This window comes from Bacillus rossius, chromosome 3 (assembly GCF_032445375.1).
Source record: "Bacillus rossius redtenbacheri isolate Brsri chromosome 3, Brsri_v3, whole genome shotgun sequence".
NCBI lineage: Eukaryota > Metazoa > Arthropoda > Insecta > Phasmatodea > Bacillidae > Bacillus > Bacillus rossius.
Genome location: NC_086332.1, coordinates 1,312,693 through 1,433,051, shown reverse-complemented (window position 1 = coordinate 1,433,051; position 120,359 = coordinate 1,312,693). Strand labels below are relative to the sequence as shown.

Genomic DNA, 120,359 nt, shown 5'->3' with positions numbered 1-120,359 from the left:
CCTCGAGACTAAGTCCATTGCACGTGTATGCTGACGTCGTCTGGCCGACGACCACCCCAGAGCCCGACCTGCACCCGCCAGTATACGCTCCCGCTAACGGAACACACCCCTGGCCATGGCCCACCCGAGTCAGGCGAGCCGAACAGCAATTAAAGGCAAAACCGCGGAAACCTGAGTAGACAAGAGAAGAACCGTACCCATTCCTCCTGAAACATTAAATTAGGATTTTAGCGACAATAAAATCTCTTCCAGACACATCCGTTTGGAGTCTAGCGTAATGAGGTCACGCCTGGCGCGAGAGAGGCCGAGCCTCGGACGCCATGCCAGTTCGGCAGTTCAACGCAGCTCACGGGCCGGGGCGGACCTACGTCCCACGGAGAGGCAACATCCTTTGTCTACATTGAAAGTAACGTCCGGTAAATATAGTCACTAATTAACAAAACCCCTTTTATTACTTAACCTCTCCGTGAGTACCCGGTCCCCTTTTTCGGTCCAGGACCTAATCCGGCCGCATCAACTTAAGGAAACCCCGCACCACACTTGGTCAACGGGGCTGCTCTTCAGCATACGGCACGGGCCGTCTCCCGCAACGTACAGAACTTTATTTAAGGTCACGCGCACGGCGCTGACCACAAACCCGCAAGGGAACTTGGACAAACTTAATTGCGGTGCGTGTTTCACCACAGTGGGCACAACACCCGCGCCGAGACATTTGCATACGGGATTGGCCGTCCCCAATCGCCCGCCCCCTTAATTCAGTGTATTTTGTATCCCGTATTTTGTACTGCTAACTTACGTTACCCGAGTAACGAGTGCCACGTAACGTGTGCGCGCCCCCTTAATCCAGTGTATTTTTGTATCCTGTGTTTTGTATTGCTAACTTACGTTACCCGAGTAACGAGTGCCACGTAACTTGTGCGCACCCCCTTAATTCAGTGTATTTTTGTATCCCGTATTTTGTATTGCTAACTTACGTTACCCGAGTAACGAGTGCCACGTAACTTGTGCGCACCCCCTTAATTCAGTGTATTTTGTGTCCCGCCTTTGTGTTACGAAATTACGTTACCTGCGTACCCAGTGAGACGTCTGAGACATAACAGCATCCGAGGCCACGTAACGCGGAACACAAACAATACGGCGCCACGGAATAACAAGTAAAAACCCCCCGGGGACCTCTGTAGAGTGTTGTATTGTGTACGACTCGCTCCTCTGAATAAAAGGTACGACACCGCCACCTCAACTCCACGTCTCTTATTTAAAATCATCTCACGCAACACCGCCGCCGGCCCTAGTGGGCCACGCAGGGGCACATACATCCACGACCCCAAATTCACGACTAGAAACGAGCTAGTCTGGCGCCCACCCGGACAACACAGATCAAGAACCGCCTTTTCCCACTAGGAGCCACACCGGGACTCGAGCCCGAGACCCCGGACGACGGCAATGCATTACTAACTTACAGATACGCCCTTGTTATATTACGACTCAATTCAATGTATGCAAGAAGTGTAATCAGTACGCAACACCAAAGACTCAGTAGGCCGAGATACAAGATTACTCGAGGCCCTATAATACACTAAATACGAGTGACCAATTATGAAACAACTTGGTTGCATACAAATACAAGAAAAGTAAGAGAATAATCTCGACATGTTAATGTAAACAACTTGAATATCTCTCACGAATCAATTATTCTTGCTGGGACTAAACCATTCCTCAGCTTTCAACATTGTCTGTGGGCTATCTTATGTTAGGTACAACTACATTGTTTAAGAATCACACAATACAAACATTACTCTAAGCATACAGGAATATATTTAAATAGCTGCCAAGAACAAGTCCGCAAAACATTAACAAAGCACCTCCACGAGGTGCATAAGCGATGCTACAAGCTTTCATGCTACCCTAATATGTGCTTGATCACAATTACAACCCAGACACATGCCGTCTGTTTTCTCTATCAGGCATTGCCACATTCACATAACAGGTAAAATACATGAATAGGAAAATAGACGTTTCTTTATGACTACTATATAACTACAGCGAAGACGAGCACCAGTCTCATGTAACAAGAACTCTAAATGAAGCACTCACTCTCGACGCAAGCCTGTAACATAGCGTTAAATGGTGCGAGTGACATCACCCAAACTATTGCAAAAGTACAGTCACATCCAAATAATGCGTCTCCTCATGGCCCATGGCCCTAAAAAGGCACTCTATCAAAAAGTATCACGTCCAACATGAAAAGGCAACTGCTTATGGAAACTCGACCTGCATAGGCCGTAGAAAAAATGTATGGTGAAAGAGACCGAAACAAAACTGACAAGAAATGAACTACCAAGCACTCAGTAATCAAAGGGAATTTTCTGGAGCGAAGCCAAAACATGAAATTTACCTGAGCGCGAAATTTAAGAAAGCCTTTCAACATACTTTACAGTGGCGTGCCGAGACAATCCAAGCTAAACCCAAAGTTAGCTGGGGAACACTTTGCCCCTCAATGACCAGACGACAAAGAAGGCTTGGTGCTTGCCACAGTTCTACCAGTTCCCCGGGCATGGGAGGGAAGAAAACGGCTGAGCCGATGAGAAACCACAGTGTAGTGGGGGACAAGGGGAGGAAGCACCTCTTTGCCTGGGTGAGTTTCTACGAATTAAGGCGCGACTGGTGGCCACATCAGCCAGCTCAATACAAAAAATTACTTTATCCAAAACTTGTGGGCACATTTATCTCCTTTAACAAAACGACTATCAAATCCTAGCAGCAAACTATTAAATGAATAAGCTCGTGTATATGTTTAAAATTAATATTTAAAAAATTACATGAAGGTTTCCACACAATAAATCTGCAATTGTGTTGACTAATACACACATCGCCATGGAAATTATTGAAACAAATTTAAAACAAAACATAATAAATACCTACAACTGAATATGAATCGCCAAATATATACCGTATATAAATTAACGGTACCTAATTGTTTTTAATACTCAAATAGTTTTATATATAAAAATACTGCTTGGCAATACATAAAGTAAATATTATATTTACATAATATTTAGTACCTAAGTACTGACGTCGACCCAAGTGTCTCCTCGGCTCCTTCAGGCCGTTATGCCTCGTCAACGTCCTCTCTTGTTTCCCCAGTGCAACCATTAGTGCAGTGCATCGGCCAGGGACGCACCCGCGTGCGCCCTAGCATGCCAGTGGCTTCTTTTGTGCAATAATAATTCTGTGTTTGTGTATTTTTCCCAAATGGTCACGGGCCTCAACGAGTATGTAAATAATGTAATCGTAATTTATTAATTCTGTAAATTTGGTGTTGATTAATGTTTCGTTTAGCTGTGTAAATATTCTGTGTTTTCTCAAGTGTGCTAGTATGTAATTGCAGCCTGACGCGCCGCGGGGCGGGACCTCTCCCACGCCGGCCGATTTCTCCTCCCCTCCCCCGCAGCCCGCGAGCTCCGGCCCGCTGGCGGGCGGGGAGTGTCAGTCGTGTTCAGGGCTCGAACTAGGACAGTCGTGTACGCCGCTCCGCGCTGCTCGCGAGGCGTGTACCTTGAGCTTGTGGCCAGTCTTACGTTTCTAGTTCACTGTCTGTCGCGGCAGCCAAGCTGCCTCCGCGAGTCATTCGCCGTCTTACTGAATTTACGAGTTTTCGAGTGACGTTACCAGCCGAGAGTTCCAGAACGCGGACGTGCAATTACGGGTCTCAGAACCTCCATCGTCTTACGAAACGTTACGTAACGGGATGCGCACGTATTGCGCTTCTTCACGGAGTAACCTTAAACGGGGTCAGTATTACGTATAAAAATTCCCAATCCATGTCAGAACGTCTTAACGGGCAGTACGGTTTTACGGGAGTCCGGGTCGCCGCGGGAAAGGCGCTTGTTCCGCGACGGTTCCGCCAGGCTGCGGCAGGCTCTAAAACGTCAATAAAAGAGGCTCGTGAAATCGTCAACGCCGAGTTGTTCTTGGAACAGTCTACCACTATTCCTCTTCACCTAACACCTCCCTCCAGGTCCTGCAGTTCCCGGTCCCGGCCACGTTGGCCTGGACCCACACCTCACCGACGAGAGCAGTACGGGCATAACTGGACAGTCACGCAAGCAGGGAATCGCGGGCCTCAAGCCGAGGGACGTCAGTACATAGTAAGTGCGCTACTGATTAATGGTTCCACAGTCCACGACCTCCTAGGACTTACACGGCACATTTCTTGCCAACACCATGTTTTCAGCAAACTCCTCCAAAATAGTCTAAAGCAAACAGTTTGAACTAAGCTAACATAAACTGTTCTCAAAAGTTTTATAAGGATTTCGTAGAGCATTCTCTACCAAGTACAATTGCTACGAACGTCACACAAAATGCATTACTCAGTAGTTAGTTTCGGTGGCCAGCTAACATTGATACAAACTTGCAACCATTATCACAAAATTTTATTTTGTCTAGGGAGAAATACCACTGCCATTCAAAATACATGCACGAGCCCATTCATGTCCTTGAACACAAAATTGACAGGGCAGCCTCAACCAATTCAATAAATAAAGTCGACACCTTACTTGACATGAGGCTGTCGAAGGTTTTGCTGACAGTGGGCTGCTCTCTAAGCCAGGCAGCGGCTACAGACGCCATGCAGCAGCACCATGCGCGTCGGATGAGTGCACTCTCTTTTCTATGGATGAGTGGCACTCTTGCACAGGAGGGGCGCAACTCAAGAGTCAGAATTTGGCCACAGAGTTGCGGTTGAGAAATTACTACATCAAAAATTATTTTAAATGTAAACAAAACAAGAAATTTCTTTAAAATAAAATTTAAATAAAAAGTAATTAAAAAAACATTCTTGGTTCATAATATATGGAATATTAATGGAGTGGTGTATTGAGTATAATGGCAAAATATTATTCTTTGAAAATAATTTTTAGTAATGTTATATCATCACGCACCCATTTTCCATTTCCCGGATTTGAAGTCTGGCTACTGGCCTTTGCCGGTACGCCCTGCGGACCAACCCAAAACAGCTTCCATCGCGCCCGGAGGCGCCGGTTTCAGTTCTGTGCCAAGCCGTTTGGGAGCACAAAAGAGGTGCTTAGCGCTAGTGCAAAGAGTATTGCTGTGATAGATACTCCTATACGATTGTGGTGCCACACTGGCCAAAGAATGTCGGGCAGCAGTCTCGTCCTCGTGTTTTTGCTCTATGATATATATGCTTGACGGTGTACTGTAAAAAGTATCTCTGCTGGAATGTTTTGTTATAAGGTAAACATTGGTGTTAGGAATGTTTGGAACTAAAGTATTACAAAGTTTGATTGCTCCCAGGAGTATTCACGCTTCTGTTCTTGCAAGGTCGACAAGCGGAGACTCAACAGTTCGTGATGATTTCTGTAATAGAAATCCTCGTAACTTGGAGAGACTGCGAATCGCATACAAGTGTGGAGGTTATCACCTTGAAAAACCCGGTCGCGACTTCTGGCATAAGTAAGTAGATCAATAAAAAGTTACAAATATTACAATATCGCAGTGGGTAACTGTTCTTATTGCGTATCCTTAAAATATTTAAATAAAAAAGGAATGGAATGTTTCTTTTATGAATTATTTCTGGGGGAATATTTTAATAGCGCGGCTGTTCCGTAAAGTAATGATACAATTCCGAAAATACGTTTTTCGTACACTAGAGACGTTTCTATATTTACCCTAAAAACAGCGTGTATATATTCTCGCTGGTTTCTGAAAAATCACTGTTAATAGATGACATTACAATACCTGTGTTGGTGAAGTGTTTTAGCGTGACAAGGGACGAGGGGGGCTGGGAGATGGGTAAATATGTATTGTACGGATTAGCGCCAAAAAAAATCTTACAAATATGAAATAACTTTCATTATATGCTATCTTACGTCCTCTTTTCAGAACCGCCTGCGGAGATAAAAAATTCCAAATACTTTTGGAGATATGGCCGTTCTTATTTTGCTATACCAGACGTGTGTAATAATTTGACCGTCGCCATTTTATATTTTGCCGTGTGCGCGTGAATGTCTAAATAACATAAATTTTCCATTAGGTAAGGTTAGTTACATTATAAATACTTCAAAATAAACCGAAATTAAAAATAATATCAATTTATTTTACATGTTGTATAGTTTTAAGTATTTATAATGTAACTGACCTGACCTAACAAAATGGGACAAAGGTAGATTAGGTCAGGTCAGCTACATTATAAATACTTTGAAACTGAACAGACATTAAAAATAATAAAATTAATTTTATTGGTTGTTTAGTTTTAAAGTATTTATAATGTAGCTGACCTGACCTAACAAACCGGGAAAAAGGATGAACAGAATAAACTCACGTAAGTTTCTTTTTACATGATGTATTCGTTTACGCGAGAGTCCGTAAGATCCACATAAAGTTCTGCCATTCCCGATTACACCCGAATATTCACCTTCGGCCAACCTCGGGATTTATTTATTTTTGCGCAGGAAAAATGAATTGAAATATTAAAAGTGGTCGGATAGGTTAGCTACATTAAAACACTTTAAAACCATTTGGATGGTTAGTTAGGTTAGTATAGCTACATTAAAATAAACAGAGAAATATTAATAAATAAACCCGAGGTTGGCCGAAGGTGAATTGTTCGGGTGTAATCGGGAATGGCAGAACTCTATGTGCATCTTAGGTTTCTCCGTTCGGGAACATCGCAAAAAAAAAAATGATACTTGTCAACAAGCAACCATTATCGCCGCACGAGTGCACAGGATGAAAATTAAAAAATTCGATATCTCCAAAAGTATTTGGAATTTCTTATCTCAGCCGGGTTTAATGAAAAGAGGAAGTTTAAGAGCACAGAATAAAGGTATTTTCGGATTTTTAAATTTTTTTTAAAAAAAAATCGCCAAAAAATGAAGATTAAAAAATTCGATATCTCCTAAAGTAATTGGAATTTTTTATCTCCGCAGGCGGTTCTGAAGAGAGTACGTAAGATAGCATATAATGAAAGTTATTTCATATTTGTACGATTTTTTTTGGCGCTAATCCGTTTAATACATATTTACCGGGAGATGCAGAGACAGGTTGAACAAAGGGGTGTATAGAGGGAGGAGGGATCGTGGGTGGAAGATTCAGAGAGTGGAGAAGAACGGAAAGAGGAAGGCAAGTATTCCTGGTGAGGCCGGAGCGGGAGTGGAATGTGATTGAGAGAAAGATACTGGATGTGAGACAAGGAAAGGACTTGAGGAAGAGGCTTCAGAAATTGGTTGAGTAGGGGGATGGGAATCCTTGCCACTGGGCAGAAGCCCAATCGCAATTTTAACAATTAATCAGTCAATCATTGATGCAGTTGCCGCCATTTTATTCTTTACTGCGTGGGTCTGTGTGTGTATGATTTGGACAACTTCAGTTAAAATCTGAAAATGGTCGAATACATTACGTTAGCTACATTAAAAACACTTCAAAACATTGTGGACAGTTAATTGGGTTGGGAATAGCTAATTAAAAGATACTGTGAAATCATTTGATGGTTGGTTATCTCATGATAGTTTCATCTTAAATTGGTAATTCCTAAGCATCCATTAAATATATTTTAACATTATTTTTAATGTAGCTATGATACTAACCCATTCAATATTCCACGCTATTTTTAAGTATTTTTACTGTAGCTAACCTAACGTAATCAGCCATTCTGATGATTTAACTGAAGTTCTCCAAATATTACACACACTCACACAGAAAGCTAAAAATTGAGGCAGCCGCATCAATGCACATCATAGGGTAAGTAAGTTGTAAGTTATAAACTATGATTTTTCAGAAATAACTAACCTTCACAACAACTTGCAGCCGTTCAGAAAATCCATATTTCAAACATGCAAACGTCTTGCTTCATTTGGTGGGAATCTTATATTTGAATGATCATGCTACTGAAAAATAATTCTGCTTCAGGTATTGAAATGATACATAGTAGCTGTACAATTTTACAGAATTTTCAACAATAATGTCAGGAGATTAAAAAAAATAACAATAATTTTTCGTAATTTTGTTGGTTTTTTTTTACCAGATGCTTTCTCTCCTGTTCTGTGAAAAAATTGGGTTATGTGTATTAAAACATTTCCCAGGCTTTGTGAGAAATTTTTGTAAGATCCTTGAAAAGTGCTTGAATTTTCTTTTCACATTGAAGTGTCAACCCTGACTGGGATTGAAGTGGGAGACGCATTGAACCACAACAGGTAGCTTGGCAAGACGACTTGACGATGGTTCAGTAGTGTTTTGTACAGTACAGAGGACAGTTTCTGTAAGTATATTGTCTTCTGTAGATTTTCCCCATCTTCCCTACTTGTATGGTTCAAGGACGAAAAAATAAATAAGTAAACCCAGTCCTTTGCCGTCCGCATTGCAGACCAGTGGTCTGTGTGCTCCGGTTGTTCCGTCATGTCACATGTCGCGGGTTTTACCAAGGACACAGGAAAACCCTAACAAGGAGGAAAAAGGGACGTTTTCGGGTGGTTATGTAATTAGTTGCTAAGTTAAATTCGATCCAATAACAATTTATTGACAAACTTAATAACACCAAAAGGAATTGCATTGATTCTCAAACTAACATAACACTTAAACAAGTCGGGTTCTCGTGGAGACGAACTGCGGTGGTAAGTTCCCACTAGAACACAAAATGTACGAATTAACGGTACGTGCTCGATTCCTGAACAATTAAAACAAAACAAAACAATACCCTTAATTGTGGCGAGCCGTGCGCTCGTCACAGCTAACGATCAAAACGCCGTCAATTTCAACTACTAAGGCTATACCACATACAAGTCTTAATGAACATGCTTAATCTAAATATTACTCAAAGTTACATGTAACAAACAATACTGATAGTTAATACCAGTGGTGGGTTACAGTTATATACACGCAACTAGTCATGTAACGCTGTCAATGTCTATAGCTTGGTTTTCAGCACTCTTCCCCCGGTACCATGTGAAGCTTTCTCCGCATTCCCGTAGTAACGCCTAAGTTCTTAATCTTGACCGCTGTCTCTTGTGTGTAGAATTACTCGTTACCGACGGTAGAGTTAGAGTCCATACAGAGTTACGATCTGGTTGTGATAGTGTCCTGATAGTGTCGTGATCGTGTCAATACTTCCGCTCTCTCGGCCCTCACGGAGTTTGCTAATCCCCGCCCTCTATGCCCTTGGGGCTGAACCGTCGTTTTTAGTTAATGTTCCTTCTGAAAGATTTTATGCTTACTCCAGCGACGCTTCCACTTGAACTGTCTATATCCTGGGTTACAACTCGGAGAGGTCTCACCCAGTCGATGTCTTGTCGGTCCTCGGGCGGCAGCAACTCCGCGGCGATTGACGGTGTAGGCCGGCGAGCGGTGTCTGAGCAGCGAAGCAGCCTGCCGGCTGGATGTCTCAGTTGTTCTGCTTATCGATAGTCAGGGCGCATGCCCTTTTATACTCGCAGGCTTCCCAGACGAGCTGGAAGAAGAATAGTCTCGTCTATTCGGGGGAAGCCTGCCCAGCTCACTGTGTTGCAGGTGGTATGCAGTGAAAAGTCAGGGGTACAATACTTTGCAAGTGTACGCAGGTACACACGTTACAAGCATGCCGCCAAATGTTCCGTGCTCAGCCGCAGCACAGATAGAGTCCAGCGCAACCTTTTACACAGGGCAGCCCATCAAATGTTAATAAACATTCTTGGCTAATACTTTCCATTAAATTAGATTAAATAAAAGTACATGTCACTTAAAAATTACATTTTTTGAGGCATGTCTCAAATGGATTGTCGCTATCCGGGAACTAAGCCACCCTGATCCATCCAACTTACAGGGCCTGGTTTTCCGGGCATATGTACAGTGTGAGGAGCATTAGAAAAACCTCATGATTTAAAATCACGATATGGCAGAGTGGTGTCTGTTCACGAAAACCATTTAAGAATGTGTTAAGGGTGGATGTGTAGATCTGTTTGCATATATGTTAAAAAATGTATTTTTAGATGAGTTAAATGGCTAAATATATGTTTTCAGAATACATTTTAGGCATGAAACACACAGAACAGATAGTTTAAAGCCGTCAAAGAACTTGCATTGCACCTTTATCGCCATTTCAATGCCATATAACGTTGCTATAACCGCTATAATCTCATGGTTGCCCTATGCACGGCAGTTCAAAGCCTTGCATCGTGAGGCGATACCTCACTAGAGGCACTTGCGAACATCGCGCTTATCATCCCACCCTTAATGAGGTTCCACTGTTCATAGTATTCACTTGTAAATGATTAAAACTAGGAATGTTGTTAATGTGGTTACATTGGCTTCCTGTTGAAGTGAAGTGGTGACAAGGGTTTGTCGTAGTGCAGACTGCTCCTGAGCCAGACCAAGCGATGTGTGAAGGCTGAGATAGTCCACCAGTCGGGCAGCACGGTTGTGTCGGCGTCGACTGCGGAGTGGGCCATCAAGCAGTTCCTGTACAGGTGAGTGACCAGCTCGTCACTTTCATGAGGGAGCAACTGCTTGGCTAGGGGTTGTCAGGGCATTGTTGGTTAGTATTCTGTATTCCATCAAGCCCGCATACTTTGCATACTTACTAGAGTTTTACAGCAACACTGGAAACATGAAGTGGGGCACCCGAAAAGGCCTACAGATGTTTTGAATGGTTGTGCATTAGTATTGGCCAAGTATTGTGTATTGAATATTTATATTACAGGGCTGCCAGCCACCAGGTAGGTAAAAATTAGGGTGTTTTAGGGCTCTCAGACATAAAATTAGGGAACTTTTAGGGACTACTGAATTGAAATTACAGACTTTCAAAAACAAATGGTTCACAGAGAAAATTTTCTAGATAGGCTATATATTGCTAATTACTTTGTAAAATGGTCACCCTTCTCCCCAGTAAACAAGAATACTGTGTAAATTAATAAAAATAAGTTTCCACAATTTAATATGGTGGTTGATTTAATTTCTGATATTGAAAATAAATAATGCATGTCACTAAAAACTAAGGACATTAAAAAATTAAATTTTTGGTTTACGTAATATTTTTGCTTACACCATTCCCTTTTCCACCAATGTATTTTCAATGATAGTTTTTTTTACATTTTGTTTTAATATTTTTTATCTTACAGAAATAGCTCACAAATAAATGTCAAATGAAGATGAATAACATCTGATTAAGGTCCTTTAAAAACAAGGAAATTGGAGTTTCCCGATTTCATAAACTGGAGTGGAATTCAAGATCAATTGTTCCCCATTAATGTTACCACAGACAATGGTGACAGAGTGAAATGGTCACAGCTGTGTGGTCTTAAGGTCACCAAAGGAACACAGGAAATTGAGATTTGGTCATCTAGTGTGCATAAAGAACCGACGACATAAATTATAACAATTCTGAAACGAAGAAAAATCATGCCTGAAGTTGGACGGGCTTACCATTATCAGATGCCAAGTACAAAGATTTGCAAACTTTATGCAGGAAAATGATAATTCCACCAAGAATACCTACAAATGCAGCATGATTCAAATGCACAAGACTGTCTTCCTGAGACTGACACAGAAGATGAAGTTGACTAATTTTGCCAGTTTTTTATTGTATTCTTTGGTGTTAATTTTTGTTAATTTGATGATTAAAAATACTGATAAATTAACCTCCACAGAACACAATAATATAATCTCTTGGATTAGTTGATGATAAAAACATTAAAAACCAATGGACATATTAAGATGGTCCCAACAAACCTACTCGTGTGATTTGTAATAAGGACCCATGTGACATATTTTTATGAAACTTTTGGTGTAACTCAATTTATATAATTTTCATTAGAAAGATGTCTCTGTTACATCTATATGCCCAATTTACATATTATTGCCATAAATAATTAAAATACAGTGATACATTACAGTGTGCTCATTTTGTTTTTCTGCTCGCCTGAAAATTTTATGATTTGTAGGTTAGCCCCTTCTTACAAATGACTGATGATATTGACATTAAAAAGAAAAACATTGAAGCTTTATCTAATATTAAATTTTCACAAATAAATAATTGTGAAACAAAGATGAAATACATTTTAACAATACAATATTTGGATTGAAAAAAAAAAACATTTGAATGTGAACCAAATGCTGCACATTTTCCGATCTTTATTTAAATTAACCCAAATTCAGTTCTCTGCCAACTTTTAATCTTTTAAGTTAGAACAAACAATTTTTTTTTACAATGTGATTGAAAAATTAGGTGATAGTTCTTGATTACAATTGTCATTTTTCCTCGTTCTACTTCTTCTGAAAAAAGTCTGTCATTAAAATACTTTTAGTTTTCTTCTGCAAACTATTTTGTAAATCATCAGCTTTTCTTTTGTGTGCAGATGCTTCCTTCTCCACCTTTGCAAGGTGGGCAGAAAAGTACCCACCTATCTGCTCATTAAAGAATCCCGTGTGTAAGAGACTTTAGTAAAAGATGTGTGTAGATAGTCAACATTTATTGCAGTACATACATATTTCATTAATGGCATCCTCCTCCCCTTCAGCCATCCTTACCTCGCCACATGTTTTATTATACATTTTTGTTTCAAAAACTTCAATTAAAAAGGGACTTTTAGGGACTTGAATAAAATTAGAGGACTTTTAGGGACAAGCAGAAAAAAAGGGACTTTTAGGGAATTCTAGGGACCGCTGGCAGCCCTGATATTATTACATCCATTAGATATTTTTTTTTTTGTTTTAAAGTATTCACACATATCTATTTCAATATTAGATAAGTCATGTTACATAATATTACAATGATATCAAAACAAATAAATATGTATTACTTAATTCTGTTTGTAGGTGATTCTGCTAGATTTTGGTTTTTGCAAGTGGTGACCATCAATATGTTTAGCAGAAAGGTGTTGAGGCATTGTAAAACAAAAATGATAATCATTATGAAAATGTGATGGGTTACTTTCTTTAGTTCTAGTTACTTCAATTAAAAGTTAGAGTGCCATCCAGATTGTTGGAGTTATGAAGTCATGCATATAGGAAGGAGCTCGGTAAGTGTTAATTGCTCGAAACTTTAATGCAACCACCATTTACTATCAAATATTGTATTACAAAAAATGGAAGTCATAAACAAATGTACACATTAACCTAGGGTATGTCACCTCTTCTAATGTAGTACATGTTGGATGAGGAAAGTGTTTCATTATTTTACAGAAGAATATTGTCACGTTAGGTTAAAATAACTAACAAAAATACTTTATGTAAAATAAACCCATCAGTTGGAATATGTAAAGAGTTTTCTTTAAACTTAATTGGGGGGAAAACTGTAGCTCAAATGACACTCGCTGGGCGTAAATAATAGGTAATTACTCCTTTACAATTATATTCTAAGGTTAGGATCTGCACGCCATATAGGATGTCTGGAGAGATATTACTTAGACCAAAGTAGTTACTCAACATTTTTCTTTTATTTTCAAAGTTCTAATGTTTAAAACCAGTCTCTACAAATAGGTAGTCTTTACAGATTGTAATTAAAAGTACAATTATAATTAACAACTATCCTTCAACGATGACTCATGTAATTAACTACTGATCGACCCGACCATACAATAGAGAGAGAGCTTCACCAAACACTACCTCCCTTCCAACACATTATTTTAAGCACATCTAAAACCATAATTTATTATTACACCTAAGAAAAGAAAGATTAAGGAAGCTGAACATTTCCCCTTCCAACACTAAAACATATCTTTAGGATCTCTCCTGCCCTTGTAACCCAAACTAACTAAACATCGACGATTCATACTCCTTTTGAGGGAGCCTAAAGCCGTCACATTCTACTCCAGAACTCCACTGAATGGTTACCAGGTCGGGCAGCCTCCTGACCAATGAGCCCACTCCCCCCGGAGCGAGCCTGAACTGAATCTTCCAGCAACTCTCAACTAGGGGGAGAGAGGCATAAGCAACCCCTCTCTAACTCCCGCTTGAATCCCTCCTCACCGCCTGCCCGAACAGTCCGTGGTTGTCGGAACCAAGTGTACAAGCAGCTGAGCAGGCTCCCCCCTCCACCCGATTACCTTAAACAAGATGTAAGTAACCCTCATAGACGCACTGTGAGCACTGCGAGCACTGTGAGCACTGCGAGCAATGTGAGCACTGAGCACTGCGAGCACTGCGAGCACTGTGAGCACTGAGCACTGTGAGCACTGCGAGCACTGTGAGCACTGAGCACTGTGAGCACTGCGAGCACTGTGAGCACTGTGAGCACTGAGCACTGTGAGCACTGCGAGCACTGTGAGCACTGTGAGCACTGTGAGCACTGTGAGCACTGTGAGCACTGAGCACTGTGAGCACTGCGAGCACTGTGAGCACTGTGAGCACTGCGAGCACTGTGAGCACTGTGAGCACTGTGAGCACTGCGAGCACTGTGAGCACTGTGAGCACTGTGAGCACTGTGAGCACTGTGAGCACTGCGAGCACTGCGAGCACTGCGAGCACTGCGAGCACTGCGAGTACTGTGAGCACTGTGAGCACTGAGCACTGTGAGCACTGCGAGCACTGGGAGCACTGTGAGCACTGAGCACTGTGAGCACTGCGAGCACTGTGAGCACTGCGAGCACTGTGAGCACTGTGAGCACTGTGAGCACTGTGAGCACTGCGAGCACTGCGAGCACTGCGAGCACTGCGAGCACTGTGAGCACTGCGAGCACTGCGAGCACTGCGAGCACTGTGAGCACTGTGTGTTCAACAGCACGGTGGACTCGGCTGCGTACCAGAACCTGGGGCGGGTGCTGGCCGAGCGCTGCCTGGAGACGGGACTCACGGAGGTGCGCTGCGACCTGCACCCGGAGCCCGGCAGCAAGGTGCGTGTCCCGGCGACTGCCCCCGGGTGGAGCGAGCGGGGAGGAGCGGGGTGACCGAGCGAGGGGGTGTGGTGCGACAGGTGGCAGCGTTCCTGGCGAACGTGGAGGAGGGAGGCGTGACGCTCAGCGAGCCAGCCAGGTTCCTGCCCCACAGGCCCTGGGACGACGGCCGCCCCGACAAGCCCTGGGCCGTCGTGGAGGAGGGCTGAGCGCATCTGTACTCCTGCCTCGGACAAGCATTAAATAACTCTCTGTTCCTCTTTGCACTGTGCTGTTCCCGAGGTCCTTCCCTCTTCTGTGGTTCACTTTGCACTATGCTGGAGAAAAGTATATATTAAAATTAGTTAAACTAACCACTTGAAAGAGTGCCAGCCCTGTGATGCATAGAGGTCATCTTGTCACTCGTCACCACGTTGTGGTTAACAGCCTCTTCTAGGCTGAGTCCTGGTCACATGACGTGTGTTGAGAAACATGCTGTAGGGATCTCGTGACTCCACAATGTTAAAGTAGTTGCATTCATCTAGTGAATAATGCCTGGAGTTTCTACAAACAGCTTTTAACGTGTAGTTTTGATATACACATTCAGTGCTTAATGAATGAAGGTTGACTATTTTGAGCGGGAGAGGGGTTCTGAAACTGATCAGTTCCGCTCAGCTGGTGGTGTGAGATGCACTCGGCAGGTGTCTCGGGGCCGAGGCTCTACGGCCGTGCGCACAGTGGCTTCAGCCAGGTTCACACAATCTCCATTGTTATTGGTGGCATGATTAAAAAATATCTATGTTGTTTTGTAACATAACTAAAATCCCGTGGCTTAGATGACAAATTACGTAATGTCTTATAATTTTGCTCCTTGTATTTGTCTTCACAAGTTTATACACATATTAAAAAATGCTTACGAGTGTGATACCAAAACAATTACCGTATATACTCGTGTATAGCGCGCCCTTTTTTCCCCTCAAGTAAAGGAAAAAAATAAGGATGCGCGCTATACACGGAAAAAAAAAAGTGAGTAGATGAGGCGGGGAGGAGTGGAAGTCGTTAACTGCCGGTTGACGGGTGACGTTTCTGGCCAGCCCCCACACATACGCACAAGCAACAAGGCCTCTCTTTCACACACACACGCACACACACACACACGTGCGCGCGCAAGCTCGCAGGTCTCTTGTTTATTTTTAGACCTCCCCCTCTACAGCTAGTAAAATAAAAGAGAGAGAGAGAGAGAGAATGTTGACACCAGTCCCCCTCCCACTTCCTTCGCTTCGTCGCAGCTGCTACCGGTGAGTCATCTAATCCTCCGTGTCACATTCCTGCCTGCCTCCCTTCCTCCCGTCCACGTACCAGTTGTGACGATACAGCGCTTCATTATCTTCCGTCTACACAGCAGAGTTTAAGTATTTTCCTGACGCATCACCACACATCAATTTAAATTATCATTTGTTTCATACGTAATTACTTAACAGGTACCACAAAATGTTAGTACAATTTATTTACGGGAAAAAAAAAATTTTTCTTTGGAATTTGTTGCAAAAATCGTGGTGCGCGCTATACACGAGTAAATACGGTAGTAATTCGTTGTGGGTTTTGTTTTCAAGATGCCACTGACACGATTGATGGAAAATGAAACATTTATTTCTTAGGCCTATGAAGTAATTTCATGTGACGAAAAATGAGTCTTGACAACAGTTATAAAAATCCCAAATGAAATTGTAATTGGATGTAGATGTTTAATGCTGCAATACAGCTCTGTGTAAAAATTTTAAAGAGGTTTGTTTCGTTGTCATAAACTCTGTCTCAGCATCTAATTTGGATTGAGGATCCTTACTTTCAATAAAAGCAAAAAGTTGAGAAAATATATGACTTTTTCAAAATAAAAATTGTAAAATAATCATCATGGACAACTCTAATGTTTGTGCAGTGAAAAGTGCAACTGAATCCTAGAGCGATGCTTCGTCGCCCATGGCCTGCTGATGTCCGTGCAGATGGACAGCGACTAGTGGTCCATGCTTGTGGTGCAATGGTTTAGTTCTTGATGTCACAATGACTGAGTGTCTCAGTGACAGCAACTGTGAAAATAGGGTGATAAGTAACTGTTCCCCAGTCTCTCTGTCAACAGTGTTGTGTTGGACAATGCACCGTATCACAGTGGCCAGGTAAATAAATCTCCAACTTTCAACTCGACTAGACACGACATACAACATGGTTGCATCAGCATAGCCTTCTCTTTGCAGATAAAATGCTTAAGCCCACTCTTTATGAGATTGTTAAGTAGCATAAGCCTGTACAAGCAATTGATGTAGTAGATGAAATACCGGCGTACAACACTCCATTTGTTCACCTTATCACCCAGACTTAAGTCTCATTGAAAATATTTGGGCAAAGTAAAAGGCTAATGCCAGGGCCGTAACTGGGGGGGGGGGGCAAGCGGGGCATACGCTCCGGGCGCAAAGCTGTGGGGGCGCCGAAATCGCTTGCATTGTAATTCCTACTAGTGGGTTCATGCATGGAAGTTACAGTAGCACAGAAACTGTTACATGTAAGTACCGAAAATGCTTAAATAGCACCTTTTTTTCCGTGGGAGGGCCCCCGGACCCCGCTTTATTGGTGTGGTATGTGCAAAAAAAAGGGGGGGGGGGGGCGCATGAATCCATTCATGCCCCGGGTGCCAGAGACTCTAGTTGCGGCCCTGGCTAATGTGTCACATAATGTAAGGGAATGTATGACTGTGGATGTTTGCTACTGGAAGCCATATTTTGAGCAAGTGAGAAGCGGTAAATGTGTGCTACGGTATGGATGCTCGCAACACAGTTGTGATGGAAGTGGTGACGACTAGCACAGGCTCTGCGAGCTATGAAATGGGACTACCACCGTGTGAGTGGAGAAGTCAGTATAGACAATGGTTGTCTGTGGCACGCTTACAGCTGTAAAGCATAACGTCGTAAGTACGACTGCAGAATACAGATGAGTCCAAATTTTACCGAAAAACATCTGCTACAGATTCATCATGACAAACTAAGTAGAAAACATTTATATGACATGGTCAATTGCTTCCGAAGGCTGGTATAGGCCTTTGAACATTTTTACTGTTAATAAGAGCGGAAGTATTTAAGAAGGAACACTAAACATCTAGAAACACTGGAAATTTTGTCACTGTAGCAAGATTATTTCGTTGAAATAATTGGGGGTTGTAAAAGTCACAAAAAATAGGTGGAAAATAAAGGTGTTACTCCCAAATATTTAAATGAAATTAAACATGCTACCATGACAAAACTTGCATTGGTGGAAGAAAATCATTCAAACACACCTAATTCAGATGCTCAAGTGTTGCATCTTAAATTCTTTCTTTATTATTTTCAATAAAAATTTTGTTCTGCCCCAAATTCTAAGATGTGTACCAGCATTGAGAATCACTTCAAACGTTCAAACTATAAGTTATACATGTAGATGTTTCCAACTTATTTTGTTGTTATTAGCATATAGCCAAAGTTAGTCATATTCAGACTCATTCTGTAAACGTATACATATGAATAAAAATTAAAATGAAACAATCATAAAATGAACAGTTAATAAATCAAATTTTGTAGCTCCCTTCCAGCTTCACACTGAGGGCGTGTTTCCTGCCCCGGACTGATCACGACCTTTACGGAGTTGTTCAGTTGTCCAAGACATTGCTTACTCAGCTGCTCTTGCAGTAATGTCACTTTGCCAGATAGTGCATTCCATATAGTAATAGCGGTACTGTAGTGCAGTCCAGATAATAATAGTGGTACTATAGTACGGTCCAGATAGTAATAGTGGTACTGTTGCGCGGTCCAGATAGTCCAGGCACTTTAAAATCCTCATTGGATGTTCTCAAGCAGTCATTTAGGGTTAAAATATGAAAACTGTTGCACTAATATGCTGCCTAAGGGAAGAAGTATGATATTTGCTTCTTTTAAGTTGAGTTTTAAGTTGGTGTTTGTTTGTAAAAAAAAGATAAAATAACATGTTCTGTGAGTGCTCTTGTAAAGGTCATTTGCCTTGCAAGTTATTCACGGTTACGAGGTATGTAAATGAACCACTGTTGGAGGCTGGGGTCCGGCAGAAGTGGGGGCAACTAGCTTATCAGGTGGCGTAGATGCGGGTCGGGCCACTCAGCATGACAACGGGAGTGTTGCTGTGAGTGGCAGGAGCAAGTGGGCGAGGTCGCGGGACAGAAATACCCGCGACCCGCCGACCCGCGCCGCGCCGTGAGAGCCGACGGCCGTGCTCGCGTCCTGCACACGGCTGCCAACCAGCGCTTGGAGATCCAGGCGTTGCTCCCATGCAGTCGGCCAGTGTTACCTTTCTGTTTTTACTTTCTGCGAAAAGAATTGTGTTTGAGAAAGTGAAAATGGTTAAACAGGTGTGTTTGCAGTAACACTTACCTGTGGCAATCCTTGTCTAGGAACTTGAACATTCTGCTTTTATTGCCGCGTAGTAACGTGTTGAGTCGCCAGTCAGTCTCATAGCGGCGAGTGATCAACTACTTGTTATGTGCGCAAACGTCTCCTTAGGCATACTAAACCTCTTGACCGTTCGCGCATCTCTTAAGAACGTAGGATGCTCGACTTTGCCCTAACTTGGGAAGGAGGTCCATATCCTCGTCTGCACTTTCTTGTTGGGTTTGTTGGGCTGTAAGCTGTTGTCTTCGTCATTGTGCCTGGCATCTCCCTTGACTTGCTGATCTTTCTTCATTCTTTCATCTCACTACTCAGGTGTTCTGTAAGCGACGCAGAAGCATGTCACAGCGGCAGCCCGTGGCTCGGAGACTGCCCGACGTCCTGAGCTCCATCTCCAGAAGCAGGCTCTGTGTTGCTATATTCACTCCAAGGCTACCAGGAGAGCTGAGAGCTATCTCATCGTCAGTTTAAGAGTAGAGCATTTTCTTTTACCATTTATACATTTTGGTGGGTGTACTGATGTGCTCTGTAAGCCACTTTTCCTCCGGACAAATTGTCCCAGAGCCTAGTGTGGAAGAATGCAAGAATACCAACTGAAGAGATCTTACCTTCGTCCTTTGTGGGCTACAATAAAGTATATCCTCACCCATATAGCCCGATATGCCTCGCACACACAAAAGTGGCCAGATTGTGTTTCCAAGTAGTCATTAATTAATTTGGATTTGCATTTCAATGTAAGCATTTCTTTCATGCAAATTTGACATGAGTGTTTCATGAATATAATAACATTAATGCATGCAGTAGAGTCCCGAAACTCACCCTAATGTGGACCGAAGGGTGGCAGAATTTGTGAAAATGGGGTTAAAAAAGAATAAGTACGAATGTTTCCTCAGAAAATACAGTAATGTACTTGAATGTATTGTTTGCTTGAGAATACAGGAGAGAATAAACTGCCCAAATACCCTTAAACAAAGGAAATGTACATACTTTATGAAAGCATAGAGCCTTTACTACATGTAAATGAAAATTAATGAATACACAGTGTACAGTAATTTACCTGATAAGACAGACCTTAAAAAAATACTTTTAGGAAGGAATAAAGTTGTCTATAATTAGCCAACTTTGCAAAAACTGGCTACTTTTATTTTAAAGACATGCATAATGTCCTGTTTGTCTTCCACACTGCACTCTGCAGCTTCATCACGAAGACGACGAAGGAACAGTAAGTCCATTACCACGCACCTTGTTCAAAATACTGAAGGGTGGTTTGGACAGCCTCCAGTCCCTCACTATGTGATATTTCAGGAGCTTGTACGGTGGGATCCTCAATGTAAACGTCCTCATTTTCCGGCATTGTTTCATTAACTGTGACAGCAGCAATAATTTGTGCATCTGACATGTCAGTATCATTCTGGAACCACTGATCGTCATTTTCATCGGCTTTTACACATCCAGGAACTCTCTTCACTTTACATTTTCTGCATCATGTTCACTGAACTCATTAACTCGTGATCAAGGAGTTTTTGCCAGGAACAAACTAGTTTTAATGACTAACTCGTTCCAGGTGTCTGCCACCCATCCAACAACATCCAGAAGGTTAATCAGGCCTTGACCATCATCGTTTGCAGAAAGAAGGGGGGATAACAGCTTGCACCTATATCGTCTCTTGAGACTAACCAAAATGCCTTGGTCCAATTTAATGCAGTTTTTTTTGACATACACCATTGCAATTTTGCACTGTTTATCGTAGAAAAGTTCCAGAAAAAAAATATGAAGATAAAAAATTCACAGAAAACAAGACTAAATCAGCTGATGTCGGACAAACGGAACCAACGATGAAACTGAACCAGTATAAAAATTGTCCATTGCATGAATCATTTAAATAACTCCTTGGTTGTTTTATCTATGCAGAAAGTGACAGTGTGTTCTACATTATTAATACCTATATCATTTTAAGGGAAATATGAGAAAGCATTAATCATGTTGGTAACATTTATTACTGTCAGAATTCAATAATGCGCTTGACTCATGCAGTGGCAACGGCACCTGTCTATTGCAGACAGCACGGACTGCCGTGCTCAGTTCGCCGTGTCTCGTCTCCAGTGCACGGGGTTTCAAACACGGTGGTACAGAGCGAGGCCGTTGGAACGGCGCGTCAGCCCATGTTTATTCATCTCACTGGGTTATTTGTGTTCAAAGCCTTCGGAATATTTCTTTGCTGAGGGGACTACATTTTTTGAGTCAAGAAAATTCTGATCGCATGAAGGGAATAGTTGAGTTACGTGGAGGGGGAGAAGGCAGGAGAGAGGTGGAAATGGCGCAGCACACTTGCATGTATTCTGTCTGCGACCTCAGCCAAAGAGAATCATGTTTTCTATACCTAATAATAATACATATAAGCAAAAAGTTTCACTTCTGTCGCATGTGGACTTCCCGCACATGTATCTTACCCCCCAATTATTACTTTTTATTTTGTGTTACAAGAGCATTTATTTTAATTCCTATGTAAGTAAACAAATGGTATTGCTAGTCTTGTTGTACTAACTGCGCAACACTGCAGGAAGACCGACTGAAGAGCACAGGCTGTGTGGCCCTCGGCCACGTGGCGTGCCGCGGCGGCGAAGGACATGCGACCAGGCAAGCAAACTGCGGGCTGTGTAAACCACGACACCACATGTTGCGGCTTGTCGACGTCGCGAGGCCGCGTGGGATAAACACAGTCGAGCAAGAAGCTTGGACTCTATTACTCCACATGCGAGTTTAAAACAACCGACTGTCCTTCGAAGACTGAAGGCCGAGCAGCAGGGGGGGTGAGGAGGGGTGTGCAGCCACACACACTCGATCCCATCGCAACACTCGCCGCTTGGGGAGCTTGAAACTGAACACACAGCATCTGGATATCATGTTGAAAGTTTAGAAATTGAAAACAAAATGTTGTAAACCACGAGGGTTATTCAGAACGTACAGAACATTTGTTTCTCTAAATATTTTTATTTAAGATAATCTAAGAAAACTTATTTTACAGCACATATAATACCACGACTATTTTTTCTAAATAGTTGCCTCAAACATTGTTGTAGCGTATCACCAGCTTTTCTGTGCCTTCTGTATGCTTGGTTACCACCGACTAGCAATTTCGTAAAGAACTACTGTTCTGTAAGTTTCAGGAATGAAATAACTAGAGTCCATCTAAGGTGAAACATCTATCCTGTTAAATTTTTTACTCAGTACTTGACTTGTGTTCATCATTTAAAACGAAGGCAATTTCATGTCACACTGTTCGTGACAATGGGACGTCCAAAATCGTGTGCTGAGAACTGCCTGATACAAGCTTTGTGCTTGTTAGTTAGCTGTGCTGGCATCTAGCTCACGTGGTTGCAGTATAACGGCTAGGGCTTTACTGGTGTGGAATGCATCAGAAAATCACACCTAAATTATTACACTGAGACTATAGTCTACGAGAAGCTTTTTTGCGATATGTGTTAAGAAGCTGTAATGAGAGGCAGGCGCTAGCATTGAGATACAGCATACGAGTTCCTTCACAGAGAAGTACTCTAGGAAAATGACCAGAATTGAGAGTAGTTAATGCAATAATGCTTGAGTCCACACTTACTACTGGACACAGACCCGACTATTCTGGCACGAGGTTTCGCGAGGCTGGGTTCTCTCCGACCACATCCCGGTGGGGCCCGGCCTGGGACTGCAACACGTTCAACTTTGCGCTCAAATAAAGCACCACTCTGTCGTTCAGTAATTTTTATAGAGATTGCTAACACGTAAAATAACACAGGAACAATAAAATTGTGAAATGATTATTATCTTTAATACTTCAGTTATAAAATACAGTAGATCATCTGCATGGAACAAGTAGTGAGCAACACTCGGTCACTTAACGGCATCTCGCATCACTCTGGACCATCGTGAACGTGACAGCAGTTCTAGGCAGCGGTGCACGCAGCATCACCTCACGCATTTTCCTTTCGTTTGAACCTTTGCTGTTGAAAAAGTTTTTGTTTTAATTATTATAAATTTTTAAAATGTGCTGCCAAACATTCAATGGAGTGAATGCAAAACTTCTGTTGAATAGTACAAAATGTGACTTGAGCAGCATTCCAAGACATTCGGGTGCGGTAGCCTTGTCGGGATACAACTGTATCCTCACAGGCTGTATTACAGAACGTGTTCACATCGAATCCCTGTTAGGTAACGAAAAAGCAACTGTGCCCTGCACGTGGCTAGAAACTGATTTCAGTGCATTCTAGCGGAAGTTTGGCAACCATCGATACTTCTGTTACGCCATAAATCCGACAGAAAGCAGATACTTCATGCTAATTAAATTGTGTAATTTTAATTCACTTAAGTACTTTGAAAGTTGCGATTATTTGTTGTTACGACCATTAAAGTGTACAAAATGTATTCCAGGATAGTTTCGCTATCATAAAGTTTCATTCGGCACACCGACACACATGTCCTCCAATGATCCTAAAAATGTTTATATACAAGTGAGTGGTGCCAGATGCGTTGAACAAGTGAGCCTGCACATGCGTCGAATTTGGGCAACAGAACGACAACGGATAGGACAACAAAATCTGTTGGGACTGGCCATGTCCTATCGTGCACTGGGAATACAGTCAAGGAACAGGTGTGGCATATTCACGCATTAACCCTTATACTTGTGTCTTGGAACACTGCCCTTACAGCTCAATATCACAGAGTTTTATAGAAGAGCACTGTGGCCTCCTACAACTTGTAGGACGCTGCTCCGCGCCACGGCTACATCTGAAGCCAGGAATGATGGAACTATAACTACCAACATGCATTACAGTCACAGCTACTGCACTCTAAAAAAAAATACATAGATTTGTTTGTACAAAATAAAATGGTAACAATCACATGTACAACCACAAAGCCAGGTGTACATATTGATATTTGTTAATATGTGTAATTAAATAGTATTTATAAATAAATTTTAAAAAATGTAAAATAATTAAAATTGCAATTTCACAAATAAATATCTAAAAACAGGATATTGCATGCTTTATTAACACAATTAAAAAAGTAACAAGTCAGTAAAAATATACATATAGTTATTATCGTTGTCTTTAGTTATCACTAAACCTACAATTATTAAAAATGATTTCCTTTTAGTATAATAATAAAAAAATTTTAGAATTATAATTTCAATGAAAACATTCAAGAATTTAAAATGTAATGATGCAAAAAAATACAGTTTTAAAATAATCCGAAAATTAGGCTTTCTGGCCAAGACAGAAAACTGATATGCACAGTGACAACAGAGGAAGGAGTTACTTAATTTACCGCGCTCGAAGCAGCCATATCTCTGAGCGCACGTCAGTGAACTGTCAGATAGCAAGAATGTCCGTAGACTTAACAACGTTCTTGAAGGAACATGTTTCTTTATCTGCACGTCAATTACATAAGACTTGCAAATGGGGAGATACACCAACAGCTGCTCTTTGTGTCAAGAGTTGCTGCCAACATACAACACGTAATACAAATCCAAGTTTTACAAAACAAAGTATTAGAATTAATTAATAACCCTACTGAATTAAATATACCTAATTAACATGTTACATAAAATTTAATATTAAAATGAAAAGACTCGATTACACAATGTTTGCACTGCCACAGGCCTAACACATAAATATTTCCTCTTACAAGCGACCAGTGACCTGACTCATTCTGCACACAACACCGCATCGCGAGGGGAACTTGCGACACACTGACGGTTCAGCCACCTCACAGCAGCAGGTGCAAACTGCGGTGTCTCGGAGCTACACGTTCCAGCAGCAATGACTATCGTTTAACCGCTCATTCGAGAAAGACCAACCAACAAATAGAAATAAAACACGTAATTGTACTTCAGTCATTACTGGAGGCATACCATGTACAGTATTAAAAAGACAATTAGAATTAGCCTTAGGTAAAGGAATGAAATATTTAATTCTCCAAACATGACAAAGCCTATGCTGGTCGACAACACTCTGGATGAACCGCTGCTAGCGTCGAGTGAACACGGGATGTCTGCGCGCTCGGAGCAGCAGAGACCTCGCGAGCACCGAGCAGAGTGCTGGAGTCTGCTCTACCAGTTGACTTCATCCCTCAAGGTTCAAACACGTTTGTGTTGGGAAATACACGGTGTTTTCTCCTTGCATGTGCACAAGCTTGGAATCATTCAGGGATGTAGCATACCAGCAGCTGCTTCTGAGTGAAATGTGGTATGTTGCAAGACAAAGCAACTATCAGCCACGTGACAGCTAGATGAATGTGCGGGCTAAATTAACAACGCAATGACCTCAATGCTGACAGCTGAAACCCGGAGCTGAAAGTGACTGCATAAATTAGTAACTGTCATCACATGTTACATCGGACAGCCAAGAACACAGCACCTCTGACAATCTACAAGTGCCGAAAGGAAACTTTCTTGGAAAATTATCTCACAATACAAGCCATGAGAAAAATTAAGACATCATATAATTTTAATTTAAATACATACCACCTATTGGGACTGAACAGAATACGATAATGATCATCACAAATGCAAGAGTATGTCTTAAAGTTTCAAATATTTCATACCTTGTTTTGCCTTACAGTTGTCTGTGTACATAATGAAATGCCTGTGCAGAATGTAGGCGCAGGCTGTGTAGTTCAGCCTGGATCCAAACCCGAGTCTCCCCGCCAGCAAGACAGTCTCAACTGCACTTGTCTCCAGCACGTCTGGTGTACTTGCAACTGCACAACCTGATCACTCACTAGACTAAAATAATGTAATACTGACAAATGCCGACTCGCCATGATAACATATTATAAACTATTTGTAATATTAACATCCCAGGCAGAACTCACATGCAACAGGATCAAGCTTTGTTGACTGCATTTCATTCAAGAGCTTTCTCTTTCTCTTTCTCTTTCTCTCTCTCTCTCTCTCTCTCTCTCTCTCTCGTTCTCTCTGGACAGACACCACCAATCAAACAGAATGCTGCAGTGCAAATGACTGAGGAGAAGTTAGATTCGAATCCAAAACTGCACCACAGTTACGGTGCATGCAAATGTTACACTTGAAAGCACGACATGTTGCTCAACAACAACAGTAAAGCCCCTAATCCACCTCGGCGACCTCACTGAATATGACACCAGGCAAGGTTCGTTGGGAATTGTGCCAAGAGAAGTTAATTCAGAACAATGTAATAAGCAAGAAAAAATACACGTGAGTTTTACTGTTTTAAAAAAAAAAACTTTTTGGCACAGTTACAATTCAAAGTACCTATTTGTTCTGGAACATTTAGAAAACTCATGTACACAACATTCCAAATGATCTCATGCTCCATGTAGCAAAAATGTTACACATGTATTTAATTCAATGCATCCAGCTCAGAATAACTTTGAACAAATTTCATTCTATATCCTACTACACTGCTTTTTCTTTAACCTTCAAACACAATAGTATCCCTTGCACTAACAAATGGTCAAAAAAAAATTAGTTTTGGGCCAAGGTAAGATAATATTTAGAAGGTTAACAATAATTATTACGAATTTTATACTGTAAATAGTAAGAAAGTTATGATTTTCTTTTTTTAATTTCAACACCTGTTTCTTTAAAACTATACAGTTATAGTTTGCATTATAAAAAAAATTTTTTTGTCACAAGTTATAAATAATGTTTGGATGTTAACAATCATTTGCAATGAATTTGATAGTTTAATTACTAAAGAAGTTATATTTTTGTTGCCCTATAACCCTTAGCTATATACCTCGTAATAATAGTTGGTTGTATCAAAATTTATTTTTGACAAAAGTTTTAGATAAAATTTAGAAGGTTTAAAATAATATACAAACAAATTTGAGAGTGTATATGGTATGTAAGTAATGCAACTTTTCTTGTTCATCAATCCCTGCTTTTTCCACACCTCGCAGTTACGGTTGGTTGTATCAAAAAATTATTTTTACAACCAATTTTGATATTATTCTAAGAAAATATAACTTCATACAGATGCAATATTTTTCATATTAAGTAAGGGAATTGTATAAATTTTTTTTCTTTTTCGAAAAATCTTTTCCAGTACGTGATTTGTGCAAAATTGTAGCAGTTATAGTGTAAATAAGAAGCTACGCACATGCATATGTATATGCAAGTGTGTGTATACACACACATATACCCATACATACACAAACACACATTCGGGATGACGATGGTTTAGGGGTCTATGTTCCACAAATCAAAAAACAAAGTAAATATTTTCCGGAATTCCCACTATGGTAATGGCTACAATAGATAGTCTTTCTTTGAAATCTACCTGACAGTCTCGGACATGTTGTGTTCATTAACAAAACCCATATTCCCCAGAACTACCTGAATGCAAGTCTGTCGGGGCATGTCCAGTGCCAGAGAATACTGTACCTAAGCGGCTCGGAGCTACAGAAACCACGTGAAGTCTGAACCGAGGTGTCCTGCTGGAGCAGGCATCAGCCCCGTCGCAAGAGAGCTGTGTTCACTTGGTACCACTGCTAGGAGTACCCGCAAGTCTTAGTTGTGTAAACATGACAATCACCGACTCAACAAGGCAACATGGTGTTCATAAACTCTCACAGCTACACAGCAACACAGCAACACAGCAACACAGCAACACAGCAACACATCACATCACCAACAAGGAAGTGTGCTGTACATCACGATGAATAGCAGGAGATACAGGCTTTGTTTCACTCGCAGTCTCTTTTGCCCCCAGGAGTTTAAGAGTTAGGAGCAAATAAACCTAGCGCAAAAAGAGTTGGGAACTCTCATATAAGCAAAGAGAACAACTTGGGTTTTTTTGTTGCATGTCACAATAGCAGACATCTTGAAAAATAAAAAATTTAATTGTGAATTTGTCTGAGGGTGAAACTGCTCAGGCAATACCTAATATCATGCCACAGATGATGAGACCTTAACAAATTTATAATGTATGTTTTAAAATAAGATTGTCAATACGAATATGCTCCACATAAATGAAATGAAAAATATTTTAACGAAAATACTTTATTCAAAATATTATGAGGTATAAATATGGCAACATTATTGTCATTTGTAACATGATACGTAAGTTATTTTGTTAAAAATCACAATACCCTGAACGTTACGAACACACAGAAGTAGATGATCGCGCAGAAACAACCAGCAGACGACCTGCCCTCGCGACTCTGCCTCGAGCGGAGCATCTCGCTCTCTCCAGTAATACTGCTTCCGGCAAGTACAACGTGCAGGGTGCCCGAGAGTTAAAAGGTCAAAAAGAGACTGAGTAAAACAAACCTATTATTAACAGTATATACCAGCAAAATGACACATACTATCAGGCACCTTTTTCAATTATATGATTTGAATATCATTAATCTGCCGTGCCTTCACAGCTGAAGGCAACAGGAAACCCAGCTTAGGGCCTGATGCGTAGAACTGGCCAGTTGGAACAGAAGAGGCAGCCTCGATGAATGAGCGTCTGGCAACGACGAGGGGTGGCGGGGGGAGTTGAAGCATGATCGCCTCGTGGGTGAGCGAGTGGTCGGCCCAGGCGTGAGTGGGAGCAGAACCACGACAGGAACAGCTGGTGAAACAATGCTTGCAAGTGGCCGTGGGAAATATGAGCTGTGTTGGCTGAGCGTGGAAGCCGCCCCTCTGCTATGAGGCGGTGCGCTTGTAGAAGCGGCGGTGCTTGTCGTCCACGTGGTCCAGGTACCAGGTCCCAGGAAACAGCGTGTCCGGCGATGACCGAGGAGTGTACGGCGCCTGGTGGTGGTTCTTCTCGCGCAGCTCCATCATCTCCGAGAACTGAGCGGGACTCACCGCCTTGCGCGCCCCCAACATCTCCGTCACGCCAGACACGCCGCTCACCAGCTTCTGCAGCGCGGGGCCGTCGCCCGTCACGCGCAGCGAGAACATGGAGGACGCCAGTCCCGAGCCGTACGAGAACAAGCCCACGCGCTTGCCGCTCAGGTCCGCGAGCGGCCAGCTCGCCAGCAGCGACACCAGCCCCCCGTACAGAGACGGCGTGTACATGTTGCCCACCTGGCTGGCGATCAGCAGCGAGGCCTTCGTCTTCTTCTCAAAGTCATCCTTGCTGAACGTCATGAAGGCTTTCTCCACATCGCGGTCGAAGTACGTCTCCTCCAGCTTCACGTCTTTGAACTGCTCCAGACCGGGGAACCTGGAAGCCACTTCTCCCTCCGAAACATTCACGTAATCATTCAAAACCAACCTAGCCAATGATTTCTGAACCAGCTTGCAGTAAGGTGAGTGGAACAAGACTGCGTCAAAATGTCGCAGCTCCACCTTGTATTTCGTAGAATTATTTTGGAAGACTTTGGAGGCTTTCTTGCAGTACAGTTGGTAACAGTTATCTAGTGCATTCAAGTAGCATTGTATCGATAGTTTGCCATCAACGGTCGGATATTCGGATGAAAGATCCGGTTTGTAAAAATCGTAAGCGTGAGCCATGTAGGTGGCTCGGACACCCCTGTCGAACACGAGCGGGGCGTTGGGCCCGATCAACATGGCTATCGCTCCGGCCCCACCCGTGGGCCTGGCATTCCCCTTGGCATACACGGCTATGTCTCCGGCCACCACCAGAGCGTAGCGGCCATCCCAAGCGCTGGACTCCACCCAGGAAACAGCATTGAACAGAGCAGACGTACCACCGTAGCAGGCGTTAGTGGTATCTACCCCTTCGACATCGTAGTTACCACTGTCGGTGAACAGCTGCATCAACACACTCTTCACACTCTTGGATTTGTCGACGATCGTCTCGGTGCCTACTTCCAGCCTGCCGATGTTGCAGAAGTCTACTTTGTGTCGTTCCATAAGCTTGCTTACCACCGTCATGCACAGGGAGTTGATGTCCTCTCTGTCGGTGCAGAAGCCCATCTTGGACTGGCCCAGGCCGATGGTGTACTTTCCCGGGGGCACGCCATCGTGGGACTCGAGCTCGGCCTGGTCCACGTACTGCGACGGCACGATGAGTTCCAGAGCGCAGATGCCCACGTCCGCCGGCCACGAAGTCATCCTGCACTCTCCCGAGCTCGAGTTCCGTCACGCCTGCCGCTGGCCGCAACGGGTTCCACTTTCCCACTTTCCACTCGCACGCTACTTACACTCAAACAAACTTCCCTGACCTTGACACTGAAACCTTGTTTACACGCCTTCGACCCACGGTAATTTCGTTTTACTAGTTTTGATTTAATTAAAAATACAGATATATTATTTTAATTATCGCACATACTTTTATTTTTTTTATTCTCATTTCATGTGTCGTATACCGAAATTTAATGAATTAGGTTAAAATAACAGGACTTTCCTCATGCTTATGTTCAATCGATATATATCGAAATTGTTAATATATATATATCTGTTCTTAGAATTTATTCATTTTTGTCATTCTGGATATTAATTTTTTTAAATTTTAGTGTTCAGTGTAAAGATTTTGTATCATTTGTTATAATTCGGATAGCTCTTTCCTACATATTAACAATTGTCTTAACTCCTACTGCATTACCACGACTTTCAATGCTGTAAGTTTGTCGTCTGCTAGGCTGTATTGTGGGTAAAATTAGGAATGTTTATGCACGGTGGATTATCAAGGAGGGTTTCTGGCAATGTGACGAGAGACAGCAATGGGAAAATTAACAAAAAATACAGAATTAAGTAGTTTTAATGCAGAAAATACACTTTACATGGTGTTACCGCAGCACCCATTGTATTTCGGTGCCAGGGCACAGCCCTGAGTCTTTATAGAACATGAGTGTGACGGTTAAGAATCGGTATTCGAAATAATCAGTTTCAAGATTTCGCGGGGTGGAGGTCCGCGAGAGATAGTATATGGTTACAGATTAATTAACACGCAAAGTTCACGATGTACTTCATGAAAATTTTTACACTACAGAGTACTTTAGGATGACAAACATACACTACTTAACATTACAAAATGCTAGAAGAGCATAAGAATCGAGTCCCAAAGAAAGTGCACGGACGACGGCTATGTCTCACGGGGAATATAGTTCAGTTCGTTTACATATGAATTAACACATCAACGATTTTGCATAGGATATTAAACTGACGCCGTCCCCGCTACCTCCGATTATATAGACGTGATTTTGTTAGGTTCGTGTTCTCAGGGAAGGTTCGGCCTTGTGGCTAGAGGTAGGGGTCAACGCAGTAGGGCCCCCCGAGCTGTTGAGGCCACTCGGGACGCCTCAATAATAACACAAAACCTCTTCAGATAGTTGGTGAATTTAATACAGCACAGCCCAATACATGGTGCTGCCCGTTCTGGCCGTAACGGTTTGCCCGACGCCACTAGTCACACGCGCAGCTCACTTCCTCAGTGGCGGCTCACGATTCTTATGCGCGTGAGGGGCAGACTCGTATACGTGACGCGAAAGTTACAAAAGACACTGACATGGCACACGATATTTTGAAGCACAATACACTACACTAATACCTAGCTCTGGATAAACTGGGCTAGCAACACGTAGGCCCGTGTCTCCGGCGACTCTACGTGGTGACTAGGTGTCCCAGGGACTGAATCGTTATTAAGTTTGGTGGCGCACTGCCGTACGACGGTGATACATAAGCCCTGACATGACGAATTACACTTAGGCGAACAACTATTCCGCTAACACATTACACTTGATAAACTGGGCTAGCAACACGTAGGCCCGTGTCTCCGGCGACTCTACGTGGTGTCTAGGTGTGTCCCAGGGACTGAATCGTTATTAAGTTGGATGGCACGTGTCGCCTGCTGGCTGCCCCGTGCGGGCCAAAACTAAGTAGCCTGTAGGCTAGGTTGGGCGTGAAGCGCCGACGTAAAAACACATACTCTCCCCACAGTACTTACGTATGACGTAAAACACTCATCTCGGAGCACTGATTGAATTAAGTTAAGTACCTCATGGTAAATTTAGGCCGACCGCGGAACTGTACAAAAGGTTGAAAAGAAATTACACTATGGAAAACTACATGTCGGTGAATGCAAAGGTTGAAGGTTCCGCGTTGCGCGCAGGCTGCCGGCCTGGTTGAGCTCTCGAAGGACACTGGCGGTGTCGCCGCGCACAACCCCCTCCCCCGCCAGCCCTCCCGCGGAAACGTGTGAATTTCGCGGGAAACTGAACCGGCCAGGTTCGGGACAAATCGCACATTGAAACATGATTTTGCAAAGACTTAATTATTAATTAATAAAAAATAATGTTTAATAAAATCCTGTGGAAAAACATAATTATAACGATTAGTTGTAGTGCGGCGGAAGGATATGCCACACCCGGCCGGATCCTTGCGCCGGTGTAGCACTCGTTGTATGGCGTTCGCCTCGTCGCACGAACTGCACTTTGCTGCGCGCACGGGCGCGTTCGGTGCACACGCTTTTGCGAGACGCTGATGAGGCATAGCGGTCTATGCGACAGAGGAGCATTGGCGGTCGGCGTCAAAACGTATCGATAGTTAAGCATGGGCGAAGGCTCCCACATTTACGTTCCTCATATGGTGAAGTGACCTAAGCAAAAGTCCCACGAAAGAATTAATACGAATTATATTATGTTAGGAAAGCATCTACATGTTTCGTCCGTGGATGGCCCAGTGCGGGCGAAAGTCAATAGTTCACAAATGCAGCTTGACATCGACCCAAGTGTCGACCCAGCTCTCACAGCACGTTATGTCACGCCAACGCCTTCTCCTGCCCTGTGTTGCGTGTGCGCCAATTGTGCTGTGCGGCTAGGGCAGGGGGGGAAGAGAGATTCGCGCGCCAGGGGAAATCAACTGTAATACATAAGGACCGGACGTGACTAATTATTGTAAATACTCTGACGTCGACCCAAGTGTCTCCTCGGCTCCTTCAGGCCGTTATGCCTCGTCAGCGTCCTCTCTTGCATAAGTGAAGTGTTTACGATCAGGGACGCACCCGCGTGCGCCCTAGCACGTCAGTAGACTTCATTATGATTCTAAATAGTTATACTTCTTATGAACATTTTAATTCATCACGAGCCTCCACGATTGTATATATTTTGTAACTTAACAGAACTCTCCAGTCTTAGATATTGTGTCTGAATATTGTACAAATACTTAACTAATTCTGAACTCATTAATTAATTTGTGTTTACGTTTTATCAGTTACAGTTCCATTACTTTTAATGTCGTTTCCATAATAATTATGTGATTCTTTCGAGTGCTATGTTTAGTAATGTAACCGCAGCCTGGCTCGCCGCGAGACGAGTCTCTCCCACGCCGGCCTATTTCCCCTTCCCCTCCTCCGCTGCCCGCGATTTCGGCGCGCGGACGCGCGGAGGAGAGCTGTGGCTAGCCAGACTCGGAGCCGATCAGACGTGGGCTCGCTCCGCTCCGCTCGATACGCGTGTAGCACGGCAACGTTGTTCGCTCTCAGTATAAGTCGTTACGGGACTGCCACCGCAGTCGTGTCGAGTCGTGTCAGAATTCGTTGCACTGCTGAACTTTCTTAGTCAGTACGTTTCGTCACAGAACTATCTCCGCAGACGTATCAGGCCGCGTATGTACTACTTCGCACTGCTGAGCTTTCTTAGCCAGTACGCTTCGTCACAGAACTATCTCCGCAGACGTATTAGGCCGCGTATGTACTACTTCGCACTGCTGAGCTTTCTTAGCCAGTACGTTTCGTCACAGAACTATCTCCGCAGACGTATTAGGCCGCGTATGTACTACTTCGCACTGCTGAGCTTTCTTAGCCAGTACGTTTCATCACAGAATTATCTCCGCAGACGTATCAGGGCGCGTGTGCTCTACTTTGCACATCTGAACTTTCGAGACCGGTATGTTACATCACGGGACTGCATCCGTGACCACATCGAGTCGTGTTCCGTTATCGAGAGTGTATTTCCGGGAGTCCGGGTCGCGGCGAGGGAGAACGCTCGTCCTGCAACGTACCGGCCAGGCTGCGACAGGGCTTATAATGGAATAAAGGAGCTCGTGAAAACGGACATCAACATCATCTCCTTGCTACCACCTACCATTCCTTCTACCTACGTAAATTTCCCTCCTGGTCCCATGTTCCACGGTCCCGGCCACGTTGGCCTGAACTCCACTCTCTCTCCGACTGGAGCTACGCGGGCAAATCAGGGCGAGTCTCAGGACAATTCGCAGCAGAGACTTAGGGACCTCTGGCCGAGGGACGTCAATTCATTAATATTCTTTTATTGTAAAAAGTTTATTTTATTATTTGAAGTGTTATGTATAATAAGTTTTTACTTGTTCACCGGGCGCCAAGGCCGTGGCTTCCGCCTGTGACCAATGAGCGTGTTCCGCGGGCTCGCGGAGAGGGGAGAGACGCGGGCGCTCGGGCGCGACAGGCGGGGAAGGCAGTCAGTCGTCAGTCAGACGCGAGAGGCACTGGTTACGGAAGCGGGCCGCTCCGCGCTAGTGGCAAGGAAGTCGGCAGCTGGACGCGAGGGACAGCGGACGTGTCTGTGAAATCGCTCTGAGACGGTGAGATTGGAACGGGCGTGGTGTCTTGTTGTAGTTCCAGACTTTGCCGAGGAGAAGGGAGTTCAGTTTTTGCAGTCGCATTGTCATTGCTACGAGTTTGTCACTTCGTCATTCAGTCGCATTTTACATTTTGTCACTTTTCTCGCGTGTGTGCTTCTCGGGAGTTTGGCGTGTCGCGGAGTATTTTGTAGACTGGATATTCGCCATCGCGTGTACAGTGTTTTTTCGTGTCATCCCGGACATTGTGTTGTCCAATCGGACGGTCATTTTATTGCACGAGTCATAGCGAATTCCAGTCTTTGCTGCGTGAGTAATACTCGTCACGAGCAGGACGTCCCGTATTTTCAGTACAATGTAAGTGCGCGGAACCGGGCTTCGCCCTATAGCAATAGTCACAGGCGGAAACGCGGCAGCCCCATGTAAAGGGTTCATCTTATCGTGCATAAAGAACTAGGAAACTGTATTCGAGTTGTGTTAATTTTAATTGTGGAGACTAAGTCCCTTGGCCACGCGGCCCGAACCCCCCTCTACCGAAACCTGAGTAGCCGGCAAAATAGTATCATTCAGGGACTAGTCGGCCGGACGACGACAAGCTTCCTGCCTGAGAATAGGCTCGCATTCAGCCCGTCAACTACAAGAGTATATAAGATTAAAATTTGTTAACATGTGGTTGCGAAAGAAAAAGCATAATTATGATAAGAGGTGAGCTCTTTGAAACTGCATCGAGGAGAGGCAAGGTCATCTGATCCGGGCAAGCAATGGCTGGTGCACAACCTGTCCGTAAATTGGACATTTTCCTTAAACTCATTGCATATGGGTTTAAATAAATATAGTTTTAGTTTTCTTTAGGATTCAATTCAATTCAATTCAATTATATAACGAGATGGTGATAGACCTACCTGCAGTATCACATCGTGTATTTTTATCAGAATATACATCACATTGATGCCGACCACTGGTGCTCCGTTCAGTCGCACAAGCCGCTATGCATCATAGTCGTGTGCGACGAACATGCCTGTGTGTGTAGCATTGTGCAAAATGTCTGACATCTTGAACATCCTGCGCCATCAATGTATCAGCAGCCACCATGCAGCTATCACCTGCCACCTATGTACCAATCTGCAGGGGAGAGTGTGTTTATTACTCTGCAGTGCTGTTTTCAAACATTAATATTTGTCATGTATTATTTTATTCACTATTAATTCTAAACAATTTGTCAACATAAAATAAGTTCTTAAAATATTTTTAAGTTTATATAAGCAATCAATGTTCACTGTTTAACTATGCTACAAATTTTAGTCCTGGTCATTCCAATGCTTTGAGTACTTAGCGCGGAAAGCATAGCCTGTGGCAGCAGGCAGCTGCCGGGTGCTCTTCAGTCGTCGTCCTACTGGCGCACGGGCCGGATGCGTCGCGCACCACAGGATCTGCACTTTTTTGCTGTCATTGATATTCACTCCATAGCATAAGTCTTTAAATCTTTTTGCACTGACCCTGTGGCCTGCCTCCACCTCGGTGTAAAATGTTTCAACTCACTGCTTAACTTAACTGTTGTAATATTCATAGTGTTATGTGACCTGTTTTCAAGTTTTGGAGTCCTGCTTTTGTAGTCCACGGATAGCCATCGCATGTTCCATCTTCGGGTAGGGTGAGTAAGTTGAGAACTTGCTTTCTTTTCCCACGCTAGGCTGTCCCTGGCCTAAACGCGTTGACGCCAACCGCCGGTGCTCCCTCTGGTCCGCAAAGGCCGTTATGCCACAACAACACGGGCTCCGAAGTGCGTCGAACACGCCCGAGCGTGATCTTCACAAAGTGTAAGAAAGTGCACCGCAACGAACTCCGCGACGACGACAGCGCCCGGCCGGGTGTGGCAATGCGCCTAACTAAACACTTGATTATTTTGTTAATTAGAACAACCAAATTAATAACAATTTAAAAGAAGGGTTCATGTAAGGGAAATTATGTCTAATTGTCTCATAAGCATATGTTGTGTAATTTGTTTCTAAGTCCAAAACTGGTCGGGTCGGTTTTCCCGCGTTCCACGCGTTTAGGCGCGAGGCCGCCGGGCGGTCTCGCGCTCAGTTACCATCAGGGGCTCTTAGGGGTCGGACGCTCCGCGAACGTCGGGCCAGCACTTCTAGTTTCTCTTCAACATTTCAGCAATAGTGTAAGTTTCTACAAACCTTTCAATCAGCTCGGCGCCGACCCCACTTCAGTCGCACGATACTTCGTGCGACTCTTAGCTTAATAATTTATTCCCTACAGGGATCTTTAACTTAATACGTAAGGCCATGTCCAGTTTAAGGACAGCGTAATATTGGCACGCAGTTTTCGGCTTCAGTAGCCAATTAATTGTTATCGTCGAGAATCTTGTGAAATACTGAATAACTTTCGTATTGTAACTTTCTTCATATTTTAGTGTAATTGGTAACGTGTGTTTTAAGTGACTATCTTGCCATTCATTGAGACTTTACGTGTACGTCGCACACTGACGTGATCGCGTAACTTTTCGAGACTTTAGTTTTTCGTCGCAGGCTAGACTGCAAACCACCCTAATCACAGGGTTTCCGCTATTCGTTTACTTTTCTACATAATTTGTTGCAACCATAATTCCGTGACTGAATACTGAATCTTACTCAGGGACACGTAGCCACCGCTTCAACCCGTTGAATTCACTTTGCAATCTACCCTGGTCGCGCGTATTGTTCGCCCGCGTTTATACGTGTGTCACAGCGGTTCGACAACGGACGCGGCCAGTAACAGGACCAATCAGTGTATCAACGTTGAATAAAGTGCAGTGTTTTTGTAATCTGTTTATTAATCATTTACAAGGCGTCCTGGGTGGCCTAAACAGCCCAGGTAATTTCTGAACGTAATTTTCAAACTCCGAGACGCACTCCTGCCTGCAGCCACGAGGCCGAACCCCCGTTAAAAACCCTGAGATATTTTACAATACTAATAATTAATTAAAAAGCTAAAACAGGCAGCGGGAGTGGCGTCATTAGGCGCCCAACTAGTGTGGCTTTCAAAAACGAACGTGGTGAACGTGTTTTATACTATAAAGTACATTTCGGGACTATTTAATAACGAACATTTATATTTTAAAATTTTTTCTAACTTCATTTCTTAACTCCAACGCGAGTCTCACGCCAAGGCGGCAGCGGAAGCCGGCGCGCCAGGTCACAGGATACGGCGCCGCGAGATAGCGACTTGAGACGGCGCGGCGAGATAACGACGGGAGATCGGTTTCGCAGCGACGCGATAACGTCGGCAACGCGAGATACGGCCGGGATCGGTTACACGGCGTCTCACCGCGATCGGTTACTACTCGGTACCGCGGGAACTGCGCGTCGCAACCGCGGGACAGCTGCTCGGCGGGGAGTGACGTCACAGACACAGCCGCGCACAGCCGCGCACGCATCACCGGGCTTCCGCGGGACAGGAGGCGTGCGAGCACGGGACACCGACCCGGGGGTGAGGGGTGGCGGTCCTCCCTACCTGCTCGCACCCTGTCAACGACGCCCTGATCCGTCGTCCGGAGAGACAGCCACAAACAGCCGCGCACCAATCACCGGGCTTCCGCGAGACAGGAGGCGTGCGAGCACGGGACACCGACTCGCTGGTGAGGGGAGGCGGTCCTCCCTACCTGCTCGCGCCCTGTCATCGGCGTCCTGATCCGTCGACCGGACAGTCAGCCGCGAACGCGTAACAGGTCACAAGCCAATATGAATGGGGACGACCCGTGGGAGATGTGCTTACGGGCGGGAAAGCACGCCGCGGAGACGGGCACCGCAAGACGTCCCGGGGACGAGAGTGACCAAGCCGCGAAACAGGAGCCACAGAAACTGGAATAGCGAGTAGGCGAGTGCGGGGCTGCGCAGTGCCGCGGACGGGACGACGAGCTAGCCACGTGTTACCAGTGCGGCACGCTGCGTCACCGGACATGTACAGTCGCGCGAGAGTTTCTGGCGTTTCGGGACGGACTATTCATGTGCCAAGCGTGCGAGAGCAGGGCGATCGCGCCGGCGCCAGTAGCAGTCATGCCCGGCCCAGCCCGCGCAGGCGCCGGAATAAGACCTCCCGAATTCGCCGGGCAGGCACACGAAGACCCGGGAGCATTCGGCCGCACCTGCCGAGACCGTTTGGCCCGTTACAGCGTCCCGCTCGATGAATGGACAGAGCGGGTGAGTGAACAGCTAAGGGGAGCCGCACGGGACTGGTGGACCATGGTCGGAGAAGGAGAGATGCCCTGGGACGATTTCATGTCGCGACTAGAAAGCCGTTTCGACGACGCGCGGGCACGCGCGCAGTGTCGACGTTCCCTGTTTTGCACCCCACAAGGCGACGACGAGGACGTGGAGGCGTTCATTCGGGCCAAGGTACGACTTCATCGCCGCCTAGCCACGGGCGGCTATCTAAGTGAGGCGCTAGGGATAGTGGTCGAGCTGATGCGGCGGTTGCTGCGCCCTCACCTGAGGGGGGCCACTGGTCGGGACCTGGAGGACTTCGTACAGCTGGCCAGAGAGATCGAGCGGGACGTACAAGCATTGCCGTGGCATGTGGCGCCGGAGGATCGAATGGCGGTAGTGCCCTGCAGGGCCCCGGCGCCTTCAGACGCTACACCGGCGAGCGAAAGACGAGGCCGCGCTGCTCCGACAGCCACACGCCGGCCCGACCAGGCAGCCCAGCAGGCCCGACAAACAGGCGAGCAACACACACGGCCACCTAGGTGCCGGTACTGCCAAGGGGTGGTGTATCATTGGCACGAGGTCTGCCCCACCCGCGCCGCGCTGGAGCGGGTCCAGCGCCCAGGGATGTCTCCGGCAGGAAACGCCAAGTAGGGGTTAGCGTACCAGCGGGCTACTGCCCCCAGCTCATGGCCTCGTCACCAGAGACCAGGCCCGCCCGCACCGACTCGCCAACCGCCACGTCAGGCGGTGGTGCCACGCACCACGTGTCGCCGCCCCGCCCCAAGTCGCCGCCGCACCACGCCGACTCGTCGGCGCACCCGGCGACTCCGGCACCACCTGCGGGGCGCGACCACGCACCACCGCCACCTGTCACGTCAGGCGGTGGTGCCACGCACCACGTGTCGCCGCCCCGCCCCGGGTCGCCACCGCGCCACGCCGACTCGTCGGCGCACACGGCGACTCCGGCACCACCTACGGGGCGCGACTACGCACCACCGTCACCTGTCACGTCAGGCAGTGGTGCCACGCACCACGTGTCGCCGCCCCGCTCCGGGTCGCCGCCGCGCCACGCCGACTCGTCGGCGCACCCGGCGACTACGGCACCACCTGCGGGGCGCGACCACGCACCACCGCCACCTGTCACGTCAGGCGGTGGTGCCACGCACCACGTGTCGCCGCCCCGCCCCGGGTCGCCGCCATGCCACGCCGACTCGTCGGCGCACCCGGCGACTCCGGCACCAACTACGGGGTGCGACCACGCACCACCGCCACCTGTCACGTCAGGCGGTGGTGCCACGCACCACGTGGCGCCGCCCCGCCCCGGGTCGCCGCCGTGCCACGCCGACTCGTAGGCGCACCCGGCGACTCCGGCACCTCCTACGGGGCGCGACCACGCACCACCGCCACCAGTCACGTCAGGCGGTGGTGCCACGCACCACGTGTCGCCGCCCCGCCCCGGGTCGCCGCCGCGCCACGCCGACTCGTCGGCGCACCCGGCGACTCCGGCACCACCTACGGGGCGTGACCACGCACCACCGCCACCTGTCACGTCAGGCGGTGGTGCCACGCACCACGTGTTGCCGCCCCGCCCCGGGTCGCCGCCGCGCCACGCCGACTCGTCGGCGCACCTGGCGACTCCGGCACCACCTACGGGGCGTGACCACGCACCACCGCCACCTGTCACGTCAGGCGGTGGTGCCACGCACCACGTGTCGCCGCCCCGCCCCGGGTCGCCGCCGCGCCACGCCGACTCGTCGGCGCACCCGGCGACTCCGGCACCACCTGCGCGGCGCGACCACGCACCACCGCCACCAGTCACGTCAGGCGGTGGTGCCACGCACCACGTGTCGCCGCCCCGCCCCGGGTCGCCGCCGCGCCACGCCGACTCGTCGGCGCACCCGGCGACTCCGGCACCACCTGCGGGGCGCGACCACGCACCACCACCACCTGTCACATCAGGCGGTGGTGCCACGCACCACGTGTCGCCGCCCCGCCCCGGGTCGCCGCCGCGCCATGCCGACCTGTCGGCGCACCTGACGTCTCGGGCAGCGCATACGGCAACACCAAACCGACTGGGGCGTGCAGGGGGTAACGCGGAGGCGCTGATCCGTGTGCCGGTCCTGGTCAACGTGCGACCTGTCCACGCACTGTTGGACCCCGCGGCGTGCCACTCCTACATCGCCGCCCACCTGGTACCTGAGGCGGAGCTGGAGCCGGGGGAGGAGGACGTCCTCCTGGCCACTCGTGGGACCCGCGCGCTCATGTCTGGGCGCGCCCAGATAACGATCACCATCAGAGATATGACTAGTCAGACCACTGCCCTGGTGCTGCGGGAATTGAGGGACGACCTCATCCTGGGCCTCCCGTGGCTCGTCCAGGAGGACGCATCCATCGACGTAAGAGACGGTAAGGTACACGTGGGACGTACGAGTCGCAGGACGGTGTACAGCGTCGGCGAGGACAGACCCCTCGTGATCGCGCCAGCCATTACTATAGGGGAGTTGCGGAATGAGGTACCAACGGAACACGTAGGCCGGTTCAATGAGGTCCTAGCGCAGCAACCTCAGGTGTTCGCGGACGCGGACATGCTACGCCGCACCACGGTAACGCAGCACACGATCCCGACCCGTCCTCACGAGCCTAAATTCGTAAAACCTTATAGTTTCGGACCCAAAGAACGTGAGGCCATACAGGTGCAGATAACAGAGATGCTACGGGACGGGGTGGTCGAGCCAAGCGAGTCGCCTTACAACTGTCTAGTGGTGATGGCGAAGAAAAAAGATGGCTCACTCAGGTTTTGCGTTAACTTTAAGCCCATCAATTCCGTCACCATACCAGCACCTCCACCTCTCATTAACATAACCGACGCTCTGGCGGGGCTGGGGGACGCCCGCGTCTTCACCTCGTTAGACCTGAAGTCAGGATATTGGCAGGTCCCAGTGTGCCCAGAGGACAGGCCCAAGACAGCCTTCACTGCCCCCGATGGCCGCAGGTTCCAGTTCTGCGCCATGCCGTTCGGGCTGATGGACGCCCCCGCGACATTCCAGACCATGATGGTCCACGTCCTGGATGGGTTCGTGGGCAAGTTTGCCGCGGCCTACCTGGACGACGTGATCATCTGGTCACGTACGTGGGAGGAACATGCGCAGCATCTTGCCATGGTCCTCGAGCGGCTGGCCAGACATGGGCTGACTTGCGCACCGCACAAATGCCACGTAGGCGCCACGGAACTTGAGTACCTGGGTCAAATCGTGAGCGCGGACGGATGCCGGCCCCTGCCAGCGCAACTTGACCTAATTGAGTCCAAGACCGCACCACGTACCCGCAAACAGCTACAGCAACTCATAGGTCTCCTCAATTGGCTGAGGGGCTTCATTCCCCACTTCGCTACTGTCACGGCACCAATGACAGCCCTTCTCTCCCCTAAGAACAGGTTCAGGTGGACGGAGGAGGCGGACCGCGCGCTGGCTAACGTGAAACGCTTGTTCCGGGAGTGCCACACCCTCGCCCGTCTCCATCCTGAGGAACACGTGTTCCTGCAGACGGACGCCAGCCAGGAGGGGATGGGGGCGGTGCTATACCAGGTGGGTCCGGAGGGGGAACGGCGTGTAGTGGAATATGCGAGCGCCAAGTTCAGTCCAGCGGCGCGCTGCTATCACGTCAACGAGCAGGAGTGTCTCGCGGTCATGTGGGCGGTAGAGCGCTACAGACACCACCTGGAAGGGAGGCCGTTTACCCTGCGCACGGATTGCCAGTGCTTCAAGTGGCTCGACTCGGTACAGGGCCTCAAGTCAAAGTTCACGCAGTGGGCCCTGACACTCCAGAGTTTTTACTTCCACGTCGAGCACGTTCCGGGGCGCGAGAACCAACTGGCCGATGAGCTGTCGCGACACCCCGACCCTAACACCGAGTATCGCGACGAGGGCAGCTGGGAGGAGCTGTTACCACCCGTAGGACACCCTGCGCGCACTCCGGGGACAGCCGAACCCGTGGTTCTGTACGCCACCGGGTCCAATATAGAAGCAGACCCATCTCTCCCAGACACGCTCACTGCCTTACATTGTGTCGTGCTGGAGGCGCAGCACGACGACGAGTCAGTAAGGGAATGGGTGGCCAAGTGCGGGGAGCAGGTGCAGCCGTACCACAGATGTGTGGACGGGAAGCGGCAGACCCGGGTACCAGGGAGCACGGAGACCTGGAGAACGTACATACCCGCGGCTGCCCGTTCAGCCGTCCTAAACTTCTATCACGATCACGACTTGGCCGGCCACCCGGGAGCAGAGCAGACGCGAGAGACGCTAAGCCGGGAATTCCACTGGTCCGGGGTTGCCGGGGACGTCCGCGACTACGTGCGGATGTGTCAGCTGTGTCAACAGCGCAAGTCGCGGCGGGCCGACGGTGTAGAACAGCAGCAGCCCCGCAGGCCCCAGGAACCCTTCCATACATTAGCCCTGGACATCATGGAACCGTACCCCCGCACGTCACGCGGGAAAAGATTTTTAGTGGTAATTACCGATCTCTTCACCCGCTGGGTGGAAGCCTTTCCAGTCTCCAACGTCAGGTCGGGCACCATCTTGTCCCTCCTGGAAACGGAAGTTTACCCACGATTCGGTTTCCCGAAGGTACTGTTAACCGACAACGGATGTCAGTTCACCGGAAGACGCTGGCGGGCCGGATGCCGCCAGTGGGGGATTCTACACCATACCACTCCTACATACCACCCTCAGGCGAATCCCACGGAGCGGAGGAACCAGGAGATCAAGGTTCAGCTCCGCCTCCGCCTCGGGGAGGACCACTCCAAGTGGGACATACATCTACCCAAATTGCTGTACTGCCTGCGCCGATGCACAAATGTGGTCACGGGTCACTCTCCAGCCGAGCTACTCCTGGGGCAGAACCTAGCCCTCCCTGGAGAGTTTCGGGTGGCCGCAGCGGCTACCGAGGACCTCTGGGGGGACGAGATCGCGGTCATGAGGGAGGAGGCACGCGCAAAACAAACACAGTTCCTGGCCCAGAAGACACCGCAGTCCACCCGCCCTCCTCCGCAACTTGAACCCGGTCAGTGGGTGTATGTGCGGCAGCACCATTTGTCGTCGGGAAGGCATAATTTCTGTGCGGGGCTGGCCCCCAAATGGTCGGAACCCCGCCAAATTCTGTGGCGAACCGGGCCATCTACATACACTGTACGCACCCCCAGCGGGCGACCAGCCAAGGTGCACCGGGATGACTTGCGTCTCGCGGTACACGGCCCGGCCCCAACAGGTACGGAACCCCTGACTGATAGGCCACCGGACACACCCCCGAGCCCGCCTCTGGGCCCGCCCGCACCGGACGTGACTAACCCGCGCGGACACTACAACGACCGCGCAACACCACCTTCACCTACATGTGGGTCAGGGTCTGTGAGTTCCACGCCAAGGACGTCAGCTGAGTCTCCAAACATCATGGACTCTCCAGTTCCCAGTAGTCTCCCACACAACGTCCTTCCTCTGGCGGCGGACCGGGTATCACCAACTCCTCTGGACAGGAGGTGGGCGACACACCGGGTCCGGCGGACGGACGCAAACAAGGCGGAGGACAAAGTCAATGAGCCCTGGTGTCCGCTGGACGTCAGTTTGAGTGAGTCCACGTTTACCATGTCCGTTGAGGAGCCTACGTCAGAGGATGAGGGGGAAACGGTGCAGAGGCGGTAACCGCAGAGGCGGTGGCGTTTGATGACCCGCACGTGCTGCTCACAAACACAACCGACAGTTGGAGACGCGACAAGCTCTGAGAAAGAGCGCACAGCTGAGAACAACAGGGTCAGTGGCGAAGGGGAGAAGCAGACACTGTTAGATTTTAGTGTTAGCGAAAATACCATTCCTCGCCCCCCGGTGCATTCACAGGACTACGTCACCAGAAACATACAGAAACAGGTAATGACAAGCGTCCAGGAGGTGACTAGCGCACAACAGGGAGGGCGACAGGAACAGACGACACCAATATTAATTCCTACCAGAGTATCTCGCCGTGTTCCACGAGTACCCACTCGCTTAGGAGACTACTTTCTGGGGCATATCATGGTGGCGGAGCCCTGAGGGATGATAGGGCGGTCTCCTTCCCCAGCGAGGGAGGACCCACTCGCAATTTTCGACCCACTATTAGGCTCGCAATCACTAACAAATGAAAGTCCTCAGGGCCCACGATTCACACCCTTCAGACGGGCCACGCCAGATCATCCCCTGATTCTGTTATAAACCGTTCCACTAGGTAGGCCACACCCAGGTCCCCACCTTGCCTATCCCGCAATGCATCGATCGGTGTACCTCTTCCATGCGTGTGAGGAGCAGTGTTGTTGAGCATAACGGCCTCGTTGAGGGGGGGCATTTGACGCCAACCGCCGGTGCTCCCTCTGGTCCGCAAAGGTCGTTATGCCACAACAACACGGGCTCCGAAGTGCGTCGAACACGCCCGAGCGTGATCTTCACAAAGTGTAAGAAAGTGCACCGCAACGAACGCCGCGACGACGACTGCGCCCGGCCGGGTGTGGCAATGCGCCTAACTAAACACTTGATTATTTTGTTAATTAGAACAACCAAATTAATAACAATTTAAAAGAAGGGTTTATGTAAGGTAAATTATGTCTAATTGTCTCATAAGCATATGTTGTGTAATTTGTTTCTAAGTCCAAAACTGGTCGGGTCGGTTTTCCCGCGTTCCACGCGTTTAGGCGCGAGGCCGCCGGGCGGTCTCGCGCTCAGTTACCATCAAGGGCTCTTAGGGGTCGGACGCTCCGCGAACGTCGGGCCAGCACTTCTAGTTTCTCTTCAACATTTCAGCAATAGTGTAAGTTTCTACAAACCTTTCAATCAGCTCGGCGCCGACCCCACTTCAGTCGCACGATACTTCTTGCGACTCTTAGCTTAATAATTTATTCCCTACAGGGATCTTTAACTTAATACGTAAGGCCATGTCCAGTTTAAGGACAGCGTAATATTGGCACGCAGTTTTCGGCTTCAGTAGCCAATTAATTGTTATCGTCGAGAATCTTGTGAAATACTGAATAACTTTCTTCATATTTTAGTGTAATTGGTAACGTGTGTTTTAAGTGACTATCTTGCCATTCATTGAGACTTTACGTGTACGTCGCACACTGACGTGATCGCGTAACTTTTCGAGACTTTAGTTTTTCGTCGCAGGCTAGACTGCAAACCACCCTAATCACAGGGTTTCCGCTATTCGTTTACTTTTCTACATAATTTGTTGCAACCATAATTCCGTGACTGAATACTGAATCTTACTCAGGGACACGTAGCCACCGCTTCAACCCGTTGATTTCACTTTGCAATCTACCCTGGTCGCGCGTATTGTTCGCCCACGTTTATACGTGTGTCACAGCGGTTCGACAACGGACGCGGCCAGTAACAGGACCAATCAGTGTGACTTGTCCCAGGCAGAGAGGAGGAGCGGGAGCCGAACAGGGGTCGCTGCCCAAGAGCAGGGGGAGATCAGGCAGAGGTGAGAAGTGGAAGCGGTCCCCAATTTGGGGTCGCTGCCCAAGAGCAGGGAGAGATCAGGTAGAGGAAGGGGGTAGAGAATGGGAGCAGTCCCCGAGTAGAGGTCGCTGCTCAGGAGCAGGGAGAGGTAGGAGTAGGAGCAGTCCTCCAGAGAAGTCGCTGCCTACATAATACTGCTCAAGTATTCTTGCTACTTTGTTTTACCCAGAAATAATGGGAAGAGCTTTCTACCTGGCTTAGCTCAGCCTGGGTAAATATACAATGTATGTACATATTCAGTAGGGAGGGCACATCTGTACCCTTCCTGTGCATACATATTCGAATTACAATACTCTTTACATTCACTTGTATCATTAACAGGTTTCTTGTCACAACACTATATATTTACATATTTGTCCTGAATTAGGCTGGGCAGGTAGACAAAGTTACCTTAATTTACATTCCCCTTTGTCTGCCATCTAGGGGCGGGTGGCGAACTAAATTTCCTGCCCATAGATTGTGTAGGAGGGGTGGCGCACTTGGGGCTTGTGCTATCATACCAGCCGAGGCCAAAATGGTGGACATGACAATTGTATCAACGTTGAATAAAGTGCAGTGTTTTTGTAATCTGTTTATTAATCATTTACAAGGTGTCCTGGGTGGCCTAAACAGCCCAGGTAATTTCTGAACGTAATTTTCAAACTCCGAGACGCACTCCTGCTTGCAGCCACGAGGCCGAACCCCCGTTAAAAACCCTGAGATATTTTACAATACTAATAATTAATTAAAAAGCTAAAACAGGCAGCGGGAGTGGCGTCAGCGTAACCCAATCAACATTTCCTATAGGTAACTACTTGGAGAATCTGCAAGTGACTCATCATCGCGCCGAATTGAGGTGTACTTGAAATTAATCTAATCCTAAGTATCAAGTGACAAAACTCCTATTTTACTTTAAAACTACACTGTTGTTGAGGCCAGCCAAGGGGTTGATGAAAAAGGATGTGACGCGAACCCCGCTACCTCTATGAAAATTTACGTGATTTTAGTATTGTTCGGAATCTCAGGGTAGGTTCGGCCTTGTGGCTAGAGGTAGTGGTTCGACACAGTAGGGCCCCCCGAGCTGTTTAGGCCACTCGGGACGCCTGAAAAGAACAAGAAAATAACGGCTGATGTATGATTAATTTATTACGGCACAGCCCTATACATAGTGCTGCCCGTCCTGGCCGTAACGATTGTCCCGAATTGAATCGTCACACGTACGACCACTCACTCAGTGGCGGCTCACGATTTCCTTACCTGGTAAGGTTATACACTTGGACATGATGCGGTGATTACAAAAACAAACCCTAACATGACACACTAAAATCCTGATCAAAAATACATTCCCCAATTACAATTACGTAGAACACTGGGCTAAGAACACATAGGCCCGTAACTCCGGCGACGCTACCTGAATCTTACGACTGTCCCAGAAATTGACTCGTTAGTATGTTTGAATGTTCGTGTTGCCTGCTGGCTGCCCTGTGCGGGCTGAAACTAGTTAGCCAGTTGGCTAGGTTATCGCGTGAAGCGCCGAAGTAACATCTCGTAGTTCACACACAGTACTTACGTAGGACAACGAACGCTCGTCCTGGAGCACTGAATAATTAAGTTAAATACCACTCAGTAAGTTGAGGCCGACCACGGAACTGAAAGAAAAAGGTTTGCGATAAATTACAACTATTGAAACTACATATCAGTGAAAAATAAGAATTTCTGGTCCTGTGTTGCGCGGAGGCTGCCTGCCTCTATGAGCTCCGGAAGGATACTGCCGCTCTCACCATGCGCGACCCCCCTCCCCCGCAAGCCCTCCCGCGGAAACGTGTGATTTTCGCGGGAAACTGAACCGGCCAGGTTCGGGACAAGTCGCATGGTGAAACATAGTTTTGGAGAAAACAAAGTATTAAATAATGAAAATAATGTCTAATAATATCCTGCGGAAAAATTACAAACATTACATTTATTGTAGTTCGGCGGAGGGATATGCCACACCCGGCTGGATCCTTCTGCCGACGTAGCACTTGTTACCTGGCGTTCGCCCCGTTGCACATTCTACACTATGGTGCGCGCACGTGCGCGTTCGGTGCACACGCCATCGCGAGACGTTGATAAGGCATGGCGGTCTATGCGACATAGAGGAGCATTGGCGGTCGGCGTCAGATGAGTAAAGTCTTACATTATGGTGATTACAAGCAGTGAAAACAAAGAATTGTGGACCCCGTGGTGCGCGGACACGACTGACCCCTGAGCCAGGCAAGCAAAGATTAGCGAGACCCTGGCAGCTCCTGATTTCGATTTTATAACGATATTTAAACAAGGACATGTTAGTTCTTTGGCTATTGTTACAAGTTGTAGGCCACTGTGCAAAAAAAATGTATACTCTTTGGAGGGGACGATACAGAAACGTTTTGCCGCGTTTAATGATAATATAACAAAAGTTTGTGATTGTTTTCTATAGTTTTGGGCTTTGAATGGATCTTAGCTTCGTTGTTTTGCATATAGTTGTAATGTTTTCTTTTTTGTTGTAATATAAGCCTTTTTTATGCGTTGATATATACGTAGCTATTATTTGAATTTTAATAATTCTTAAATTTTAAGGTAGTATTATGTCTTTACGTCCTGAAAGAGTCGTTTAGTAAAATAAAAATGTCATCGAAAAGTGAACTCTCAGATAGTAGCACCTCGTCTGTACGTGCTAATGTTCTTTCTGCAGCTAAGAATCGCAGGATAAAGAGAAAACGGGGGTTGGGAATTGATGACTCTTCCAGTGACGCTCCAGGATCTCTAGGAGACCGGGTCAAGAAGTCGAGAGCTACAGAAGATTTAAAATTCGCTCAGCATGAAAAGAGTTCAGAAAAAGAGGCAAGTAGCGGAGACAGTTCTGCAAATGAAGATGCGGACGACAGTTCGCATGAATCAATCGAAGGTGATAGCGTTGTAGATACACCCAAGCGTGAGAAAACCAACTTGCAGACGAAAAGCAGCGGCAGTGCCATAGATTCAGACGATGAGATAAAGGCTACTTCGGGAGAGGTGAGTACTGAGAGTGATAAAACAGACAGTGATAGCAACAACTGTGCAAAAAATGTTTCCAATTTATCAGTGCCCCTCAAGAGCTCAAAGAAGTACACATCTTCCCCAACAGGCTCGCTTGATGAAGGTAGACGCCAAACTGCCAGCATGAAAAATAAACTGTCAAAGGAAAAGCTTCCTGCTAATCAAGGTGATAGTGATAATTCCAGTGATGACGAATCCTTAGGCAAATCTAAATTGTCAAGGGCAAGAAGTAAATTGGGTTGGAAATCTAAGTTGCAAATACAAACAAAAAATAGTTCAACTGGAGATAATACAGCTAGTAGTTTGCTTGAAGAAAATATCAGTGCCTGTGAAGATGAACCTGGGAAGCAGACACACAGAAAAAAGAAATTTTCCAAAGGGGCGAAGGGTGGTTTGGGATCTAGTGATAAAGTCAAACATAAGCGAAGCAAAGAAAGTGACGATGTTCAGACTGAAGAAGACTCGGAACTGTCCGATGTCTTGAAGTCACATTCAGTAATGAGAGTTGATTCAAGTAACTCAGAATTGAAGAAAAATAGTAAGAATGCTAAAAATGTTACTGTCTCCAAAAGGAAAAGAACAAAAAACGTGAAGAAGAAGCAGAACAAATCCACTGATGCAGTCAAAAGCAAACTCAATAGCAGTGAGAGCAGTTCAGATAGCGACAGTGGTTTGGAGGGTTCCAACAATGAAACATCAAAGAAAGAGATGACCGATGGAACGCCGAGCGGCAGAGCTGAGCCGCAGGAGACTAGCAGCTCAGGATCGGACTCTGAGCCGCTGGTCAGCAAACGGAACAAAGAAGGTTCCACAGAGAAGCCTCGGTCGTCACACTCCGATGTGGACAGCGAGACAGACAAGCAACGTTCAAGATCTTCGTCAAATGCTGAACGACAAATAAAGACCATGCATACTGTGAGCTCATCAGATACTGACAGTGAAGATGGATCAAAATTAAGTAGAACGAAAGAAAAAAAAGAGAAGAAAAACCAGAAACATAAGACAGATAAAGATGCCAATGAAAAAAAGTTGGCGAATAGTGAGAAGGTACGTATCACCACTTGAGAGATCTTTTAAGAGTGACACAATATTATTGAGTAAATATAATATCTTAACTCTTAACATTTTTAAATGATGTAGTTTTCTGTTTTATCAAATAAAAATGTAAAAATTAATTATGAAACAGGCAGAGAGAGAATGCAGAGGGATTACACAACTTGCTTTGTTTCTCCGTCTGTTGTAGGCGAGCCATTCTTGGTTCTGTTGTGTTGGTATCGAGGGTAGGAGTGTCATGTGATGCACCCCAGTGAGATAGTTGTTAACACATGTTGCACCCTAACAGCAGGGGAAAGTAGTGGAGCACCTGCTGTACTCGGAGCGGAACACGGGGCTGGCCGCGCCCCGGCACGGAGCTGTAGTGCTGCGTGTGCCGTAGCACGGCCGTGTCGAGAGCGACTGCTCGCAGGAGGGGGGTCGGCTGGTTCAAGCGTGGACCGAGGAGGGAGGGAGAGATGTTGTTCGTGTGATGTTGCAGCTGGTTGTGTGCCGGTGCTTCATGCTGGAACACCTGCCTGTGTACATGTAGTCTGGCTGTCGCCCAGCACGCTGGTAAAGAGCGAGACGGGAGCGGCGGTGGTGTGTGCAGGACGCGCACAAGGACAGGGGCGTGCTGCGCGCCAAGCGCTACGTCAAGGAGGCGGGACTGCGCGTCGGCAGCTACGCGGCGCTGTGGGCCGGCTGCCGCAGCAACAAGGCGCGCGCCAGGGCCATCATCGACTTCCTGCGCGAGCACGGCTTGTCGGGTGAGCTGCGGCCCTGCTCCCGTCCCAACTCCCAGCTCTGTCAATATGGATTTACAAGGAGAGGGTGCGAAGCTGATCTTGAAACCCCTATCCGAGAGTAAATTGCTACTAAATAGCAGCCTACCTTGTAAAGGAGGAAACCCAACTCTCAATTTTTCTCTAGAAATAGCCAATCAGTAAAGGTGCACAAACTTTTGCACCCTGAATGTTGCATTGAGAATCAGTAGGGCAGTTAGGGCGTCTGACGCCGTGCTTGCGACTTTGGTTAGATACCAGTGTGGAGTCTTTATTTTTAAATTTCTATACATTTTTTATTGATTCATTAAAATTATTTTTATATATTGAGAATAATATACATTTTTTAAAGTTATACTTCTTTAGACATGTTATGATAAAATGATGCGTATGCAATATGCAACAAAAATTGACAGGATGAGAAATATCATTAAAAATATTTATTTATTGTAAATATTGCTGATAGAATATGTGTTTATAATTTTTTCAAGTGTATTTATGTTCCCATGCTGTAGACAGGTAGCGCGTCAGCTCCCAGTGTCGCTGGCAGGGAGTCTGGGGAAGTGTTTGTGAGGTTATGTTTCTGTATTTGCATTATAACAACATTATTATTTAATAATTAATGTTAATTTAAATTTATCTTGATATTTTACTAAATGACATAATTAAACTAATACATTTGTTTATGTTAATATTGAACTCTATTTATAAAAAATAATAATAATAATTTGATCGAATTTGTACTTACCAACTATATTTTAACATCACTCCAGGCCTTTTATTATTTTATTTATATTAATTAAATGCATGCACAGAATTAAAGTTAGTTTTTATTCATGCCAAGTAAGTGTAACTTCTATTGTGCATACATAAGTACACACACAACCATCTTTCTTTACTTCTAGGTTGAAGGTAATTTTAAAAAATAATCTTCTGTTATTAAATGAACTTCATAATTTATTTTTCAAACACATGCTAAAGTGTGACAATATTAACATATTGCTGTCAGTCATTTTCCACAGATCAGGTGCATGCTTGCAGGTGATACTTATTGTAAAACATAATGTTCTGTTCGCACCATGCCGTGACATTGCAGGACTCTGCCGTCCCCAGCTTTTACGAGTATTTGTTAAAGGAATGAATGATAGGTTTCCTCAGTACGGCCGTACGTCAGCTGGTTGAATAGCTTCAAGGTCATAGTGACCTAAATATATTATACTTGTATTTTAATATTAGTAATATTCTTGTAAGTAATTATTTTATTTAGAAAAGCCTCTTGACTGTAATTTTACTGGCTTACAATTGGTTGGCTGGGTTAAATATTATTTTTATAAATATAAGATTGATTACTTCCACATGTGGTTCCTGGTGTGATAGTGACGGGTCTAGAACGTCGGACAGTGCTGTGGGTAAAAAGAAAGACGTGCAGCGACACAGCAGCGTCCTGTGCTGGAGACAGGGGGACTGGGGGACCCCAGGATTGTGTAGAGACAGACACAAGCCCCGCTGAGCGGGAAGTCACTGAATAGTAGCTGTAAGAATAGTAGGTGTAGCCAATAGTACAGCAGTATTCAGGGAAGTCCCCAGCTAAGTGGTAGTTTGCTTTGCTTCGACAGTCGTTAGGGGGCTGTGCCGAGAGGTGGCGTGGGTGCTCTGGGGTCACGCTGGGCCCTGCGGGTGGTGCTACCTGCAGTGCTGCCACCCTTCCGAGGCACCTGTCCGTTATCTGTGTTGATGGTGCCCACCGTCATACTGTAGTACTGTCGGCGGGCATGGCACAGTAACAAATCAGCAACACACAGTTTGTGCCCCCGCCGTGTTAGATTGGTGACACTAAATGCCTCATTGCTTCATATTAAATTTAATATTAGAATTTTTTTAAACACTTAAATACATGCATTTTGTCAGATATAGTCATTGCATATACAGCAGAACCTTGTATGTTAAAATTGGTAGGATTTTAAAAGTTTAGATAACTGTATATAAAATTAACACATTTTTAGGAAAAAAATATTTATTGTGCTCAGTTAGTATCCTTAAAAAATAGGTTTTATGCGATCATTACAAAAAATTTTTTTTATTGATTTTGCATGTGTAAGGATTGTAAAATCATAAAATCTTACCTGCTGGTGGCTGCATGTGCTACCGGTCGGTGCTGGACGCTAGTGGCACGAGGCAGGGCCGTGCGCGGCGAGCGCTGGACCACAGAGGAGTGTGGCACGGACGAGCCGTGTGCCTGCTCGCCCCTCACGTTCACGCGCTGGTTTCTTTCCGTAGTATCAGCACGGCCCAGGTTACAGCCCTTGTCCTTGTTTTATTGTACACAGTACCTGGTGTGGATTTATAATATCATATAAATACCAGCTTTTTATTCTTTTGAGAAGTATTCGTGCATTTTCAACATAATTTACACGAGTCAGTAATCATTACCTCCATTTAACTAAATGGTTTAGGGTTGCTTTAATGTATTTTCACTGGTTGGTTATTTCATGTGTGTTGTCATGTAGTTTTCCTTTGTATTTTTTTGGTATGGTTCTTTGCGTGAAAGCTGGCTCATGCAATAGTTTGCTAGTTACAGGGACAGGGGTGTCTGTGCTTGGGAAAGACTTGTGATTTGGTTGAAATGCTGTTGCCATGTTGATATTTTTTCTGTGCATTGTTTGGAAACTGCATCACCGTCTCTAACGAGAGAGCGGCTACGGAGTCGATCAGCGTCTGCACGAGGCACAGAGAGGTCGCGTGTCAGATCGAACAGAACATGTAGTGTCTTATCTTATACTGTGAGTTGCCAGCAACAGTAACACATGTTCATATTTTGGTACCTATGACCAGTAAACTTGTATTTTATCTGTGTTTGAAGATGGTAGCCTCTGATATTTGTGTATTTTCTTAAAGAATTAATAAAAAAAACACAGTTAAAATCAGTTAAATCAGTTTGTGTCAGAGATGTTATTTCAGTAATCAATCGTGGACCGTAACATTTACTGTGGGAACTTAACTTTTCAAGTGTTCATGTATGTGCACCGTAGACCAATTTTCAGCTAGCCGGAGGTCTGGACTGTTGGCATAGTGTGGATGCTGTTTTCAGGAACACCAACTCTAGATAAGTGCAAGCGATTACGTTTGAAGAACGAAAAGAAAAATGAAGCAAGAGAACTCGACTTGGCAAATATCATCAGCACAGGTAAGCATTACACATCAGTGACTTCAGCCTAGCATGCTGAGCACTTTGTCTTCAAATTAAAAACATATTGTGTTGCAATATAACTGAATGTTGTATGTAATAAATGAAGACTGTTAGCGGTGTGATACTCTGCTGTTCACACACACTTACTTCAGTCAGAGTTTGCCTCAGCGGTGTGCTATATATTCGCACAGACACAACAGAAAATAGAGTGGAACTGCAACCACTAACCTTTAATTAAAGTATTAAAGTATTTTAAACCTGAATTGATAACAAACTTTGAACTGAGACATGATGGTTGCTATGCTATGCAACTTAAGTGTGGTCACTTCACTTCCATATTTAGGAGCTTGTTTACTTTTAGGTTAATGTAATATAAATGTTTTATATTTAATTTAAATATGCCATAACTCAACCTTTTAAATTTGTGTTCGTACTAACGCTATTTGTCTAACAATTTTTGTTTGTTTTCATTGTTGTAATTTATTTGAATATTGGCATCACCGCATCAGCATTTTTAATGGTAAGCTTGGTTTAACGGTGACTTAAAAGTTTCTAAACGGCCAGCATCCTTGATGGATGTAAAGTGATGCTAAGTATTACCTTGCCCAGTGGTGTAGCTAGTTAGGCATCCGTTGTTATGAAACAGTGTTTTAGCAGCCTGAAAGAGTAAGTACGTAATAAAGTTTGAGGGCTATATCGTAACTTAGGAGTGTTGAAAACAGAAAATAGTACCAGCTTCCCAGTAAGGAATCCTGACGCTACTGCTATCACAGAGGAACTTATAAGTCTGGCGGACTCTTAGCGTGTATGTTTGTGTTCTGTGTGTAATTTCCTATTGAAAAACTATACAAGTTATAAGGAACACATAAAATTAAAACTTTTATTTAGAAATATATTTCTGGTCCCGACAACTTGTGGAAAATCAGAGGTCATGCAACTGATTCCATGCAAAAGTACCCCGAGATCAATCATAAAAGTATTTAAACATTGGTGACCCAAAATAATGAGAATTGTTTTCTTAAGTGAACAATAACATTCAGGGAAATTAGAACTTTTGTTTGAGTATCATGATGCCACACACAATTCAAATATTTGTTAAAAGTAGTAATTATGTTAACAGGATAGGATCATTGTGCACTGTAAAACAGTAATTAAAATGTAATAATTTATCAAAACATACCCGTTTCTTAGGTGTAAATTGTTATTAACTACGATCAAGTGTTTCATGTACTAATTTCTGTTTTTATGGCCCGATGTTATGTGTGTTTCAATATACACTTGATATTGACATGTCTAATAAATCGATGAACGCCAGCTGCACGCACATAAAAGTGTCCCGTAACGCACATTGTCCCATAACGCACATTGTCCCATTACATTGTGTCCCGTTACACTCATTGTACGCTTGCGCCACATCTATCTCTCTTCCACTCAATTGGAACAACCATTAATTTGACTTTTTCGGGGCACATTAAACTTGAAACACTCCCATTCGTTTCCTACTTTTCCTATCATCGTCCTATCCTTAACAGAATAACACAGATTGGAAGAAGTTAAATAGCAAACATGTATAAAAGTTATAGTTAAAATAATCTCTTTGTTAAAGTAATAAACATATTGGAATTAATGAGTGTAATTAAAAGTAAATTTATCAATTAAATTGTAGATTTCATTTCACTCCTTCTTTGTATCCATACAAAATAGTGATAATTCAATAAAAATGATTCAATTTTATTCATAAAAGTATGCAATCATTTCATCAATGTTTTGTTATGACGTCACGTTAAACTATCGTCCGTAAACTGACTTTACAGACAACCAATTTTTTTTATTATTAAAACTTCAATAATTGACACTCGATGTTATCTTGAATAGTAGTGTAGTGTTTGCCACATCCCTTGTGTACCACACTGCAGGAACACTACCTACAATGTGTTTATTTGTGTACGAGAGAAGTAGAAACTGTGGTGCCCCTAACGAGGAAACACATATGTACAGTTTTACGCACGTTAAATTGTGGCTGCGCACTTTACAGTGGTTGCCCTGGACTGTTTCCAGTGGTCAGCCCTGTAGCTATTATGTTGTCATCTTGTGTGTTACCGGTGGAAGTTTACTCTGTAGTTTTAGTGTGCCTGTGAGACAGTGCTTGCTACAAGCCCTGTATTCTCGAGCAAGAGGTCATGTGACTGCTCTGCATCGTATCCGGAGTTAGGAACTGCATATGTACCAACTCTGTGTGGATGCGCGTATTTCATTACTGCTTGCGGTCCAGGGCTTGGATCAGCACAACTTGTGTCATGTGGGTATGGAATGTAGTAACTTGCAGGTTGCTCTTGTATTCTCTCTGAAACCAAGGAAAAAAATAATTTTTAGGAAAAAAATACCACATGTATGAGAAAATATGCATTTGGTATCTATGTACATTTAGGGCAGTTGATTACTCTCTCAAAGTGTAAAAGCTATGAGAGGGTTTGGTGTGGTATCTGAAATAAATTGGAAAGAATATGCTTATAAAGTTTTATTATCCATGAACGGTTTACATTTCTTGCAGTCTGACAAACTAATAAAATTTCTTTCAATTAGTGTTCTCACCACCCTTGTGAGTTGTTCAGTGTGTTGTGGCAACCAGGGGGTAGCTGACGTGGTGGTCTCTGCTTGCAGGCCGTGAGTCGCGGAGGAACGTCTCGGCTCCTGCGAGCAAGCCGGTCGACCAAGACAACCCGACCAAGCGCCACATCCAGCAGAGGTTCGCCCGCATACAGGCCCTGGGCGACAGTGACTCCAGCTCCGAGTGACCCCCAGCTGGGACGCCTGCGACTGCAGACACACAGTGGCCTGGCAGCTCGCACAGCACGAGGCCTGTCGCTGTCGGCCAGGGTGCGGCCGAGCTCGCGAGACTCCGCCCACTGCGACACTCAACCCTCCTCGGTCAACCTGTGCCAACATTCAGATACCAATAATAAGCTATTCATAACAACACTTCAAAATAACGAATATTTGTTTCATTGCGCATGTTTGACACAGCATACCTCATGAGCTTGTCAAGTACCATTGTTCACTGTTAACCTTAAGTCATTTGTGCAATACAAATACCCTTTTTAAATGTTTCAATGGGACTTCATAATCAAAAGTTGAACAGTAAGCGACGTTTTAAACTTGCAACAAGTATTCAAAGATTTTTTCACTATTGTCTCACTAAACAGTAACGAAAAAATCACGTGAATGATTCAAAAAAAGTAAAATTTGTCATGTGAACCTTGAAAACAAAATATTATGTGTATTTGTTTCATCACATGCACAAAAACTGGAAAGAAATAAATAAATAAACATCAACAATAATGGACTACAACACAAAACATGGACACTCAATTGCGGTGCCTGTTAAAAGAAGTAAATGTCATTGTTTCAACAGTGTATAAATCTGTAATTGCAATTGATCTAACACCATGTGACACATAGCAGCTTCCTTGCTGTATGTATCTATGACAAAACAGACATGGCGACTCATAAATGTAAAATATTATATTTAAGAAACCTAAATAATGGTTGAAGATTCCAAATGAAATTGGCAGATTCTGTTTACAATATTGTTGAACAAAAAAAAAAGATTACTTGACTGTGTTACAATAAAACTTATAAATAACTAGGGTTTAATTATGTAAATAACTAAATGTGCTCTCTTTTTCCTTGGAAATACATTAATATACAGGTTGTATCAAAATTCATGTTACAACGCTTGAGGGTAGAAAGCTCTTATTATTTGCAACCATTTTTGCCAATAAACATGTTGCCGGAAAAACGTAGTTAAGCCCCTGTAGCCCCAAAAAGTGTCAGCGTAGGCTAGTGATGGCCCGATATTCGATATCCGATATCGGAGATCTATAATATCGGCACATTTTTCAATATCGGACATCGGTAAATACTTGCGATATTTTGATAACCGATGTTTGCTCTCGCCAATAATACTTCTCACATAACCTTAACCGTAATTCCAAGCTTATTTTCCGCGGGCGTAATTTATCTATCTTCACGTCACCATATTACCTAGTAATTTCAAGCATATTTTCCACAGAAACAATTTCAAGCCTATTTCTTCTTTCTGATACTGCAATGCATCCCGACGGTACAATTCTTCCATGTGTACACAAATCCCAGTCATTAGTGCATATTTATTCGTTTCAGATATTCGCAAAATGTTTTCGCTTGATGAATTTTCGAAGTTCACTATGTGTACATAAATTGAAAACATAAACGAAAATAATTACGATATTTAATTTAATAAGTGGTGTAGCCGTAAGTAAACATTAAGAAGAATAAAGTTGCTGCTTGATATAACAGACATTTTCTTTCCGTGTCGTTTCACGGTCGCCAACTGCTGTTCTACACAAAAACATTACGTAAGTTTTTACAAAAGCTAAAATATGAAACGTGTTTACGTAGGGCAAGTTGCAGCAAAGGTATTATGTTGGCTATATTGAGTGCATTGGAAACAACATAAATAAAGATGTGTGGTTTTATAAACTCTGCAGTACGTTTCAAAGTTGTATTGAAATTACTTTTCACGTATTTTTAACGTGTTTTCGCACCAATAAATGGAGTGATACACTTGAACAATGGTCACAAAATTTACTACTTGAAGACCTTCCTTTCTAGAGTGTCGTTTACCGTGATGAAATGTTACAAAGGGTACAAAAGTTTGATGTTCTTCGGCGGTAGCCTACAACTCACGTAGTTTAGGTTCCCTACCACGTTCGTGCAACTTCGGATTTCTCTCAAAAATTGAAATTAAAAAAAATCTAATTGTTAGGTTAGGTTAGGTCAGTCACAACATGCTTGAACTTCTGATTTAGCGGCTGAAGTGGCGTTAATAAACTTCGGAAATCTTCGTAAATTCTTGCAGGGAACCGAAACTACGTGAATTGTGGGCTTCCCGTTTTTCGGACGGTATTTTTCGTAGATTACAGTTGAGACACTGGACTCAGTACATGCAGTGGCTTGTAATTCATACATTATAAGCAAATACACTAGCGACTAATACCGGACAGCTACAATATTTCTCAACATTTCTCCACAAAAATCTGAAATTTGTTTCCTTGTAGTTACAATATGTTTTTTTCATACTGTAGGTAATACCTACACCAGAATATTGCTTTATCTGGCCTTGAAAAACAATTTAAATTTTTAAGACCTTGAATTTAGAGAGCTTATTTGTAGGCCATTATGATAAATTCATTATTAGCTTTCATTTAATGTGAATTTACTATATTTTACATTTAATAAAAATAATATACATTCACATATGTATGTTTTATTAATATTTAACATTTTTCATTATTGTCTCTAACAATACTCCAGAAACACAATTTTATAGAATCAGTGTTAGAAATGAGATAGGCCTATTATCAGAATATCGGTATATCGGGTATCGGTTATCGGATCGGTAAATTTGGAAATATCGGAATCTGTATCGGGTTTTTGGATATCGGGCCATCACTAGCGTAGGCAAACCGTTGGGCTTTGTGCGAGACAGACGATGCTGTGGTGAATTACGTGTTTACGACGCCGGGCAGCGCTCGAGAGGACTACGATGTGGAATGCTGACCCCCGCCCCTTTTTACTTCCGTTGGTGGCGCCCTCACCTCTTATTTCCGTTCGTGTCGCAGTGTGTTTTGATATCACTGGTGGTATGTCGTTGACTGTTCTGTCGTACAAGCAAACTCGTGGTGTCATTTCTTTCGCCGTGGTTCTGAAAAGGGCGACGTTTTAGTGGACCTCAATGGAGTACACGTTTAGTGAGTACACGGACATGCTGCATGTTTACGGGGAAGCTAGACAAAATGGACGAGCCGCCCGTCGTCTGTACGAAGAACGATATCCGGGTCGTAGGATTCCAGCTCTCACCATGTTTGCAAGACTTACTCAGCGAATGCGTGATACTGGTTCCGATATGGACGCTGACAAAATGGCTGTTTGGCGAGTTCTTCATGAGCAACTCTTGTACCCGTACCACCTTCAAAAAGTGCAACACATGGGTCCGGCAGATTATCCTCTTCGCATGACCTTTTCTCGTTGGTACATTCGAAGAGTTTTATTCAGCGATGAAGCCAAGTTCACTCAAGACGCTATTCTCAATTCGCACAACAGTCGTGTTTGGAATGATGTCAATCCGCATGCAACGTGTGTTACAGCTCGCCAGGAACGTTTTTCAGTTAATGTGTGGGCCGGTATTGTTGACGGCGTACTCATCGGGCCTTTTTTTCTTCCGCCACAACTTACCGGCGCCGGAGACCTCCACCTCCTTTAGAACGAACTACCAGGTCTTCTTGAAGAGGTTACATTGCATGTCCGACATGTGATGTGGTACCAACATGACGGGGCACCACCTCATTTTTCCCTGCAAGTGCGAGAGTATTTAAAACAAACATTTCCAAACCGATGGATTGGACGAGCGGGCCCTGTCGCATGGCCGCCAAGGTCACCGGACCTAACCCCGTTAGATTTCTTTCTGTGGGGTTACGTAAAAGGGCTTATCTACGCTACGCCAGTAGAAACAGTAGAAGAGCTTACACAGAAAATCATTGAAGCGTTCGAAATCATAAGGTCGACTCCATACATGCTCCAGCGTATCCGTGAAAACATGTTTCGCCGTTGCCACCTCTGAGTCGCTCAAGGTGGGCGTGTTTTTGAGCCGTTGGTTTAGGCTTTCACGTTGTTAAAACGTATGCAACAATTTCAATGTTGTGAAACAAAGCCGAAGCTGTGATTGATTTCAGAGTGAAATTAAAATCTGTGCCACAATTAAAAAGGTTAATTCTCTACTCGAACGCCCACACATCCACAACATAACACTCTACAACGGGTTGCCTACGCTGACTCTTTTTGGGGCTACAGGGGCTTAACTACGCGTTTCCGGCAAAATGTTTACTGGCAAAAATGGTTGCAAATAATAAGAGCTTTCTACCCTCAAGCATTGTAACATGAATTTTGATACACTCTGGCTGCATCCGAATACTGGCCTAATGGATCCCTTAGCTAAGAGATCCACTAAAAGTGTATCGTAGTGGACACAGCCATCTTTGTGTTGAATCCGAATTATCACAAGGGATGCCGATGCATCCCTTCAGGCATCCACTAATTCGAGATTTCTAGGGATGCGACACTCGCATCCACTAACACGTCCCTACATCCATTAGTTTCGGAATCGGGTTTTATTTTGTTTGTGTATAATATTACTTCAGATTTTCAGCATAAGATTTGTTTAAAACATTATAAGCGAAAGTGATAACTTAAACAGAGACAAATGAAGACGTTAATAAATATAATCAAAATACGAATTTAAACTTAAAGAATAATTCAAAACTCATAAGTATTTTTAAAGTTTACAATTTATAAAATGTATTTTATTTGGATCGCTAACATGTATAACATACATGTTACATTATTTTTTAATTGGTAGGTATTTATTATTTACGTTTGCTGAATATTCGTAGATATCCCTACACAAAATGGCTGCGTGAACATTAGTACGACTGACAGTCAACAGGTGATGCTAGCAATAAAAGTATTCGGATACTATCCATCCATTAGAAATGTGTCCTCTACATTGTGGCTGCATTTGCTAAGGGATGTAGGGATGTGTGTGCTAAGGACGCATCCCTATGTATTCGGATACAGCCACTGTATATATTTTTTTTGTGAAAAGGATTGTAATGGATTTTACGGTATTTTGTCGTTCGAGGAAATTTTCCGGATCAACATGTGGAGTACAGGTTCTGGAAAATAAGGTGAAAAGGAATTGATATGAATGGTTGGTTATTTTTGGTTAGGTTAAGATAAGTTAGCTGCATAAATAAAAAAAAAAATGTTTTATTTCATAATTTAAATATTTTTACATTTTCCATGTAATTACTGTAGCTGACTTAATAAGTGTGTCATTTAACAATTAGACGTCCATATCATAAGTATGTTTATTATTACTTTTTTTAAATTATTGTATATCATTCCTTCGTTCTGTTTTAAAATACATTTCAGTACAAAGCAATCCAAAGTTATTACATGTCTGTCAATAGTCAGAACATACCTAGACAGCATCACCTTTAACCATCTCTTTGATGCATTACAAAATATTCAGATAATGTACTGTAAAGTAATGTGTTTGATATGTTTCTTTAAATCTCTAAACTCGAGTAGTAAAGTACCGTATTTACTCGCGTAAAGGCCCCCCTTTTTCCCCCAAATTTTGACTCCAAAAAAGGGGAGGGGGCCTATACGCGAATTTGGAGGAAAAAATTGATTTTTCTTTTCAAGTCGTGCGTCTTTGTGCGAATGAGGAAGGCGGGGGAGGCAGCGACGCTCAAGAGGGAGAGAGAGGCAACGACTCCGCAGGGGGGAGAGGCAGCGCTATATCAGGGGGGGGAGAGGCAGAGGCAGCGCTGTGTCAGGAGGGGAGAGAGGCAGAGGCGTGGCTTAACCTCCCTCCTGCCAGCTCGCCAGCCAACCAGACAAAGGAGTGTTAGAATCCTTGACCCACTTCCCTTCCTCCTTCACTTCCCCTCTTCTTCTCCGACAACACTGCACATCAACACAGCGCGCGAGTCCAGCTTTCTTTATCTTTATGTCGTTTGAGATAGGACTAACTGCTTACGTCTGGCATGCCTCACGACGGTCCTACTGAGAACGGACAAACTATAATACCAGTCTCTGTATCACTGCCGCTTACAAAATCACCTCCCGCCGGTCACAATACATGGCTTGTTGTTTGATGCATGCCAAGCTGCCCTGCCCTCAGATAAACCCAGAAAAACACGTTTTTAAATTTTTTCTCAAAAATGTTTACAAAACAAGGAGGGGGGCTTATACGCGGGCGGGGCCTTTACGCGAGTAAATACGGTATTGTGGAGTTAGAAATTATCAAATTAATAGAAGTACATGTGTTTTGACTGTAGAAGATCTGATTCAAACGTAGACTGTTGTTGTCACTGGGGTGTCACTGTTACAACCCAGACCTCCCAGCTAGCTCAAAATTGGTCTGAATTGCAAATACACAAAAACACTGGAAAAAAATGTCCTGATGACTTGTTGCATAGTTGTGTTTATAACTCAGTTAATTATATTTCACGACAACTGTTACAGATGTAATTTGAATAAAAACGTTTGAACTTGAAGATTCGCAATGTATTCACGAGAAGACAATACAATCTCCGAGACGGCTTGACCTCTTGCCTGACCCTCACACGACTGAAGAGAAGCAGCACATAAGAAAATTTCATTTTGCTGGGGACTTCCATAAATACTGCTTTATGATTGGCTACAACATTTACTCTTACAATTGTAATGAAATAATTTCCCTCGCTCGGTCACAGTCTCAGTCTTCCATCTCTTTTTAATTTAACACACAATTTGAGGATTCCCTTGGTTGGCTAACCTCTGTCTCTCTCACACAGGATGCCGTAAATTACCGTCTTTCGATGCCACTGTCTCGCTGCACGTCTCTGTACATATACAATATTCACTGTCTTAAAACACATACACAAAATTATTATTATAAAACAAAACATTTAAATGCCATAAAATACTATACGTATTCTATAAAACTCCCAAGCCAGCAAAATGTCAACCAATTAAAATTATAGTTAAAAGGCTTTTCAAAATAAAATACTCAAACATTAAATTTAATTACAATACCTAATATTACCAAGCATAAAATACACGTACGAAAAACTATGCCACTACGAGTTTGAAGGCTATCATCAGCTGATACTTGCGCTACTGAGAAAACATAAATTTATTTCTTTTTTCTTTTTTTTTTAAATAATCCTTTTAAAAGCTGGGGAGGGCAGGGGCTTGCAACGTTACATTTATACACCCCCCTCCCCCCCCCCCCCAAACAAATTGTTAAATTAAATGTACATAATATTTATTTGAAAAGTTTTAAAAACTAAATTGTAACATCATCAAAAGTGTTAACATTCACCATATTGATTCATAATTTCCAATCTGTCAAGTATCCATATTTACTGAAACATAATTCATAAGATTTATGAAATAACAATTAAAATATTATGCACAACCAAAATGCCATAAATGGTTTTTACACAACCAAAAATATTGTGCCAAATGTTTACTTTTACTTTTTCTCATCAAAGTTTAAATAATCTTGTTATTATTGTTATGTACTTTAATATCATTTTTTTACAGTATTAACTTGGCACCACCGATAGTCAGTAATAAAATGTTAATCCATCCCTTATTCTTGTCAAGTAACTTTACATCTGCAGTATTACAGTGGGTTAATTTAAATTAATGACTATACCAAAAAGATGCACATACACAACATAGCCTTAATAGTACTTGACTTGCACAGTCAAAACCACGATCGTCTACAAAAAATCATTTGACTCATTAAAACCCCTTGGTCTCCATGAAGATGAAGAAACATTTGGCACTTTTGCCCACAGAAGATGAAGAATACACCCTGCCTTGCTTTTGGCCAGAAAACGACTAAATACATTTATACACGACTCACCATACTTGTAGACAAATAAGTACATGCATCTTGGCCAGTCCATGAATACCTCAACATTACTGAACATAACAGGTAAAACCCCTCTCAACAAGACATAAAAAATGAGAAAAACCTTCATTACCATCATTGCACGAATTTAAAAAAAATTAATTTTTCCATTTTTTCCAATTCATTTAACATTATCTGCAAAACAACCATTAGCATCGACAAATATTTCTCTGATAAAAACTGAAACACATTCATGTTTACTTTGATTGCTTGTCCACATTGCATTACCCATCGCATGCAATAACGTCACCTTGCGTTGTTACTGAGGAGGAAGAATGCCAAAGGGGGAAAGAAAAATGAACTTGTGCCATACTAAACATTAAATATTAAACCCCTGACCTCTCAGCTACCTCGGAAAAACACCTTTAACACAGGAGCCACTGCTCATCTGGCAGAATACAAACAATTTCTCATAATCTTTTTGAACATGAAACATATCTACTCTTGTAGTACCAAGAACCAATACTGTGTGTTTTAAACAGCAGATAACCTTATCAACTTTCTTCTTGAAAACAAAAACTAATTATTATTTTGAAAATTCACTGCAAAAAATCTCTTCTGAGTTTTATATTATTATTTTGCATTTGCAATTCAATTCGAAATTCCCTGTTAATATGACAAACCTTACTTTAATTCTTAATGGCAGAAAAATGTTAAATATAGCAACTCTTTTTATTTATGTGTGTATTTATCAAGACTTCCCTTATTGATTTTGTTTTCATAAAAGCTTTAATATGACAATAACTTTCTTTGAAATATGTGTTTCATGAAATACTCAGCTGATGATATTAAAAATATTAAGTTTTACTTAATGTTTTCTATTATAAAATGCACAAAAACTCTGTTGTGTAAAAAACGTAAACTTTACTGTTGTACTCAAAACTCCGTAAGAAAAAATTAAATTGTATATATACTTGTCTAACATTAATTGTTAAATATTTACAACTTTTAAAAACTAGACTAATTATAATACCAAAACATCATAGCATAAACACATGTGCAGTTAATTCAGAATAAAACTCTAAACTAAAAATATTGCAAGTTGCTGGAATCAGTTGGGTTGCAGAGGAGGCACGGTGTAGCCTCCCAACGACTCTCACAATATAAACAATCATTCTCAATCAAAATAAAATAGAAATTATTAATATTCATTAATTGCCTTAAGGCTGAAAAGCATTTAAATTGACAAATATACTTGAAAAGAAAAATAAAATATTTAATTTCCTAGCTCCTGAGTGCTGAAGGTAGGGACGCTCAACTAAAATCCCGTGAGTCGCTAATCAACTTCAGCTAAACATTTAATATGAAACCTAACGTATTATTACACTCGACAAAACACCAAATTCTAAAATTAATCTTGGCTTACATTTGTTTGCAAAAATTCATCGGACAGAAAAATTATTTGGCCGACAGTTTGTTTATCTGGTTACGCTTGGTGACCATTTCAAAATAAATAGACCACATGAAAACTTTTAATCATATCTTGTAGATAATTATTAACAATGTTTCTCAATATATTACCATAAAAACTCCTTGCATTAACTACGGCAATTTACTGTTTCCTTTACTTAGCTTTGCACAAAATTTACACATTACTTTCTTTCAGCATGTTCTGAGGCTAGTGTATGCTGGTAGTTTTCTTGACATTGTTTTGTGTCTCTCATTACTGTTCAAAACACTGCACTCAATACGTCTTACACCTGTAGTTATTTTGTCAACATACACCTCAGTTGACACCACTTACACTTCGTGTGGTTTCTCCCCCCCATTTCGCCAGCAAATTTCTTTGTGCTTACTTTATTTTTACTTCACAACTGTATGGTTACCTTCTCAACATATATGACTGATCCATATTTTGTTGCAAAAAAACTGATCAATAGAATTCTCCATGTTTAAAGAGAGATTATCTTGCATTTTCAGCTTTAATTTGTGATACTGTCTAAAGCATTTGACTTACTGTCATGTTAACTTCCACTGATGTGAATTCCAATAATATCCCTAGTTATCTTCAACTTAGGTTCTCTCTTGGTTGGTAGACATTCGCAAGTATTTAACTTTGTCAGCTCGTTTTACACCTATTTTGTTTCCCGAATCTAAATCCCTAGCATCTACAATGGTTTCTGTACAAACCTCTACTTGTAACCCAAACTCTAGTCAGTTATGATTTGTAATGTACCATTTTCATTTAGTCTACTTGTACTGTAAATAGTTCCAGAAATTCTGCTGTACCTATTTTATTTCTTTTATTATTTCCTGTTTTATTATTTAATTTATCACCTGTAAAATTTCTGCCGAATTTCATGCTGTCCTTGTTCCAATGTCTGTGAGATTTCTTGTGTGATTGGTTTCATTTCTTCAGTGTTTTGTGTATTTTTATCTATTTTGGTTTTAGTTTGTGTGATTTCTTATTGTATTGACAACTGCATTATCGGGTCTGATCCCTCCCTACTTCCAACACTACTACCAGTTGCTGGATGTTCATGCTTCTAACATTAATGTTTGCCATTTTTACTTTCCTACTGTCCACACACACAAAAAAAAAATTTGTATAAACTTACTTTTTCAACCAGTTATCAATTACCAGAACACCAGATTCTTCAACCTGAAGAACACCAACCTTATTTTCTGCTGTTGGCAAACACAACTGCATTCAACTTGTAATTTCTTGGTGACAGCGCTGATGCATGATACGGGTGATGTTTACCACCAACGACATACTTTGTTGATGACGTATCTTACGTGTCTTTCCATGTTGACCCGCGACGTGGTGAAATCGAAAATCCTGCAAAACCAGCGATGCGATGTTCACGTACCGGGAAACTTGACTCACTGGATTCAACTTGATCTCATTGAACTCCAATGCTGTTCTCTGATGCGTAGAAATCTCGTTGATGCTCTTAGTTTCTTGACACTACTCACAGTTATTTACCTCGTTCTCGTTATATGACAATTCAGCAGTTTTCAGTGCTCAGGGCGTGTAGAAATACGAACCGCAACACATTGGTGCGCCATATGTTACGTTACAACCCAGACCTCCCAACTAGCTCAAAATAATTGGTCTAAATTGCACATACAAAAAAACACTTAATAATATGTCACGACTACTCAGTAAGTCTAGGTAAGAATAGTTAAGTCTTGTCTGCATGGAATTGGCGCGAGAGGATGCTCCTACCCCTCTCGCACCCCTTCCCCCTCTCCTGCAGTCTGCATTCAGCCGCAGTCTGGACCGCACGTGTATGTTGTCACTTTGATCGAGTTGTTCTGTTCCGTGAGTAATTAAGTAAGAGCCTTGGTCTGCGCTCACCATTTCACAGTAAGAGATCAAACTTGGCCGACTTCCATCAGAGATCTGCGGGTAATTGTGTCGCGCATACGCCTACCGACTGCACTATCCTTCTATAACAGCTATTGGTGTGTAGAACTCACTCCACGGGACTGACCAGTTAATAATGGTATCTTAGCACTGACCGCGGGACGCGTGGTTAAAGAGACTGCCGCAGAATCAGGTCACAAGTGCTTACAGTACATTGTTCTATAGTGTGTGATGTCAGGGCCGGTGCAAGGTAAATTGGCACCCTAGGCGAAAAATCCTAATGTCCCCCCCCTCCCCCAGAGGGCCGGACACCCCAAAAAAAAATTTGCCTCAAAATACATCACGTAAGCCTAAGATTTTGTTAATAATCAAATGTAAGCAGGCTTGTATTTTTTTTTACTTTTTTCAAATCATAAACAGGTCTCCGTGGACTTTAAATAATTACTTATATCAATATAAACATTCCAAACTGTTACAAAAATCCATTTTCATCTAGTTCCAATAATTGTTAAACATATTACATCAGCTGTTATGTGTCGTGCTGCGCCGCCCCCAGCTACTTGGCGCCCTAGGCGGTTGCCTAGTTCACCTATATGGACGCGCCGGCCCTGTGTGATGTGCCAACATGACTGTGTAAGGTTTCGGAAAATGTACATGATTAAAAGTTCACTGACCAAACAGTTTGAATTATTTGTAGTGTTTTCAGCTGTACACACTAGTTAGGCATTCAGTGTCTAAAGCTGTGCAGGGGAGTGGCACAATAATAGTGTTAATAGAGCCCGAACTATCGCAGCCTGGAACTCAGTACACCACACGAGCCCGGTGACACACCCTCTCTCGTGTTTAGCTCTAGAGTCTGGGCTGGTGTTCTTCACGGAAATTCGCACCCACCACACTGAGTTCACCACAAGGTTTTGGCACAGGACAGTGAGTGATGGCAATTAATATATTTAAACAGGAATTGTTTTAAATGATACAATTTTGAATTATATCATACTGTAGTGCGTGGTTTGTGATTTTGTTCAAAACTTCACACAATATTGTAATTTAACTGTTTAGACTTATTAAAAATCTGTGAATAACAGTTTAACATTGTGAGAAATAAAATAATGAAAATGTAAAAAAAAAGACTTCTAATGGGTATCGAAGCGGAGCCGGCAGATTTCAAGCCATGTGCTTGGCCTCTGTGCCACACCCCTGACTAGTCAGATTTGTAAAACCTATTCCTGAAACACTGCTTAGACCTTACTAACAAATTTGAAAGAAAAAAAGTGCACTAGTACAAATTGGTCATATATCAAGCACCCAAACTGTACTGCAACATTTAATGTTTTGACAGATTAAGTTATTATTTATGTTTTATTTAATGTGTACTCTATGTCAGATATTTAATTTATTTAAAAACGGTAATTATTTTTAACTACATAATGACGTCCCTCGGCTTTAGGTCCCTGATTCCCCGTTTACGTATTTGTCCTGTTAAGCCCGTACTGCTCTCGGAGAGGTGTGGGTCCAGGCCAACGTGGCCGGGACCGGGGAATACGGGACCTGGAGGGATGGTGTGGTGAGGAGGAAGAGTGGTATGCAGGTCCAAGGATAACTCGATGTTAACAGTTCCACGAGCCCCTTTTATTGTCGTTTTGAGAGCCTGCCGCAGCCTGACGGACCCGTCGCGGAACGAGCGCCCTTCCCGCGACGACCCAGACTCCCGGAAGACCGTCCCGTCCGTTAACACGTCCAGGCACAAGCTGGAAATTTTCCCACGTAACAATGTCCCCGATTAAGGTTGCTCCGCAAAGATGCGCAACATGTGCGCGGTTCGTAACTGCGCTTACGCGTTCTAGGACGTTCGACTGGTGACGTAACTCGTAAGACTCGTAAAACTCAACAGGGTGAGCGACTCGACGGGGATGCGGAACAGGTTGTCCCGCGGGCGGCCCAGCTGTCCCAAGGTCGGGAGGGCGCGCACCCCGCCAGGTGCGGGGTTGATGGTCTGTGCGGGGGGAGGGGGCTCTAATCCCGGTCCCCCCGGGGGTCGTTTCCCGACTGGGCCGGGCTGGTGCGCTGTGGCGGAGGTGGTACCACGTGCGTCTCCTGGCGCGGCGGTGTGGCGGGTCGCGCCGCCCGGAATCCCCGCGGGCACTCGCTGTGCCAGTGACGTTCGCCACAAGGGCATCCCAAGCGACACAGGGGGACTTGCTCACGTGCTCCGGCGTCCCGCATCGCTCCGCTCGCCAAGTTGGCGGCGCCTCGATGGCTCGTAGTCCTCGGTGTTGGTGTGAGGGTGAGTCCCGTAGTGCGGTGTTCTGCCGGGCTTCTAGTGGGCTGTCACCCCCTCGAGTGCTCGTGGTCGGGCCGCGCTTGCAGGCTCTCTGGAAGTTGCGTTCCGTATCGCGTGCTTCCTGCACGTACTCCGCTACACCGCCGGTGTGGCAGCGACGCAGGAAGGGCTGCAGCTCGTCCCTCACTAAGCCCGTGATGATGGGCAGTGCCCCGGACAGGGGGGTGCCGGGCGAGATGCGGCGAAACAATTGGAGTTTAGTGGCGATGAACGCCTCCACTGCCTCGCTGTCCTTCTGCCGAGCCCCATAGAATGAGGCGGAACACTCGACGAGGGGCGATCCTGTGTCGAACCGGTGTCGGAACGTGTCCGTAAACTCGCCCAATGGCATGGCAAACCGGCCCCACATGCCCCACCAGCTCCGAGCGGTCCCTCGCAGCTGCTCACTGACCCGCTCTGCCCACTCCGATTGGTGCGTCATGCACCCGGTCAGGCGCGCCTCGCACTGCGTCAGGAATTCCCCTGGGTCCTCGTGCGGGGCTCCGGCGAACTCTGGCAGAGTCGCTCTGCGGGGCGGCAGGGCTCGTGCCAGGTCTTCCAGGTTGGGGCCACATGCACTTGGCCTCGGTGATGTCCAGCGCGTGCGTCGCGTGGCCAGGGTGCGAGCTCCAGTCGCTGGCGTGGGTGGTTGGGGGGGCGGTGATGGCCGGGGTGGTACGGCTCGGTAGGGGTGTGTGGTCCACCAGTGGTGTTCGCGCCTGTAATTCTGTCTCCGTGCTGTTGTGCCACAGTTCTATGAGCGCTTCGACCTTGATTGCCGGCAAGTTGTAATCCGGTGCACATTTACATGTCTGTAGAGGGTTCGCTTTCCCCGTTACCAGGTCCCTGCCCTGTAGCCAGTAGCAGACTCGACAGGGGTGTTCATCTTGAGTCTGTCTGCCATTGCGTCGCGCGGCGCGTCGGTGTTGACAGTCGCTTCGTGCGCGCACGTGACTCTGTTTACAAACAGACTCCCGGTGAATGAAGATTGGTGAGGGGGGTTGGCGCGCGCGCTGATTCGGGCCGCTGGCCGAGAGGCGCCCGGACAGCCGCACAAAAGGGAGAGCCGAGACTCGCCACTGCGAAGGGGGGGTGCGGATAGCCGTGTGTAGCGGCGGCCGAGAGCACCTGGACAGCCGCACAAAGCGGAGAGCGCGAGGATGTGACGGCAGATGAGCGGGGGAGCGGGGGCGGGCGAGGATGTTCGCTGAAGGCCCAAAGGGGAGGGGTGGGGGTGAAAGTGAAAGTTGGCGAGGGTCGACGCGGGCGGTGACACGCTCTTCCGGGTGGTCCCTTTGTCGCTGCTCTTCTGTGCACCAAATTCCACTGCGCGCGTCCAAAATGGCCGTCTTCTGTCCCCTTTGTCTGATCTTGCTGGGTTTTTGTGATGTTCGGCTGTAGTTATGCCCAATGCAAGGGCGCCATTTGCCGTCACCCGACCTCTGTGAAAGGTCCGGGGGGTACCTGACGGGCGCTACGGGCGTCGCGATGCTCTTGTTGTCCGGAGGGGCGCCAGGCTAGTGGGCTGCTAGGCCATTGGTGTGGGGTCGTGGGTACTCTGCCCCGCGTGCCCCGCCAGGTACACGGCTTGAATGTAACCTGAATGGTTCTACCTTGACTGTGAAGGCCGCTCGGCTGTGTGGAGGACGGGGAATTACAGAAAATGATATACGAGTTGGCGAGAATAGATTTAATTTGGGAGTTTCACCGGGGGTCCATGTGGGTACACGGTACACTCTAGAAGTCCGCTCCGCGGTTCAGTCCCGCTACAAAAATTCTCACCAACACTAATCACAACACTACGTGACAATGGTTACCGCGACAGTCTCGCGGGACGTGGGTCGATGCTCGCTGGAGACGGCCAGCGCCGAAAGTTAACGGGTGAAGGGGTTGGGGGGTCGATGAGCGGGCTCCTAAGTTCGGTGAAACACTTACGTGAGTGATACGATCTGCAGCGCGGTATCACGATGAAGACGGTCGGGATAGGCCCGGTTCCGTAAAATACGCGCCGAGTCGACGTGGGCAGCTATGAATTAATAAGAGGTTTTAAATTTAAAGATTTAGTATAGAATAAAATAATCAAAGAAAGAAAACTTGGATGCTGCCCACGGACACACGTCTGTTTCCGGCGCGGAGTGGTTCGAGACTGCCGAACATGACCGCCTCGCAAGGAAGAGAAACTTTCTCTTCTTTGTGAGTCGGCATCAAAAAACTTGACACCGTTCCGGCTGCCTCCCCGTCAAAGCTATCAAGTTTTGCGGGATGGGTCACGGGGTTTGGGTTCGGCCAAGTGGCGGGAGGCAGGGACGTGTCCGTAGAGGTGATCCTTGGGCTGTTTAGGCCACCCAAGACGCCTTATACTACAAATTATGCACTCCGCTACGTGAAGTGTGGTTTTTATTACACACCAACTTCTACATGGTGCTATCCATCCCCTGGCCGCGACTGTTCGGGGTTAGAGAGCTCTGCGCGTGTACGGCTGTTCGGCGATGACCCCGCTTACTATGGAGAGGGGGGAGTTTTGAGCGAACAGTACGTGGCGGACGTTGCTGCTAAGACCTGCGCGGTGATGCACGGCCAGTGGTGTTGTAACTCACGGTCTAGATGCGGTTGCGGAATTGGCGCGAAGGTGGCCTCTCAACGTTGCGCGAAGACGACCAGCCTCTTCGAGCTCCTGGTGGGTACTCACTCACTCGTGTAGCACAGCGCTATAGCAGGCCTGCCAATTGCGCGCCAGAAGCGCAGCGCGCGGGAAACAGACGCGGCCAAGTTTAGGACCTATTCGCACGTTGAACAATGGAATTAACAAATAAAAACATTTGATGAAATATACATTACATAGTTTATGTCTGTGAGAGAAAACATGTGCCCTTGATGCTATAGTCCGGCGGAAGCACATTGCCACACCCGGCGGAGTGCTTCTGCCTAGGTGGCCGGTAGTGGTGCTAGCTGCGGGTCGTTCGGTGCACTCACACTCGTTGCACCATGTTGCACGCGCGGGCGTGTTCGTGGCACACGGCTTTGAGAGGCGTCGGAGAGGCATCGCGGCCTGTGCGACTAAGAGGCGCACTATCGGCTGGCGTCAAACTTATATTAATTGAATTTACTCTATTACCAGTTAAAACATGTTCCAGGTGCCCAATTATAATGTAGCACCTGGTAATTGGGTGCTTAAGGCTTAACAATGGTTTTAATGTATTTAATTATTTAAATTGTGACATCAAGTTGGCGACTGTAAATTTACTAACATATTGTCCCACTGTGAATTGTTTTAGAGGGATTTCTCCTATTCTGACTTGATCATAATCACAAGCATTTTAATTAAGGCCAGTGGCCGCGGTGACTGTTAATGAGGTTTGTTGTCTGCACCGTGCGTGGTGTACTCGCCCGGAGTGGCTACGACGCACTTATTACATGTCGGGTAATTAGTAACTGGAGGTGCGGAGCACGGGCTTAAAGGCCATGGTCGGTACGACGTCAATATGTTTTAGAATTTGACGTCGTCCGACCGAAGGCCACCCTAAAGCCCGACCTGCAACCGCCAGTATTCAACCCCACTAACGGAACGTGCCCCTAGCCATGGCCCACCCGAGTCAGGCGAGCCACCAGCAACCAAGGTAGAACCCGGCCCCCGAATAAACAGACCGACATTACAGCCGACCACATTGCAAAAACAAACACAGAATATTAAACAGTATTGCGTATAAATTAAAAGTTAATTAACGAAAGTGCAATGTAGGAGTGCCCGGGCACTCACGTGTGTAAATACGTCGATAAGTGTGTGAGTGTCCCCCTGGCGGCCTTCTGCCTAGATTAGTTAATTAACCCATGTGACATAATTAATAACCCCTTGTGTTTCGATATTAACCCTACCAGAGCAGTCCGGCAAGAGACGAACAGTCTTTGGTGTGACGTATAATTTAAAGGACATAATTCGTAAACATACTAACTCTAAATGGTAGAAGGGACGAGTGATGTTAATTTTGCCTTAATAATTAATGTAGGAATTTAGCGCCCTTAAAATCTATTATTATTAACATGTTACATTAGAAAATAACATAATGAGGTCAACCCTGGCGAAAGGGGGCACCGAGCCTCGGCCGGACGCCATGACATGACGACAGTACAGCGCGACTCGTGGACCGGGGCGGACGCACGTCCAACGGAGAGACATCATCCATTGTCTGCATTGAACTCACTTCAGGTAATTATAGTCACTTCCTCGAAACCTCTTTTACTAATCTCTCCGTGCGTACCCGGTCCAATTTTCGGTCCAGGACTTAATCCGGCCGCATAACTTTTAAAACTCCCTGCACCAAACTTGGTCTGCGGGGTAGTTTCAGCATACGGAACGGGCCGCCTCCCGAACCACAGAACTTGAACTAAAACCAGTCGCTCCGGCGCTGACACCACCCCATAAGGGAACTTGGACGTATTTAGCTGCGGTCCGCGCTCCACTACAGTGGACGCAAACACCGCCTTAAGACATTGATATACGGGATTGGCCACCTCCAATCGCCCTCACCCCTCTTTTGAGTAACCAGGCTCAGAACCGCCTAGTGCCACGCTAATACGTAATATTTAGGAACTTTGTGCGAAGCCTTGAATCTGGAACGTCTTTAGTAAACTTGTGCGACGCGCCACCACGTAACATTCGGTAAATTTGTGCAACGAACCATAACGAATCATTTTTTGGAAACTTGTGCCACGTATTCTTACATAACTTTCAGACTAACTTTGTGTAATTGTGTAACTTCTGTATTGTGTGACGTCACCCTCTGTACGACGTGGTGTGTAATCAACGGTATTACACCAAACCCACAGTCGCATGAATAAACGACGCACGTCATTTGTTGCACTACTTCAGCGCCTAATCAATTAACCATACGACTCCCAATCACCACCAAGTAGGGAATTCCTCATATCCCACGCAACACCGCCGACGGTCCTAGTGGGCCACGCAGGGCAACCGACCCCACGACCCACCTACCGACTAGAAACAGAGCTAGTCTGGCGCCCACCCGGAAACACTACATCGACAACAGCCATTCCTGCTAGGAGCCGCACCGGGACTCGAGCCCGAGACCCCGGACGACGGCATATTGACATTTAATAAGTTTGTCTAAAATAAGTTTGAATATTAGAGTCAAGCTGAAGACGGTCTGTTTCTTGATAACTACTCCAGTGGCGAATGATAATGCTAATTTGGGGCGGTTTGAGTTACGTCACACATTTCACTACTGAATTTAGGCTGAAGGCCGCAAGGGTTGCACTCACAGCTGTTTTAGTAGAAAGCTACACGTGAGTAACCCGGGCACTCCTACGTCGCACTCTATTAGTTAGGGGCTTTTGTTTGTTTCTGATTAATTTATTATTGTGTGGGGAATTTTGTAGGCACGGGGAGTGCGTTGCATGTGTAATTAAAATGGTTCGCTATTCTCTACCTTGGGCTGCGGTCCGCTCACTTGACTCAGGCGGGCCATGGCTAGGGGTGCTTTCCGTTAGCGGAGCCGAGTACTGGCGGGTGCAGGTCGGGCTTTGGGGTGGCCTTCGGCCGTACGATGTCAACAGTTAGGGAGTTTGAGAATAATAAGTAAACAATAATAGTAAGAGTTAAATTTGAGACGTTTTTGTTTTAAATAAACATGGGCGTCGCAAGGATATATTTTTGGGGGGGGACTTCAATTGATATAGTGTTGAGGAATATCTATCCCCTGGAAAAAGGCGGTGGGCCCGGGGGTCCTCCCCCGGGAAAGTTTGGGGTTTGAAGGTGCAAAAAGGTGGTTTTTAGGCATTTTTCTTTCCTAAATATTCATATAGGTTATATCATAGAAATCATATTTTTAATATAACTACGAAACTAAATATATTATTGGAGGGAACGAAATTGAAGACTTATTATTGGGGAGGACGTGTCCCTCCCGGTTGCGATGTGTCCCCCCCGTCCCCCCTGGTTACGACGCCCATGTAAATAAAAAAGTAAAAATTTGACGCCGTCCCCGTTGCCTGATCTGAATTTTACGTGAATTTAAATTGTTTGATTAATTTTGGGTCTCAAGGGTGGGGTTCCTGGCCTCGTGGCTGCAGGCAGGGACACGTCGACAAAGGACTCCCCGGGCTGTTATGGCTTCCCAGGACGCCTTATTAATAAAACACACACGTACTTCTAGCTGTTTTATTCCGTCGCACAATCTACACGTTACACGCTCACGTAACTGGCCGCTTAATCGTCGACCTAAGCTCCGCGCACGATGAACCTGTTCCGGCCTATGTGAAAGTACGTGGACGCAATGTGAAATGCGTGGGCGATAGGTCCCGCAAAATTACTTAAGATAACACACTACACTATAATCACTGTGGTTAGTCCCGCACAGATGGGTATACAAAGGCGGCTACTCCGCGTGGTGGCTGCGGCCACGTTACGCTGGGTACGGGCGTAGTGGAATCTGGCCAGATATCACACGTAGGACCGTGGCACGTCCCAGTTAATGACTCGTCCTTACGTTTAGGTACGCGTTTGGCACAGTGCCGCCCCGCGTGGGCGATGAACTACGTCCCGATGTGGGACTTTACAGCGTGAGGCGCAGGTGCCACGAGGGGTCACCTAATGTCTTACGTATTACACTAAAAGTCCTGTGTCGGACTGCACACTTTATTGAAGGACCGCGCGGGGTCTCGAACGGTCGATTTGGGCCGACCGGGGAGCTGAATTAAAATGATTTGGCTATAATTACCTATTGTAGTTACTGTGATGTTGGCGCGAAAGTTGAGAGCTCCCCGTGCGTGGGCTGCCGGCCCTGGCGAGTGCTGGATGGCGACTGACTAACCTCCCTGGCCGCCGGGGCCAGGGAGGGGGGAATTTCCGCGGGAAAACTGCGGAGCGCGGGAAGATGACTTCGGCCAGTTTTGTGAATGATAACCCTTTATAAAGTGATCATTAAATTAACATTAATTTGACGCCGTCCCCGCTACCTCTGAGTATTTAGACGTGATTTTGTTCAGTTCGTGATCTCAGGGAAGGTTCGGCCTTGTGGCTAGAGGTAGGGGTCAACGCAGTAGGGCCCCCCGAGCTGTTGAGGCCACTCGGGACGCCTGAATAATAACACAAAACTTCTTCAGATAGTTCGTGAATTTAATACAGCACAGCCCAATACATGGTGCTGCCCGTTCTGGCCGTAACGGTTTGCCCGACGCGACTCGTCACACGCGCAGCTCACTTCCTCAGTGGCGGCTCACGATTCTTATGCGCGTGAGGGGCAGACTCGTATACGTGACGCGAAAGTTACAAAAGACACTGACATGGCACACGATATTTTGAAGCACAATACACTACACTAATACCTAGCTCTGGATAAACTGGGCTAGCAACACGTAGGCCCGTGTCTCCGGCGACTCTACGTGGTGACTAGGTGTGTCCCAGGGACTGAATCGTTATAAAGTTGGATGGCACGTGTCGCCTGCTGGCTGCCCCGTGCGGGCCAAAACTAAGTAGCCTGTAGGCTAGGTTGGGCGTGAAGCGCCGACGTAAAAACACATACTCTCCCCACAGTACTTACGTATGACGTAAAACACTCATCTCGGAGCACTGATTGAATTAAGTTAAGTACCTCATGGTAAATTTAGGCCGACCGCGGAACTGTACAAAAGGTTGAAAAGAAATTACACTATGGAAAAAACTACATGTCGGTGAATGCAAAGGTTGAAGGTTCCGCGTTGCGCGCAGGCTGCCGGCCTCTCGAGCTCCCGGAAGGACACTAGCGGTGTCGCCGCGCGCGACCCCCCTCCCCCGCCAGCCCTCCCGCGGAAACGTGTGAATTTCGCGGGAAACTGAACCGGCCAGGTTCGGGACAAATCGCACATTGAAACATGATTTTGCAAAGACTTAATTATTAATTAATAAAAAATAATGTTTAATAAAATCCTGTGGAAAAACATAATTATAACAATTTGTTGTAGTGCGGCGGAAGGATATGCCACACCCGGCCGGATCCTTGCGCCGGTGTAGCATTCGTTGTATGGCGTTCGCCTCGTCGCACGAACTGCACTTTGCTGCGCGCACGGGCGCGTTCGGTGCACACGCTTTTGCGAGACGTTGATGAGGCATAGCGGTCTATGCGACATAGAGGAGCATTGGCGGTCGGCGTCAAATTATTGATGGTTTTAGATTTATTAGTTTCTGTTTATCTTATCAAATGCATGAATAAATAATACCCTTGCGCAGTGCCACACCCGGCCGGGCGCTTTGCACTCGTAGGGGGCCGTGACTGACGTCACGTCGTTCGGGGCACTGCACTATGTTGCGCGCGCGGGCGCGTTCGAGGCGCGGCACTGATCAGGTGTTGAGGACACATAACGGCCTGTGCTCTCAGAGGGAGCACTGACGGCGGCGTCAAATTTTACTTAGAAATTTTATGTGTGCGTTGTTTAGATGTTATTTATTCTCTCATCTATCCACGTGTATATTTATGTCTATGTTTTCAAGTTAATATCTAACTGTGGCTTAAGTACTTCGAACACATGCCAACTGAGTGGTACCCAAGCAGTATTATTTTACACAGAGAAAGTAAGACTAAAATAATATACGTCTAACACAAGGTGTGGCCATTCGTACAAAAGTTTGCATAGATAGTGTCTATACCTATACAAAATAGCAAAAGGGTGCGCACAAAACTAATAGAAAATAATATTCTGGGGAAAAAATTAGAAAGATTGGGACGGAATTAGGAAGTATATAATATTTTATACAAAACTCTCATGTAACACAATTTTAACAATGGGTTCAACTGCTCCTAGCGCTGTTAGTTTCCATGCTGCCTCCATATTCATTACGCTGACGGAGAACGAAGGTAATTTGTCAGATCCATAGAAAAGAGAGTATCTATCTATTTGTCCATGGTATTAGGCTACCCGTTGATTGTTGACAAAATTAACTACACACGGATTTAACTAATATGGTGTATAAAACATGGCAAATAGGCGTAACTTAGAAATATTATTTTTTGGTTTAGCCACGTATTTTATTTTACCAACGAAGGGATTTATGGGCCATGCACCCTGCAATCATGTTCATCCGAAAGAAGAAGACGTATGTAATTTTTAGTCATAAAGTTCTCAAAGTCAATTCTAATACTTAAGAGTTTTATCCAAATTGAGTACTATTCTTCCGTCTTTGATTTGAAATCGAAATTTCCCTCTGAATTTTAAAAAATATACACATTTGTTTGACACCTAAGGTTGCAGTTATGATGAAAAGCCACTTTATGAAGAAAAAATTAAAATTCTTAATTGTGGTTTTTTATTACCTTAAATGTTTTTGTTTTTTAAGACGCCGTTGTAATACATAGTTTACAGTTTTACGTTTATGTTAGCTATTACAAGTACTTTGATATTGTGAAAATGGTTGGTTTAGTTAGGTTAATTTTATTAAGTACTATAGATTAATAAGGTTAATTGGTTTTGTTACATTAGCTGAATTTTAAATTGGCATTTTTTTAACCAACTGTTGAAATAATTTTAGAATTTTTTAATGTGGCTTACGTAACCAACTCTTCACACTCTTTGAGGTGGAAGTTTTCATACTAATATGTCCTGCAATTGGGCTTTCACCCGGTGGCAAGAACTCCCACTCACTCCCCTCTCCCCCCCCCTCCATCAGCTTTATCCTCAGCTCCCTCCCATCCCTGACCTCCACCATTTCCTCCCCCAGCCCATTCCACTCCCTCCCCGTCCTCACCAGGAAGGTGTTCCGCCCTCTCTCTGTCCGCCTCCACACCCTCTGGAGCTTACATCTGTGGTCTCTTCGTCCTCTGTACTCCCCTCTATGTACTTTGCTTCCCAATTGCCCCCATCCCCCTTCCCCCTTCAGCACCTTGAACATCCTGACCAACCTTTCCACTCTTCTTCTCCTCTGTAACGTTTCCCACCCCAACTCCTTAATCATTTCCGTTGGGCTATGCAGTTTCCCATCCTGCCCCTCCCTCCTTCTCCACATTCCCATCACCCACCTAGCCGCTCTGCGCTGTACCCCTTCCAGCTCCTTCACCTCAGTCACCAGGTAGGGGTCCCAGACCGCCACCGCATACTCCAACATTGGCCTGACCAATGTGGAGTATGCCTTCTCCTTTGTCCTCCTCCCAGCTCCCTGCAGGGTCCCAGCAACTCAACCTTTTCCATTAACCTCCTATGGGGGACCTTATCAAACGCCTTTTCAAAATCTATAAAGATTGCATCTATCTGCTTCCCCCCGTCCACCGCTTCCACCAGGTCTTCCAACAGCCCAGCCATCTGGGTCTCGCATGAAAACCCCATCCTGAATCCATGCTGCCTGTTATCCACCCACCCCAGATCTTCCATTTCCCCCTTTACGTACCTTCCTACCAACCTCTCCATCACTTTTCCTACACAGGACGTCAAACTGACCGGCCTGTAACTTCCTGGCTCCGCCTTATCATTTCCCCCCTTGTAGATGGGAACTACCACTGCCTCCTTCCATTCCATTGGTAGTTTCCCCTCCTCCAGAGACTGCTTGAAAACCTCCAACAGGTACTTCCCAATCTCCCTATCACCCAACTTCAAATGACTATTCCCTATACCATCTGGCCCAGCTGCCTTTCTCCCTTTCAACCTCCTGATCACCTTAATTACATCTGTCAGTCGCAGCTCAAAGGCCTTCCTGCCCATTAAACTGTCGTCCTCTTTACCCTCCCATGCCTCCCCCTTTGTAAATACTGCCAGATATTGCTCCTGCAGTAAGTCTGCCTTTTCCCTGTCCTCTGTATATTCCTGCCCCCCTCCTCCTCTGAGAACCCCTATTCCCTCCTCACCCTTCACTCTTCTTATGTATCTGTAGAGCTCCGTCCCATTTACCGTCCCCCCTTCCCCCATCAGCTGTTCCATGTAAGCATCCCTTATTTATTGATGTATTAACTTAAACAACTGTCCACATAATTTAAAGTATTTTAAAAGTTTCTTATCTAACCCAACCGACCATTTTAACGTTATCACAGATTTTTAATTTGTTTACCTGACGTAACACTCATTAAAATGGTTAAAATTACTGTTAAAGTGGTTGAAATATATCAATACCGATTTTGAGAATGATTAAAAAAACATTGTGAAGTTGGGAAGTAAAAAAAAAGGTTTTTCAGGATGTTAGTAATGTTTTTCTTTCAGAAGTGGGTCTCACATTTAGAATTATGCTTATGTTCTCTGAGGTATGTGATACATAATACACTCCTTAAAGCTAAAGTTGGACTCTAATAAAGTAGTGTCAGCATTCTGATGTGTCTGCACTCACCTGTTCCTCATTGTGACATCTGCACCCACCGGTTCCTCATTCCGACGTGTCTGCACCCACCGGTTCTTCATTCTGACGTCTGTACCCACCGGTTCCTCATTCCGACGTGTCTGCACCCACTGGTTCCTCATTGTGATGTGTCTGCACCCACCGGTTCCTCATTGTGACATCTGCACCCATGATGTGTCTGCACCAACCGGTTCCTCATTGTGACATCTGCACCCACTGGTTCCTCATTGTGATGTGTCTGCATCCACTGGTCCTCATTGTGACATCTGCACCCATGACATGTCTGCACCCACCAGTTCCTCATTGTGACATCTTCACCCACCGGTTCCTCATTGTGACATCTTCACCCACCGGTTCCTCATTGTGACATCTTCACCCACCGGTTCCTCATTGTGACATCTGCACCCATGACGTGTCTGCACCCACCGGTTCCTCATTGTGACGTTTGCACTCACGAGTTCCTCTTGGTGTTGCCTCCTGCCTCTGCATTATCACTCAATCGGGGAGCATCGAGTGCATTCACTTGTGTTGCAATTGCTAGTTCACTGCAGGAACAAACTGTTTGGGTGTGACATGATGTAGGGTGTATTTCAGGTAATACGTGACGTCCACATCGAACCAGCTCACAGCGTGGTCAAGCGCAGCATCAATCAGCCGTTGAGGATTGTGCTGCACTACGACGATACTGTTTACAGGTGAGTGCTCTCTATCCTGCTTGCGTGGCGGCTGGCATGGTTGCACTGTAGCCACTTTTCAGCTACCGACCATGTGTCTCTTTGGTCGGCAAACAGCTATTGAGTCTTCAGGCATCGTTCTGTGCTTGAATTAAAGCTAAATACATTTGCTATAACTTAACCCTTAACAATTTTCCTTGTTTGATTAGTATTTCCCCTAGTAAGTGGCTGTTTTTTTTTGTTGAAAAAAAATGATCAGTTTTTTGAAGCGCTGTATGTCGGGAACTATGAGACCCACAGAGCTGTGGTTGGGCTCACATTGTGGCACATTTAGTCTACTTTACAAAAAATAAGAGTGAATGTTTGTCTACCACACATTCTTTTGAAATAAGCAAAAAACCTGAAAAATGCAAAAATTTTGCTGTGTTTTGCAAATATTTCAAAATGCACCAGGAAATTTGTTTGCACAACTCCAGTTTTGTATTCAGCACACCAAAAACCACAGGGAACGATAATACAGCCGTCTACTGGATTTATTCAAAGTGGAACTACCATTTGCCTGTGTTAATAGTACAGGACTTGTAAAGAGTACTTGCGGGTGGAATGTATTAAGCAGTTCTGGAAACAACCTCTGCTTGTGTTTGCACTTCAGGACTACCAACAATTCACAGCCAGTCCTGAGGAAAGAGTGGGGCTACTTGTTTGCTTTATGAACCAATTCCTGCCCAAATATGTTTATAATTTTATTCTCCTAAAATAAGTTGAACCTAGGTTTAGTCCAAGAATTTGCAGTCACAAAACAGGCATTACCTTTTACTTGGAAACTCAACAGTCGATGAAGCAGTGCTTATTCGTCGATACAAGTGTTTCCCATTAGTCTCTGTTGCGTTGCGAGTCCTAGCAGGCTGTGGTACAGTTTTGTTCTAAAAATGATGTTTATAAGGATGGAATGTTACAATTAATTGCATAGAATTGTGGCACAAAAAATTAAAAATGGCTGTTGTGTTGTGGTTTCAAAGTGAATATAAATTCACTAACAATAACAAAAAAAATGTTTAACAATTTTTGGTACATTAATGGTTATATAAGAATTTTCAGGAGGGATTAATTTTATTTTGATGGTCATATGGTGCAGAAAATATTTCTTTATTAATCTAAACACATGAATCGTTAGTAAAATCGAACCCATTAACTATAATGGTGCCTGTTATTTCATAAGATTATAATTGTTTTTTGAGACATCAAAGCAATAAAACTGTGTGCAATAAAATGGTAAAAATGTTCTTCACAAAGTACGTACTGCTTGTTTGCTTAGTTATTTATGGTTATATATTCCACCTAGAGTGTCTTATTTCTGTATTGTCATGCATGAAGTCAATTCAGATGTTGTATAATTTTTTTATTTTTTTTTTTCCAGGCTTGGTAGAGAAAAGTTTGAACTAATAAATGTAAGTAAATAGAATATACATACTCTTCAAACAATTTGTAGACACTTGTAGGTAAAATAATTGTTACAAAATCTCTACCATTAATAAATGAGGTCACATGTAATTAATAAAATAATGCTCAAAAATATTTAATTTGACTTCTTGAGATATTCTGATACGATGGTGTGATAATACAGATGTTGATAAATTTAGAAAGCTCTGCCTTTGAAGATTATATTATGTTAATATCTCAAGTTGTAGCATAATTTACTAAAATATTTTTGCATTTGTGATCCAGACTAATTTTTTGACACTTTTTTTTTGTTTTAACTTTTTGTATTTGATTTACATTCATAATTGCTTTATTATTTTACTCTTAACTTATTGTGCGTATAACAGTCAAACTAAACACTGCTCTTATAGTCGTGGAATAGTTTTCTTACAGAGAAAGTAAGAGTCTGTAAAGCTTTTATGCATGTTTGAGAAATTTTGAGAAGAAAAAAGTTAAGGAGTTCACTTTAAGCTTAATGTTGTATACATAATCTTGTTTCGACATTCCTACTTACAAGATTTTCGAGTTAGTGAATAAATCTTTACAAATGATGCTAACTGGTTCCTCAACAGGAAAGTTATAATTTGTGTACAATTGCAGGTCATGTAAGTGTGTTTTAAATATATTTACTGTATACCTAATGAAACTGTGTTTTGAGGAAATGCGATTTGATTTGATTGAAATATATCAGTTGAAATTCCTGCCCGTAACAACGTACAAATTGAACTGCAACACCACCGGTATTCAGCCTAAGTTAGCAAGAATGAAGAGACATTATGTACTGCCATAGCTAAACTTCTTCACAAAGTAACATTTAAAAAGACTGCTATTCAGATCAGTCAAATATTCGTAGATTATGTTCTTAACTTAATCTTTATGAACCATTAATTGCCAATACAAACTCAAACATATAAGGATTCATGATCTATTTAAAGAAAATTAACTATTTCAGACTACCACATCATCACACACAAATGTTTCATCTGCTGAACTCTGATTGGATTGGTTTGCAGGAAACTGGCATCATGACTTAACATTTATATTTTGGAAATCGTAAAGACTTAACTTGCACTGACTCGTGTGTGTGGGGCGGCAAGGGGGGGGGGGGGGGGTTGTTTCCTTTGTGGAACAGCACGGCTGATTCCAGAAGTAGTCATCACCGTAAAGTCACGCGTAACATGCCTGATGCTTTGATGACTATCTCAAGTGGCCACGGGGATGGTGGCCGTGCCGTGCCGTGTCGAGACACAGCTGCCGGAAAGAGCGTGTTGTGCAGGTCTAGTGTAGTTGTGTAGCGGAAGACGACCCTGTGCGTACTGTGTGTGTGTGTGTGTGTGTGTGTGCGAGCATGTTGCCGTGCTCATGCTGGTGATGTCTGCGCAGAACACGGTGCTGCCGGTGGCCGTGCACTTCTGGGAGAGAGCGCTGATGGTGCGCAAGACCAACAACGTCATCAGGCTCAACAGGTGCGCGACTCACTGCTTGCACGGCACGCTTCCTCCGCGGTGTCTGCAGTTAGCTCCTCTGACGGGGTGTTTTGGATGTTGCGTCAGCCATTGTAAAACTGTTTGGAATATCAATGCTCAATGTAACTTTTCTTCCATAGTATTCCATTTGCATACATATAGGCTAATTGAGTTATAATATTTCAGTCCAAATATTTGTTATTCAGGTTTATGTGCTGCAGTTAGGTTACTTATTTACACTAAATGATAGCTATAGGTGAATTTATTGTGTTTATAGTATGGCCAATATTAGTCTCCTGTCGGTAACTGCTGGTTAGGTGAACACACCTGCATGTTTACCTGATAGTTGCGTCTTATGCTCTTATCATTGACTTTTATGTTCTGGGTTACTGTCCAGAACCTGTAGATGATTCACGTTGAGTTGGAAACTTTCTGCAGGTACTGATAGGTTGACCAACCAAAACATTTTTGTGTGGCGTGTAAATAGAATAGAAAATACACGCCCAACATTATGCAGTGATAAATAGCATGGATGAAACAGTGTTTATTAGTTTTGTTGGTTTTTCCCCATATTATTTATGGCCGTATTTGTGCCTGCCATTTGAGTGAATTATGATGTGTGAAAATTTTGTTAGTTTGCAAATTAGAAAATTTTACCTGTTGTGAGTGTTGAAAGTGTACATTTAGATTGTATTATTTTTAATGTAGGTACTTGAAGTTAATTTTATATAATTAATTGTCTTAATTTGTGTGTGCCTTTGCATGTGGTGTAGTACCTAACCTCTTTTCCTGTGATGCAGGTAGTCATATCTGTTTTATAACAAGGATACTGATTGGTTTAACTTCATACCCCTGAAGTACGCCCACACACATAATCCACTTATTCAGTATGTAAATAATTAAACACTATGGCATAGAATAGGATAGCTATTCTTTGTAAAAATAAGTACAAGAGAAAAATTAATTTCTTTATTGAGATCAATGAAAGTACTGTGGATAGTTTCCCAATTTACTGTGGAATTGTCCTATTTTCTGTTTTGTGTTGAATGACTGAGGATGAAATATTGAATGATGAATGTTAGCAAATATTTAATAATTTTGGGCATGAAATGTATTGGAATAAGATATGTTGGTAGTTAAAATGTAATTAGTTTGGAATGTGTGTTAAGGGTCAGAGTATGACATGGGGCGAAGCCAGGCGGGTGGGGGCTGGGGTTTAGGGGTTATAACCCCCCCCCCTCCTTAGCCACCATTTTTTTCTTATCTGAAAGCAGGTTATCTAAAAGCCTGGGTGTCTTACTGGAGGGGAAGAGTAAGCGAGCCCACCGATTCTCCTTCCCTTCCCCTACCCCTGTCGCGAGCAGAAGCTATAAGGTTGTGACGCCGTGACGGGTCCCAAGCTTTCAAATATCTTACACCTACTGTATTTAACCAGCGCGGTAATTATAAGCAGGTGTTGACTGCGTAACTCTTCAAGCTAAAGCTAATTGTTTTGACGTCGTTCCAAGTGCTCCCTTCGCTCGCACAGGTCGTTATGTTCCCTCGTCGCCTCACTAGGGTGGGGGGGGGGTAGTTCGCGGCGTGAGGAGTCCTGCTGCGCTTGGGACGTTTTTGCGGGAAGCGGGCTCCGGGTGACGCGCAGCGATGCGGAATGCAGGCAGGCGAGCTTCAGACCTGGGGGCCGATTCTTGACGCTACCGGAATAATTCCGCTACCGGATTAATCCGCGAGTTTCATTCCGGTAGAGAGTAAAAAACCAATTCTTGAAATTGTTGTAGTAGCTACCGGAATCAACATTGTCGGGTCAACGAAAAGTCTTTACGGAAGTGTGGCAACGTTGCTTTAACTGTTGACGTCACTGGTAGAAGGCCAATCACAATGAGGAAAGGTAAATTTCCCGTCAAGGGAATGAATACTGAATGTTTTGTTTTGTTTACTCTTTGCAAATATCCTCGTGTTGGTGTAAGGGTGTAGGTTGAAGATCTACATATCAAATTGAAATGAGCTGTAAAGTTACGGCCGAACAACGGGAAATTTTGCTATCATTCATGGAAAAAAATGATTCTTTGTCCAGAGGAAAATTTAATCCTGAATTTACCAAGAAACGTGCAGATAGTTTGTGGCAAGAATTTTATTAAAATTTACAATTCTTATCCCTTAAAAGTACTCGTTTTTTAGTTTATTGTTTCTGCTTACTTGATAGAATTTAAAATTCTTATCACTTAAAAGTAATCGTTTCTTAGTTTGTTTCTGCTTATTTTGCCGCAACTTTTTATGTTAGTGTAAAATTTGAAGTGACAATAAATTTTATGCGGTGTTTCTTGATTCAGCAAACAATTGTCAATGTGTACATTAAGATTTTTATAACTGCAAGTCAATACAAAATTATAACATTTTATGAACATCATCTGGCAATTATCTCATGGTGCGGGGAGAAATGGGTAAAAGTTCCGTATTGCGTATCCAAGTTAACCTGTGATCCTGTTGGCATGATCCTGTACACCTGATCCTGTGGTACATAATGCTTATTTTTTTAGCAGTGGGCAGGCGCGTAGCGCCGACGCATTTCGCGCGACAGCGCGAAATCTGAAGTTATTCCAACTGATAAGAAAGATAAGCATCATAGAACACAGGATCAGGTGTACAGGATTATGCCATTAAAATCAAAGGTATATCTAGATACACCTGGATAAGCAAAACGGAACTTTTACCAAAGTTTGTAATTGTTTGGTGTAGGGGCTTCTTGAAAACAATCTTATGAATTTATCAACAATCTTTCAACTATATCTCCTTCCATCATTTATTTAATAATACTTGTGTGGGTTTTCATCGGTGTGTGTTGTTTTCAATCATATTATTTGCGTGGTAGGAATGTTGGCTCTGTTTGCAAGACAGGGAAGGGTAAATAGGATAACCTTTATTTTCACAATCACTTATCACTCTGGGAAATTCATATATAAATGGACTCATTTCGAGTACTTTTCAATTATTCCGGGATGGATGTACTTTTAACGAATACATGTGCATAAACTAACTACCACTATAGTTTTGTTCCATCAAAACATGACACACGATTGCAATATTTGGTGTCAAAAACGAATTACGTAATATGGAAACTACGTTACCGGTATTGTATTTATCACAATACACGTCAAATAAGCCACAAATTTATACACAGGAAAAATTTCAATGTTTTTTATGCTAAGTAGGTACAATATTAAGTACTTAATGGAAGATGGTAAATATAACTTTCGTAACGTAATATTTAAATACCTGCCATTGAAAATCACACAAACAAAAATGTAATACTTAAAACATTAAATATTAGTTAAATTGTTACAAAAGTTTTCTCGCCACGCACACACGAATTTTGAAGGTTGAAAGCATCACATGGCGTATTTTTATCTGAATAATCACATAACATAATGAGACGAATAAGTTATTTCTGGTTTTAAATGAAGTATTATAATATAAGTATATAAACACACACATTATTAAACGAGATTTAAATGTAACTAACCTAAACTAACCAAACATACAAACGATTTAAAAAAAATTCAGAACCATACCAGAGACTCCATTTTGGACAAATCATGGTTTCAAATAACAAACAACGTTTAAATCTCTACCGGAATTGTGATTCCGCCAGCTCACGAGGTGGCGGAATAATTCCGGTAGTTTGTGACGTAATTCCGATACATAATTCCGCTAGCGAGTGTTCAAGAATAGGGTTTAGCAAATCTCTGGTGGAATCAAGTAATTCCGCTAGCGGAATTCTTCCAGCAGCGTCAAGAATAGGGCCCCTGGACCAGGCAAGTTGTGTGTCACGCCCGCAAGTGAACAGTTCCGCCGGGAACTGAGCAGCTCTACCCTCACCGGACCACCACCTCTACCGATCCAGCTCCCTGCCAGCCACGTGGCGACGTCACGACCCCGAGGATCTCCGCTCTACCTGTGAACTGGCCCACAGGGTCTAAACTTAGGCTAGTTGGCGCCCTCAGCAGCGGCAACATCGTAGCAGGGACCGGTAGGGCGACAAATGGCGCCCAGCTAGTGTGGCTACCAAATTTTAGGCAAATCAGAAAAAAAAAATGTAGCTTGCCAGAGACGTACAGCGCAAACCAGTGAAAAACGCAGGCGAAAACGGCATAACTCGCAGGGTAGGGACAGAGGACTTCAGGCGCGCATCACTAGACAGACAGGCGCCGGGAAACGGGACCCGCTGGAGAAATAAGGTCACAGCACCCCCCACCCCAGCAGCGCGCAGGCTCCAGGACACCACCCCTCCACCCACCCGCCGAGCGCGCGCGAGAACGCCCGAGGATCACCGAGGTAACACATGTCACCACCGACCGCGACCGCGCAAACATCCGCGGGGCGAGGACGTGCGGACAAGACCGCTCGGACGATAGCGAAGGGAGCGCCCTCCCGGATCTGTCCGCGCCCGCCACCGACGCCGCGACCCGTCGTCCGGGTCTGACAGCCGCGAACCACGCCATGTACGCGGGAGCTGACGTAACCATCGCCATGGAGGAGCCCTGCGACCGCTGCGGAAAACCATACACCAACAACAGCTGCGCTGGTGAGTACCCTCATAAGTGCTGCACATGTCAGTTTCCGCACTTAAGGGCAGAGAGCAATCTCCGAGCCCCGACAGGCCCTCTGTGTGCCGCGAACAGGTGTCCGGGCCGCCATGACGAAGTAGCACATTGTCAACAGTGTGGGACTATCAGGCACCGCGCATGCGCTGACGCACTCGAGTTTGTAAACTTCCGCGACGGACTTTACCTATGTGCCGAGTGCGAAGGACGCGCACGTAGGCGACAGAGTGGCTCCCTGGCCTTAGTGCACCGCCCCCCTAGCGGACCTGTCACTCTCCCAGAATTCACGGGCCACGCCCACGACGACCCGCGTTTATTCCTAAGTGCCTGTGAAGAGAAACTAACCCGGCACCACACAGCGCCCGAAGACTGGACGGAGCGGGTCAGCGGACAGCTGCGAGGGGAAGCGCGCACTTGGTGGTCTCAGGCGGGGGGATACGATGTGGGCTGGGAAGACTTCTCACGCCGGTTGGAGGCTCGGTTCAACGACGCGCGCACCCAGAACAAATGCCGCAGTGAACTGTTCAGCCGCGCGCAAGAGAGTGGGGAGAGCGTGGAGGCGTTTGTTTATGGCAAACTCCGGCTTTACCGCCGCCTTTCACTCGGGGGCCGCGCCGACGACGTGCTCCCTTTCATCGTAGAGTTGGTGTCTCCCGAACTACGCCCATTCTTGCGCGGGGTAGTTTCGCACGGACTAGAAAACTTCCTCGCCCGAGCCAGGGACATAGAATACGATCTGATGGCGCACCGACGTACCAAAAACATCGCGACGCCGCGCCCAACTCCGCAAACTCAGGAGGCGGTGCAACCAGAGGACGCGCAAGCAGTCGTTCCGTACGTAGAACAGCCGCCTCCGAGAGATAACTACCGGCCTTACACTCCGCCCCGGGGGAGGGGGGGAGCGTCACAAACCAGCCCGCCCAGCCGGGCCGCGCAACAACCGCGCCGCGAGGAGCGCCGCGGCGGACCACAGGGTGCCCAAGACAGTCGCCCGCCTCGCTGTCGCTACTGCCCCACGGCGGAAAACCACTGGCACAATGTGTGTCCGACACGCGAGGCCATCTGGCAGGCGCGAGGGGGGGAGGCCGTACCTCCGGGAAACTCCGTCTAGGGAGCAGTGACATCGCTGGCCACCGCCCCCCTACCCTTCGTCCAGCCCCGCACACGATTGCGCCACCACGGCCACCAGGTCGCGATGACGCCCCACCCAAGCGCACCATGTTCCAGGACATCAGGGAGCAACGCCTCCCTCCAAGAAGCGACGCCGCTAATCCGGCGTCGGCGTCACCCCCGCCCGCGTCTGCAGCAGTCGTCCAGCCGCCGTCTCATCCCCCTAGCACTAGTGGTGTTGGCTCGCCTCATCCGTTCGGGGCCCGCTCCAGGTCGCCGGCGAGCGACGCCGCCCACCAGGCATCGGCGCCGCCCCCGCCCGCAGCTGCAGGGCCCGACGAAGCACCGCCCTGTCCATCAGGGACCACTGGGGACGGCCCGCCTCATCCGTTCGGGGCCCGCCCCAGGTCGCCGGCGAGCGACGCCGCCCACCAGGCATCGGCGCCGCCCCCGCCCGCAGCTGCAGGGCCCGACGAAGCACCGCCCTGTCCATCAGGGACCACTGGGGACGGCCCGCCTCATCCGTTCGGGGCCCGCCCCAGGTCGCCGGCGAGCGACGCCGCCCACCAGGCATCGGCGCCGCCCCCGCCCGCAGCTGCAGGGCCCGACGAAGCACCGCCCTGTCCATCAGGGACCACTGGGGACGGCCCGCCTTATCCGTTCGGGGCCCGCCCCAGGTCGCCGGCGAGCGACGCCGCCCACCAGGCATCGGCGCCGCCCCCGCCCGCAGCTGCAGGGCCCGACGAAGCACCGCCCTGTCCATCAGGGACCACTGGGGACGGCCCGCCTCATCCGTTCGGGGCCCGCCCCAGGTCGCCGACGAGCGACGCCGCCCACCAGGCATCGGCGCCGCCCCCGCCCGCAGCTGCAGGGCCCGACGAAGCACCGCCCTGTCCATCAGGGACCACTGGGGACGGCCCGCCTCATCCGTTCGGGGCCCGCCCCAAGTCGCCGGCGAGCGACGCCGCCCACCAGGCATCGGCGCCGCCCCCGCCCGCAGCTGCAGGGCCCGACGAAGCACCGCCCTGTCCATCAGGGACCACTGGGGACGGCCCGCCTCATCCGTTCGGGGCCCGCCCCAGGTCGCCGGCGAGCGACGCCGCCCACCAGGCATCGGCGCCGCCCCCGCCCGCAGCTGCAGGGCCCGACGAAGCACCGCCCTGTCCATCAGGGACCACTGGGGACGGCCCGCCTCATCCGTTCGGGGCCCGCCCCAGGTCGCCGGCGAGCGACGCCGCCCACCAGGCATCGGCGCCGCCCCCGCCCGCAGCTGCAGGGCCAAGTCGGTCCAAAACCCGCCTGGGCCGAATGGGGCCAGATGCCGCGGAGCTGATCCGGATCCCAGTGGAGCTGAATGGGCAGTCCATAGCCGCGCTAGTGGACACCGCAGCCACACACACTTATATCGCGGCCCACCTCATTCCTGAGGGGGACCTTGTGCCGGAGGTCAACACCATCCAGCTGGCCACTACTGGGACTAGCACGCTAACGACTGGGCGTGCCCAGGTAAGGATTGGCATTAGAGACATTGTGAGCTGCACCAGTGCCCTGGTTGTACAGGACCTTCACGATAACCTCATCCTGGGGCTACCCTGGCTGGTGCAAGAGGACGCCACTGTTGAGGTCCGCGCAGGGAGGATACATGTGGGGACCAGGGGCCGCCGAACTGTATATGGGCTGAGGCACACCCCACCCCCTTCCCGGGCCGAACCCCCCCGCCTAGCTGATCTCCGCCACAATGTTCCCCCTGAGTACCACAGATTGTTAGAGACAGTCCTGGAGCAGCAGCCCCAGGTGTTCTCCGCAGCAGACCAACTACGCCGAACCAATGTCACAGAGCATTGCATCCCCACCATCCCTCACATTCCGCCTTACGAGAAACCATTCGGGTTTGGGCCCCGCGAACTACTTGCCATCAGGGAGCAAATAGCAGAGATGTTGTGCGATGGCGTCATAGAGCCTAGCGAGTCCCCATACAACTGTAGGATCGTAATGGCAGACAAAAAAGACGGCTCACTTAGATTCTGTGTTAATTTCAAGCCAATCAATAACCTCACCATCCCCGCACCACCACCCCTCATCAACATCTCAGAGGCCCTCACGAGGTTAGGAGACGCCCGCATCTTTTCGACACTTGACCTGAAGTCGGGGTACTGGCAAGTCCCAGTAAGCCCCAAGGATCGCCCCAAGACCGCGTTCACGGCGCCCGATGGGCGGCGCTTTCAGTTCTGCGCGATGCCGTTCGGGCTGCAGGACGCCCCCACGACATTCCAGACCATGATGGTCCGCGTCCTGGACGGGTACATCGGCGAGTTTGCCACCGCGTACCTGGATGACGTGATCATCTGGTCACGGACGTGGGAGGACCATGCCCACCATCTCTCGCTGGTCCTCGAACGGCTCGCCACACACGGACTCACATGCGCGCCACACAAGTGTTACATCGGCGCCCGTGAGCTAGAGTTCTTGGGGCACATCGTCAGCGCCGAGGGCTACCGCCCCATCCCCGAACAGCTAAGCCTCATTGACAGTAAACAGGCGCCCCGCACCAGGAAGCAGCTCCAGAAGCTAATGGGGCTGTTAAACTGGTTACGTTCATTCATTCCCAATTTTGCCACAATCACCGCACCCATGACGGACCTTCTCTCCCCGAAAACAAAGTTCCGGTGGACAGAAGCAGCGGACCAATCACTCATCCTAGTGAAGCAACAGTTCCGCGAGTGCCACAACCTGTCACGTCTGGCCCCAGACAAGCCCATCTTTGTCCAGACGGATGCCAGCCAGGACGGTATGGGCGCGGTTCTCTACCAGGTGGGTGATGATGGGGAGCGGCTGGTAGCAGAGTATGCAAGTGCCAAGTTCGGCCCCGCAGAACGACGCTATCACGTGAATGAGCAGGAGTGTCTCGCGGTGGTGTGGGCCCTCAAACGCTACCGGCACCACCTTGAGGGGAGACCATTCACCCTGCGCACGGATAGTCAGTGTCTGCGGTGGCTGGACTCCGCTCAGGGACGAAAATCAAAGTTCACCCGCTGGGCACTCATGCTCCAGGGCTTCACATTTCATGTCGAACACATCCCTGGGCGAGAGAACCAGCTGGCAGATGAGCTGTCCCGTCACCCAGACCCCAATACCATCTTCCAAGACACTCAAGGGTGGGATGACCTGATGCCACCGTCCCACCAGCCAGCTACCGGTCTAGCATCATCACCTCCAGCGGCACTCTACGTCATCGGACGAGCGGATCCCACGGTCCAAGCAGAGGCATCGCCCACCCTGGCCACTCTGGTAGATCACGTTAAACTGGCCCAGCAGGATGACCCAGACACGCAGCGCAACCTGGCAGCATGCGGTGAACGCGCCCTCCCACACCAGCGCAACCTGGACGGGGTCCTGCAGAGCAGGGTGCCGGGTGACATGGACACCTGGCAGACCCATGTACCCCCCACTGCACGACAGCTGGTGCTGCAGTATTTCCACAACCATGACCTAGCAGGCCACCCGGGAGCAGATCAGACCCAACGGGAGATCAGGAAGCTGTTCCATTGGCCGGGCATAGCACGGGATGTCCGGGAATACGTGCGCAACTGCCAGCTCTGCCAGCAGCGCAAGGCCCGCCGGGCCGATGGGATTGAGCAACAGCGCCCCAGGCGACCGGAGGAACCATTCCACACAGTAGCCCTCGATGTCATGGGCCCCTACCCTCGCACGTCGCGGGGCAAGCGGTTCCTCGTCGTGGTCACGGATGTGTTCACACGTTGGTCGGAGGCATTCGCCGTATCCAACGTACGAGCAGGGACAGTAGCAGCCCTAATGGACAATGAGGTCTTCCCCCGTTATGGGTATCCGAGAGTGTTACTAACGGACAACGGGACACAGTTCGCAGGACGGCGGTGGAAGGCCGACTGCCGCAGATGGGACGTAGAGCATCACACTACCCCGACTTACCACCCCAGGGCGAACCCGACGGAACGTCGCAACCGGGACATAAAAATCCAGTTGCGCCTCCGTCTGGGGGAAGACCATTCCAAATGGGACCTCCACCTGCCCAAGCTGCTCTATTGCCTGCGGCGGCGGACCAATGTGGTCACGGGCCACACCCCTGCTGAACTGCTTCATGGGCAGAATCTCGCCCTACCAGGAGAGCTCCGGGTCGCAGAAGCAGCAGGAGTTGTCACCCGTCCCCCTGTCACTGACTTAGAGAAGAGGCACGGCAACACCAGGCTCGATTCCTAGCCACGCGCACTCCACAATCACCAAATCCACCGACGCCATTGGAGCCCGGGCAAATGGTGTATGCCCGGTGTCACCACTTGTCGTCTAGCAGCAAGCGCTACTGCACAGGTCTGAGCCCCAAATGGGCCGCCCCCCGGGAGGTACTGCGACGTCTAGGGCCCACTTCTTACTTGATCCGACTCCCGAACGGTAGGTCGACAAAGATCCACCGGGATGATTTGCGTCTCGTCCCACCCACAGGCGCCCCAACTGTCCCAGCAGGGGACAGGGACAGTGGAAATGACCAGCATACATCCACTGCTCACCCCACGTCCCCAGCTGCTCAACACCCAAGCACTTCTTGTCCCACATCCCCATCAGACCAACACCCAACAACCATTCGTCCCACATCACCATCAGATCAACACTTAACTACTCCTTGTCCCACGTCCCCATCAGCTCAACACCTAAGCACCATTCGTACCGCGTCCCCATCAGACCAACACCCATCTACTGCTCACCTCGTGCTCCGTTCGAGCGGCGCAACTTTACGCGAGCTCGAGAGCCTGATGGATCGGCTGGACCCAGAGGGATTGTCCGTAGAACTTTACGATGGGGACGACCCAACCCTGCTCAACCTCGTGTCGCATCCGCAGATCACATTCCCTGATGGAATAGACGACGACTCCCGATCCAGTTCACCAGGATGGCCCGGATGGGATCAACCACGCTGGCCATTGGACGCGAGCCAGGGCAGTTCAATGTTCAGGATGAACATGGAGGAGCCAGAGCAATCCGAAACCGGACCATCTCAGGAAGGACGTCCATGCAACACGCGGCAAGTATTGGTGGAACAGGGCAGCGAGAACAGCCCCAGGACAACGGCAGTTACACCCAGCGGCCTAACGGGAGACAGGGATAAAGTCGAACCGCAACGGGAGAGTCAAGGGGAGTCCAGCATCCCGGAGGAAGCCAGACACGAGGGACTGAGGCGCTCTACCCGAGTCCGTGTAGCCCCACGACACCTGGTGGACTACGAATGGGAAAATTCACATGAGAAGATCAACCGAGCGCCACACCCTGATGCACCACGCCTTCATGTAATGACCCTCCTCCCTTTGGATGCCCGGTCCATTCTCCCCATCATTGACAGCCAAACCCCGAGCAGAGAACCCTCCAGATACATTCCGAACATTGGTGGGGAACAGGCCCCAAGGCAATGCGTGTGACATGGGGCTTCGAGGGGCATAACGGCCTCAGTGAAGGGGGGGCATTTGACGTCGTTCCAAGTGCTCCCTTCGCTCGCACAGGTCGTTATGTTCCCTCGTCGCCTCACTAGGGTGGGGGGGGGTAGTTCGCGGCGTGAGGAGTCCTGCTGCGCTTGGGACGTTTTTGCGGGAAGCGGGCTCCGGGTGACGCGCAGCGATGCGGAATGCAGGCAGTCGAGCTTCAGACCTGGACCAGGCAAGTTGTGTGTCGCGCCCGCAAGTGAACAGTTCCGCTGGGAACTGAGCAGCTCTACCCTCACCGGACCACCACCTCTACCGATCCAGCTCCCTGCCAGCCACGTGGCGACGTCACGACCCCGAGGATCTCCGCTCTACCTGTGAACTGGCCCACAGGGTCTAAACTTAGGCTAGTTGGCGCCCTCAGCAGCGGCAACATCGTAGCAGGGACCGGTAGGGCGACAGTTTTCAGGAATAGGCCAGTTCTGCCGAAACCCAACCATTTTTATTCCTTTTTTTTTTTTTTTTGTATTGTCGAGCTTTGAGCATGATTTATGATTTTCAGTGGATTCAAGGCACTTGGATTGATTAAAAGTATCTTTAATTAATTTCTTACTTCATCACTCAAACAATGTTTTTATTAAAAAATTAATAATATTTTTACCATTAAAATATTTAAAGTTAAGTACCGAAAACTGCTCAAATAACACTATTTTACACCTTAAAATACAAATTTTTCTGGGGGAGGACCCCCAGACCCCGCACTTTAATAAGGGGGGGACCATGCTTCTTACCCCCCCCCCCCCCCATACACAAATCCTGGCTACGCTACTGAGTATGACCAATTAGACCACAAAATGAATGTATTAGGGGACTATGCATACATAGTTACACTTAAATGTGATACTTATTTAACAATATATAAATAAAATATTTATTGAATAGTTATAAATTTACTATGATACTATGAACTAATTTCCTGCAAAATATATTAAAGTGAATAAAATAAACACTTACTGATTCAGATTAATAGATTAAATATTAAGGATAATAAAAAAGTATTTTAATAAATCAATATAGTTAATTTGTCACCATCTTGTCCTACATCTTTGCCTGGCCAATGACCATGAAGATGTTGGCTTGAAAATGACTAGAAATTAAATTTCAGTTTTTAAAGGTTTTTGGAATTTGATAAGCAAAATACTAATAATGATGCACTGTGGCCATCCAGTAGAACATTTCAGACAACACCTCCGGGACCTCTAGGTTCTTCTGGCCACACGCTATTGGAGGATAGAAGCAAGCGAGGAACCAGAGTCGGAGCACGGTGAGAGGTCTGCTCCGGGCCCGGGAGTAGCAGCGCTGCTTCGGGAAGCTTCGTGAGCGATCGGCGAACCACCGTCGTGGCAGTCACCTTAGCTGTAACACGACTGCTGTGTGCCCTTCCTAACGTGGTCGGAAGTAGTTGCCTTGAGGCTTCGCTGACCTCGTGTGGGTTTGCTTGCCTTGTGCTCCGCCCAGAACACGCCCGGAGGACAGCCGCACTGACTGCAGTCACAGCTGTGTTCCAGTGGAGCTGCAAGGAAATGTGAACAACTGTAAAAGAAATTCCCATGAACAATAAAATAATCACCAGAAAGAATAGAAATGAAGACAACCTCAAGTTAAATCAACAATAAAACAACTGACTTGGTTTGTAGCGCTGCTGCATTAAAAAAAAGAAAATTAAATTTAAGCATGCACAAGTAAAGAGATGATTCCAATGATATTAAAAAAAAACTTTAATTATTCTCAGTACTTACAGTCTATAAAATTTTTATGCAGTATTTGAAGAGAACAAGTTTTACTAGGATTTATTTTTGTTTAATATACTGCAGTCATTGAAAAATCATGTTAAAAATCATAACTGGCATATTGTATTTACTAACACCACATGTTTCCACGTCTCAAATAGACTCTAGACTTGAAGTCAAGATACGAGCCTAATTCCATTAAGTTGCAGCCAAATGAGACCAAAAAAGGTTTAAAACACACTCGGCTGTTGCCTACACATGAACATGTTTCAATAAACGAATATTAAGATGTTTTTAAAAAAAAGTATTTACCCAGCCTTTGTTGAGTCTCACCGTGATGGGTCTTGAGTATCGTACCTGCGGCTTCAACCTCAGTAAACCTCTTGGCAACTGCTACCCTGTTGGCAACTAGTCCCGGTTCTCTGCAATATAACCTGCGCAGAGAACTGGAAATATAATCTCGTTACCACGGCAATATTTAGAGCAGCGAATGAATAGATACTACCTGCACATGTGAAACGATGGTTAGTAAATCCTTGGACATTGCAGGCAGTGTGAGAACTACCTTCCCTCACCACCTTGTGCTATCGCCACGACACCTGGACCACACCTCTAGCCTTCACTAGACCTCAGTAGACCCAGATCTCACTAGACGACATTAGGCTCTACTAGGCCTCACTGGACCTCAGTAGTAGACCTTAACCAGACCTCGCCCAACATTCGCCCAGATCTGATGTGCTCCACACAAAATGAACGCAAATTAGAAAGCAGTTTTTTTTAAAATAATATCAAAATTTTATGTGGGAAATATTCAAGATTGGTATTCAGTGTTGTATTGAACATTAACACATGAAGCTTGAATCTGACGTGCAAATAATTGGTGTGTTTGTTCCTGAGGTGGGGTGACTGCACAGAGTATGCAACGTGCTTGTGATGGTGTGTTGGAAGGATGTGCAGGAAGAACCAAGTGTTCTTCAAGAGAGGCGACCCGCACGCCTACTGCAGGAACGCGTGCGAGGCGCGCACCATGTGTGGCGAGGTGCAGGTTCCAGAGGAGCACCTGGAGGTGGGTGCCGTGCCGTGCCGTGCCGTGTCTTAAGGCAGGCTGTTCTGCACATTACAGTGGACACGTTGCTCAGTCTGTGCACATTGCGGTCGACGAAACTGACAAAACGATTGATTTCCTGAAAATATTTTGTCCGCAAACTCTCATTCATATTTCACTTTTTTTTTTCGGAAATAGAAGTAATACCGCAGAGATACTAACTGTATGTGTGGTAAAAATAGTTCTGCTATTATAAGAAACAGAACACTAAAAAAAAAAAAAACAGAAAAAACTACAAAAATAAGAAATGTCACTGAAATCTCCAATTCATTATGACCTTCATCACTCCTAGAAATTTGAGTGGTTTTTGTTTTTTATTCCTTTTGTGCGAGTTTTAGAGTCGTATGGCTATCAGTGTTATAATAATTGTTCTATCTCTCATATACGAGGGCCATTCAGTAATAATTAAAGAGACAAATTGATGCGGCACTGGGCTTCCGAGTCAGTGTTGAGTGTTGCCATGTTGCAATGTTGGAGCGTTGTTCGTTGTTGGTTGCAGACCATGGACCTTGTAGCTTGTGGTGGGAAAAAAGAAAATAAATTAGTTTTGATGTAGAGTCTGCTACATGTAACTGTTGTTGGTGGTTGTCTAGTTCTCTGCTCGCCGCGCCTTCTGCGCAGTGGCCTGGTGGTCCAGTTGTCGCATGTTGGCTGCTCGAGAGTGAACTGTACCTTGTACTGTGCCATGTGCGTGTGCGCGTTTGCACTGTCTTGTTGCCATCTGCTGGTAGTGTAGGCAGGATCAAGCGGGTGGTTTTTTCTTGTATTTACAAACAAAATTATTATTATTTTTATAAACTGTATCTTTGGGGATACAAAAAGCAGGCAAAAGACAAAAATTGTCACCCTTATGTCATTATTTCATATGTGTGCACATAAAGCATAAAAAAGTTACGTGTTCATCACCTTTATAAATTTAAACGTTGTTAGGACTTTTATATGTATGTACGAGTATAGTACTTTTAAAATTAATGTTTTAAGTTTTTTTCACTTATAATTAATTTTCTACCAGTTGAGTTTTAAATTTTTTATGTAAAAACAAAAAAAAATAACATTTTCTTTGCTCAGTGATGCCTGCTGTGAGTGATTGCATTGGTTGATACAGATATGTTTTGTGGAACTAGTGCGCCGTGCTGGTGTGAAGCTAGCCGTGCTTGCAGGCGTGCCGGACTTGCAACGCCACGGGCCAGGACTGCAAACAGTCGGGGCACGGCCGCGGTCCGGGCATCGCAGACGCTGACTTTGTGTTTTACGTCTCGGCCAATGAGACGGAGCGCTGCAACAAGGGGATGACGGTTGCTTACGCCGCCCATTGCCAGCAGGAGGCGGCCCTCGACAGGTGAGACTGTAAACGTCATCGTCCAATCGGCTGCACTGGTCTCCAAGTGTGGCATCGTCGAAGTGTTTTAGTGGTGTGTTCCTTCATCTACACTCTGCCCTGAGTATCTCTCCCTCGGTCTCCTACCAATCAGAGTGTTCCTACCTCACATCCCTTCACGTCCTCTCGGTACACCCACACTCTGCTCTTGCCATGGATGCGGACGAACATGGATGGATGCGGTCGGACGGTCTGACGGATACGCCAGACGGACACGCAGGGACACACATGGACACGGTCGATTGGACACGGACAGCTGCAGGAGCTAGTTGGATGACAGGGGTAGATAATATGAACAGGGAACAGGCACGATTGGACCGACTAGAACAGACTGTCACGAAAGGACGGACACAGGACCAAACATGGGTAGAGACATGGATGGAAACAGGGTCGGACACAGTGATGGATGATGGACATGGATAGATGGACGGATGTACTCAGACGGGAGGGGCGGACAAACGGACTAAGATGGAAGGATAAATAGACTGGCACGTGCGCGTGAGTGCATTTTTTTGAAGTTTTGAATCATTCACCACATGAACAGATTAGTTCCCCACGGTAAGGGAGCATGAGCACCTTGTTGTTGATGAAAGAAGGCCGCCAGGGCCGGCTGAGCGCTGACGCGGACGGGGGATTGTGCGAAGGCCGATCGCGGGACATGCCAACCTCTGCCCGAGGAAGATCAGCACCAAGCCCCAGGAGCTGGCGATCCTGCTGTCGACGGTGAAGCACGAGATCCTGCACGCGCTGGGCTTCTCGGTGAGCCTGTACGCCTTCTACCGCGACGAGCAGGGCCGGCCCCTCACGCCGCGGGGCGAGTCCGGCAAGCCGCAGCTCAACGAGAGGCGAGTGTCTCTCTCTCTCCCCGTCTACCCTCACCGCATGTCAGGACAACAAGCTTGACACAAGTCTGAACACTGATGCCTCTCTTGTTTGCCCATGTGTGCCACCCCTACTAGTGCAGGCTGCAGACGCGGCAGTGGAGCGACCGCGTGGTGCGCGCGGTGGAGCGCCGGGACTGGCTGGTGCGCTCCGGCCCGGTGACGCGCCAGCTCATGCTGATGGTGACCCCGCGCGTGGTGGAAGAGGTGCGAGCGCACTTCGGCTGCCGGCAGCTGGAGGGGGCGGAGCTGGAGGACCAGGGCGGCGACGGCACGTCCCTCACCCACTGGGAGAAGAGGGTGTTCGAGGTGCGACCGCTACTGCCGCTAGACGACGTCCGCTTCCTAGTTCTGTGTACTTGCTTATACATACCTACTTTTACCCTCGTTTTTGTCTCGTACAAATTAGTTGACTTGGATGGACTTGCAGATAGTTTTAAGTTGCGTGAACAATTGGGTATTTTAAATTCAAAAATGTTATTAAGACATCACTTAATATCAGTATACCGTAATCGCTCGCGTAATGTCCGCAGTAATTTGACCACATTTTTGGCCCAAAAAATGGGGTGCGGACATTATGCGAGGAAAAATACAAAAATACAAAATTTTGTGTTCTATTCAAGTCGTGCGTCTTTGTTCTAATGAGAAAGGGCGGCAGGGCGGGGGAGGCAGCGACGCGGCAAGAGGAAGAGAGAGGCAACGACTCCGCAGGGGGGAGAGGCAGAGGCAGTGCTATGACAGGAGGGGAGAGAGGCAGGGGCGTGGCTTAACCTCCCTCCTGTCAGCTAGCCAGCCAACCAGACAAAGGAGTGTTAGAATCCTTGACCCACTTCCCTTCCTCCTTCACTTCCCCTCTTCTTCTCCGACAACACTCCACATCAACACAGCGGCAGCGCGCGAGTCCAGCTTTCTTTATCTTTATGTCGTTTGAGATAGGACTAACTGCTTACGTCTGGCATGCCTCACGACGGTCCTACTGAGAACGGACACTTACAAAATCACCTCCCGCCGCTCACAATACATGGCTTGTTGTTTGATGCATGCCAAGCTGCCCTGCCCTCAGATGAACCCAGAAAAACACGTTTTTAAATTTTTCTCAAAAATGTTTACAAAACAAGGAGGGGGGCTTATACGCGGGGGGGGGGGGGGGGGCCTTTGACCGTGCTTTGTTCAGTTCAACGAATTTCCACACCCTTTCAGAACGGGAGAAAGGACAGCTCAAGGTCACGGCTTTTTTACAGAGCCGTCAACTTTCCATTTGTACTGCGTCCTTTAGGGGTGGCCAAAGTTGTGTTGCCCGCCGTAGACGACTGGTGCGGACATTATGCGAATTTTTAATTTTTTCTTTTAAGGATATATAAATAAAGGGTGCGGACATTATGCGAGGGCGGACATTACGCGAGTGAATACGGTATTAACTTTTTAATTTTCCCATTACCTTTACTTATCATATGATTGTGGAGGTGTGTTCATGTTAATTGCTAAGCGCAGGCGTGGGGGAGCTTCCAGGAGCCAGCGGAGATGCAGTTGGTAGTTGGGGCGTGTGTGTTGTGGGGTGTCGCAGAACGAGGCGATGACGGGCACGCACACCCAGAACCCCGTGTACTCGCGCATCACGCTGGCGCTCATGGAAGACACGGGCTGGTACCGTGCCAACTACTCCATGGCACAGCCGCTGGACTGGGGGCGCAACTACGGCTGTGACTTCGTCATGCGCAGCTGCAAGTACTGGATGGACAACAGGACGGCCAGGTGTTCTGTCCGCATGATAACAGCAGATGGGAAAAAATACATCCATAATTTAAGAAAAGCATTTTCCTTTGCTATATGCACATTTATGTTTTCCCTTATCCACTCCCTTTAATATGAAAGTGATAATTTTTTTAAACTCTTTCTTATTCATGTTGCATGCCTAAACAACTTTGCACAAATATTGAGACTTGGTACTACGTTAGAACTCATAAATTGATGTAAACTGCCAATTTTAACAGTGCTGCTAAGGGTGAAAATCGCCTGAGCGCCAGTCTGTGCCAACGTGCCAACTCACGGAGCGTAGACTCTGGCAGTAGCCGGTGGCCTGGCAAAGTACCCGGTGTGGTCAGAGGTCGATCACTCGCCCAGGCGGCTGCTGGGGAGGGTTCAAGGCTACCTTTGATGGCGTCCTGTTCAGTGGTGTCTTGCATTAGAGGACATCCTCTAGGTGTCACAGTTAATAATTATAGAAAGTAGTTTAGTATTTATTGTAATTAATTTCTTTTTTTTTTTTTTTAGAAATATTGTTAAACTTTTTACAATATAAATAATTTAGTATGAAATAAACAAACTCATCTATTTATTCCCCTGGAAAATTTGTTTAGTCATAATTTGTTTAGCCAGAATTGTAATGAATGAAAAGTTGCGACTGACACGGTGGTAAGAGCTGGTGAGAGAGTGGAGGGTTGTGTGGCAGCGGGCGGTCCATCCACCCGTTCTGCAACAAGGTGAAGAGGGACCCGCTGGAGACGGAGTGCACCATGGACCGCAGCGCGGTGGCGCTGTGCAACCTGGTGGCGCACCGCGAGCCCGTGCCGCTGCTCTACCAGGTGCCGTGCCGTGCCGTGCCGTGCTTCTGAACATTAGCTACTAACAAGTAACAAAATAAGTTTATGGATACGTAAGGAGTTCGGAAGGATTTGGACTTGTTTTAAAGGATTATCATTTACACGCAGCTAATTATTTCTGCTCAGGTTTGTTAAAATTTAGATGTTTAAATATTTATTGTAATTTGTTTGTTACGGTCCAATCATTGATTTGGTGTATTCAGCTTATTTAACTGATATTTATATATATATATATATATAAATATTAGGGATGTTACCGACAAGAAATCGGAACTGGCTGATTTCAGGTAAAACACTGATTCTCAAAGAATCCGAAAACGACCGACTTATTCAGATTCCGATTGTAATTCTAATTCTTTATAGATGTATACTTTATACTTTATACAGATAATTTTTTTATTTAAGTTCAGTACATACTTTATACAACATACTTACAAAAGTTAAGTACAATTATATAATCAATAATAACATTAAACTTTTTTATGTGATGTATTTTGGGCATGGCTTGAATATTAATGGTATATTATTAGGTTAGTATACGTGAAATATTTCTTTAATGTAAAGTTAGAGTATTTGCTGCTTCAGACATACTTAATGAATAATTATGTGTATACATATAAGAGTATAGTATGTATGTATGTTCAGGTCTTAAAATATTACAGTTCTCTGAACAAAAAAATATTTTTTCATACATTTTCTACTTTTTTTATTTTCAAACACCCCCCTTGAATGGTATAAAAAAAAGTGTTCTACGATTTGTTTGTCTCTGAAAAACTGCACTTTGATTATTCTTGTCATTTCCCTATATTTTTAACACACTTTCAAACCTAAAAAAAAATTGCATTTAACAGAACTAAGTTATAATTCAAAACAATCTTTGAATAGTAAACCAGTTTGCATTCCCTCACTTAAATATGGCTCAATAAATACATTCCTTAGGTCCACTGTACTTCCATAGAAAAATTCCAAAAATCTTGCTTTGCGAACACCCTCAAATTTTGAATAAGCTCTCATATATTGGTTGTTTCCAGGAAACATCATACTCATTTATGAACTATCATAAGGAGGTGCTGTTTTGCCAAATTTTTCTCTTTTGGAAGAAGAACTTACTACTGCGATAAAAAGTCTAAAACCGGTTGTTCATATAAATTTATTAACATAAAAGAGGTTTTGAAAACAAACAAAGTAGCAATTTTTTCACTTAAGAATTATAGAATGTACATGGTGGAGCAAAAGGCGGAATATTTGTCAGCCTGAACTTGACATGACCACCCACTAGAATCAGGTTCACAGCCACCGGTCCTGAAAGGAAGAATTCCCTGCGACCTGTTTTGGCCTCCCTAAGATCGTCCGTAGCTGAGTCATGGGAATCATGCGGAAAAAATTCATCACTGCAGTCATCAGTTCAAACTTCTGGGGGGGGGGGGGGGGGAGTACAGGGGTATTGCTGAAGGAACCAGCTCCCGTGCGTGATGTTGTTGGTGTGTGTGCGGTGTGCGCAGAACTTTGACCGGATCCCGCACGTGCCCCGCGGCCAGGAGCCGCTGTACGGGGGCTCCGTGGCGATGGCCGACTACTGCCCGTACGTCCAGGAGTTCACGTGGCGCTCCAACAACGTGGACGTGCGCGGCTCGCACTGCCAGTACCAGCAGAACAACCCCGGTGCGTTCAGTGATCCTCGGCTTGCGCGAACAGTCCGTGTCGGTGGTGAATGAGAACTAATTTATATCAGGAACATAAAAAAATTATTTTTTTCCGAATGCAGTATGTGTATGAAAAATGACTACGTTTATCCGATGCAGGTCATTGTTTTCACTGATTACATTTTCAAAACTTTTTTTATTTATTATTTATTTATTTATTTAATTAAGTTGTTACATGTCTAGGTACCAGCAGTGGAGGGCCAAGGTGGTAGACACCATACATAGGTACAAACAAATACTAATATACTAAACACAGTAAATAAGTAGAAAAAAAATGAAAAGACATATACTATGAAGTAATACCTTGTGGAGATATTTAAAAAAGAAAGTAAACTAATAAATAACGATAACACACATAAAGCACTGCAATAAAAGTTGGTGAGTTACAACGGTTATATAAGTATAAAACTAAGATAATTAATCAACTATTGAACAAATCATTGCTGTTATAGAAAAAATATATATATCAAATTAATAACTAGGGTAGACTAACATATGCTTTAAAGGAACAGACACTAAATTTTTTTATATTCTTTTTTGGAACTTTCCAAGGAAATATAGAGACATAAGTTTGAGTTAGTCTTAGAAGCAACTAGGTAATGTATTTGATCAGAGCCAGTGTTCTGTTGACATTGGCTGTGATGGAATCAATGTGGTAATTAAAAAGTATGTAATTTGAAATCAAGAGAGAGACCTAAGTTTGCTTCGGTTTTCAAGGTGAAAGTGGTTCTAACTCAAATTTGCATTTGTCACTTCTTGCCAATATGTACAGTGGTTTTAGAGTTATTTTTAGTTTTTCGACGATATCTCACGTCATGAATCCATCTTCATCTTGCTGGGGTTTTAAGTAAAGCTTCTGTGCCAGGAACGACCACGTTATTTAATGGTTCATAAGTTTGAATACCAATTTTACGGACAATTTCGCTTTGAAGGATAGATTTAGGTCAGAGCCCTTTGCAGCTGACATGAGTGTGGGTACTTTTATCTTTAGTAGAGTTGAACCAGAGACAAGCAAACAGAAGCAGTTTTTATCATTGTTTTAGCAGTTTGACATTGAGGGCATAAATAAGTCTTTAAGCCTTCATTTGTAGTCAGATTTCCTGCTCGTCAGGCACAGCTTTAGTGACATTTAACTGAGGGCAGCCACTTCTGTACTTACCTCGTCTACTGGAGTTACAGGTACAGCATTTCAAATAATTTTCAATTAAAAATCCACATAATTCTTGTGAGTCATCATCACACAGACTAATGTTGAACATGAAATACCGGAATCAGTAGCAGCGAATTGTGGAACACGAGAGTGGCTGTCCGTCCGAAACACGTCCTCCGACAGAGGACGGCAGTGAATATGTTTTAGTGCTGTTGTGGTCTTTTTACACTTTCTTTATTTAAAATAAGCTGGTTAAATGACAGCTCTTGAACAAATCATGTCCACTCATTTTTAAGCTATTTAAATTTAAAATGTAGTATAGTTTATTCAAACTTCACTACCACAATCTAATCCCAGTGGTATGAGGGAGGGAGACGGTGGTATTGCGCGCGTGTCGCAGGCGCGGAGAAGAACTTTGCGCTGGAGCGGTACGGGCCGGGCTCCAAGTGCTTCGACCACACGGACCGCTCGTGGGAGGAGCGGTCGTGCGGCCAGGTGCGGCAGTGGCGACACTGGGGCTCGGGCTGCTACCGCTACTCCTGCAGCGCGGGCCGCCTGCACATCCTGGTGAGTCCCGCCCGCCCGTCATAACGTCATGTCAAATTTTTTTATATTGCTGCTTTTAAAAAGCCCGCCTTAACCTGTTTGATATCATAGAAGATTTTCTCGCACGGTGGTTGGTCGGTTCTCGCACGCTCGGCTCAGGCGGAACGTGACGATGAGTCATGCTTTTTCGTGCGTGCAGCCGGTGTTCATCGTTTTGTAAGACGTTATAGCGTCAATAAAGTGATTACAGTAAAGGACTTTACTAAATCACAGTTTAAGGAAAACCTGTGAAGTGGACAAGTGGCACCTAACTAATGATGATGATGATGTTGATGATGTGTTAGCAAAAAGAGCAGTATACCCGATATGAAATGGTATAATGGAGTAGATACATGCATGTCTGGGCACACACCCGAGTGCTCGGCCGTGGGGTCGGAGCGACAGTCGCGGAGGGCCGGGTGCCGGCCGGGAGGTGTGAGTCTGGTGTTGTACTGGCGGTGCGTGTGTGCGCAGGTGGGCAACTACTCCTTCACGTGCTACGACACGGGCCAGGTGCTGGACGTGCAGCTGTTCAGCCACGGCTGGCTGCACAAGGGCGCGCTGGTGTGCCCGCCGTGCGAGGACCTGTGCCAGGTGCCTGCTTCACGCTTCACGCTGCCCCTTCTCCACCAATATTCAATTATTTATGGCTTCAATCTGAATCTACAGTGAAACTAACAATTGCAATATATAGTTATATGTGTACATATGTGTAAATAAAAATAGACTATTTTTAATCATAATCACAAAGTATTTGTTAAATATAAATACAGTTTGCAGAAAAGAAATCCAAATTTCTCAATAAATCTTTTTTTCGTTTCATAATTATTACATTCTTTTTAAATTTGTTGTAATTCGAGTCCCGCTCAGCCACTCAGCGTCTAGCTGGTTCATCCTCGGGTCTCCATCCTTGTGTCGTGCACGTTCGCGCTTGACTGCTGGAAGTGAGAACACATTTTTTCAAAATGGTGCTTCCAATTTATTAGCTATTGTTGAATGCATCACCACTTGTGTCATTTCTTCAAGCGCATCTCATGCATTTTGCCATTAACCCCATTATTCACGTAAATTTTGTTTCACAAAATGTTTCTCAAAATGTTTTTAGGGGTGTGCAAAGACTTTTTTTTTCCTTCCTCCCCCCCTCCCAATAAATTGAATTTGACACTGTAAGTCTTTGAAAAGTCAAAGTCATGGGTCACATAAATAATTTGCTATATTGAGAAAATTCCGTAGACACAACTTTGAGTGGCAGGTGTACTAACAAGACATCCTGCACGCCACTCACTCAATTGGGACAGTAAGGGAACACCTACCAAGCTAACCAACTGCCACTGCTTGTTTACAAAAAAAATACATGCAAAACAAAAATTACTTACGTCATTTGAATAGAGATGGACAAGTCTGCATATTTTTGAGTCAAGTCAAGCCAAGGTCAGTAATAGTACATTTGAGTCGAGCCAAGCTCAAGTAATCGCAGAAATTTTGGAGATTAATTTTATGTACGTGGAGTTTATGTTAATTTAATTTATATTAGCATTAAAATTAAGTTCATATATAATATCTTCAACGAGTGAGTCATTTGTGTTCAGTTAATAAGTAAAATACAACTATCAATCATACCTAGTTATAAGTTCTGTTAAAAGTGAATATTTTATTCTGACTAGATTATGTAAAACTCAGTAGATTTGAAGGCCTTTGAAGTAAAAAAAAAATTCTGTAATTAAGTGAATTAATATGAGAATATATTTATAATAGTTTAAACAAAGTTTTTCTCTTTTTAAATGATTTTAGCCCTACATTTTCCCTAGATGTTAATTCTGAAGGAACATCAATTTTTCTTTAAACAAAATTCCATTTATATTTAAAAATTTTTTTACATGTTTTCTCAGAGAGCGTTGCGAAACATGAAGTAGGTAGTTTACCAGTATTTCATATTTTTAAAGAGTGGTTTTGTTAGGTTGGCTACAATACAAATGGTGAGAATGGTTGGCTGGGTAAGCTACATTAAAAATACTTTAAAATTCTTTGAATATGGTTAGCGTCACATAATATAGTATTAGTTGCGGTTAAAATAGTTAACTGTATTTACCCGCTTATGGGACACATTTTATGCAGATTTTTAGTTTAAAAATGTAATGCGATCCTTGTGCAAGTTTTTTATCTTTGGGTAAAAAAAAAATTATAATTATAATTACTGACTGTAGTCGTTGAGTATGTGCCCAAACAACTCTCCTGTTTTGGGTTTTAATATATAAAACATCACCAGTAATTAATATTTGTTTGGTTAAAGTATCTGATTGAGTGCGTGAAAAGCACCGGCGCCGGCGAGGGACGTGACTTGCTGGGCTGGCGTTCGGCTGGAGGCTGGGACAGTATAGTGAGTGTGTGGCTGCATAGCCGTAGCAGCGTGACTTCTCGCCCCCTCGTCCGTGAACCGGCACCGCACACAATCTCCACGTGTCCATTTCGACAGCTTTCCAAGACGAAACTGTGACCCAACATTATTATTTTTTTTTTTTGCATGAAATTTCCCTGCTTATAAATGCAACATTCAATGACAAAACTGCAGCCATCATTGGTGATTTCGATTTGAAAGTCGCTCTTCAAAGCTCAGCATTTTACGTTTCTCTAGGACCTTCCCCCCACCCCTCCAGCCAGCCGTTTTCTCTGAATGTAATGTGCATGTTTTTTTGTATAAAAATAAATATTAATTTTTTTCTGTTTTGTAAGAGGACTGGTTCAAAGAAATACAATAGCAGGGGAGGGATGCATAGGTATAAAAAATAGTGGCCTTCTCCTTTGTCATTTAGTCAGTAGGAGGGGTCGTAAAGAAGTGAGGGAGGAAAGAGAAGTGTGCCGCCTCACTCGATCGGCATGGGAAATAGGCAACAGAAAGACACCGAGAGTTACCCCCAGCACCAGTACACCGGTGCGATCCGTATTGGAGGGCAATCCGTACGGTGGAGATACTAAAGGCATCCGTGTGAATCAAAAGGGTGGGCTCAGAGTGGTGTGATAACTGATAACGTGATAACTGATAAGCATAATTATTTTTGTTTCAGGAAAGTGAGGGTTGGTGCTCACGCAATAACAACATGCCATCGTTCATCGAGTACCACCAGGATGACCTCAAGTGCACCAGCTCACGCTGTTTGCAAGCAGGCGTGTTGGCATTACTGGCGGTCTGCAGCACTGCGCGCTGGCTGCGGTGACAGCACTGGCCGACATGGCTGCCTTCCGAACCCTCGCGCAGCTGTCAGTGACAGCCACCGTGCTGTCAGTGGTGAATTGAGCGATTCTTCTGTATCACCATTCCTGAACAGTTTTATTTGTCTCCGTAAATTTTATATATATTTTTTCCAGTATACCTTGTATCTTTTAGTACAAATCTAAATTTATGCAGCTATAATTTTTTAATGTTTTTTTCTTCTTTTTTAGTCTGGCAGATTATTGATGATTTCTTTATTAATTTTGATTTAAAATTTTTATATTTGATTTTGTTGTTGTTTGAAAAATGAATTCTATGTTATAATAATTAATTTTTGCTTCTGGAATTGTACTTGATTGTGATCATATGTTTTGTACATTAGGATAATCTAAGTCGGAGAACATGGGAATCAACTTGTTGACTTATACAAGCTCATTACTATTATAATGATTGTGTAAAAATAGTAGCTAACAGTTTGTTGAAGACTGTAATTTGTTTGTAAACAGTTATCTAGGGAATTTCCAGTTTTGATAAAACATAGGGTGCTTTTGAAGATGCTCATTATTGCTGTTTAGAGACATATGTACTTAAGGACTGCCAAGTGCAGGTTTCTTCAGAGCTGAGCCACTCGGCTGTGACTGCAGTTGGCAGTGCCGTCTGCTCAATTTGTACTGACAAACCCGTCTACGTTAGTTTTTCACTTCCAGTGTTACGGTGCCATTTATTGTAGCATGTATGGTTTTCTTGCGTGTGTAGTTGTGGAGAGTGGATACTTTTATGATGCCAGTCATAGCAACTTGGTTTTTCTATGTCCGATTTTTATCACTTATTAGTGTTTATTGTATTTGTATCACTACTGTATTTTATATTTACCTATATTTGGAATTGAAAATAGTATTCCAAGTTGCTGTACAAATAACTGTATAGAAAGCTTGTAACTGTTCTTGCTTTGTAAGGGCTGGATGTGATTTAACTCTCCATATTGCCTTGCAAAGATATTTCTGTCTCTTTTCACACAAGCAAAGAATGAAAACACCAAAGTTGAATGTCTAGAGTTTGCTGGACTTAAAACTTAAGTTCGGATGTTTAAATTCAAAGTCGCTAGAATTAATATCTTAAGTAATCAGAACTTGTTTTTATCAATGCATTACTGACATTATTGTGTTAAAGAGACAGTAGTATTGTAAGTTTTGAAACCATATTAATAGTGTGTGCTTCTTGAATTATAAAACTAATAGGGATGTAGGAAGCTTTGGAAAAACAAAGTCGAATAGAAGGTAAATTTTCTTCATTATCTTCTTCAGGAAAATTAAAAAAAAAAAAAAAAAAAAAAAGAAGCTTAGAATGCTTGGGAGATTTGCTGTAGAAGCAGAACGTGTTGAAAGTAGTTAGGGGCCACAGCAACGGCATGTTCGCAGTTCGCCCTCACCCCTGGCCCTGTGATGCCGTCGGTGATGTCCGACAGCTAGGCCTAGCTGGCATCTTCACACGAGCATGCAGTCGTAGGAGGCAAGAGAGAGGAACATGCTATTATTTATTGCACTTTGTTCAAGATGAGGCTTGGAAAGGCATGAATAAATAGTTCTTTTTTTTGTACAAAACTGAAAAAGAAGTTTATTTGTAGACATTTATGTATTTAAAAATTTGGTTTTCAAACATTTATAATAAAATTATAATTTTTAAATAATTTGCATTAAAAATGCTAGTTTCATGGCAGTAGATGCTAATTTTTTGAGCCTTTATGATTATAAATGTGCAGTGAGGAATAAAAATAACAATTGAATCATGCGGCATCAGAATAAAATTTGTATGTACCAGATAATTTATGTTTATTATAAGCATGTTAGTGCTGCGAGATAATTTTAAGTAACTCGAGGTGAAGCAAATGATGGGTCTATTTTTAGTTGCACTATTTATGTGTACAAATACAAGCCATAGTCCCAGGTGAGTCGAAGTTAACTATGAAATGGTATTTTATCAGGGTGGCCAACCGACCGGGCAAATTGGGAAACCTTGTAATTAGGTGTTAAATGTTTTGGTGCCTGGAAATTTGTGAAAACCCCAGAAATGTTTCATAAACATCAGAATTCTCTATTTGTCTAGCAAGTTTAAAAGAGCTTAGTTAAAAAAACGGCACACAGCCTACAGGCTACGTCACTTATACCATGTTTGAACGCTGTGCTGTAGCGAGCCTCGACAGCGAATGTGACGTGTGTGGGTGGATGAGTGACTGAATGTGACGTGTGTGGGTGGATGAGTGACTGTGGCGTGTGTGGGTGGATGAGTGACTGTGACGTGTGTGGGTGGATGAGTGACTGAATGTGACGTGTGTGGGTGGATGAGTGACTGAATGTGATGTGTGTGGGTGGATGAGTGACTGTGACGTGTGTGGGTGGATGAGTGACTGAATGTGACGTGTGTGGGTGGATGAGTGACTGAATGTGACGTGTGTGGGTGGATGAGTGACTGAATGTGACGTGTGTGGGTGGATGAGTGACTGAATGTGACGTGTGTGGGTGGATGAGTGACTGAATGTGACGTGTGTGGGTGGATGAGTGACTGAATGTGACGTGTGTGGGTGGATGAGTGACTGAATGTGACGTGTGTGGGTGGATGAGTGACTGAATGTGACGTGTGTGGGTGACAGTTGCCGTGGAACGTCCTGAGGATGAGGAGGGGAAGCTGGTCGCTCAGTTTCTTTTGTAATTGTACTCGTGCAGATGTTCACTGACTAATAGTAAACAGAAATAACGACTGAAAACTTACCGTGATTTGCCATGTGAAAGACTGGAGGATATCATTTTTAGAATACACCAAAAAACAAAAAAATTAAAATGTTGAACATGAATGAACCTAGACTAGTGGATGGTGCCATAAAAATGCTATCTTTCTTTCTTTCTTTCTTTATCTTTTCTGCAGCCGTAGCCATTCCAATATGGCATAGACAGATAAAAAACACACACACATATTCATAAAGTTTTTACCATTGCAGTCAATTTTCAGATACAGCCAAAATTAAAGTCATTTTCTAATAGTAAATAGTAAAAAATAAAAGCAGTATCAGCAAGTGGGGAGGTACTATTACAACTCCAAATTCATTATGTGTAGATTACTATGATTAAAAAGGCTCTCTATGAATTAGAATCATGATTTATCGATCTCAGCTAACAAAAATGATGAGAATTTTAAGTGTTTTTATTTTTATTATTATTATTTTGATGGTGAACATATTTTTTTTATCCCTGGCAGCTGTGCCCTTATGTTTTGCTGTATTATTTAGACCAGTGCTGTATTTCTTAATATTTTACTGTTGATTGAAAATCACATAGCTTAAACACCTTACAAGAGCTTCTATATTATGTTAAGGAAAAACACTTCATCACAGAAGTAACATAGTCTTACAGAAATACTTTATATTTTTTATAATGTATGTTAAATGGTAGATAGTTAATATTAAATTCTTGGTTTGTTTTATTAGCTCTGATGTTAGAAAAATTTTTGGATACATATATATACTTTCTTAACATATAGTAACATTTTGTGAAAATTCTTGGAAATACCTTAAAAATCCTGGAAAAAAACCTAGAGTAGCCACCCTGTTCTATTGGCAATAACAAGAAGCAGGATGAATTTGTAAATAGATCTGACAACTGTTGAAAACAAAACTCTGGCAATACCTCCAAATTGCGTTGGCCTTGGCAGACCAGGTTTCAGCGGACCAAATAAACAAGGGGTATTACGGTATTAGTGGAGTCTGGTGTGGAAGTACCTGATTGAACTGCACGCAGCAATATATAGTCTTTGTTCCAGTGACGTTTCTCCAAAGCTTCACACTTCCTGATAGTTTCCTTGTAGCCACTGTGTGTGTGCAATTTCTCACGTGGAGATTGGATTATGCTTTGAATTTTTGACGTATGAAGATAACACAGGTGACATTTTAGTTTAACATTATTTGAAATAGAAAGAATGATTTTACAACTTGTTGATGTGCATTTGGTACTTAAGATCAGGAGTACTTTTATCCCCAGTTGAAACAGTATTCATAACTTATTACAATATTTTTTTTAAATAGAACATATCAAAGTTATTTAGATTATAAAATTTGGTCTCACTTGTTTTCATAGTCATAAAAATACCTAATACAGTACATGTAAATATGAAAAATTGAGTAGGTATGCTAAATCATAAAAATAAGCTCTAATGATAACATGAAACGTCTTAGTTGTGTTTATGAATACACAATAGCCTTAGTTGTATCTAATGTGGCTATTGAAGACTTTATACGTTCTGTAATTTAGTTAAACAACATGTAGAATACTTTGAACTTTTATATTTTAGTTTTAAGAAAGTGTTTACGTGCTGAAATAAAAAGATTCACTAAAGTATAAAATTCATAGTCCACAGAGGGTGAAGGAATATCTCATTAATTATCAAAGATTTTAATGTATTACAAATTTTAATATTATTACAAGGACTGAAACACCTTTGGTGGACCGTGTTACTATTATAGGGAATTACTAGATTTGGAGGGAACTTTAATTAAAATAGATACATCCTGGAAGATAGTTTTGTTTACTCTTTTCTAAATCACTACAATAATTTAAATATTTCCAAAATAAACAAACTATAATATTTTTTTGGATTAATTTTACATTATTTACTTCTGATCAAAACTTTGTGTACTTCTTCACGTAGATTTAAATAGACATATTTTATTTTAAGATAATGGGCCTCTTAACAATAATAATTAAAAGATGTCTCTCGTTATCTGAGGCCGCAGTGGCCAGATTAATTGGTTAAATTATGAGGACTCCTGGTGCACATAAATTAAACAAATTAAAGATTAGCCCATTGGTGCTCATAAGACACATGAATAATTTAATAAAAAGTGTATGAGTGTGCCAAGGAAATCCCTAATTTTCTGCACAAATAAGTATAATTTGTATAATCGCATGAAAAACTTGTGAACAGTTTTACTAACATTGTGTATTTATTCACAGTATGTACAGTATGTATTTTGTTTTTAATTGTAAATGTTGAACTGAGTTCATTTGCTTCACTGCTCATGTGCAGTGTTGCGACTGTGGGCCGACTAGATTTTGGCATTGCTAAAATCAGCTAAAGTATTAGGCCTATGTCCAGGCATTGCTGTATTTCTTGGAATGAAGGCATCTTTAATCCTCAGTGCAGCATCAGTGACTAATTAAAAATAAACAGATTTTTCCTTATTTCACAACATTCCTTTTGCATATCATAAATCTTGGTAGCTATAGATAGTCTGTACTTATGAGGTGATATTTAGAAACAATTATTTTTTTTGTAATAGAGTGATGTTATAGATTTTATGATAATATTGTACCTAAGATGTTATGTGCACAACCTTTACTGTTTCTTTTGTAATGTATCAAGATAGATTGATTGAAGCTAAAAAATTTTATCCTTATTTATGATCAATATTGTTACAAACATCAGTGAATGGAGGCAGGTTCATTGGTGTTCCCTTGTTGATGTAACAGTGACTGCTGTTTGGCTGTGAAGAATATTTGAATAATACATTTTTTTTTTTTTTTTTGAAAGTTTACTTGTTCTGTTTTTCATTTTGTCATATTTGCTCCTGAAGATTTTGTATTGTTAACAACATGTTTTATTGAAAGCTCCAAAACAGTTTGTTCTAAAGAGAACCTTGCACGATGTACTTTGTATTTGGTATTCAACTTTGAAACATTAATAAAATAAATCCTATTTGTGTGACATAATGTATTAGTGTTTTCAACATAATGCCAGAAACACATTTCAGAAAGTTTAATTAAAATCCTTAATTAAACTGAATAAATGTATATAACAAAATTAATTAAATTGATCAAATTTTCTTTCCAACTTTTTCTTTTGAAAGTCAAAAAATATTGGTAGCAAATATTTTTTAATTATTCCTAATTTTCTTTAAAAAAATATATATATGTATATATATAATTATACATATAAGTTATATAGTATATATATATATATATATATATATATATATATATGTATAAGTTTTGAATTGAAGTGTTAAATTTAATGTTTAATGTTAAATGAAAACAAACATTTTATCATGAAATTATTTACTGTTGATTTTCTTTCAGATTATGTGGTAAAATAAACATCGTGCAATCAACAGAGGTATTTTCCTAAGTGCTATTGAACCATTTACCATCCCTTCGTCATAAAAAATTGTACTCTGTAGTAGTTTACTCTGTACTATGTGAAAATTTCCACATAGGTGTGTGTTTTTGATGTATTTTCGTAGGACCAAATAAGTAAATAACACAAAATTATTTAATAATTAGTACCAAGTTACTATACAACATATTAAATAGGTAAATCAAGTATAAATAACAAATTTATTTAATTTGTAGCCTATATCTGTTGCATTCCTGGATACCTTCCAGAAATAGTCGTGACATAAATATCATCTGGATACAAATTGGTTGTGGGGGTGGTGTTTTGCTATTGCCAACATCAGTATCTTGCTCGCTGTTAAAGGTTTTAAATGTAATTTGTTACATTATTTTGTCAGTTGTAAGAAGTGTTTATGTTATGTATTCTTGACCTTTCGTTAGCTCAGAACGTTTAGTTGACGTTAGGGTGTGAAGAACTTTGCCTCAGTTACTGCCACACACTGTTTTACCTAATGTTTTAGTGTTTTAGATATATATTTTTTTTAGTGCAATATAGTACAAATATTTTAACATTTGCTTGTTGCAATCCTTGTTTCTGCTATGGTATTATTCAACATTGATAACATCACTTCCCCTGCTAATTATCTTCCACGATGCATTAATTCTAAAATATTTTACTAATTTGGGATTTATTTGATTAGTAGGTAAATTATTTGTTCAGTGTTATGCTGCCTCTAGTGTTGGGAGATACAATTATTAGTAAACCAAGTCTCTTGTGAGCTTGGCTCTGCATTTTGTGACGTTGCCTGCTTGTGTGATAGTCGTACAATACTGAGGCCAGGGTTTGTCTGAACTGTGAGTCCGTACGAAGGCAGCTTCAGACTGTTACGTGGCGTTCCAGGATGTCTGGTATTTGTCAAGTTCACTGGTGCGAAGGACTTTGTTTTTGAACTCTTGTAGCTAACAGTATATACATTTTTTTGTTTTATCATCATGGTTCACAGGCACATCTGCTTGTTTATGTGGTATGATGGAGTGAAACGTATTGTAAAGCACTGTACCACAGTGTTGCTGCAGCTGTTAGTTTTAGCTCTGTCTTCTATCTGTAAAAACCTTTTTTGTATTGCTCTTGCATTGTAAATTCATGCATAATTTTTATCAGTAAAAATATACCAAAATATGCTGATAAGTTTCTAGCAATACCTAATAACCTTATAGTTTTCCTAGTACTAAATAATATGCAAAAGTTTTTTCTATAAGTTATTGAATTTTAGAGATAAGAATTAATTTCTTAGGTTTTTCTTTCTATAACATTGTGTTGTTTTTTGTGTGTACACCTACAGATATATATGTGTGTGTTTTATTTGAATTATTATCATCTTAACATGTTTAGAATTGTGTTTGCCCGTCTGAGACTGTTAGCAAATACATTCCATAATTAACACATATTCTCAAGAGTCTTATGTCGCCGAGACGTCACAGCTTCGCCTGCGCAGGGCCGCCGGTTAGGCGAAACGCAACAAAGAACCCTCTTTATTTAATATGGCCCCCGCAATTAGTCCCACCCACGTGGCGTTAGTTAAGTTTAAGGCTGCATGCCAAGTAGCTATGTTTAATATGTAATCTTTTCCCCTGTGCCTGATGGCTTGTAATGTTTTCATAGTGCGTGTAATAGGGCTTTTGTATCTGTTGTTAGGGTTGATGCATCATGTGTGTGGTCACTCACGATTCTATTTAACACAGGGTGCCGAGCGCACCTGTCCAAATAGTGTGTGCACGAAGACTAGAGTGCCAGTAACTAGAATGTTGAGTGCCTGATTTGTAACACACCCGATCATTAGGGATAGTGATTCTTCGTTTTCGCGAAATAGATGCGAAAATATGCTAAATTATATTTATTCCGAGATAAATGCGAAATCAAGGTAAAAAACGTAGATTCGTCTTCACCCTACACAATTTATTTATAGATTGTATTTCGTTTTAGTTCAGTATCAAAAGAAAACATCATTTTATGGCGTATTCAGCACAAGTATCTTATTGTCACGTCATTCACAACACTATTGTTCGTAAATATTGAATGAAAAATGGTCATCCGTGCCTCGCGATTGTAAACAAAGCAAAGAACAACTAGCTGGAAGAGTGTCCGTCATCTTGCAGAGTACAAGTTTTTAGGCCGCCATATTGCGACATCTCTGCTTCGCCTGCTAACAATTCCCATTTTCTGGCTGTATTTCACGTTCTTGTGTAGTCTGTGGAAGGTGGTGTGTTTACAAATACGTGCATACTCGTGAATGTGTTGTATACTGTTATTTCTCGTGGTAAAAATGGGACGAAACATAATTTCCATTCACGATCGCATAAATGAATACAAAAGTGAACAGTTCTACGAAAGTGATACGAATATTTTAATGCGCAATTTATCTAATCACCGTCTGGAGTGGAAAAAAAAAGGATTTACTTGAAAAGCACATTAAATCTGAGGGACATCAGGTTGCAAAAAAAAAAAAAAAGATTCACCGAGAAATCGGATGAAGAAAAAAAGTCGGTAAAACGGCAAGCAACGGTTTCTTGCATGATTGAAAACCAAAAGAAGGCGAAAATTGAAAAAACGAAGGGAAAGAAATGAAAAAAATGAGTTTCAATAACATTATTTGTGCACTCTACATCAACTATGGCCATGAACACGTCTAAAAAATATTTATTGTAATTTTAAGTATTCAATTTATTGCACTCATAAGTGCTAAAAAGTTGTTTGGAAACCTGCCTAGATAGGCTATCTTCTTTATTTCTGTAGTTGTTAATAATTAATATGTGTATTATTTAATGCTTTTTAAAAATATACTTTTCTTCGGTAATGTAAAATGAGAGAATTGGCTAAATCTTGTTTTTAAAAATGCTACAAAATGCTAAATTTCAAATTCAAAATGCTAAATGTTATTATTTTAAATGCTATAAATCACCATCTCTACCGATCATCATTTAGCACATCGTCCCTGGTGGCTACAACAGCCGAGGGTATTTCTG

The 120,359-nt window shown here is 44.7% G+C and overlaps 4 protein-coding genes across 4 annotated transcripts; 3 read left to right on the top strand and 1 right to left on the bottom strand.

The window, feature by feature from the left end:
* Positions 1-5,207: 5,207 nt before the first annotated feature.
* LOC134530065 (large ribosomal subunit protein uL18m) lies at positions 5,208-15,073 on the top strand. The gene is made up of 4 exons (XM_063364615.1): positions 5,208-5,472; positions 10,341-10,454; positions 14,705-14,816; positions 14,897-15,073. The coding sequence occupies exons 1-4, from the start codon at positions 5,273-5,275 to the stop codon at positions 15,023-15,025; spliced, it is 555 nt and encodes a 184-aa protein (XP_063220685.1). The 5' UTR covers positions 5,208-5,272; the 3' UTR covers positions 15,026-15,073.
* A 7,962-nt stretch (positions 15,074-23,035) lies between these two features.
* LOC134530063 (hydroxymethylglutaryl-CoA synthase 1) lies at positions 23,036-30,596 on the bottom strand. Its single transcript, XM_063364614.1, has one exon. It carries the CDS (start codon positions 30,282-30,284, stop codon positions 28,905-28,907), a length of 1,380 nt encoding a protein of 459 aa, XP_063220684.1. The 5' UTR covers positions 30,285-30,596; the 3' UTR covers positions 23,036-28,904.
* An 18,202-nt stretch (positions 30,597-48,798) lies between these two features.
* Positions 48,799-63,650, top strand: LOC134530066 (HIRA-interacting protein 3-like). The gene is made up of 4 exons (XM_063364616.1): positions 48,799-50,535; positions 51,134-51,290; positions 54,394-54,489; positions 57,154-63,650. Exons 1-4 carry the CDS (start codon positions 49,078-49,080, stop codon positions 57,285-57,287), a joined length of 1,845 nt encoding a protein of 614 aa, XP_063220686.1. The 5' UTR covers positions 48,799-49,077; the 3' UTR covers positions 57,288-63,650.
* A 15,920-nt stretch (positions 63,651-79,570) lies between these two features.
* On the top strand, positions 79,571-117,082 carry LOC134530081 (leishmanolysin-like peptidase). The gene is made up of 14 exons (XM_063364659.1): positions 79,571-79,783; positions 82,598-82,698; positions 84,095-84,125; positions 85,540-85,622; positions 99,516-99,633; positions 100,833-101,011; positions 101,695-101,895; positions 102,015-102,240; positions 103,496-103,683; positions 104,381-104,513; positions 106,034-106,193; positions 107,785-107,951; positions 108,444-108,563; positions 111,032-117,082. The coding sequence occupies exons 1-14, from the start codon at positions 79,664-79,666 to the stop codon at positions 111,179-111,181; spliced, it is 1,977 nt and encodes a 658-aa protein (XP_063220729.1). The 5' UTR covers positions 79,571-79,663; the 3' UTR covers positions 111,182-117,082.
* Positions 117,083-120,359: the final 3,277 nt, after the last annotated feature.

Coding starts and splice junctions, on each gene's coding strand:
- LOC134530065 (XM_063364615.1), top strand. CDS start 5,273: ATGTTTGGAACTAAAGTATTACAAAGTTTGATTGCTCCCAGGAGTATT. Junction 10,455..14,704: donor ATCAAGCAGTTCCTGTACAG/GTGAGTGACCAG, acceptor TGTGTTCAACAG/CACGGTGGACTCGGCTGCGT. Junction 14,817..14,896: donor ACCCGGAGCCCGGCAGCAAG/GTGCGTGTCCCG, acceptor GTGGTGCGACAG/GTGGCAGCGTTCCTGGCGAA.
- LOC134530063 (XM_063364614.1), bottom strand. CDS start 30,284: ATGACTTCGTGGCCGGCGGACGTGGGCATCTGCGCTCTGGAACTCATC.
- LOC134530066 (XM_063364616.1), top strand. CDS start 49,078: ATGTCATCGAAAAGTGAACTCTCAGATAGTAGCACCTCGTCTGTACGT. Junction 51,291..54,393: donor GCGCGAGCACGGCTTGTCGG/GTGAGCTGCGGC, acceptor TGCTGTTTTCAG/GAACACCAACTCTAGATAAG. Junction 54,490..57,153: donor GGCAAATATCATCAGCACAG/GTAAGCATTACA, acceptor CTCTGCTTGCAG/GCCGTGAGTCGCGGAGGAAC.
- LOC134530081 (XM_063364659.1), top strand. CDS start 79,664: ATGGCAAATAGGCGTAACTTAGAAATATTATTTTTTGGTTTAGCCACG. Junction 82,699..84,094: donor TACGACGATACTGTTTACAG/GTGAGTGCTCTC, acceptor TTTTTTTTCCAG/GCTTGGTAGAGAAAAGTTTG. Junction 85,623..99,515: donor AACGTCATCAGGCTCAACAG/GTGCGCGACTCA, acceptor GTGTGTTGGAAG/GATGTGCAGGAAGAACCAAG.